This window comes from Schistocerca cancellata, chromosome 9 (assembly GCF_023864275.1).
Source record: "Schistocerca cancellata isolate TAMUIC-IGC-003103 chromosome 9, iqSchCanc2.1, whole genome shotgun sequence".
Lineage (NCBI taxonomy): Eukaryota > Metazoa > Arthropoda > Insecta > Orthoptera > Acrididae > Schistocerca > Schistocerca cancellata.
In genome coordinates this window covers 322,617,022-322,753,822 of record NC_064634.1, presented here as the reverse complement: position 1 = coordinate 322,753,822, position 136,801 = coordinate 322,617,022, and the positions used below count along the sequence as shown (strand labels likewise).

The following is a 136,801-nucleotide window of genomic DNA, read 5'->3' as shown; positions in this document are numbered from 1 at the left end:
CTCTTGACTGTTCCAGAAATTTCTAGAGGGCAAAACTTCCCAGCCCTTCTATTTCCAAAATCACGGCTTTCAGGTAAAAGCGTGAACCTTCTTCATGGATGGGGACAGAGAGCTACCACAACATATAACGCCCTTGATCGTAGCGGGACTCGTTTCTGACTTTTAGTGGCACTCACATTGTACACTTACCTTTGTAATATATATTTATTACACTTCCCTAGAATTCTCCCAATAAACTGAAGTCGGTCACTCGCCTTCCATACTAACGGCCTTACGTGCTCGGTCCATTTCATATCGCTTTGCGCCGTTACGACTAGATGTTTAATCGACGTCATAATATCAAGCAGAACACCGCTAGTACTGTGTCTCAACTTTATAGAATTTTTTTCGTTCTCGTTTGCATCACTTACGTTTTTATACGTTCAGAGCAAGCTGCCATTCATCACACCATTCAGAAATTCTGTGTAGCTCACCCTGTATGCTTCTACAGTCGGTCGGTGACGACACTTTACCGCGTACTACTGACTGCTGATCTCCCTATGTGTCAGATAGTTCACGTGTAAAGAGAATAAGAGCAGCGATATCAAATTTCCCTGGGTAGCTCCTGACGATACTCTGATGAACACTCGCCATCTAGGTCAAGCAAATGGGTTCTGTTATTTAGGAATTCGAGCCACTGACGTATCTGACACCCTGTTCCGTATGATAGGACCTGCGTTAACAGTCTACCGTGGGACTTTGTGTCAAACGCTTTCCGAAAATCCGAGCGCTTCGTCCATTCTTATTGTTCTCTATTGAGTCTTGTACAAACCGAATGTCACCCACCTATCCCTACAGGTTGCACATGTTTCTCTGGTGTTTTCGAGCATTTTGCACCATTTCACATTCTATAATGCCTTTTCTAAATAAGCAAATCCTATGAACGTGCCTACATTTTTCTTATGTCTTCCTTCTGTTATCAAGTGCAATGTCAGAACTGCCTCGCTGCCGCCTTTGCCTATCCTAAAACCGAACTAATCGTAAGCTAACAAATTCTTATTTTTCTTTTCTATTCTTCTGTATATTATTCTTGTTAACAACTCGGATACAAGAGCTGTTATTCTGATTGTGCTACAATTCTCGAACTTATCTGCTCCTGCTACCTCCGCGATTATGTGGATAATATTTTACCAAAGGTCTGCCGGTATGTCTCCAGACTGAGTCGACAAACGAACTTCAGTAGTCATTTCGTTGCCACTTTCGTATGGCTCTTATTTGTGTGGAATATGGAATTCAAATAAACACAGCAAAAACAAAGAGTATGGTCATCAGTACAAGACGAAATCTGTCCAATATTAAAATACGACAATTTACCATTAGCCAAGTAAGTGCATTTAAATATCTTGGAACCACAATAACTGAAGACTTGAGATGTCACCAGGAGGTGAAAACTCGAATTGCCATAGCGAAGGAGGCATTCAACACAAAGAGGAGACTCTTATGTGGCAAATTAGATAAGGGTCTAAGGAAAAGGCTTGGCAAATGTTTTGTCTGGAGTGTAGCTCTATACGGGGCAGAAACATGGACACTGAGACGAGAGGATGAAAAAAGGTTAGAAGCATTTGAGATGTGGATGCGGAGGAGAATGGAGAGAATAAGCTGGATGGAAAGAGTGAGTAATGAAAGAGTATTGGAAAGGGCTGATAAGAGAAGATATCTGCTCAAGGTTATAAGAGAAGGGAAAAAGAACTGATTGGGACATTCATTGACAAGGGAGTGCTTGCTAGCAGATGCTTTGGAAGGATTAGTTTGTGGGAGAAGACTGAGAGGAAGAAGGAGATACAAGGTGATAGACATAAAGGGAAGAGGAAATTATGCAGACCTGAAGAGGATGGCAGAAGACAGTACAGCCTGGAGAGCTACCATGTGAAAACCTGCCTTTTAGCAGAACACTGATGATGATGATGATGATGATGATGATGATGATTCGTATGGCTTCCGCCTTTTTTAATCGCAGATATTTCAAGGCTCTGCTAAACTCCAATTCTAATGCTAAATTGCCTACATCTTCCTTTTTTTTACCACTTTATGAGACAGTTCTCCGAAGAGGACTTCAGTACACTCTTTCCAGCTATCCGTTATCTCCTCTATGTTTAACAACGTAATTCCTCCTGCACTCTTAACGTAGACTCCTTTACTTTTATCGAATCCAAATGTTGTTATGATCTGAACCATTCTCTCCAACAACTATTTACTTTTCGATTTTATCACATTTTTTCTGTAGCCACTTCTCTTTAGCTTTCCTGCGCTTCCCATTTACTTCATCCCTAAGTCAGTTATACTGCTATATTCTTGTTTCTCCTGAACGTTCTCGCCGTTTCTTCTAGTTAGCAACGCCGTTCTTCGTTGTCATATTTCGCTCAGGAGGGACTGACAGCCTCGTAATTTGGTTCAGAAATGGTTCAAATGGCTCTGAGCACTATGGGACTTAACTACTGAGGTATCAGTCTCCTATAACTTAGAGCTACTTAAACCTAACTAACCTAAGGACGTCACACACATCCATGCCCGAGGCAGGATTCGAACGTGCGTCCGTAGCGGTCGCGCGGTTCCAGACTGTAGCGCCTAGAACCGCTCGGCCACCCCGGTCGGCTCGTGATTTGGTCCCTTAATCCCTGCACAACCAATCAACTAATCAGTGGAGAAGCTGTAACTGGTTCGAGTAAAATTAAGAAAGCACTTGTCAGTGTAGCGGATAGCAGACAGATGAAAGGTAAAATGTTTTCCGTGTAGATAGCTATACAGACTAATTTTCTATTAGGCTTACGAACCACGGATCTGCTACCAAGAGGAGACAGTTTGTTAAAAACTAAACACAACCGATACCATTTATACCTTTCGTCTCAACATTCCAAGTTATTCAGAAAATCTGCGTAGAAGCTGTTTGTGCAGACTGAGCCCTCGTGCCCAACTTTAACTGTAAGTTATTTTTCATGATACATAAACGAATATTTTGTGCCGAATTGGACTGAAAAAAAACCAGTTTGTAATCTGTTTTCTCTTTACTAGAAATTCTGTTTCCAACTTCGTGGTAAAGTATAAATAGGTTCAAGAATTTAATTGAGCTTAGGTTCTACTTGCATCGTAGTTGTTCTTGGTGCAATGTTGTCTGTATCAAATCTTATCTTTCAATGAATCAACAAATACTGGAAAGGATAGTTATGTCCTGTTTCTCAGACTGGGTATGGTAATGCACAAATAGTAGTTAACGCAGTGGATATCAATTTTAGTCGGATTGACAACATTGTCATTACGAAAGCCACACTGCAGCTCAGTTCTTGTTGAATTCCGGATTTTCATGTCCCGTGTGCTAACATTAACATCTAAATGTAACGAAACACATGAACTTACCGTAGTACAAACCCTGACACGTCTTGAGTGTCTTCGTCGCAAACAGATACTGTAAATTTGGAACAACCGACGATTTCAATAAGACATTCTTCTGTTGAAGCCCTATATTATTTTCTTTTTCTTACTTTTTTCCTTACTTCAACGATAGTAGCTAAAACACAACCAGCCATATAAATATTGACAAAATCGCTAATATAAAACAACCGTTTTCCATACAGGCAATTATTTTTGAAAACATTAACATTAATTTTATAACAGTTGTTCTTACTCAGTGTAGTTGAGAGATTAAGAAGGTATCATGTATCTTGCAACATTTTTCACACAAAATTGTTGTTTTATTGTCATTGCTTCCTGAACAGAAGTTACAGCACGCACACTTAGTAAGCTTTTCTTCTTCTTTTTTTTTTTTGTACTGATTCTGACACACTTACCATACCTTCAGGGTATTGGATGCTCAGAGAACCTTATGTTCTTGAGAAATACGTCTTTGATGCGATATGTTCTGCTGCCAGTGGTTTTCCAAACTACTCTAAGAAAATTTTCCTTCCAGTGAATTTTCTAACTTTCCAATTAGTGTCAATCCAAGTCCACAAGATATATGTATTATGAGCAGAAACAACAAAAATATTGTCTGAAACAATCGTGGGGCACCTATTGGTTTTTCGTTTGCACGTATACGAACCTATTAGTTGATCAGCCGTCCCTACAGTCTTTTCATTGAACTATGATCCTAAATCATTTTTGGATTCTCATCAGACCTGACCTTGATTTCATCATCAAGGTGGAGTGTGTGCTTTTATACAACGTTCTTATTTCTCTTAGGAATATAACTGATCACAGTCGTGTCGCTTATTATATTCTGGTCATGCAATTCAGCAGTGAGCTCAAGAAATACCCTCATTACCTGACTTTTTTCTGAGGCCGCTCAGATGTCTTTTCCTGTATAAATTTGGACTTTCAATATGCGTGAAGATTTGTAGTCACGTGGATTGTATATATTGATCCCATATTTTGCCCGTTTATGTGGGATATGCTGTGAGGATGCGCATCATCAATTTTTAAAACATTTTTATATGTGTATTGCTCATGCATTTTCAGGTAAAGTCAACGAATCTATCATGGTATTTACGTAATTAGAAACGACTTTTACTATCATTTTGGGTCATATAGTTCAGAACAGAACAACAGGGTTAATCAGATGCCTCCAGTAACCTTTTCGCGGCGCAGGAGGATGTGTTCGTAACAGTTTCGATAGAGAACTCCCATATGCGAAAACACCATCTCTGACTTACTGCCACGAACGCCGTATTCCTTTCGATAGGCTGGTTGTTTGCTATCAGTTTCCGCGCTAATGTCCTTTAAGGACTATTACCTGCAGTTCTCTACTAAAAAAAAAAACAGTCATGGCTCTTTCTGAGATGTTTTCAAGACTAAATTCCTATTTATTGCCATTATTTTAATTCTGTTTGATAGCTAAAGCATGTAAGAAAAACAAAGAAGATTAACTTTTGTGTTTGATGTATCTGAATGCTTTCACCAGAGGCTAAATATATTTTTTGTGCTGATTAAATAGCCACAAATCATCCAACGGATCAACTGAACTTGCGAATCGTAGTTATACACTTGACCACAAAGAAGTGCAAACATTTGCGAACATAAAGATAGGTTACTACAGCTGTGCTGTGTTTGGCACTACAGTTATGTTGGCTATACTCTCTATCAATGGTAAGGTGACCTCTGAAGTGAGGTTTTATCTGTGCCAGCGTAGTGGTAGAAGGAAGGGAGTGACTTGGTACAGTGACGGCGAATAAGTATCAAGTGCGCGTCTCGATGCATCCACGGTCAGCGTAGACAACTTGTTTACTTGGTTATAGATGGAAGGCGTCTGGCACTGTGTTATTGGATATCGCCATTGAGTGTATTGGTCACGAGCATACTGAGCATTGAAGTTTGTGAATGAATAAGACGTGTAAATATTGTCTGCCTTAACTGTGTTGGAGACTCAGTGTTTTTAGGGACTGTGTTACGACCATTGTGTCTCAAGTTACGCTTCTTGCTGTCAAGTACTGTAATTGTTCTTGAAGTAGCTGCTAAATTCGAGGCTCCTCATGGGACATGGATGCACACTTGAATTGCAGACATATTCTTTTTCTTATTGTGCTGTAGTCATAATCGCCTCCAGCGCGTGTTACTAATATGATTAAAACTGATAAACATTGCGTTAACTTGACTACTGTGGTCTTTTTTTCCTATTTATTCAGTGGTAGCCATTGCCAGTATTACATTAAAAATATGTACAATGTATTTACTTGATTCCACTGTTTTATGTTAAACTTGCCCTGGGTTTGTATTGCCTTTCCTAGCACTGCGTTGCTTCAGATGTACTACGAAATATTTTGTATACTGTATGAAGGACTTGGAAGCAGATCATATGAGTATATGTATGTAACGAATGGCACCTGGAAACTGAAAGAGCATTGCAAAAAGAAATAAATCGTATCTAATAATTTTTGTGGATAATAATTTCTAATGTTCATCTTGCTGCCAGATGATGTAGGCAGAATTTACTCAATGCACGATTCTGCTCATTGCTGGTTAGTGTTCTGAGTAGAACCAGTGTAAGATACTGATGGTTGAAATCTGTTTTGTGATATCATTGCCTATGTTTATGTTGGAGTTTTTCTTTTAAAACTGCAATCTTAGTAGAATTATCAGGTGTACAGTACGTTACCCAAAGACTGGGACTTGTGAATATTCTGACATTTATAATGTAATTTCAGTTCAGACGAATTACTTAATGCTCTTGTGAGTAACTGTTTATTGAGTTCATTCGATTTTTAATTTGGGCATCTTCTTTGTTGTTCGATCGATGATAGTTTTAAGAGCGGCTTCATACTTATGAGCTAATGCTGGTTTGAATAATTATCATGTTTCCGTATAATAATTTGTTCTTATGAGATGTTTGATCATGAAATGCAATTGTTCCAAGCAACATACAATTGCAATTTGCTGATCTGTGAGATTTTTATAAATCTGCTTCATGTAATGTATCTGTGGCTCAATCAATCGTTTTCACCTTTTCATTCTTTATGAGACCCAATGCTTATGCCTATTTCTTTAAATATATCCCCGTCGTTAAGGTAGACATTTCTGCACGTCTTGTTAGGTTTACAAATTTCAGTGTTCAGTATGCTCGCGTGCCGGCCGCGGTGGTCTAGCGGTTCTGGCGCTGCAGTCCGGAACCGCGGGACTGCTACGGTCGCAGATTCGAATCCTGCCTCGGGCATGGGTGTGTGTGATGTCCTTAGGTTAGTTAGGTTTAAGTAGTTCTAAGTTCTAGGGGACTTATGACCTAAGATGTTGAGTCCCATAGTGCTCAGAGCCATTTGAACCATTTTTGAGTATGCTCGCAAACAATATACAAAATGACGGCATCCAGTAAGACATGCACGGCGCCTTCCGTCTAGAACCAAGTAAACAAGTTGTCTACGCTGACCGTGAATGCATCGAGACGCGCACTTGTTGCCTACCCGCCGTAACTGTACCGAATTACTCTCCTCCTTCCACCGCCACGCCGGCATAGATAAAACCTCGCTGCAGTCAGAGAGGTCGCATCAGCATCGATAGGAAGCATAGCCAACGTAGTTATTGGCCACATTGACTTAAACACATTCTCATTTAATGGGAAAAATGCTGACGTCTAAACGTCGCTTCGATAGTACGCCACTGAAAAGCAAATATGAATGGACGACACGTATACTGGCCACGGAAGTAATATCTCATGAAGGTAGTTGACGTCAAACCGTTTCGCCGAACGTCTCCTACGACGATAAAATCCGCGTGATATCGGTAAGCATATCAGATCACTTCCTGTGCACGCTATCGCGCTAAATTATCTCCACTGTTCTGACACGAAGCTCGTTCATAATAAAGTTGCAGGACCAGCGTCCGTAAGCATCCGTATTCAGTCACCGTAGTGTTGTGTTTGTACACCGTGGACTTTTGCAGCTCGTCTTCAAAGTGTACATACCATACCAGCGATGTCTCTGGAAGAATGTCTGGGTCGCAGGTACAAGTTAGTGAAGAGTGAAAACTTCAACGAACACATGAAAGCAATCGGTAAATAACGATATTTGTCTTTTCTCTGTGAGAGCAGAACCAATTGCTTGCACAACAGTTTCGAAATAACTGATTTTTGCTGTTTGGCTCTTTGCTGATTTAGCCTTGCAAATCTGTTCACATAAATTAAATGTCTGTTTCGAGCTCATTGGTGACGCTTGCACACACGGTAACCAAGCTTTTCCTGTATACGGAGTTAGACAGCTAAGACGGAATATCCAGAAAAAATAATTATATCGAGGAGCGATTTTAGCCAAGTTATCTATCTTATGTTTTCACTTTAATCTTTCTCTCTACAATATCACATGAAGGCTTTAATTTGTCTGTTTTCTTTTTTTGACTACTGTATCCAACAGTTTCTGAGGTTTCTTACGCTATTATAGTTTTCATGTTGCCCAGTTGTTGTTGTAAATCTTTACTCTCTTTTATTTCGTCATCAAACTTATTTTGACAGCGGTCGAATAATTTTCTATCGGAGGTTTCTTTAACGAGGTGGGTTACTCACTGCTTCTTGTGCCTTATTTCTTACCCGGCTAGCTTTCATCTCTGCTGTTGTCATTAGCACGTACGTAAAATCAACGAAAGTTTTGCATCTCTCCTTTATTTCGAGATTCATGGCATACGCAAAAAAATGCCTCTAAAACAATCGTATATATTCGTTTTAAATGTGACCGTTTAAAAACTACAAAATCGTCTGTTTTCCATGTGAGGTTTTCCACAACAGTTCTGAGGAGCGTCAATATGAGGTGGAACCCAGGCTTGACTCGATCGTGGCATAGAATCGATGAGATGATCAAGCCAGTCCTGGTCCAGTTTTTCCCACTCTTCAATGGCGGTTCTGCGTAAGAGTATGTATCGCTGTCGACGTCCAACAAAAGCTCGTTCCAATCGGTTCCACACAACTGCAACTGGATTCATGCCCATGAAACAGGTAACCCACTCCGTTCTTGTAATGTTAGCAGTCTGAAGGAACGAGTCCACGAGAACAGCAGTATGAGTACTCGAGTTATTATTTATCAGTGTGACACTGTAACCAAAATGTTGGCGACACAGCCCCACAATTGTTTGCAATGTCTCGTCCGTCTGTCATAAGAGCAGTGAGATTGTCCTCAACAACCACAAGAGGTGTGCGGTGGTCCCGTGTAATGCCAATAAGAACGTCACTCCACCACCACTTTGTTGCGCGCGTAGGACTCAGTACTGGAGGCGTTAGGTGTTACTGGGATGTCTCCAAACACGTTGCCTGCGATTATCAGGAAACAAACAGATCTGAATTTCGTCTGTAAACGACGCCCGACCCAAAATCTGGGGTGTCTGTTCTGCATGATTTGTTGCCCATCCGTAACACAGTCATTGGAATCCTGGTGTAGGACGTGTTTAGCACGGTCGTCGGGAATGGAGGAACGCATCGTGGAATCGTATCCTGACAGTATGATGAGAAACAAATACCCTCTTCGAACGCAGAATTCAGTTCAGGAGCATTCAGCCCGCAGTCCCTTTGACTCAAAAGTCGTATACATCGATGCTGTGGGCAGAACTGCAGTTATCCGGCCACAACTGTGAGTTCCTTGATTGCTTGGTATGTGACACATTAAACTAGAACACATTATATTTTAATTCACTGTTATTGACAGTTAGAGCACCTCTTGATCCATAGATTAACAAACTGTCCTCGTGTGTGTGTGTGTGTGTGTGTGTGTGAAATCCTATGGGACTTAACTACTAAGTTCATCAGTCCCTAAGCTCACACACTACTTCACCTAAATTATCCTAAGGACAAACACACACACCCATGCCCAACGGAGGACTCGAACCTCCGCCGGGACCAGCCGCACAGTCCATGACTGCAGCGCTTTAGACCGCTCGGCTAATCCCTCGCGGCAACTGGTCTCCTTCAGTACAGTATTCCACATTTCAGTAAACAAGTCCAACAGAAGCTTTAACTGTCGGGTTGGTCCTTTTCTATAACACACTACTGGCCATTAAAATTGCTACACAAAGAAGAAATGCAGATAATAGACGGGTATTCATTGGACAAATATATTATACTAGAACTGACATGTGATTACATTTTCACGCTATTTGGGTGCATAGATCCTGAGAAATCAGCACCCAGAACAACCACCTCTGCAGTAATAACGGCCTTGGTACGCCTGGGCATTGAGTCAAACAGAGCTTGGATGGCGTGTACACGTACAGCTGCTCATGCAGCTTCAACACGATACCACAGTTCATCAAGATTAGTGACTGGCGTATTGAGACGAGCCAGTTGCTCGGCCACCATTGACCAGACGTTTTCAATTGGTGAGAGATATGGAGAATGTGCTGGCCTTTCTGTATCCAGAAAGGCCCGTACAAGACCTGCAACATGCAGTCGTGCATTATCCTGCTGAAATGTAGGGTTTCGCAGGGATCGAATGAAGGGTAGAGCAACGGGTCGTAACACATCTGAAATGTAACGTCCACTGTTCAAAGTACCGTCAATGCGAACAAGAGGTGACCGAGACGTGTAACCGGTGGCACCCCATACCATCACGCCGGGTAATACGCCAGTATGGAGATGTCGAATTCACGCTTCCAATGTGTATTCACCGCGATGTCGCCAAACACTGATGCGACCGTCATGATGCTGTAAACAGAACATAGATTCATCCGAAAAAATTACGTTTTGCCATTCGTGCCCACAGGTTCGTCGGTGAGTACACCATCGTAGGCGCCCCTGTCTGTGATGCAGCGTCAAGGGTAATCGCAGTCATGGTCTCCGAGCTGATAGTCCATGCTGCTGCAAACGTCGTCGAACTGTTCGTGCGGATGGTTGTTGTCTTGCAAACGTCCCCAGCTACTGACTCAGGGATCGAGACGTGGCTGCACGATCCGTTACAGCCATGCGGATAAGATGCCTGTCATCTCGACTGCTTGTGATACAAGGCCGTTGGGATCCAGCACGGCGTTGCGTATTACCATCCTGAACCCACCGATTCCATATTCTGCTAAAAGTCATTGGATCTCGACCAACGCGAGCAGCAATGTCGCGACAGGATAAACGGCAATCGCAATAGGCTACAATCCGACCTTTATCAAAGTCGGAAACGTGATGGTACGCATTTCTCCTCCTTACAAGATGCATCACAACGTTTCACCAGGCAACGCCGGTCAATTGCTGTTTGTGTATGAGAAATCGGTTTGAAACTTTCCTCATGTCAGCACGTTGTAGGTTTCGCCACCGGCGCCAACCTTGTGTGAATGCTCTGAGAAGCTAATGATTTGCATATCACAGCATCTTCTTCCTGTCGGTTAAATTTCATGTCTGTAACACATCTTCGTGGTGTAGCAATTTTAATGGCCAGTAGTGTATTTGATTCCTTCAGATGGAGTAACGAACTGTGCCTGATCTAGGATGCTCGACTCTACTTTGACTTGAGTGCGCGGGCGCAATTGTAACTGACAAGGGAACCTCCTCATCTCATCTCCATCAGATTTAGTGCTAAGATGGCCCAGTGGATTGGATAGCCCGTCGAAAACTGAACACAGGACAGGCATGAAAACAGGAAGAAGCTGTACTGAACTATGAAAAAAAGTAGAGGGGTAACAGCTGTGGCGTCATGGTTAAGTGGTCGTCGTCGTGGACTAGAGAGCGGGCGAGCCAGTTGTAAACCTCTCGTGTCATTGTTCTTTTTTTTTTTTCAGAACTTCGTCAAAGTCCGTCCGGTCATAGAAAAGTTTGTTTTCTTTCTGTAGTCTTGGCAGTTGTCATACTATACATTGGTTATAGAATATAAGTCATGTGGTAAGAATACATGACCGTCGCAAGTAAATATGATGAAGAGTGAAAGCAGGCGAGATACGACGTACACGTCTCACAGAAATTAAAACAACAAATAAACTGATGTGAACTATTTTATAACAAAGAAATGCAAGAGTCAAACCAAAACGGGACGCATCTTCAAATACCTTAAAAAACTTATGTTTTGACAGAGCGCAGATAAACTGTGGGATTGCGAAACTGTTGTGTTCATTTGTTACAGCTTGTGTGACAAACTATTATGTTTTCATCATTTCCTTGGGAGTGATCACATCCGCATTCAAACGAACTCCTAAATCGGGCAACGAGGCATCTCTCACTTACTCACTAGGCGTACAAATTAGGCCGGGTCATATGGCACACCTACTGTAACTAATGCCGCGTATGACATACCAGAACGTGTTTACCGGTGGGAGATTCGGTTGACTTATCGCCCTGTCATCAAACGTTAGCGGTGTCCATTAGTAGCCACTTCCTTTCTATTGCTAACATACTAGTTGTGCAGAATCAACTTTCATTATAGGTCCCTTCCTTACACGACGCTGTTGGAAACGGACTTTACGCCACGACACAGACACAGATCTGAATACAGCGAACAGCGAAAAACAAATAAAATAAGGGCACGAGGGAGCTTTGAACACTGCTCACCCGCTTGGCAGTCCAACATTGTGGCTACGTAACCACGACGCCTCGCTTAGCGTTGCACTTGTTAAGCTTGGACAGTTCACTGTTTCGATTTTACTTTTTTTTCACAGTTCAGTACACCTTCTTCCTGTTTTCATGCTTGATCTGTGTTCAGGTTTTGACGGGCTATCCACTGGGACCTCTTATTGGGACGGGGAGTTTCCCTTGTGAGAGGAGAATCGTGGTCTTCTGGAGCGTCCCCTACACGACGCTGCGGATTGCAGCGAGGCTTCGCTAATGACTGTGCTATCGATTCGCGTTGCTGACTTGCGTGGCACCGCGATCTCTGTATGAGAGAACAGTCGATTATCGTGTGCAACTGTCGATCGTGGACGGCCTGTGCGGTGCAAGTCCTCAACAGTATTTGTTGAAACCGTTTCCATGTGTGCACCATATTACCTACACGCCATTGCAGACGGCGAGTAACTTTCCTTGTTGACAAGCATTCTGTTCATAACGTGATGACATGGACCTAGTCACTGCTCGCGATCGTTCTTCGCGTCATGATGGAAGTTCATTCTGCTGTTCCACAGACGTCCCTAATGCGTCCACACTGCTGCTTCACCTTCAACTGAAATAGTTCAACGTTCCAACCGCAGGTAGCGCTCGTAGTTACTGTGCGTGCTGTATATTTACAAACAACGCCAGGGCTGACCATCTAATTGATACAGGAACAGTCACAGTAGCGTAACACATGCTCGACATATCGGGGTGATTCGACACATTTGTTGATGTATGTAGATCTGTATTTTATTGTGCTACTCTGTATACTGTTCCATCCGCAAACATTAAGGCTGTTTCTGATTGATCAGAAAGAACTTTTATTACTGATTGCCACCCTCTCTCTGCTTAGGTTATTATGTGTGTTTGTATTTGCCTTTGCCTTAAATATGTATTAATGAGGCGTAAGTTACTGAAGTATGCAAAATCTCTCAGGATTTTCCCGTTGTTATTTATACGAGTAATATTCTCGACTATTCCCCATTATGTTATCTAGTGCCATATTTCCCACTCTTCCAGTCATGTCAGGCCAATGATGATAATTTAAAATAATAAGTACATTAATACAGAGAATGTAATATTCACGGTAGATTACGTCTACGAATACACATCGTAGATCGCTCTACAGTTCTATCGAAACATTGTTGGGTAAATTTAGAGAATGGAAAGGACAGAAAAACGATTATATTTCTCTCCGCGTATTGTACGATAGGAAACATGACTTTCTATATGCCACTCTCCGCACCCTAATCTCTCTTGTCTTATGATCTCTGGACGAAATACACAACAGTCTCAGTAGAATGATCGCAAAATCAGTCGAACACATGTGCTCTAAGTTTGTACAACAGGCTTTCTAAAGAAGTTCGTCGCTTGTTCTCCAGTGTCTCTCACTCAGGTTCCGACAATATCTCTGCTACACTTTCGTATAGGCGACAGACATTTGTTATGATCGTAGCAGCACATCTATGAATACGTTAGACGTCTGTTTCCGTACCTACCAGACAAGTATTCCACATACAGAACAGTTCTTTAGAATCGGTCGCACTGGCACCTTGTATGCGACTACATTTACACACACACACACACACACACACACACACACACACACACACACACACACACAGACTCTTATTTCGCCAGAACCCATCCCACAAATCCAAACCTTCCATTCACTTTTTCTAATACTCATTTTACGTGTTCGTCGCATTTCACACCTCTCCTTAGTATAGGTATACGATATTATCTATGGACCGATGACCATCGCAGTCTGGTCCCTTCAAGCTCACAAACCAACCAACCGATATTATGTACTTGGAGTGTACACCACGAATGTTGTAATCGGATACTATCAGATTTTTTTCTTGGTTATAGAAACTACCTTACATCTACCCACATTTAAAGAGCTGGACTTCGTTCCACGAAGTGCGATCGTCCAACAACGATACTTTGCTCAACGCAACAGCATCGTCGGCGAAGAGTCTCATAGGGCTGCTGATTGTATCTGCCAAATCGTTCACTTGTTTATAGTATGTACATTTTGTCACCACACACGATCACGCGCATCTCATCATTTGCCTTAACTAATTCAGGAGGGCTACGAATAAGCTAAATCTGGACGGCCATACGTTGTTTCGAGTCCCATGCTCTCCTAGAGTGAATCCAGTAAGTTAACCTCTGGCCACAACTTATTGTTTTCGAGAAAACATTGATTGTGTTCAAGCGTGACGTCATAATGAAATAACCTTGCAGTAGGAAAGCGTGCTCCTTTCAAGCGATACCAGTAAACGCAAGTTCTGTTTCCACAAGTCATCCATTACTGTGTTTGCTCGAGCTAAATTTTGTTTTTCGGGTCTTGTCTTGCGTCTTAGTCAACAAAATACTGTGCAACGTCACTTTGAGTTTGTTGAAACCATAGACCTGTAATTGTGGGAGGGTATTCTATCTTTAGCTTAACTGCGTTCGTTCATCTCTATTTTGCAATAAATCTCAATATGCAAGATCGTAAATGGCGAAACTTTTATGTAATTAAGGCCAAGAAATGATCAGTATACACCCAAAATGGTTTTAGCCCCAGAAGAAACCCATCTAAAACAACATACACTCATGGAAATGGAAAAAAGAACACATTGACACCGGTGTGTCAGACCCACCATACTTGCTCCGGACACTGCGAGAGGACTGTACAAGCAATGATCACACGCACGGCACAGCGGACACACCAGGAACCGCGGTGTTGGCCGTCGAATGGCGCTAGCTGCGCAGCATTTGTGCACCGCCGCCGTCAGTGTCAGCCAGTTTGCCGTGGCATACGGAGCTCCATCGCAGTCTTTAACACTGGTAGCATGCCGCGACAGCGTGGACGTGAACCGTATGTGCAGTTGACGGACTTTGAGCGAGGGCGTATAGTGGGCATGCGGGAGGCCGGGTGGACGTACCGCCGAATTGCTCAACACGTGGGGCGTGAGGTGTCCACAGTACATCGATGTTGTCGCCAGTGGTCGGCGGAAGGTGCACGTGCCCGTCGACCTGGGACCGGACCGCAGCGACGCACGGATGCACGCCAAGATCGTAGGATCCTACGCAGTGCCGTAGGGGACCGCACCGCCACTTCCCAGCAAATTAGGGACACTGTTGCTCCTGGGGTATTCGCGAGGACCATTCGCAACCGTCTCCATGAAGTTGGGCTACGGTCCCGCACACCGTTAGGCCGTCTTCCGCTCACGCCCCAACATCGTGCAGCCCGCCTCCAGTGGTGTCGCGACAGGCGTGAATGGAGGGACGAATGGAGACGTGTCGTCTTCAGCGATGAGAGTCGCTTCTGCCTTGGTGCCAATGATGGTCGTATGCGTGTTTGGCGCCGTACAGGTGAGCGCCACAATCAGGACTGCATACGACCGAGGCACACAGGGCCAACACCCGGCATCATGGTGCTGGGAGCGATCTCCTACACTGGCCGTACACCACTGGTGATCGTCGAGGGGACACTGAGTAGTGCACGGTACATCCAAACCGTCATCGAACCCATCGTTCTACCATTCCTAGACCGGCAAGGGAACTTGCTGTTCCAACAGGACAATGCACGTCCGCATGTATCCCGTGCCACCCAACGTGCTCTAGAAGGTGTAAGTCAACTACCCTGGCCAGCAAGATCTCCGGATCTGTCCCCCATTGAGCATGTTTGGGACTGGATGAAGCGTCGTCTCACGCGGTCTGCACGTCCAGCACGAACGCTGGTCCAACTGAGGCGCCAGGTGGAAATGGCATGGCAAGCCGTTCCACAGGACTACATCCATCATCTCTACGATCGTCTCCATGGGAGAATAGCAGCCTGCATTGCTGCGAAAGGTGGATATACACTGTACTAGTGCCGACATTGTGCATGCTCTGTTGCCTGTGTCTATGTGCCTGTGGTTCTGTCAGTGTGATCATGTGATGTATCTGACCCCAGGAATGTGTCAATAAAGTTTCCCCTTCCTGGGACAATGAATTCACGGTGTTCTTATTTCAATTTCCAGGAGTGTATATTATGACTATTAAGGTAAATACATTGTTTGTTCTCTATTAATATCTTTCATTTGCTGACTATCCCTATCAGTAGTTATTGCCTTCCGTAGTTTGAATCTTTTATTTAGCTGGCAGTAGTGGCGCTTGCTGTATTGCAGTAGTTCGAGTAATGAAGATTTTTGTGAGGTAAGTGATTTCTAAAAGGTATAGTTTAATGGTACTCAGGGCCATTCTTTTGCAGGGATCTTTGATAGTCAGATTGCGTTGCGCTAAAAAATTGTGTGTCAGTTTAAGCACAGTCTTGTCTAAATTGTTCTAAGGGGACGTTTCATATGTCGACCCTTAGCCTAGGATACCTCACTGGAATCTTCTGATTTTTTCTTGTAGTTTGTGTAATTAGTGTAGCTTTTGTTTATTGCTAGCGCGTAATTATAGAGAGAATTTCCTTTGTAGTTGTAGTTTTTCATTGTTGTACACAGTTGTGGCATGCATTTAGATTTGCACCAAGTATTTCGCAGCTGCGCTTGCAATTAACTAGATATTATTTTCAGTGCTATGTTAATGTGTTCTCTTATTTTTGCTCTTCAAATTGTGCTTTTCTGTGTTGTCGTGTGAAATATTGTGACAATAATGGCGTGTGAAAAACGTAACACTAGGCTCCAAAGTAAACTGATAAATAATAGTGACGAAGAGCGTAGCTTATCAGCACCACTGTGTAGTGAATTAACAGACATTCAAAGTAGTAATTTGGTAATTGTGCATAGGGAAATGGAGCGGGCGGCAAACAATGGCGTAGGCAGTGAAACAATTAGTGAACAGGAAAGCATTATCGATCGATCGGTCGGCAACAGCTCGCCTCAGGAATCCGAAATGACAGAACACAATATTGCAAATACTGTAGATTCAGGTTTTGCGTCCTCACCGTTTTCTCAAATAAGTCAAGACACATTTTCAGCTTGTCAAAATGTGAATGTTGCCGGTGCAAATGCACTGCCAAAAATCGTAGAGGAACAGATTCCAGACACTAATGCATTGTTATTACAACTAATGCAACAAATGGAACAAAATCAGAGACAAACACAGCTAAAGCTTCAAAAGTTAGACACAATGGAACAAAATCTTCAAAAGTTAGACACAATGGAACAACACCAGAGAAAAACACAGCAACAGTTAGACGCAATGGAACAAAATCTTCAAAAGTTAGACACCACGCTTGAACAAACACGTGAAGATTTAACTACTGAGTTACATAACATTGAATCGAAATGTCAAAAAGTCTGTAATGACGTAAAAACACAAATTTGTGAGCATTTCCAACCTATTTTTTCGCGTCATGAAAATGCATTACAGAATCACGAAGCAGCCATAAAAGAACTGCAAACTATTGTTCATGAAAATCATGAGACCTTGCAAGCTAAAATGGACTCAGTTGCATCTACCGATTCGGTTACGCAACTTGCAAAAACTCAGGAAAACTTAAAGGACACAGTAGATACTCTGAAAATTGGTTCAGAAAGACACATGGAGGAAATTAGTTCATTATCAGAGAAAGTAGTTGAACTTTCGGATCAGCTAAATAATTTATCTGCAAAGGTAGACGATAATCTGAATGACACAAAACCGGTAGTCTTTAATGACACAGAAGAGTGCGAACAAATTAGGAAACTGAAACAAAATCTGAATCAAATTAATACGCAACACCAAAGAGAAATCCGGGAAGTACAAGATCAGCTGACACAGGTAATACAAGAATTACATATTTCAGAGGACACTCGCGCTCCAATACGGGAAGAGGGATATAGAAATACGGAACAGCCACAAAATAATAACACAGGGCATTTCGGAAGTTATGAAAGAAATTGGCAATGTGCACCGAATTTTGAGATCGAACCGCCGACACGACGTCACAATGACCGACATGCTACTCGCCGACACGATGATTTTGACTACAAGCTGTTCATTACTACACGTAAATTCAAAACGTTTAAGAATTCTGCCAACGACATTCATCCACAAGCGTGGCTCCATCAATTCTCTCATTGTTTTCCTCCCAACTGGTCATTGGAGCACAGGTTAGAATTTATGTGTGGCTACTTGGAGAATGAACCAGCTGTAAGAATGCGATCGGTCATTCACGATTGTCACAGTGAAGGAGAATTTTACCATGTGTTCCTCTCAGCATATTGGTCACAAGCTACACAGGACCGAGTAAAACATAGCATCATGATGATGAAACACTTTGAACAATCTGAATTTTCCAGTCTTGTCAAATATTTTGAAGACATGTTGCACAAGAATCAGTACCTGTCAAACCCATACAGCCCCTCAGAACTCATCCGCATTTGCTTAATCAAATTACCTGAACATTTACAGCATATTATTTTGGCAGGACGTTGCAAAGACGACATTGAAGCTTTTCAGGGACTCTTACAAGAATTAGAAATTGACACAGACAGTCGCGGGATGCGAAAACAGGAAAACAATCACAATTCCGTGACGACAGAAACAATAAATGGCCACAACAAGCCTATTCTTACAACGTAAATCGTGACCAAAACAGACACCACCCGTATGACAACCACTGGCAGAGTAATAGTTACAGAGAAAGATCGCATTTCCGTAGTAATCAATATGACAGAGATTACCTTAGAATAAGACAATATGGCAACCAAAACAATTATTATCAAGGGAGACAGAATAACTTCAGACGCAACAGTTCAGCGCGTAGTTACGATTCAGGGAGAAATTCTCCACCACGTGACCGACAAAACAGAAACTATGTAAACTACCGACAACACGGCAGACCTGAATTTCATCAGAACTGGCGGGACTCAAACAGAGCAGTGCCCTCTCGGCAAGGCGAATTTGTAGAAGTTATGTCTCCAAATCCCAATAACGACGCGCGCCAACAAAGAAACAGACAATGACTCGCACCGCAGGCAGCCACTTGCGCCCGCTGGCTCAGGGAAAAATAACATTGACGCTAACCTTGAGGAAAATTCCAGTATTCTTTACGGACGAATACCGCATGATAATTGTGTTAAAGTTGACACTCTGTGTACTAGGAAGAGTAAAGGTTTACACCACAGTTCACATGTAAAACCATTTATTGACAGATAATCTGCTTTTTAACTTAGTCTTTGCAATTTTCACTTCACGCTACTTGTACAATTTGTCACACTGAGAAACTGTTAACATGCAACAATGTTTTGAAGTTCAATATCCACTCAAGAACCAAGAGAACTTATTTAAACAGAAATTACGACTGCATTGTTATTGCGAACAGACGACACAGTGTTATTGTGTGTGTACATTCTTGCTTGTTAGTTGCACGATTACGTAACGACTATAAGGCTCACATACTTAGAACATTTACCAGTACTGCTAATGAGATTCTAATGCAACATTTTGGTTTAATTGAAAATACATTCCGGATTTAAAGTACTTTCTGTGAGATACCAGATGAGACAATGGTTAGTTTATGTGACATCTACACGATTTTATCACGACGCTACTAATGAGCGACAATTTACAATGTTGCTTTTGCGGTGTTTCTGTTTTATATCTGCACTGTTTTTCTGTATTATTCTGGAAAGTAAAACATGTTTTAGTAGTAACTTTTGTGGTACAGCTACAAGGAGACAGCCTTTTCTGTAGCACAACAATACGTTACAGCACAGTACTTTCTTCATCACGGCAATAAGCGTAATAAGTATGATATCTATATACAAAGCATTTCACTTTTGTTTATCATGAGGTCAGTACATTGACTTCTGCAGAACATAGCTTTTGGAGGACGATAACTACGACACTTCCACAGAGATTATCTTACAGCAAGACGCACATTTAGCGCTACAGGACACGTATTTGAGTGATTAATTTTGTACTAAAACATTTATTTTCAAAGATATTTGAAGTACAATGATACAAGGGTTTTCCTTAATACATTTCATTCCATTCTTGTAATCTGTAACGCCTGAGGGTATAATTACATTAATCCTCAGGGGGGTACACGCTTGCTTTGTGTATCATGTGTTTGGCAAGCACAAGGAGCCCTAGCTAATATGGTATTTGCTTACACAACTTTACACATCGGTACCATATTTCTCTAACACATAATTACACAGCTATCTGATCATTTAACTGAGAGAGACAAACTTTTTTATTACGGCAGTGACAGATGTTTACGTAATTACACAGTTGGATAACTTCACACTTATGAAATTGTATTTTGTCTGTACTTTGTGAATTGTTCATATTTTTTCAGACCCATTGTGATATTATGAGAGCTTTGAATGATGTATTTGGTAAGGGAGAATGATTTTAAAGTACGTTTGAGGCAGATGACACTTTCTTTTGACATGAGCAGAGAATTTTTTTAGGTTTTGAAATTATTGGAGAATGCTACGACGATTTTGAGATTTGACTAAGGTGTTATGATGTTATTATTACGACGACGATGTGTATTATGCTGCTGAGGTATGGTTATGATTAATAGGCTGATGCTATATGAGTTATTTGATTATGCTACGTATCTGTTATGATGAAATATTGCAGAAGTGTCGAAGAATAAGGTAAGGAATAATGAGTAGTGTTTAGGGACTCTGATTTGTGAAAGGGATGTTGGAAACCAAGAAACGTACTTTAAGAGTTATGAAATGTGTGTGTAAATGCGTGAACGTATCACAATGCTGGCGAAGATTTTTTTGGACACTGTTATATTCATGGGATTTTGTTTCTACACATTTGTAACGTAAATTTTCGACCTGTGAAATTTTCATATGAGACTGTCACTGTAGCAGAAACTGCTGTCGTAAATATTTCAGTAAGAAAGGTAAGTGACCACCTGCACGTAATGCGTTTTGGGAGCCCAGCTGAGAGGTAGTCGTCTGACAAAAGAAAGCCATTAGGTGGAGAAAAAAAGAGGCCATTATCCTCGCCATTGACATTCCTTTGTAGAAAGCATCGCAAATACGCCACGCTCATTACTTGGAAACATTCTTACATCTATACACCTGATTATGACAAGTATCTTTCTACGAGAGTTGAGAGATTTTTTTTACTACTTTATGAAATGCCATATGGCTAATTAATGATGTTTCATGCCGTCCTTTGTACATATTTGCTCATTTTCTTTAATATCTAGTTTCTAGATTGGTTAAAATAGAATTTTATAGATGTACTAATATAAATATTTTCTGTCTACAGATCCAGTAAATACTAATTTCGTAATACATTTCCCAAAAATGGGGGAGCACAAAGACATTTCCCTTCACAGGAATCTACATACATAATTTTCTTTTCAACTACTTGGTAATATTTTTCGTAGAATAAGTTTTTATGGTGCACCACTTTAATTACATAGACATTAAGATGTGAATAGACATTTCCCTTATCTGCATTGTTGTTTTTACTGTAATATTTTTTCTGCTTGAGCTATGTCATGTTTAGATATAAGTCGCTGCTGCTGTTTGCCAGGCATAGTGTTATTGAATTTGACTTTGTATTATTCTGTTAAGCCAGTTTTACTAATGATTTATTTTTATTGTTTGCTGCACATTGCCTTATATTAGTTGTAATATTACAATTGCTTTGCTAATTTCTTAATGCTGCTTGCTTCGCAAATCTGCGTTTTTTTTTCATTGCTGTTTATATTAATTGTTTTATGTGATGCTGCATTGCCTCATCCCTTGGTATATATATCTGAGCTCAGTAGATTTAAGTTAGCTTAAGAGGGGTAGACTATATAAGAAACTAACTATGATGACTTGGAAGAAATGTATTGAGAAGCTATATGAAAATGGTTTGGGCAAAAAAAAAGGATACTGTACAGTGGAAAAAAACTATTTTTGACAGAGGATGTGAACAGAATACAGAAAGCAGGCTTAGATAGGACTTTTGGGAATAATGATGAACGAAGGGAGATCTCCATGCAAAATACTGCAGTAAAACAAACCCTGTCATTTCCTTTTGTATTATCCCACTATATGTTTGTGTACCCTTGCGTATTTGTTTTCTTCCTGTCTCTGTGTAGTTTCATAGAATTTTTTCTTCTTTTAATATTAAGCTACATTCACAATGTTGAGGAATACTGTTATCCTCAAATATAATTCGCATTAATAATATGTTATTTACTTTGTAAATATGCTTAGACATTATTTATTCTGTTTTGTTTTAATGCTCATGTGTGAGGTTGATGTTTCAAGAATTATTCTGATCTCTTATGTATGTACTCATGTCATAATTCCTGTAACACTGATGTATATGTTAGTTCAATTCTTTTGTAAAGCCCATATTACCACAAATGTTATCTGTATTATTATGTTTTTAATTATGTATTTTGTACCTTTGTAATTGTATTCTCATGTTGTAATATTGTAATTGACACCAGTTAATCAAATTAAGTAACTTGTAAGCATTCATTTCACTGCACACGTTTCTGTTGGGCATAGTATATGGACAATATGTGAGAAGTAGGGACTGTTAGTGTTTGCACGTGTGTTAATAATTCAGCAAGGGACTGGATAACAGCATTGCTGGTTCTCAGGACAATTCAAAAAAAACTTTGTGTGTGCACAAGTGGTAGTTATGGACTTGCTATATTCTCCACAAGACTCTTCAATGGTGATTGTGCACCTGCACAGTCGCAACAGATGGCTCCTGGCTATCTCTACATGGACTGCAGTGGGTCTACTCTGTGATGACCTACCTACCAATCTTCTTCAAAACGTCGACTGACTCTGCTGTGGGTTTGCTCTGTTGTGGCCCATTACCTGCTGCATGTCAAGAGTCAGCACAGTCTTTCCGTTGGAAGGACAACACTACTTCTTCACGACTACATCGAAATCCACTACTTCCGTGTGCATTGTCTTTTACTGCTCAGACTTTGAGAAAACAAACTGCAGGTTTACTCTTATGATGAATGATCTGGTCTGTCTTTATGGACTGTGAGAAAATTTTAGCTTTTGACCAACATTGTATCAATAAGTGTGTGCATTTGATTTCTTTGTTATTGTATTTATGAAAAATTTTATCAAATCATTATTGGCCACTGGCCAAAACAATTTGTAAAATTTTTTGTGGGGAGCATGGGGGCTATGTAAGTAGGCTGTTTAGATTTTTATTTTGGTAATGCCACGTAGCGCTCTGTATGAAAATCACTGGCTGTGCTGTGTGCAGTCTGTGGCTAGTTTGCATTGTTGTCTGCCATTGTAGTGTTGGGCAGCGGCAGCTGGATGTGAACAGCCCGTAGCATTGCGCAGTTGGAGGTGAGCCGCCAGCAGTGGGGAGAGAGATGGCGGAGTTTTGTAATTTGTCATGAACTGCTATATATATTATGACTATTAAGGTAAATACATTGTTTGTTCTCTATTAATATCTTTCATTTGCTAACTATCCCTATCAGTAGTTAGTGCCTTCCGTAGTTTGAATATTTTATTTAGCTGGCAGTAGTGGCGCTCGCTGTATTGCAGTAGTTCGAGTAATGATGATTTTTGTGAGGTAAGTGATTTCTGAAAGGTATAGTTTAATGGTACTCAGGGCCATTCTTTTGCAGGGATCTTTGATAGTCAGATTGCGTTGCGCTAAAAACATTGTGTGTCAATTTAAGCACAGTCTTGTATAAATTGTTCTAAGGGGACGTTTCAAAGTGCACATCTATCTTAACTAAGAACAGCAGATACGGCTCAGATATATCGCTCGTAAAAGGCGAGTACGAAGGTTGATGGGGAGGGGACAGACAGAGAGAGGAGAATGAGGAGAGAGTGGGAGGCACGAGAGGGGTTGGATAGGAGGAGGACGAGATGTATAGGGAAGGAGGAGATTATGAGAGAGACAGGGAGAGGTAGAAGGAGTAGATGAATAGGGTCCGGTGGGCAGAAGAATTAAGGAGTAAGAGCAGGCTCTAAGAAATTCCTGGCTTTCACTTGAAGAATAAATTCTCCCTTCCCCACAGCTACCTGACTGATATACTACCTATTTCACTGTTGCAGTTTTTCGAATCCGTTAAAGATTATTCTTTATTTTCCTGTCTCCTTTAAATCTAAGCACACATACTTTCGCAAATATACAAAAAGTGTAAAACTTTTTTTCAGTGGTTTTATATCTTCCTGCTATCAGAGCTTCACGTTTGTGGGCGAAGAGGCAAAGAGCTGTTTAACTGTGCTGTCTACAGTGACTGCAAATGGTGAAATGAAATGATTCCTTTGCAAAAATGAATCATTCTAAGTTCAGTATGAGGGCTATTGGAGTAACAAAATGAAAGTTTTTTCCGCCATCTTTAATCACCATTTTGATTCAGTGCATGTAAATTAGGTTCTGCAATGACCTGTATGAACAGGCATCCAAATGCAGTACTCTAACTCTCATAACTGTAGATCCTAAAGTGAAAATAATCAAATCAGTGAGCGTTTTCCAATGCAAACCTGGAACTTTATCAAAACTTAATGACTGCCGAGTCGATTTGTGTTCTTGAGCTGCGATATTATGCTGAACGGATATTCTCTGTGCACATGCCCCACATCTCATGGACCCATACACTGACACCTTACTGTACGTGCCGAAAGTGGATACATTCCTGAAACTCTGTGTGCAGTGGATACATGTTGTGATAAAGGGACATGGGACATTGTCACCTTGGGAACGATAGGGCAGGAAATATGGAAATTAGATTTCCAGTCTTTTCCTTGTGGCTTCATCTGTGTATGTCTTCGATATACATATTACACACATTACCTCCTCCTCCCGCTCTTGATCCATCTTCTCTTCTCCTCACTCTGTGTATCTCCTTCTCCCTGTCTCTCTCCCTCATCATCTCCTCCCTCCCAAATATCTATTCATCTCTTTCTGCCCCCCTCTAGCTGACTGTCTCCTCGTCGCCACCTCCCTGCCTATCTCCTTCTCCCCATCTCTGCTCGCTTCCTCCTGTCCCCTCTCTCCCCCATCCTCTCATGCCCCCTCTGTCAGTTTCCTCCTGCCTTCCTCTCCCTACACGTTCTTCTCCCCTCCTGACCCTATTCATTTACTCGTTCTGCCTCTCTCTGTCTCTCGCCTATTCCACTCTCTCCCTATCCATCTCCTCCTCCCCTTATCCAACCCATCTATTGCCACCCACTCCCTCTCCCTCTCCTTATTCTCCTCCCCCCTAGCTTTTGGTTCATCACCTCCTGCCCCCTCTCTCCCTATCCATCCCCTCTCTATCCATCTCAAATTTCCCCCAGCCATGCTCAACTTCACATATGGCTTCTGCAAAACAGGTCGATAAAGCAGGTCAACACTACTGTCATAACATACCTGCCATGGTCGGCAAACCATATGTAAGAGGCTGAAAAAACGTGTGTGTGCCTGTATCTCCACTCCTACTGGAGCTAAGAAGTTATAAACACCATAGTATTGATACTTGTGAAGTTTCCTGTCTCTGTGCTAAATTTGGTTGAAACTGCTCAACGAATTTTGGAGGAGATCCTGGCCATATATCCACATGCGCCGTCTGCTATGTATATGTACTTATATATACACTGGTCTTTTAGATGCAGGCTTGCCTACATATGTATATGTCACATATAATGCACACGTATATCATACAGCACTGTGTTACTTCAGTTTAAAAAATCATAAGTTCAAAATGGCCAAGGCACATATCAAACCACATCATGTTATTTCACTTCAAAAACCAGAGTTCATATTTCATCATCCCTTGGACCATTTTCTCCTGTCACCTCTTTGTTCATCATCTCCTTGCCACCTATCTGTCCATTTCCTCTCACATTTCAGCCCATCTCTTTTTCTCTTTTGTCTTTCTGTCCATCTCCTCCACCCCCTCCCACTGTTCATCTCATCCTCCCCTATCTATGTCCTTCTCCCCCTCTCTGGCTGTCAGCCTTCTCCTCTCCCCTTTACAGTCTTTGGTCTCCTGTCCCTCTCTCTGTACCCACCCTCTCCAGCCCCCTCTTTCCATAGCCATCTCCTCCTTCACAATCTCTCACTCCATCTCCTAATCTGTCCCTCTCAATCTTCTCCCAGGCATGCCCATCTGTGCCTGTAGCTCTTGCAAAACAGGCCCCTAAAGCAGGCTGGTAACTCTACTACAGGCTGGTACTACTGCTACTACTACTACTACTACTACTACTACTACTACTACTACTACCACCACACAAATTTCATGCAGCACAACTTATATGCCAAGGGCCTGAAAACTCCTTTTTCCCTATTATGTGCAGGCTGCAAAACAAACCAAAAAAGCGCACCGATACTACTCCAACACAACACATCTGTTTTGGTGGGCAGTCTATTTGAAAAACAGTTTCCTGACCCCAATGTGTAGGCTGCACTGCAAAGCAGGTCGATAATGCAGGTCGATACTGTTCCCATACAACACATCTGTCGTGCAGGGGACTCTATAGGCAGTGTCTTAAAAAGCACACCACAAATATTAGAGCAAGAGCATTATAAACCACTCTCTGTTTGTCCTCTCATAGCAAGGAGTTAGTGTGTCAGATTCGTCACACTTTGGTCCAGGGAAGTGGGAGGACATTTTACACGTATATTCATATGATCTCTCTCTCTTCTCCTCCTCCTCCTCCTCCTCCTCCTTTTCCTCCTCCTCCACCTTCTCACCATGCTTCTATGTCTTTACATTCCCTCTTGCCCACATATCCTCCACACATATCCTATCCCAGACATAACACATGGGCACCTCCAGTTAAAAGAGGGTGACAGAAATAGATCTGTAAGAGAAGTAGCATCTGTGGTCTAGGGGTAACGACTTCGATTAGTAATCAAAATGTCCTGGCTCCCAGGTACGAAACCTGTCACCACTTAAATTTTGATTAATAATCAACATTGGTGGCTGAAGACTTTGGGCACAAAAAGTACCCTCCTTCTGCCACCAGCTTTGTCAAAGAGGGTGGAGTAGTGGACAGAGGTTCAGGGCACTCTCTTGTCCTTGGGGTGGGAAAATGCCCTTAAAGGCGGAACAATCAGCAATGATCAACGGCATGAAGAGCGAGAAGGCCATGGAAACCACTGCATTAAAAACAAATGATGTATACCCACAGGACATGTGGCCTCTAAGTCAAAATATGCCATGATGATCACTCCATTGGCGAAAGATTGCGGAATGGTCCCCCATTTTGATCTCTGGGAGGAGACGGCCAAGGGGGAGGTAACAACGAAACAGAGATTGAATAATGAACGAGGGATAACCTTCTATGAGTCAGGCCATGGAATGCCAGAAGCTTGAACGTGGTAGAGAAAATAGAAAATCTGAAAAGGGAAACGCAAAGGCTCAATCTAGATATAGTAGGGGTTAGTGAAGTGAAATGGAAAGAAGAAAAGGATTTCTGGTCAGATGAGTATAGGGTGATATCAACAGCAGCAGAAAATTGTATAAAGGGGGTAGGATTCGTTAGGAATAGGAAGGTAGGGCAGAGAGTGTGTTACTGTGAACAGTTCAGTGATACAGTTGTTCTCATTAGAATCAACAGAAAAACAAACACTGACAACGGTAGTTGTATACATGCAGACGTCACAAGCTGAAGATGGAGAGATAGAGAAAGAATATGAGAATACTGAGAATGCAATACACTACATGAAGAGAAATGAAAGTCTAATATTAATGGGGGACTGGAATGCAGTTGTAGCAGAAAGAGTACAAGAAAAGGTCAGGAGAATGTGGGCCTTAGGACAAGGAATGATAGAGGAGAAAGACTAATTGAGTTCTGTAATAAACTTCAGCTAGTAATAGCGAATACTCTGTTCAAGGATCACAAGAGGTGGAGGTATACTTGGAAAATGCTGGGTGATACAGGAAGATTGGAGCTAGAGGGCTCTTTCACAGAACCCAAAGAAATTGTGGTCATATGAAAATGCTGTTTTTGGCACACGAGTTAGAGTCCAGTCCCTAGCGAATGAGACAGGGACTGAAATTAAGGGGTAACAAAACAAAAGCTGAAATGCTGAACTCCGTGTTCAAATGTTGCTTTACAAAGGAAAACCCCAGAGAATTGTCCCAATTTAATCCTCATACCACTGAAAAGATGACTGAGACAAGTATTAGTGTCAACGGCATCGAGAAACAGCTGAAATCGATAAAACTGAACAAAACTCTAGGCCCTGATGGAATCCCTGTCAGATTCTCTACTAATTTGGACTGAGTGAGTCCCTCTTCTAACTGTAATAGAGCCCTCAAACAAAATACTGTGCCCAGTTCTTGGAAAAAGACATGAGTCACATCCATCTACAAGAAAAGTAGTAGAGTGATCCACATAACTACCGACCAATATCCTTGACATCAATTTGTTGTAGAATCTTAGAACATATTCTGATCTCAAACACGTGGAGGTATCTAGGACAGAATGACCTCAGTTTCTACCAGAATGTATTTCAAAACATCGATCATGTGAAGCCTACCTCGCACTTTTCTATCATGATATATTGAAAGCTTTGGATCAAATTTTTGACTCAGTACTGCACCTACATTTATTGTCAAAAGTACGATGATATGGGGTATCAAGTGAAATTTGTTATTGGATTGAAAACTTTTTGGTAGGAGGACATAGCATGCTATCTTGGAGGGTCATTGTCAGATGTAGAAATAACTTCGAGTATGCCCAGGGACCTTGCAGAGAATATAAATAGTAAAATCAAGCTTCTTGCAGATACTGCAGTTATATATAATAAACCACTACCTGAAAGAAGCTGCATAAATATTGTCAGAACAATTCAAGCAATCAATACATGATGGGACAGGAAGAAACCCTAATAATTGGTACAAATGGACATATCCTTTGCTATGCACCTTATGGTGGTTTGCAAAGTGCAGATGTAGAAACCTCTCTCTCTATCCATTCTTTCCTGCCCCCTCTCTCTTCACCCATCACCTCTTGCCTCCCTCTCTATTTATTCCTTCCTGCTGCCCTCTATCAATCTCCTCTTCTATCTCTCTCGACTTTCCCCAGGCTATAGCCATTTGCATGTGTAGTCCCATTAAAGAGGATGCTAAAGCTGGCTTCTAATCCTCCAAAACAATACACGTGTTGTGCTGGGCAGCCTACATGTCGGGAATGGAAAACTGTTTTGTGCCCCTGACATGTAGGCTGCCCAGCAAAGTGAGTCTATAATGCAGGTCAATACTATTCCTACACAACACACCTGTCAGGAAGGGCAGCCTATATGGCAGTGGCTTAAAACACATTGCATGTCTTTATCTCCAAGAAAATTAGAGCTACACTGTTGTGAACCACCTGTCTGAATTGTCTCAGGACAAGGAGTATGTGTGCCAACTTTGATCCACTTCAGTTGAGGGATATAGACAGATATGCTTATGCTCAGCTTTATATATATTAAGACAGATATACCAGCCTTTTCCCCATGGCTTCACTCACATACATATTTGACACATGTATTGAACACATCTTCTCTTCCTTCCCCTCTCAGCTGATCTTCTTCTCATGACATCTGCCCATCTCCTCCCCCCTTCCTTTGTTCATTTCCTCATTTCTTCCAATTTCCTTCTCATCCTACTCTTTGTCTCCTCCCTCTTCTCTCTCTGCCCATCTCTTCCTCCCCAACTCTCTGCCCATCTCCTTCTCTCACCCTCTCTTTCCCCACTGTCAGTCCATCTCATCCTTCTCGCTTCCCTTTCCATTTCATTCTTCTACCCTTCTCTCTTTATTCATCTCCTCCTATCCCCTTCTCCCAACACCTCTCCCTTTCTCACTTCATTCTCTTCATCCCCTTCTGCCCTCTCTCCCTATCCATCTACTCCTGTCCACCTCTTCCTGTCCATCTTCTCCTCCCCCTCTTTCTATCTATCTCTTCTGCCTGATCTGCCTGTTCTCCCTCTTCTCCTGCCCCTCCCTGTCCATCCCATCCTTCCCTCCCCCCTTTCAGTCCATCCTCTGCTGCTCCCCTCTCTCTGTTCACACCTTTCTGCTTCCTCTCTTGCTATCCATTCCTTCCTACCTATAGTGCTGGGTAGCTTGCACATCAGAGGCTTGAAAACTGTTTTGCCCCTGTTATGTAAAATGCCCTAAAAATCAGGTCGATAAAGCTAGCCAATAACACTACAAAGAAACACCCCCGCATGTAGTGTATCCTACACACAGATGAGGCACAGATGCTGGAAAACCGTTTTTACTCTTAACATGTAGCCTACCTTCAAAGTGGATTGAGAAAGCAGATGACACTACTCCAAAACAACACCAATCATGCAGGGATGCCTATGTGTTGGAACCTGGAAATCCGTTTTGTGCCTCTGACATTTAGGTTCCTCTGAAAGAATGTCGATAAAGGAGGCTGATGGTATTTCACACAACACACCTGTCCTTCAGGGTAGACTATATTCCAGGGTCTGAAAAGGCAGATGGATCTCGTATCTCCACCACTACTTGAGATATGAGCTTACAAATCCCACAGTGCTGGCACCCATGAAGTTTTTTATTTGTGTAGAAGATTTAGTTGAAATCGATCCTGGGGCATGATAGGAGACCACAGATACACATACCTTTTCTGCATCACAAATGTCAGTTACCATTTTCCTTGTGCTCATGAAGTTTTTTATTTGTGTAGAAGATTTAGTTGAAATCGATCCTGGGGCATGATAGGAGACCACAGATACACATACCTTTTCTGCATCACAAATGTCAGTTACCATTTTCCTTGTGCTCATCAGCATATATTAATTTTTCTTTTGGGGGTTTTGCACTTTTTAAAAGGTGTATGGTAAAACATAAAATGTTATCTCTGCTGCATTTCAAAACAGTTAAAGAACGTAAATGTACCGAAGGATTTTATAAGCAAATAATTTTAACTTTCGAAAGTGACGATAATGTCTTTTGAAAACCACTATGGAGCCGGCCGTTCGCGCGAGCGTTTCTAGGCGCTTCAGTCCGGAACCGCGCTGCTGCTACGGTCGCAGGTTCGAATCCTGCCTCGGGCATTAATGTGTGTGATGTCCTTAGGTTAGTTAGGTTTAAGTAGTTCTCAGTCTAGGGGACTGATGACTAAGTCCCTTAGTGCTTGGAGCCATTTCAACCATTTTTGCACTGTGGACTTGCGTTCTTGTACGCAACAAATAATTGCACACTGATTATACGTGTAAACGTCCTCATAAGGAGTGAGACTGAGTACAGTTACACCTGAATTGTGAGAAACAGTAGTGTAAAATAACGATAACTTTCGATCATGTGACTGAAATGCTGAAATATTTTACACTGTGATAAGGTCTCATATCCAGACTAAGTTTACTGAAACTGATATTTATGTTACTCTAACCTATGTGTATTATATATCTCAATCATATTTAGAGTTCAACGTAAAGAATATCATTCGATAGTCTTAGCAAATGGCAACTCATATCGACATATGACTATTTTCGTATTTTGATTATTTTGAAACAATGTCGTTACCTTTGAAGAAATTAACTTGTTCGTATTCAATATATTGTTCTGGGTTTTCTTTTGTGGTGGCACTGCTGGAAACTATTGTTATTTCTGTTCATTTCCAGACGATTATGGTGGACGACGTTGTTTGCACGAGGATATTTGAAGCCATACGAGGCATGGAGGTGGGGGCCTACGGTGCCACGCCGCACCACTTCCCTCACGTCGACAAGAAGTGAGCGCTGGCGCGGTTTCCTAGGGACTGTATGTGCCAGAAACAACTTGCGTCGCTCATTAGACTGATTGTCTTCCCATTTATGGAAAGTCTTCGCTGTCTGTCCGTCATGAACCAATAATTCATTGAAACTTTTCTCTAGTCATAATTTTAACTTCAATATCTTATGTAATTATAGTTTACTTGTTTTGCGTCCTGTTTTGTTTCACAAACAAGTACGATCTCTCTCATCAGTACTGTGTAGCATAATGCACAATGCGACTTTTGTAACGTTCAGTTGTGATTAAATGGCAAAATATATTGTTTTGCGTTTTGTACAAGTCTGTGTTCAGTTAGATACTGCTAATAAATAAGTCTGTTAATGCTCACTTAGAACGTGTTTGCTGAAGAAATTCAGAAAACATTTCTGTAGGTCTTCGGATTCATGTTCCTATTCTAACAACCTCACTTCAAAAACAATGTCCCAGTTGTTGTCCTGTAAGAGCTGGATTATCAGGTGGCCAAAAGAGTTAATCAAACTTACCCAAAAAGGACTCAAATTATAAAGATATCCTCGCAATTCCTAAAAGTCATTAATATTGGCAGTCCTGGGAGAAAGTTACTTTATGTTGTTTGATCCAAACAGTGCAACACAATTAAATGCACACTGTTTCATACTGGGAAATCTGTGTAGAAAAGAAAATAAAATAAAATACCAGTTTGACAACAGATTAATTATTATTTCAATCTAAAAAGGAATCTATATGCTTTGCAGGCCTACCAGTCTCACTATACCCAGATGATTTCACTAATATCCGCCCACTTCACTGTCTTTAATACTATATGTTTTATTTTTATGTGTACGTTTAACAAACAAATGATACTTCAACAAATGGAAACCACTATTTAGTAACAGACTATTGACATTATAATTGCAAAACATCAAATAAGAAAGCATCACTTATTGTATATGTAGTGATAACAATTCATTATTTAATTTGTAGTTTATTTGGGTGTATACAGAATGGGCAATTTAGTACAGAGGGGTGCCACATCTGGCAGCAACTATGGTCTTAACCTGGATGAGTGTCGAACTGAGAATGGATGACAGACACGGGTATGTCATTCCATACTGCCAGACTCCATCAGTCGTAATCGCTGTCCGGTAGTATATGCCAGTCTCTCAGTAATCCATGACCAGATGTCCTCAGTGGGTAGGAGATCTGTACATGCAGGTCAGGGTAACTGTGTAGCACATTTTATATCAAGATAAATAGTCTTCCTGTTCGGTTAGTAGTATCTTCATATTTGCACAATTTAGCTCTGTATACATACAAACATATAGAGTGATTCAGCTTCCCCTACCACTGTCCTTTTATGCAACCAGCAATATTATAACTGCCCTTCATAAACCACGCGCGAGATTTTCATATTGTCTCTCTCGCTACGCGCCAACTATTAATCCTACATAAATGAGCAAGACCTTTTTGCAGAAAATTTAATGTAGTTAAATTTTGCACTGAGATACGTTTCTCTTACAAACCGTAGTTTTGATTTGCTCAAGGGAAACATACAAAAGTGACCTTCAAACGCACCCCTATTCCCACTCAGCCCACACCGATCAGTGTATTTACTATGCTGTTCATGGCACTCGTTGCTATTTGTGACTGTACGAATTATTTCTCACATTCGAAATTTTTCACGTCATTACAACACCGGTTTACAGCAATAATAGGTTGAAAAATTGACGTTATTTAAATTTTACCTAACAATTTTGTGAATTTTAACAGCATAAAATGAACGATTACATCAATGTATTCGTCAGACCTTCCCTGCTATGAAACTACTGTGCTTGTAAGGGTTAAGTTAGGATTTAACTGTCAATGTAATTAGTTTTCACTTAAAGTTTATAAATGTAGTTATTCTTTTCTTTGCCCTCACAGGTAAGTTTGAATTACTAATGTTAACGAAATACTCGACTCTGTTAGTGGCGTAATAGGCCAATCAATAGAGTCCATAAGAGGTCGAATATAGGGAATAGCTCATATAGTCGGAAATTTTTGTACGGTGCTAGGTAGGGCTGAGCGTACGTGTGAGGGTGCATTTGAAGGTCACTTTTTTACATTTTTCTTCAATACCACGAAAGCCGTGGCCATCAACGGAAACATGCCCCAGTGCTATTATATTTCCTACCAAAAGGTTCTATCACTTTTTTCTTTAGCGATAATAATAGATAGTGTATAGCGAGTGTTAGAATATTAAAATCTCGCGCGTGGTTTGTGAATGCCAATTAGAACATTGCTGGCTGCAGAAAATTGCAGTGGCGGGAGAAACTGAATCACCATTTATATTTCTATGTCAAACTCCGTTTTGCATGAATATAAAAAACAATGGAGAAATATTAGAGTTTACTTTGACCCTTTCGTTTTTTTTTAAATGCCATCATAAACTAGCTTTTAATGTACAGAGGCATTTTACATATTTAAAATTCTGTTATCATTTATTAGGTGTGCCTTTTATCCCTTCCCCTTTTGCTGATACCGGTATTCTACTACCATCAACGTAAGTTCATCAAAGTAGTTGGACTTTAACTTAATTTTTGTAATAGAGTTTTGTTGATGATGCAGTTCCCGTCCTGTTTTACGGTTTTAAATAAATATAGATTTGTGTTTAAAGTTAAGCCTTTGTGGAAGCGCTCCTTTTTGGGAGATTTCTTATTTGTTACGTGTGTTTCATTTTTACTGGTTTTTAACTGAAAATAGTTAGTTAGGGCTAAACCACATAAAGTGAGCATCAAAACTACTTAAAAGTTACTCGTGTCAACAAGATATTTGCTGTAAAAAATGGGAATGGTGTTCTGTGCGATTTAGTGGGTACTGATTTCGAAAATGAAGTTTTGGTCCAACTGGGTAAGAGTTTTCATGACATGCTACCCGCAACTTTCGAAAAGATAGAAAATGCTGTAGATTAATTGCTTTTCTGCCGCTTAAGTTAAATGTTCTGCAGATTTAATTGTTGAAAAATAATCGAAATACTTACAAGGAAAAATCACACAAGAATCACACAAGAATCAGCCTCATGGATATGAAGTTGGTTTGGGAGCACTTCCGATGAGTCATTCTTGAACACACAGAATCACTTTGTACTTATTGCTTCTTCCATCCCAGCACTGAGACGTGTAACAGTCTCTGTAAGTGGGAGCTTATTGTTTCGAGTCCGTAAGAGTTGGTGCTCTAGGCTAATTTAGAAAAAGAAATGCCTTGAACGTTTGTAAACAGCACTAATTCTTTTGTTAACTCTGAAATCGCAAAAAGCGGAACTTCATCGTCTTGCAAAGAAGTGATACCAATTTTATTATGAGTACAAAGTTGGTGCTCAAGACAATAATCCCCACACCCAGACGAAATTCTGTTAATCATTTTCAATGCTACTTATAGACTGAAAGGATCACGTGCCATGTCATTTGTTGTTCCCGTTATTTGGAGGGAAGCAACGTATCACACAACATTCTGTTATTTTTGTCTGACAAAAATGGATGGAATCGCCTTGAAAACAAAGAAAACAGTGGAGTATCGTAACATTTCAAGGTTACTGTGGTTCAAACAAGCCACACTTTCCTCTCTCGAGATTTAAATTTGCCGAAGCAGTAGGCTGATTTTTTAGCTCTGCAGATGAAACGATGTAGTCTTCTTTTTCGAGATATGAAAGTCACGTTTATCGTTGCCATCATTTTGTTTCTTCTGGATAATTTCCAAAGAAGGTGACATGGTTTTTTGTAATGATACCGAATTCGTTGTGGAGACTCTTGGTCGTGATTACAGTGTAAATGAAAACGGACTTGTGCATAGATTCCAGGGAAATTACAATAATCTGAAAGCAGTACCTCTCCACAACAGAAACGAATTTCATTCCCTTCCGATTGATCGTGCATTTGATTTGAAGAAGACGTTTCAGAACTATAAACTGTTTCGCATACTTATCCTGTATGACAAAATACAAATACCATATGTGTAGAGATATCGAGGCAATTACAGTTCTTCACGATAAAAAGCATAACTAGGCCTGCATCAAAACTGAGGCCGGTACTTAAATTCTGAAATCAGATCTGGATTCAGGCGTCAATTATCTTACAGGTACAGTGTATATTGTTCTTCGTACTGACAGATTTATTTCTTTATTTATTTACTTAGTTACATTCGAGTTGAGCCACTATGGATTACGAGTTGACAGCCAACGTCATTTTCCATTTTTATCTCCTGTTAGTGTGCTAGTGTTGATGCCCTCTCACTGTCTCTTGTGTGCATCACTCCGAGCATTCTTTTGGTTTTCTCACAGAGGCCACCCTCGTCTTTCGAGTGCTTCTCCCATGTTAAAAACCCAGTAGTTTTTCACATTTTTTTAAAAAATTAGGTTCTATCCATGATTTTGTGCTCTGGAATATCGGTTATTTTAAGATCTTTGTCAGTCTTGGAACCATCGCAATCTTTTTGCGATTCGCCTCACGAAATTCCAAATTCTCTTTGTTTGAGGTTCACCGAACGTTCTGAAGATGTTCCCATAGAATAACAGGTTTTATTTTAATCGCTGATTCTACCGGTTGTATATTCCTGCAGAGTTCCTCATTTGATGTCAAACATAAATGCCCATTAATCCATCTTTTGGCTAAAACCTTCCTTAATACCCCTCGTTGTCTTCTGACTAACATATTTATTCCCCATCTATTCACAGAATCTCTGAGGCATATAATCCTTCCGTTTTGACAATCTTACTGGAGTGTCTTTACTTGGTTCCAGTGCTCAGCGATATCTTACTATAGAAACTTTTCGTCGGATGATATGCTTGGCCCCATTAGTAGATCCTGAGATTCATCGCTTCCTATTCTAGACCATTCTGTTGGATTGCCTCACTAGGTATCTAAATGTCTTCACACTGTTAATCTTCCCTTGATGTAAAATTATCCGTTCTGGCCCATCGCCGATGTTTGTTAATTACTTTCTCTTCTCAGAGCAGACCCGTATCCTACTTTCTCAGATATCTCTGTCAATCAATTACTGATGCAAATGGCCAGGTCATCCGCAAAGACCAAGAGGCCAAGCACCGAGGCTTACAGCCTGGGCTCTACTACTAAGGAAGAAGTAGACCTGCGATCGTCTTTCCAAACAATCTGCCTGGGTAGTCGCGCAAATTTAATTTCTTTATTTCCTTGGATTTTTTAAATTAAAAATCAGTTTAGTACAACACTACAATGATACTTTCAGTCGTGTTACACAGAGTTGGAAGCCTGACAGAGAGAAAGTCTGAACGGCTTTGTGATCTGGACGAGTGTCTCACTCTGCTGGCGGAGCAGGCGCGGTCAATGGTTCTCCTCGCTGGACTCCCACGAGAACAGGCGGGCCAATCGGCCATACGTGGGTGCCATGGATCACTAAGAGGTCAGCACGAAGGACGGTGGGTCACGCGTGATTGAAGAGTAGACGAGTGACAGCCAGACGTCCGCTACCTCTGCCCTTCTGTAGCCGGGGCTGGATGTTTTTTCAGTGTAAAGACCGGTCTACAAGGGGGCGAACGCTAGGAAAAGAAAATCAGCGACCGAGAACTCTGTCCGGTGTAGACGGTAGGCGAACGAGAGCGAACTGCATTCCATCGCGTTCGGTTCGCATTTACTAGTGCTCCGCTGTTTGCTGGTATTTTAGCGGACCATCAAAGGAAGTTCCCGTCCTCTTCGCCTCGACGCTAGTGAAGAGAATTAGTGTCAGTGCTAGAAGAATACAGATACCATATGTACATCAGGGATCCATGAGAGCCACAGCACAGATGCGGAAAGAAATGAAATATTTGGGTAGAAAATTGCTCAACCACTCTAAATGAGCAAATGAGAAAGACGATAAACTCAGTAGAGGCTTGCATCAGACGAGAATGTAGTGAAGAAGCTCAAGCTTTGTATTGCTTCTTATTAAAAAAGTAAAACACAACAAATTTCGTAGAAAGTAATCAAGTACGAATATGTATCCATTAAGCCAATTAAAATTCAAAATATACGAAAAACGTGATCTTTCTAGTTGCTTACGTTTATGGTAGTTGCAGTTACATAGCTGATGTACCACTGGTACGTTGGAAAAAAATGGTTCAAATGGCTCTGACCACTATGGGACTTAACATCTGAGGCCATAAGCCCCCTAGAACGTAGAACTACTTAAACCTAACTAACCTAAGGACATCACACACATCCATGCCCGAGGCAGGATTCGAACCTGCGACCGTAGCGGTCTTGCGGTTCCAGACTGTAGCGCGTAGAACCGCTCGGGCACCCCGGCCGGTGGTACGTTAGAGATTTTTGACGATAAGTGAAAATATTTTACCCGGGAGCACGATATCTGCCCTGTAACTCACTGTACAGCAGGTTTTTATCTGGTAGTCTACATGACAGGTCGTATGTACAGTCATCAAAACAAAACTGTTCGCACAGTCCAGATTACGATGGCAAAAATGTAATTTTGTCCACGCGAAACTCTTCACGGAAGTAGAACAGACAACGGGAAAACTGATATAGCACAAAAATCATTAAGATGAAATTAAGTAAGAGAGAATAAATGAGCTCATAAATTTTGTCTTGAAGAAAAGTATGCTGAGAAAAATAATTTCAACTACTCGACTAATGGGTCTGAATAATTTATATTCTGTGAGATATTATTTAACAAAATTCGCTTGTACGAGGTTAACGATCCAGAATAGATTAAAGGTTATGGTAGTATGTGACCTTTTTCATGAAACTGTCCGATAGTATGTGCAAAACCCGTAAGAGATAGTCAAGTTACATTGAAATAAGTTAATCACCACTGGTAAATAAACTATGAACTGGTTGCCAATAGATAACTACGCTTGGAATTGCGTACATAGCTAAATGAAAGGCCACTGGGAAAGGAAGCTAAACACACCAAAGAACAAGCACCACGGCCAGTTCATAAAACTCCCTGTGAGTGTGGCGTTTGCAGAAACGCCCTTTCACGTACCACTCCACAACACGTCACTTTCAAACAAATGCTGAGCTGGAGAAAGCTGTACGACTAGTCCTTGCATCACAGGGCTCCGAGTTTTTCCAGAGTGCTTTCTTCAAACTGACTGCACGCTAGAACAAATGTCTCAATGTCGGTGGCGACTATGTGCAAAGTGTATAGTTCATGATGCTATGTGTATTTGTTTTGGCAGTGGAGTTCCCGTGTGAAAAACAGTGACGAAACTTACTTTCAGAACGTCCCTCGTACAACCAAGTGCTACATCTATCCAGCATGAGTGTCTCTGGCTTATCCCTTTTTTTTCGCCGTTCCTAATTCGTTTCTATGGACCACATATGCCTCTACACCTATTCTGGTAGTCGTATTTCAGTTTTTCCTGTTTTAGCATTCTCTGTTAAACAAGACTCAAAACTGTAAAGAATTTCTCACATACGTTTTCTGATATTCTGAATAATGCCCAGACCCTCTTCTGGAGATCTTCACCTTTTTATTAACACAAATGCACTTTGTCAACTACGTTCCCAGTATTTTTTCTCTTAATACCTAGTTTGCTGTTTCTAACCACTTAGAAATGAGTATACATGGCTACAAAAACAAACTATTTCCGCTCTCTTTCTGACATATTATATTGTGTTTCACTACTGATATTATCAGAAAGCGAGAAATTTTAATTAAATCATTTCATTCCAGTGTATTGTATTTTATTTTGAATATACGCATATGCCTATAAGCTGATGAGAATTGTATTAATGAAGGGCTGATACATAAATTTAGAGATGTGTGAAGCATTTTGAGTAATAAGTGGAAGATGGAGTCCTGAGATAATGAAGACAATGCTTGAAATACGTAACACAGTTTGAATAAGTTACTAATCTGATGCACAACAGTAAAAATAAAGATGTTGTAAAGTGATGCTTAATTTTCCATACATAACGCAAAACATGAAAAAAATTGATATGTTCTTCTCATTCTTGGAAATTTTCCGGACTGTTACTCAATGTAATATATTAATTTACTCAGTTATTACAATGTCACGCCTCAGCGTCAGTTTAATTAAAACGATTGGTTGACACCCATCAGTATGTGTTTTCCTCGAAGACATTTTATTTAAATGAATCAAGAAATTTAAGGTTGCTGATGTCAGAGATGGCACGAGAGATATAAATTGGCTTCCTTTCCATTTACGTCTTCAGTACTTCACAGCGTTACTGAATGTTAGCACTTGCATAGGACTTCAGAACTTAAAACGCTGGTTTTAATATAAATTATACGACATACTATTATATGTTTCAACACACAGTATTTTAAAATAAACGTATTACCATTGCCTTAAACGAATGTTTTTAAATTCTTTAAGTTATTTAAATGTTTTTAAATTCTTTAAGTTATTTCGCAGCGAAGGCATGGTGAACGAAGAATGAAGTACTGTCCCAAGTCTTCAATTGGCAGGTGCCTCAAATATCATCTTGGTCCTGATACCCATCGTTCGGTAGTAGCTTTCTGTGCTGCAGAGTCTGTATCCGTCACTTTATTACCTTGTAGCGCCTTCTGCAAACAATGTTATCCAGTTCTCCAACCTGAAAAAAAGCAACGTGAAAATATTAAATTTCAAATTATGATCCAAAAGACTGTAGCTACTTTTTGTCACCACAAGAAATCCGACATTGATATGTCAACAAGGAAACATAACTTATTTCATTACAGACTATCAAACAGGTATTTATAATTTTAGATAACATTATTGGGATTTAATACCGATATTTCAGTTATGTATAATTAATGAAAAATGGTCTTGGTCGCACAGCCATTTATTAAAAATATTACCGGTTTCGACCTCTTGAATAATGCACCGTCCGGCTGACGATGGAACAGCTGTGATGATCCCAGCCGCATAACTTGATAGTCCGTTGTCTGAAGATGGCCAAACACTAGAGGTCGAAACCGGACATATTTTTTTACTAACTAAACGGGAATTTGAGTTGACAGATACTAGTTGCGATCCCTTGATTTTGTAGTCAAAGGATGCTATCTTTGTTTGTTTCGTTAAGTGCACGATTTTACATTCCTTAATATCAAAAGCAAACTGCCATTCCTTGAACCACTTTGAAATCTTAGCAAGATACACTAATGTGACAAAAGTCATGGGGTACCTCCCAATGTAGTGTCGGACCTCCATTTGCCCGTCGTAGTGCGGCAACTCGACTTGGTTTTGCCAATTCGTTGGAAGTCCTCTGGAGAAATAATGAGCCATGCTGCCTATACAGCCGTCCATAACAGAAAGTGTTGCCGGAAGGAGTTTTGTGACCACTCGGTTATCTCCTACACATGTTAGAATTGTCCAGAATGTTTTCCAAATCAACAGCGAACAATTGTGGCCCGATGACATGGTGCATTATCATCCATAAGCATTCCCTCGTTGTTTGGCAACATGAAGTCCATGAATGACTGAAAGTGGTCTCCAGGTAACCGAATATAACGATTTCCATTCAGTGATTGGTACAATTGGACTGGAGGTCTCAGTCCGTTCCACTTAAACACAGCCACCATCAGCTTGCCTTGTTGACAACCTAGGTCCGTGGCTCCCTGGGATCTGGGTCACACGTGAACCTTAGCATCGGCTCTTACCAACTTGGGGCCGACCGATTTGGTCGCGAACCCTGGGGAGGCGCTGCAGGGGATGTCGCACTGCTAACTAACTGGTGTCAGTCGTCTGCTGACGTAGCCCATAACACGTAATTGTCCCACACTAATTTCTGTGGTTACTTTAAGCAGTGTTTCTTGTCTGATATCTCTGACAACTTTACGCAAACGCCGAAGCTCTCGGTCGTTAAGTGAAGGTCGTCGGCCACTGCTTTGTACATGGTGACAGGCAAGGCATGAAATTTGATATTCTCGGCACATTCTTGACAGTGTGGATCTCGGAATATAGAATTCCCTAACGATTTCCGAAATGGAATGTCCCATGTGTATGGCTCAAAATGGTTCAAATTACTCTAAGCATCTGAGGTCATCAGTCCCGTAGACAGAACTACTGAAACCTGCTATCGACAGGGAATCTCAAGTTGATTCCGTATTTCTAGATTTCCGGAAAGCTTTTGACACCGTTCCTCACAAGCGACTTCTAATCAAACTGCGGGCCTATGGGGTATCGTCTCAGTTGTGCGACTGGATTCGTGATTTCCTGTCAGGAAGGTCGCAGTTCGTAGTAATAGACAGCAAATCATCGAGTAAAACTGATCAGCTGTTCCCCAGGGAAGCGTCCTGGGACCTCTGCTGTTCCTGATCTATATAAATGACCCGGGTGACAATCTGAGCAGTTCTCTTAGGTTGTTCGCAGATGATGCTGTAATTTACCGTCTAGTAAGGTCATCCGAAGAACAGTATCAGTTGCAAAGCGATTTACAAAAGATTGTTGTATGGTATGGCAGATCGCAGTTGACGCTAAATAACGAAAAGTGTGAGATGATCCACATGAGTGCCAAAAGAAACCCGTTGGAATTCGATTACTCGATAAATAGTACAATTCTCAAGGCAGTCAATTCAACTAAGTACCTGGGTGTTAAAATTACGAACAACTTCAGTTGGAAAGACCACATAGATAATATTTTGGGGAAGGCGAGCCAAAGGTTGCGTTTCATTGGCAGGACACTTAGAAGATGCAACAAGTCCACTTAAGAGACAGCTTACACTACACTCGTTCGTCCTATGTTAGAATATTGCTGCGCGGTGTGAGATCCTTACCAGGTGGGATTGACGGAGGACATCGAAAGGGTGCAAAAAAGGGCAGCTCGTTTTGTATTATCACGTAATAGGGGAGAGAGTGTAGCAGATATGACACGCGAGTTGGGATGGAAGTAATTAAAGCAAAGACGTTTTTCGTCGCGGCGAGATCTATTTACGAAATTTCAGTCACCAACTTTCTCTTCCGAATGCGAAAATATTTTGTTGAGCCCAACCTACATACGTAGGAATGATCATCAAAATAAAATAAGAGAAATCAGAGCTCGAATAGAAAGGTTTAGGTGTTCGTTTTTCCCGCGCGCTGTTCGGGAGTGGAATGGTAGAGAGATAGTATGATTGTGGTTCGATGAACCCTCTGCCAAGCACTTAAATGTGAATTGCAGAGTAATCATGTAGATGTAGATGTAGATGTAGATGCAGAACTAACCTAAGGACATCACACACTTCCATGCCCGAGGCAGGATTCGAACCTGCGACCGTAGCATCAGCGCGGTTCCGGACTGAAGCGCCTAGAACCCTCGGCCACAGCGGCCGGCTTCTCTGGCTCAAACTACCATTCCGCATTCAGTTAATTTCCGCACAGCGGTGATAATCACATCGCAAACTTCTTCACATGAATCACCCGAGTAAAAATGCTCGCTCCACCAATGCTCTGCACTTTTATAACTTGCGTACGGGGTACTATCGCCGTCTGTACATGTGCATATCGCTATCCGAAGACTTTTGTCGCCACAGTGTATGACCTAACACATACGGAGCGTCTTTTAGATATTACTTGATTACAGATAACTTCATCATCTCCTTAAATCTGAGGTTATTATTTAAAGTTTCTGTCAGATAATTAGTATACAACATTAACAGCAAGATGCCAAAACACTTCCCTGGGGCAAGGCTAAACTTCCTTCTGCATCTGTGAATGACTCCTCATCCAAGATATCATGTTGCAACTTCGATTTCAAGATATTCGCAAGTTAGTCACGAATTTTGTTTCACACACCTTATGGATGCACTTTAGTTAACACACGTTGGTGTGCCACTGAGTCAAATACTCCACTGACGACTGCAGACTTATGGACATATGTATATATGTATATTCCGCCAGCAGTCACATTTGTGGCGAACCCACGACCTGGCAACCAAGTTCCCTTAATAGCACTACCCCAATTTGTATTTTCCGTTTGTGCTGTATTGTATTTATTCTCGCTACGTATCGGAGGTATATTATCAAGCTCACTATGGATTATACATAAAGATTCTGTCTAAGAAAAATTGTTGATTCTGTTTCCCAACTTAAGTCGTTTCTTCTTCCATTTCTTTTTATATCCACGTTTTTGAGCAAGTTTTTGACAAGATAGAGTCTCCAAATGTTAGTATTGGTATTCTCAGACGCCTAAGAGCTGTATAGTAGTGGAATGTGGTTATGTTAATGGGAAGTAGACTAGCAGATATAGGGTGCCCAGGAGGAATGATCAGTATTGAGGAACATGATAAGAACAATCATTAGAAGCAAAAAAGTGCAGCAAACATGAGCTGCAAAATGCATACCTATGAGCACTTCTTCAACTTCGATTCAGTGAAAAAAGTCTCTTCCATTGCAGGCTTTTTGATTTCCACATTTCGGAAGGAGTTAGTGTCAACCAAAACAAGAAAAACTTGTCTAGTAAACATGAGCTCTAAGATGCGTACCCTAACATCTATGTACATTTGTTCTATAGAAGATGTGTATTTGACAGGATCGAAGATGAACAAGCGCTCATACTCTTAAAGTATGCGTTTTAGAGCCCATGTTTATTGCCGGAATACTGACTATTCCTCCTGGGACTAAGCTGCCCAGTGGCGATTACGTAAGCTGTCCAACAGAGATCATGTTTATTTATTTATTTTTTGCCAAAATAGTATCGGATCCATGCACACCCATTATCTGCGGCATCTGCATTACGGAGGATAAAATAGGATTCAAAATATGTTTATCTCCAGAGTATAGTATTTCGAACGTATTAACGTGTCCGCTATTTTTCATATAATTTACTTGTCTTATATACCGTCTTCTGAGCACCTGACAAAGATGTCTGCCAATAAGACATATAATTATCTAATTATATGCCAGTTTTAATCAGCATACCAATATCTTACATTATGTACTTATTATCGACGATGTCCTTAGCATTCAATGATATTGCTTAAGTTGTTTATTTCATAGCTGATATAATGAACAAAAGTTTTTTAGAAACGGAATGTATTTCAGTACTACAGATCTATGAGAATACTGGTGATATTTTCAGTGATTTTTTCTTTTCAGGTAGGTCAGTTCGTTCAAAAGATGTCTCGTCGAATACTTGAAAATGTCGGCTTCTTCCAAACTATTTATCATGCTTCCTTTTTCGGCGTTGTGCATCATTGACAGGCGTTGTGTTATGTGATTTAGAAATTCTTTCCTCTGTATCCTATGTACTTTTTCTCACAGCTACGACATTAAACTTATAAAAACCTGAGCAGGTAAATTTACAGGACTGTTCTAGGGAATAAAAATTTCGTCATCGTACTGTATTATGTGTTCTGAAGATAATTCTGAGATTAGTTTTTTTGAAACGCAAGTTTAAATTTGTCCGGAAATTTTCGCTAGAATAATGAACTCATCTTTTTACCTATCATGTGGTGTATATAATTTTTTTTTCGTTGGTGTATACCTGTGTTGTTCAGGACAGATGTTTCAGACGCACAGAATATTGTCCAAAAGATTACCTATCTATTTTAAGTCAATTTATTTTTATTGTTTCAAGTAGTAACTTTCTATACATTATCTCACCCAAGCCGCCCTTCAGTCAGCCCAAAGCATTTATGCTAGGAGTGCTATAAGCCAGTATCGAACAGGGGCTCGTGATTAAGGCTCCATGAATGAAGATACACTTGCATGAATATTACACTGCGATATATTGCTAGCTGCGTCACTCTTACTGGAAAAGTCCAAGGATCTAAAAAATGGCTCTGAGCACTAAGGGACTTAACATCTGTGGTCATCAGTCCCCTAGAACTTAGAACTACTTAAACCTAACTAACCTAAGGACATCCAAGGATCTCCTTCGAACGGAAATAGGTAAGATTCATAAGCCAATACGCCTAGTGAGTGTAACCTAAGACTCAGATACTAGCAGGCGAGTTGCGACGCGTTTCCTGTGAATCAGCCGCCAACTAAAGGCGTCTCCGCGGCGGTAAGCAAGAAGTCGCTCGCGACGGTATTATCTGCCGCGCCGCGATAACATTTGGCTTCTGTGGCCATGGAGCTGCCACGGAGTCATCGCTCGCAGCCAACACGCGCTCCAAAGCCGGCACCTCTTCGATCAACTGCGCCGACGGAGCGTTTCAGTTAAACGTGCTGTCGACGACGATATCTTAGAGTCGAAACACTACCTAAGTTGGTAAGTGATGTATTAAAAAAAAATTAAAAGAAAAAAAACACTCGGGCAGTCCATATAAGTAATACAGGGTGATTCAAAAAGAATACCACAACTTTAGGAATTTAAAACTCTAGAACGACAAAAGGCAGAGCTAAGCACTATCTGTCGGCGAATTAAAGGAGCTATAAAGTTTCATTTAGTTGTACATTTGTTCGCTTGAGGCGCTGTTGACTAGGCGTCAGCGTCAGTTGATGCTAAGATGGCAACCCGTGACAGAGCACTTCATCACTGGCCTCCAAGAAGCCCTGATTTTTACCCCCTGCGATTTTTTCTTATGGGGGTATGTTAAGGATATGGTGTTTCGGCCACCTCTCCCAGCCACCATTGGTGATTTGAAACGAGAAATAACAGCAGCTATCCAAACTGTTATGCCTGATATGCTACAGAGAGTGTGGAACGAGTTGGAGTATCGGGTTGATATTGCTCGAGTGTCTGGAGGGGGCCATATTGAACATCTCTGAACTTGTTTTTGAGTGAAAAAAAAACCTTTTTAAATACTCTTTGTAATGATGTACAACAGAAGGTTATATTATGTTTCTTTCATTAAATACACATTTTTAAAGTTGTGGTATTCTTTTTGAATCACCCTGTATTATGAAACTACGGAAAATTTCAGGCGCAATGACCGGAGTGGAATTTAGCCCCCCCCCCCCCCCCCCCCCCGCCATCACGACTGTAGTATTTACACTTTTGTGTCACGTCCATAATGACTTTCGGTTCTTATGAAGCCTTGTTTGTCATCGTGCAAGTGCCTGTCGCTGTAAGCTCAACCACTGGCTCCACCATGGACTCAAACTATCGATTCCAATCATAAACTCTAATCATTGGCTCGCATTACTGACTCGACTACCATGGACTCAAATTATTAGCTTCCATCAAACTATGAATGAAACGAGACATGGAGAAGCAATAAAGCAATAACAGACTGAAACGAGGAAAGAAATACAATAGAAGTCGAATGGGTGGCTTAGAGAGATGAAACAATGACAGCAGCAGACGACTAAATAGGGAAAAAGACAAGACGCAGTGTCAATCTTTGGATAATATACGAGATATTCAATTTGACTGACGAAGGGGAAAAATATGAAAATGCAGCAAGTGAAGCAGTTAAAGGGGAACAGGGACGCCTAAAACTGAAATTGACAGAAAGTGCAAAACGGTTAAGCAGAGGCGGCTGGAGGAAAAATTCAGGGCTGCAAAGCCAGATATGACAAGAGGAGCAGTGGGTTCCGCTTATAGGAAAATGGAAGAGACCTTCGGAAAACAAGAGAAGCATCTGCATGGACCTCAAGGGTTCAAATGACAAGCAATAAAGGAAAAGTAGAAAGGTGGAAAAATATGTACAAAGGTAAAGAACTTGAACTCTATGTTGTATATACAAAATAAACAGCAAGTAAAGTAGATGAAATGGGAGGTATGATGATGCAAGAATAATCTGATAAAGAACTGAAAGACCTGAGTGGAACAAGGTCTCTGGAACAGACGACAGTCCCTCAGCATTATTGAGACCCTTTTCCAACTGTTATGAAAAAGCTGAAATACTCTCAGACTTCAAGAACAGTGTAATAGTTCATTTTGCAAAGAAGGTGTGTTCTACCTATGTGAATATTATCGAACAGTCATTTTCATAAATCATGGTTGCAAAATACTGACGCAAATTATTTACAGAATAATAGAAAAACTGGTAGAAGCTGACCTCGGAGAAAATAAGTTAAGAAAAATATCCGCTACCAGTCAGAATAAAAGGTTATTTATTTTTCACACGACCGGTTTCAGGCTTGCGCCCATTCTCATGTTTTTATACAGTCATGTACATGTTTATACTGCTTTAGATCACTGTACAAATACAAAAAAATTGTTTGCTGGTGACTAAACAGATACAGGTGGGACAACTGTAAGTAGCAAGAAGCATTTGACGAAAATATATCTGTACTTACATAAAGATGAAGCACCATTATTATAGTTACGCTGTACTGACAGTTTTGCTACTTAGTTACACACGTATTATGTGCAACCGACGTCGACCAGTAGAGTGGTATCATGCGGGCATAAAGGCCCTCCCAGTAAGGTGGCGTAAGGCCGTCGCATTGAACTGTGAGTTTATGTTGAAAGATAGGATTTTGCAGGCAAAAGAATGGGGAATAATATGATGTATCGGAATCCTGAATAAAACCAACCTGCATTCATAAAAAAAAATGCGTTGGGTTACTTATTGAACGTCCCTCGTAAAACTGTGCTTCGGACCGAAACTCGATTCTGGTCCCTACCGCAAGCAATGCCCGTGTCGGCTGTCGCATCAAGAGACTCTTCACGGATCGAGTGGAAGATTCACTTCTGACCGTACCTCTCTTCTAAATTCCGAATTTCACAGAACCTGTCATGCATACTTTGGTGTACAAAAACTTCAATCATGTACTACAAAACCTGTCTGGGAGTAATAAAAGAGGAAGACCAAAGAGAGAAAAAGTCGTGTTAAGATGAGTGTAACGCAGACCTGAAACTTACGATCCATGTTTTTCAACTTGAACGTCGAACAAACATATAGGTGAAATGAAAGAAAATTACGGAACATAATAGTAAGTGCCAGGGGAACGGGCAGCTGTGCTACGGTTCCCAGATGACACAGCTCTTCCGGCTGTATGTAATAAGGGAGACTTACAGCACACGTACGTGGCACGTAAAATACACTCCTGGAAATTGAAATAAGAACACCGTGAATTCATTGTCCCAGGAAGGGGAAACTTTATTGACACATTCCTGGGGTCAGATACATCACATGATCACACTGACAGAACCACAGGCACATAGACACAGGCAACAGAGCACGCACAATGTCGGCACTAGTACAGTGTATATCCACCTTTCGCAGCAATGCAGGCTGCTATTCTCCCATGGAGACGATCGTAGAGATGCTGGATGGAGTCCTGTGGAACGGCTTGCCATGCCATTTCCACCTGGCGCCTCAGTTGGACCAGCGTTCGTGCTGGACGTGCAGACCGCGTGAGACGACGCTTCATCCAGTCCCAAACATGCTCAATGGGGGACAGATCCGGAGATCTTGCTGGCCAGGGTAGTTGACTTACACCTTCTAGAGCACGTTGGGTGGCACGGGATACATGCGGACGTGCATTGTCCTGTTGGAACAGCAAGTTCCCTTGCCGGTCTAGGAATGGTAGAACGATGGGTTCGATGTCGGTTTGGATGTACCGTGCACTGTTCAGTGTCCCCTCGACGATCACCAGTGGTGTACGGCCAGTGTAGGAGATCGCTCCCCACACCATGATGCCGGGTGTTGGCCCTGTGTGCCTCGGTCGTATGCAGTCCTGATTGTGGCGCTCACCTGCACGGCGCCAAACATGCATACGACCATCATTGGCACCAAGGCAGAAGCGACTCTCATCGCTGAAGACGACACGTCTCCATTCGTCCCTCCATTCACGCCTGTCGCGACACCACTGGAGGCGGGCTGCACGATGTTGGGGCGTGAGCGGAAGACGGCCTAACGGTGTGCGGGACCGTAGCCCAGCTTCATGGAGACGGTTGCGAATGGTCCTCGCCGATACCCCAGGAGCAACAGTGTCCCTAATTTGCTGGGAAGTGGCGGTGCGGTCCCCTACGGCACTGCGTAGGATCCTACGGTCTTGGCGTGCATCCGTGCGTCGCTGCGGTCCGGTCCCAGGTCGACGGGCACGTGCACCTTCCGCCGACCACTGGCGACAACATCGATGTACTGTGGAGACCTCACGCCCCACGTGTTGAGCAATTCGGCGGCACGTTCACCCGGCCTCCCGCATGCCCACTATACGCCCTCGCTCAAAGTCCGTCAACTGCACATACGGTTCACGTCCACGCTGTCGCGGCATGCTACCAGTGTTAAAGACTGCGTTGGAGCTCCGTATGCCACGGCAAACTGGCTGACACTGACAGCGGCGGTGCACAAATGCTGCGCAGCTAGCGCCATTCGACGACCAACACCGCGGTTCCTGGTGTGTCCGCTGTGCCGTGCGTGTGATCATTGCTTGTACAGCCCTCTCGCAGTGTCCGGAGCAAGTATGGTGGGTCTGACACACCGGTGTCAATGTGTTCTTTTTCTTGGAGTGTAGTTCAAGTTGAAGGTGATGAAGCAAAGACACTGGCGGAGTTAGACAGGAAGAGCGGAGGAAACTTCCTTCAGTAAAACAATTCTACTGATATCAGATACCGATACGAAAATTCTTGAAATTGTACGTGTGAGATTCACCAGTGTGTGGAAGTCAAACGTGGGCCATCGGAATCAAGAGCAGAAGAATGTTAAAAATTAAGTGAGCATGTAAACTACGGAAAGAAGAAATGTTAAATAGGAAAAAGGTGAGGAATAAATACTGTCGGGGACGTTTACCAGAAGAATAGACGAGTTAACGGGGCATCTTCCACGACATTCAGATGTTCAGATATGTGTGAAATATTAAGGGACTTAACTGTTAAGGTCATCAGTCCCTAAGCCTAGACACTACTTAACCTAAACTATCCTAAGGACAAACACACACACCCATGACCGAGGGAGGACTCGGATGTCCGACGGGATCAGCCGCACAGTCCATGATTGCAGCGCAGCAGACCGCTCGGCTAATCCCGCGCGGCCACGACATTCAGGAATAGTGTATCGAAAAGTTTTGAAACATGTTTCATGGATTTTCTCATTGTATTGAGAGTATTGAAGGGCGACCTGTTACAATTGTTAGAAACCATTATAAATCGCACAAAATATTTTTTTTCATTCAAGACAACAGGTTTCAACAGTCTTAGCTGTCACCTTCAGGTCTTACAAATTTTTTTTGTTAGTAAATTGTGCTCATTTTCGCTGAACCTCATGCACAAGATATCAAGTGGATAAAAGTCAGCACATTATAAACGTTTGTCATCGATAAAATATTTAGAAACACACAGCACCTTGTCCAAAAGGCCGTGTCTATATACATATTGCTCACGGATGCTTCTTACATTATACAAGTACGGTACATAATAGCATATCTGTTTACATATTCTGGAGACATACTAAACAGTTTAAATCTACTTTAAATGGCAAAAAAAGTACAAGATACCTTGTAAGCCTTTTAAAGTGGATTTGCACTGTTTAGTATGTGTCCAGCATATGTAAACAGATATGCTATTACGTACCGTATTTGTATATTGTAAGAAGCATCTGTGAGCAATATGTGTACAAGATGTTACAAAAAGGTACGGCCAAACTTTCAGGAAACATTCCTCACACACAAAGAAAGAAAATATGTTATGTGGACATGTGTCCGGAAACGATTACTTTCCATGTTAGAGCTCATTTTATTACTGCTCTTCAAATCACATTAATCATGGAATGGAAACACACAGCAACAGAACGTACCAGCGTGACTTCAAACACTTTCTTACAGGAAATGTTCAAAATGTCCTCCGTTAGCGAGGATACATGCATCCAGCCTCCGTCGCATGGAATCCCTGATGCGCTGATGCTGCCCTGGAGAATGGCGTATTGTATCACAGCCGTCCACAATACGAGCACGAAGAGTCTGTACATTTGGTACCGGGGTTGCATAGACAAGAGCTTTCAAATGCCCCCATAAATGAAAGTCAACAGGGTTGAGGTCAGGAGAGCGTGGAGGCCATGGGCTTGGTCCGCCTCTACCAATCCATCGGTCACCGAATCTGTTGTTGAGAAGCGTACGAACACTTCGACTGAAATGTGCAGGAGCTCCATCGTGCATGAACCACATGTCGTGTCGTACTTGTAAAGACACATGTTCTAGCAGCACAGGTAGAGTATCCCGTATGAAATCATGATAACGTGCTCCATTGAGCGTAGGTGGACGAAACTAAAATGAGCTCTAACATGGAAATTAAGCGTTTCCGGACACATGTCCACATAACATCTTTTCTTTATTTGTGTGTGAGGAACGTTTCCTGAAAGTTTTGCCGTACCTTTTTGTAACACCCTGTATAGACATGACCTTTTTGACAAGGTGCTGTGTGTTTTTAAGTATTTTATCTATGACATATGTTTATAATGTGCTGACTTTTATCCACTTGACATCTTGCGCATGAGGTTCAGCAACAATGAGCATGCTTTGCTAACAAAAAAAATTTTAGGACCTGAAGGTGACAGCTAAGACTGTTGAAACCGGTTGTCTTGAATGAAAAAAATATTTTGTGCGATACTGGTTTTTGAATGGCTTTTTAACATGTTTAATGCTTGTGCATTACGACATTTCAGAAGACCGAGAATCTCGTCTGTAGTATGAACATGGACACCGAACAGCAGGAATCGTGTGAAACGGAGCTCACTCCGTCAGTCCACCTGACCCGCAAAGCAGCTGTGTTCATTGCAAAAGGCGTTCGATGGAGTTCCGCGCTGCCGCACTGTCGTCTAATGAACAAATACGAGCGCACGGAATGTCAGAGCAGCTGCGAGAGCTGGAGAGCTTCTAGCGAACAGACCGCAAGATGTCATTCTCAAAGGAGAGAAATCTTAACAAGTTGAAGTACTGATCCTCAAAATAAGCAAATGTAACGTGCACCGCATAAATAGGAGGAGGTACCTTATAAAATCCTCGTTCGACGAATACTTGAATTTTGCTAGTGTGTCTGGGATCCATATAAGATAATATTGATGGAAGAAATGGAGAAGAACCGAAGACGAGTAGTGCGTTTCGTTACAGGTTCGGTTAGTAAGCGCGATAGCATCACAGATATGCTCAACCGATTCCAGAGGCAGACGCAGCAAGAGAGGCGTTCCGCGTCGCAGTGTGGTGTACTTCTAAAGTTCCAAGAGCCTACATTTCTAGAACAGCCGTGCAGTATCGTCGTTCCTCCTACATATATCTCGCGAAAAGACCAGAAAAGATCAGAGAGGTTCGAGCCCACACGGATGCTTACAAGTGGTCGCCCATCCCGCGAACTATTCGCAAGTGGCACAGGAGGATAGTGACAGTGGTTCGCAAAGTACCCTCCGCCACACGCCATGAGGTGGCTTGCGGAGCATGGTTGTAGATGTAGATGTAGATGTAGAAGCTGGCGCTACAAGGAGCGGAAGGGGGGAGGGGGGCATTAGAGGCAGGATAAAACTAGAACCCCCAAAACAGACAACAAAGGATATTAGCTGTAATGGTTAGGATGAAAAAGTTTGGAGAAGATATGGAAATATGGAGAGGACAGCATCAAAGCAGTCGGGAGACTGACTTCTTAATAAGCGGATTGGCACACTTGGGAGAACAGATGTGCCTGAGACTGTCACATCCACAGCCTATGTGTCGTTTGCAGAAGTAGCCGTTGACTATGCAACGTGAATACGTTGTTATGAACCTCATTTCTCACAGCTTCGTAAGTCTGCGAAGCTAGAAAGTCTGTCACATTTCTTAATCTCCGAATGTTCTGACGTAATAATTTAACGCTACTGATATCTTGCACAATTTTAGGGGTCGTAAATAAGCAAATTCTCAGCATCAAGAATGTGACCTAAGAAAAATAACCCTCTGAATCCCAATAACTACAAGGGTCACAGTTTGTGTGAAAGCAAATGGCTCTGAGCACTATGGGACTTAACATCTATGGTCATCAGTCCCCCAGAACGTAGAACTACTTAAACCTAACTAACCTATGGACAGCACACAACACCCAGTCATCACGAGGCAGAGATTGTGTGAAAGCGTCGCAACAGAAGACACGGCTAACCTTCACTTCCCTGTCTTATTCAGACATAATCCTCGCTAGCTCATTTCCGTCTTGCAATGGCGGGCCGGCCGCTGTGGCCGAGCGGTTCTAGGCGCTACAGTCTGGAACCGCGTGACCGCTACGGTCGCATTTTCGGATCCTGCCTCGGGCGTGGATGTGTGTGATGTCCTTAGGTTAGTTAGGTGTAAGTAGTTCTAAGTTCTAGGGGACTGATGACCACAGATGTTAAGTCCCATAGTGCTCAGAGCCATTTGAACCATATTTTTTTGCAATGGCGGCAGAAGCGACAGCACTTCTGTCACACGATCAAATCAACTTTCAGGCCTCCGACAAAAATCCGTCAATTAGTGAGACCAGTTAAAGAGGCAGCAGGTCTCAGAACACCTGACGTCTATAAGATACCTTGCGAGTGTGGCCAGTCTTACACGGACAAACAGTACGCACTGTGCAACAACGCAGGAAGAAGCATGAGAGGTTCAAAATGGTTCAAATGGCTCTGAGCACTATGGGACTTAACATCTGAGGTCACCAGTCCCCTAGAACGTAGAACTACTTAAACCTAACTAACCTAAGGACATCACACACATCCATGGCCGAGGCAGGATTCGAACCTGCGACCGTAGCATTCGCGCGGTTCCGGACTGAAGCGCCTAGAACCGCTCGGCCACCGCGGCCGGCAAGCATGAGAGGTTTCACCGCCCACACTACCCCGGGAAATCTGCTTTAGCTGAGCATGCTTTAGAGAAAGGACACCGGATGAAATCTGACGGGGAACGTCAGTCGTGGCTCGCACATTTAAATGAAAATCACCGATGACCTAAATAGAAACGGTGGCCTGTAACTTAGCACGGCGTAGAATCCAGCGATCACGCTGTTGAAACAGGCGCATCGAACGCCGACTCAGAGTATGCACTTATATGGCGATGCAGAGGCGCCAGTGACGTCACAGCCTGCAGCTAGTGTATGTAAGGCGCCTACCGCGGAGCACACTGATAATCATACCGCTTGACAGTGACCAAGGAATACTTGGCCTAAAGCTCGTGTAATTTTAATCACTAGGCGCGGCTATAAACTCGAAAACTTTTTCTTGGTTTTTAGTCATGCCGCTTTCTTTGCCTGTTTTCCTATTTTGGAAGATGTGTAGATCTTCTTTGTTGTTCTGTCTCCCTTCATTCTCTCTAGATGTCCATAGCGCGTAACACATCTTTTGGTTTCCTCATATGTAGCTTTAGGGCAGAATAAGTATATTTCTTTATTTGGTCTAAGAACCTAAGTTCTATCGTCGTTCTTGATTGCAACTTCTTTCTATCATTTCCAAATCTTCTAATTCCAATTTGCACCCTGATGAGAATAGTGTTTCTGACCTGTAGAAGACCGGATCTTATGTTTTACACTGTCCAGTCACATTAATCTGACCATCTATCAAAAGCCTGATGAACCACCCTTTGCAGCTCAAACCGCTACGAGACGTGCTGGAAAAGTCAGTGAGGCTCCGACAGCAATGTGGAGCCATGCCGACTCCACTGCCGTGGCCAGATGCACCAGTTTTCTCACTTGAGGATCCATGGTACGAATAGATCGATGAAAGTGGTTGCCAGATTCTCGATTAAGTTTAAATCGAGGAATTCTGGTGTCAAGGAGTGTACAGTAAAGTGATAGCGGTACTAGTAACATTACGAGTTGTGTGACACGTGGCCTGCCGGGGTGGCCGAGCGGTTTTAGGCGCTACAGTCTGGAACCCCGCGACCTCTACGGTCGCAGGTTCGAATCCTGCCTTGGGCATGGATGTGTGTGATGTCCCTAGGTTAGTTAGGTTTAAGTAGTTCTAAGTTCTGACCTCAGAAGTTAAGTCCCATAGTGCTCAGAGCCATTTGAACCATTTTTCTGTGTGACACGTTGCATTGTCATGTCGGTAGATACCATCGTTACAAGAAAAAACAAATTGCCTGTAGACATGTTCCCGAAGGATAGGTGTATACTAGTGATGATCCACTGTGCTTTTCAGTATGGTGAGATCACCATAGCACTCCCTCCTCCGATGTGAACCCTCCCTACGATTGTTGCAGAATATTTGCTTTTAGATGTGTCACGCGGTACACGCCGACACCCATCTCTCATCTGAAAAGGCCGCCCATGGCCACTCACTGGACTCTAGTTGCGGTATTGGAACGGAAATTCTAGCCTTCATTGCCAATGAGCAGCAGTCTGCATGGGTGCACAAACCAGGCGCCTGCTACGGAGGCCCATACGCAGCAACGTTGTCTGAAAGACTGTTGAACGCTTTGATTCATATGGGCAGTCAGTTGGTCAACAGTTGCACATTTGTTCGCCGTACACATCTCTGCAGCCGCCGATCACCCCTGCCATCTATTATTCATAGTGCACCACATTTGCCTCGCTGTTGGTTTTTAATAGTGCCATTTTGCCATGCATGGTATACTTTAACCACGGCGGCACTAGAACAGTTTATAACCTTAGCCGTTTCGGAAATGCTTCCATCCTTGGAGTCGATGATCCTCCTGTTTTGACATCAAGAATCATTCTGTTTTGTTTCCGCATAACAATGCCAAAGCTGTTTCCCCTCCCCCCCCTCTTCGCACCCCTCACACGCCCCCCCCTCCCCCTCCCCCCCCCCACCCAACTATTTTCACCCAGATATTTAAAGTTGTCTGTTTTCTTTCTCCTGCCATACTTGTTGGGTTTTTCATTTCGTTGAGTATAGAAGACCATATGCAAAGAATTCCTTCGTTCCTTCGAACTATCCAGCTTTATGGATTCACTTTTTGTTCTCCTCCTCTCTTTTCCAGTGTCTTATAAGCCGTCTCCTTATCTGGCTCCTGATACAATTTGATACGGACAAGAAGTCCTCCCAAGAAATTTAGCTTCAGATACTATGTTTCTACGAATTACCCTCCAGGGTAGCCGAGAGAGTGGGACAATTGTTGTCTTCAAAAATCTGGCAGTTCAGATTTTTCAGAATTTGCATGACACCTTCCCATGGGTGAAACAACAAAAGTTCTCTGAAACCTGTTAGTCCTATTTGGTTTGAGTCCCACAGACTTGAGTAATATTCCATGATGTTTCGCGCAAATGTTTCGAAAGCAAATCTTCTTTGCGGATTGACAACATTTTCTCAGTATCCTGCGAGTTAATCGAAGTATAGAAGACCTTATGCAAAGAATTCCTTCCTTCATTTGAACTATCCAGCTTTATGGATTCACTTTTTGTTTTCCTCCTCTCTTTTCCAGTGTCTTATAAGCCGTCTCCTTATCTGGCTCCTGCGTTAGCTGTGACTAAGCATATGTGATAATTCCATTTCACATCCCTGCAAATTGGTACATTCAAGTACTTGAGCTGAAAGATTCCCGTTGTGACTTATTGATATTGCAGTCACTGGATAAATTTCTGAGAACAGGTTTTGTCTCCTCTTCTATCACTATAGGCCGAGTACATCATTTCATTAACATCGGGACCGATGATCTTCGTAGTCTGGACCCTTCAGCCCCCACGAACGAACCATTAATATCGCTTCCTGAATTAAACAATTCTTATGTTCAGAAAAAAAAACAGAATGCCTTGAAGGACTAAGGACTGGAAATAGGACGTTGAGCGCTAACGCGCTGCTTGCCGGACTCGGGTAGGCGCGCTGGCCCCGGATCGAATCCGCCCGTGGGACTAACGACGAGGGCCGGTGTGCGACCAGCCTGAATGTGGTTTTTAAGCGGTTTTTCACACACCGCCAGGTGAACACTGGGCTGGTCCCTATGTTCCGCCTCAGTTACAACGACTCACAGACATTTGCCACACGTTCACACTGGATTACACTAGACGCAGAAAGTTGGGGTACACACATTCCGCCCGGGGGGGAGGGGGGAGGGGGGAAGGGGGGTACGGGTGGCGACAGGAAGGGCATCTGGCGACCCCTTAAAATTGACACGCCAAATCTGGTTAACCATAACAGCAGACACCACAAGTTGGGATTAATGCTTGGAAAGAGAAAGACTCTGTTTCTAAGAATTAGTTTAGTTATTTCCAAAGTTTTCCTACTTTGTGCCCATCCCTTCAGGTTCTTGAGGACGACTCTGTATCGAATCATAAGCATTTTTAAAATAAACAAAAATTATCACTTTATTTTTATTTGATATCTGCATATAAATTGTACCGAGCGAGGTGGCGCAGTGGTTAGCACACTGGACTCGCAGTCAGGAGGACGACGGTTCAATCCCGGATCCGGCCATCCTGATTTAGGTTTTCCGCGATTTCCCTAAATCGCTCTAGGCAAATGCCGGGATGGTTCCTTTCAAAAGGCACGGCTGACTGGATTACACTAGACGCAGAAAGTTGGGGTCCTTCCCTAATCCGATGAGACCGATGACCTCGCTGTCTGGTCTCCTTCCCCAAAACAACCAACCAATCTACATATACCTAATTAGTTGTTTAAGGTTTTAAATTTGCACTGGACAGGGATCTCTTACTCCTACTGTGCGAAGTGTTATTCAGTGTTATCGTAAATGTGACTGTTACCTTTTCCCAGTGCCCACAATCTTCTCGCTCATGTCCGAGATATCATTCAGCCTGAGGGTGTGACACACTATACAGGAAGGAGCGCTCGATTGCCCGGTGACGCGGCGCGGTGTGGGGCGAGTCCCGGCACAGGGAGGCATTGCTCGCGAGGAGGTGGCGTATGCAGGCAGCTGTCTGCCTCGCCTGGCACCCGCGGCTGCCAGAGAGATGGTTGCTGGTTCCCGGGTTCGATTCCCGGTGGGGTCAGGGATTTTCTCTGCCTCGTGATGACTGGGTGTTGTGTGCTGTCCTTAGGTTACTAAGGTTTAAGTAGTTCTAAGTTCTAGGGGACTGATGACCACAGATGTTAAGTTCCATAGTGCTCAGAGCCATTTGAACCATTTGATGGTTGCTGATTGGCTAACTTACAAGATATCAACAGAAAGACACAAAGTCTCTAAAAGCGCTACCTTATGACACTGCCTAGAAAAGTCTCTATCGACATTTAGACTCTCCTACTAGGTTCATGCCTAACCACACCCTCGGAGATCGCACGTATTCGGAAATAAACAGCCAAATATTTGTGGAAAAAAAAACAGAATAAAAATGCCATAGCTGCTCGTTTCACTTGCAGCAATTTCGTCTTCCGTTTTTTCATCAAATTGAAGCTACAAAAACAAAGGAACTCAGTTCTGGGACTGCTCGCTCTTACATGTAAGTAACATCGCATATTGCAGAACACACCTGTATTAAATTAACAATGTCCCATTATCTGTCACAAACGAGAAGTTAAAAAAAAATTACGCATAGTGGGATGCAACCCAAATTTTATCGGCTCTGCAATCTTATGCCTCTCCTCATCACGCTGTGGTGGCCTTTATCTTTGGTCTTACAATGTCCTCCAAGCTTGTAGCACTAATGCTTCGTTAAAAGAAATTTCATTATAAACGATCGTAGCAAAGTGACAAACCTTCAAAGTTCCGTTGGCCTGAAACGGCAGACTGTCACGACGCACAACTTATAATACAAACATAATTTAATATGACGAATTCAGTACGGCATCCGACTGCCCTCGAATTTCACGGTCGTATCGAGCTGTACTACAACGTCAAGAACGTCATGAAAACTCAACTCATCCGCAACCTCGAGTTGGAAGAATAGTACGTCGGACTAGCTGGCAACACTTCAACCTCTGCTATTGGCGCAGTACGATTGCCAGAGAGTAAGTCGGCTGTCATGAAGGTAGTAGGTAAGCTGAAGGGCTATTGCGAGGGTTTTTCCCGGGCGACTGGCAATGCTGGCCCGCGCGTAGTGTGGGCGTGCCGCCAAGGCGAAAACTCCCGCAGAAGTAAAATCCGTGTTAATAAAGACATAGAATAGACAATAGCTTCACATGAGAGAGAGAAACGAGATGAGAAAGCACGTCTAAACACTCACTCTGTAGGTATAATTGTTCTGTAGATATTGGCGATGAACTATACGAATGAACCTATTACATTTGAAAATTAATGACTTCCACACACCTTAAGAGATCTTAAAGAAAACAGCGCCAGCGAAAAACAGTTTCGGAAATTCGAAAAGCCAGTAAAATCTGAGTTATGACATGGAATGTTGATTACTACGGTTAAAACGCATTTTAATGCAAAATTAAAAGTAAAATAGAATGAGAAAGGACAAAACCATTGACAACAGCACAACATACCCAAACAATATTACAAACACTCCGTAGCATAACAATTACACGCAATAATCAGGAAAATACAAGAAAAACACAAAATAGTACACAATGACATACAAACATAAACTCACACATAAGATTTCCAACATTTTCAAAAGATAGGGAGCTAATTCAGCATACACAACACAGAATTCTGTCCAAAAATACATGCCAAAACTGACAAAAAATAGAGATTTATACTTGAAAGCAGGTATATATCGATAAAAGTGTAACACATGTGATGGCAGATACAGATGACCAATAGGCAGAACATCCGATGTCAGATACAAAGAACCTGGAAGTATGGGACAAACCACTCCACATTTGCAGAACCCCTAAGAGAACACAATAACAAGCCAACCACTAGAGAAGGGGACATGAAAACAACTAGAATCAACAATGAAAAACATCTCCTAACCCGGCAAGAAAATTACTACACACAAAAAACCAAAGCAGAAAAGAAAACCATGTTGAATGTTGAAGTACACAGCCTTTTGTTTACACTAATAAATAAAATAAGAGTACATTACAACACAGGACTATAATAATAATAATAATAATAATAATAATATCACCCAACCCCTCTGCACTCCCTTGGCCATGAACCTCTCCACAAAACATTTAAACTCAAATCAGCTGAACACCAAAACTTTGAACCATTCTCTGATAGCTATTACATTCATATTCAACATTCTCAAGTTGCACTCAATAACCACCTCAAGTAAAGATCAATGCAGGTATATTTTCTCTCTCTTTCTCTCACTCTCTCTCTTTCTCTCTCTCCTCGCACACACACACACACACAACAGAAATGAGTAGATTTTAGTTTTCAGCATACACTTCGTTAGGTTGGCAACATGTACGTAAACAAACCAAACAGGATGAGACACAGAGTGGATTCAAAGTAGTTACGTCTTGAAGTCACAGTCTTCGATCAAATATCTGTATGGAATGGCAAAACATTGATAAGGCATCACAACAATAAGGGCACACAGGATGAAAACTGAGAAGAAAAGAGTTTAGAACATAAACATGTTCTTATGTTTCCTAAATAGAGCTATAGTGCGACCTCCAGCCTGTGGCCAGATGAGAGGAAACGCAGATGCCAACGAAAAACGCAAAGAATCGTAAGTAATCATTTACACTACAGGCCGTTAAAACTGCTACACCAAGAAGAAATGCAGATGATAAACGGGTATTCATTGGACAAATATATTATACTAGTACTGACATGTGTTACATTTTCACGCAATTTGGGTGCATAGATCCTGAGAAATCAGTACCCAGAACAACTACCTCTGGCCGTAATAACGGCCTTGATACGCCTGGGCATTGAGTCAAACAGAGCTTGGATGGCGTGTACAGGTACAGCTGCCCATGCAGCTTCAACACGATACCACAGCTCATCAAGAGTAGTGACTGACGTAATGTGACGAGCCAGTTGCTCAGCCACCATTGACCAGACGTTTTCAATTGATGAGAGGTCTGGAGAATGTGCTGGCCAGGTAGCAGTCGAACATTTTCTGTATCCAGTAAGGCCCGTACAGGACCTGCAACATGCAGTCGCGCATTGTCCTGCTGAAATGTAGGGTTTCGCAGGGATCGAATGAAGGGTAGTTGCAACATGCAGTCGTGCATTGTCCTGCTGAAATGTAGGGTTTCGCAGGGATCGAATGAAGGGTAGAGCCACGGGTCGTAACACTTCTGAAATGTAACGTCCACTGCCCGCATCTCGTGGTCGTGCGGTAGCGTTCTCGCTTCCCACGCCCGGGTTCCCGGGTTCGATTCCCGGCGGGGTCAGGGATTTTCTCTGCCTCGTGATGGCTGGGTGTTGTGTGTTGTCCTTAGGTTAGTTAGGTTTAAGTAGTTCTAAGTTCTAGGGGACTTATGACCACAGCAGTTGAGTCCCATAGTGCTCAGAGCCATTTTTTTTTTGTAACGTCCACTGTTCAAAGTGCCGTCAATGCGAACAAGAGGTGACCGAGACGTGTAACCAATGGCACCCCATACCATCACGCCGGGTGATACGCCAATATGGCGATGAAGAATACACGCTTCCAATGTGCGTTCAACGCGATGTCGCCAAACCCGGATGCGACCATCATGATGCTGTAAGCAGAACCTGGATTAATCCGAAAAGATTACGTTTTGCCATTCGTGCACCCAGGTTCGTCGTAGAGTACACCATCGCAAGCGCTCCTGTCTGTGATGCAGCGTCAAGTGTAACCGCAGCCATGGTCTCCGAGCTGATAGTCCATGCTGCTGCAACGTCGTCGAACTGTTCGTGCAGATGGTTGTTGTCTTGCAAACGTCCCCATCTGTTGACTCAGGGATCGAGATGTGACTGCACGATCCGTTACAGCCATGAGGATAAGATGCCTGTCATCTCGACTGCTAGTGATACGAGGCCGTTGGAATCCAGCACGGCGTTCCGTATTACCCTCCTGAATCCACCGACTCCATATTCTGCTAACAGTTATTGGATCTCGACCAGGGCGAGCAACAATGTCGCGATACGATAAACCGCAATCGCGATAGGCTACAATCCGACCTTTATCAAAGTCGGAAACGTGATGGTACTCATTTCTCCTTCTTACACGAGGCATCACAACAACGTTTGACCAGGCAACACCGGTCTACTGCTGTTTGTGTATGAGAAACCGGTTGGAAACTTTCCTCATGTCAGCAGGTTCTTCCTGTCGGTTAAATTTCGTGTCTCTAGCGCGTCACCGTCGTGGTGTAGCAATTTTAATGGCCAGTAGTGTATTTACCTAAAAACCGAGACATGAACTGTTTTATAATGCACAAATTACACATATCTAAACAAAACTGTATCATTCTAGTTCCCACTGATAATGCCTTAAAGTGAAAAAAGGCGGAACGTGTCTGGGAGAAATAAAATACAGTGCAGCAAGAGAAGGCGTTTTTTATTTACAAAACAGAGATTTCTGTGCTTGCTGCGGAGGATGACCACGCAAACAAACTCGTTTTCAACATAAATTTATATCACAGTCTGAGCATGCTGCCTTATGTATTATCTCCTGACTGAATGCCATACAGGAGAATCAACACGTCACACCCAACGCAAACTAAAGAAATGTAATATGGGTTCCTTATCTAAAGTGTACTCTGTTCCATTTCCTGCTATTTACACGTAATATGTGTATCAGCGATTCAGGAAGAATTGTATGTATAGTTTTCATATTCCTTTATCTTGTACTACACTCCTAGCGGAACAACTACATTCAGTTCAAATGTTAGCCACAAAATAAGTGCTTGTTAACTTGTTAATTGTTGTGAATTTAAAAATATCAACAGCAAATGCACTCTGTTAATAGAAGTGCAGGGTTGGGAACCTGTTCCTAAACAAAGTGAATCCTGTTTTGATGGTAAACGTAAATGATTACTGTCCAGTACATTTTCCCATTACAGAGTTGTTGCCATAAATCATTAGACGCCTCTATCACTGTGATATTCATCCAGTAACCATCTGACGGGATTAACACTTCGACAGAACTAATTAATGATAACTGAATCGAAAGAAGTGGTTCACACTGGTACATGATCACGGAAAGAGAACTAATGTTGCTTGGCGAAGACCCAAATACAGTTTTGAAATTTGGAAATTGGAAAACGCACAAATTCGAAAAACGTAATGCACATAGTGAATTAACTTAAAGCGGCATCAAAAGACAACACAACGAATTTCACTAATGATCTGCAAGGCCAAGGTGACACTGGAAATGAAGTAGATATTCTGAAAGAATAAAAATTCCATAAGCTGAAATAAAGAAAACAGCTGGTGTACAAAGCATAAACAGTACGAATAAAAATGTAGTTCAACATATACATCAATTAAAGCAGACACAGGACACACGTTAATAATTGTGTCAGAGAGAGAAGGCATTGACAAAACAGAGTTCAACATACATAAGCTAACCCACTATCAGCACAGAGATTCCAAAGGGATCAGGGAATAGGCCTGAAAAGCATCACTCACTCACTCACTCACACACACACACACACACACACACACACACACACACACACACATTCAATCAGACAAGAAAAATCACACAAAATAATTCAAAAAATCACATACCAATCAGCTTTCTCTTTAGATCCGTAGTGAACTTTAAGAAAGTCCCATCTTAAGTACCAGGGAGACATGTGCATAGACTCCTACAGAAAACCTACACACATATGCAAACAGAAACATGAAGATCAAAGAACTTAATCGAGAAGCTATAGAAATCGTGGAGATCCCTTCAACTGCTGTACTCGTATCTTTTTAAATCCACAACAGTTACGTTTCCACAGGAGAAATCATAAATATCATAGAACAGCAAGTCACGGAGCACAAGACTGACCGAGCCATAAATAAATGAAATGTTATAAACCAATTACATAATAAAATTATTTTGCTTGCCGTACTAAATTCTGTTTGTGACAAGCACTATCAATGGGATCTTCTATCAGTGGTGCTTTAGTCAACATTTGCTTGGATCTGGCAGAGAAGTAAATATTCAACAAAATTCCGAAGAGGAAGGAGTGCAATGTAAACATTCCAGTACTAGTATGTAGATGACAATGTCTCTCACAAATCAAACACAAACATCAACACACTTTACCCACATATTTAAGTCAAACGGAAACTGCAGAAATCGAACTGGAACATAAGGAAATAACTACCAAAGTTAGTTTCCTCTACAATAACATCTCCAAGTGAACTACTTTTCTGACATTCTAATCAAACATCTGGTTGCAGTTATCTGAAGAAGTGACGATTATCAGGAGAAGACCAAATGAAGCATACTTCTTCAGCTGTGAAATGAGTTATTAGAGGTATAAAAGAAGGCTGGTAGCTGGAAAAGCTACAGAAGGACAACAAAAACCTTAACTTTCTGGCCAGGCAAGCACAGTGCAATAACCAACTGACCAGCCAAAGCGTAACAGCTTTTGGTGTCCTCATAAATGAAACAAATTCAACAGAAAACGTAATTGAGGAATTCCTAAAAAAAGTGAGTCACACTCGTTAGTCACAGGAGACTAGAATCATAGCAGGGATTGGGGGGGTGGGGGGAATAAAGGAAATTCCACGAGAGTTGGATAAGAAAAGGAAAGATAGAATGGTGTTTAAGAAACTTGTCAGCATAGTCTAAAGAGTTAAACACTTAAGAATTGGACGATCTGTATGCCTCAGAGTACAAATCCAGACTTGGCGTCTACCTTCGAGTTCTTTTGACATTTAAATTTTCTTTCAATCCTTTTATTGCGTCTTGGATACGAAAACATGCAAACAACTGCATATTTTCAAATATAATGTTGGAATTGTAAATACCCCTGTAACAGGGTGCTTCTCAAGTCAGAGAAAGATCTGATCGTTATTCTAATAGTAATCAAGCAATGAGATCAGCTACATACTTTCCAGGAAAAAAGTCCTGCTTCAAAAGTTTTGTGTGACACTTAGTAAATATAGGAGTGAAAACTGGACTCTTAAAACATCTCGGGAGATAAAAATTAATTCTCCGAAATGTGATACCGATGACGGGACAATGAAACATTCTCCACAAAGAGAATAACGTAGTTGATGTTAACAAGAGTAGGAGAGCAGCAAAGTTTAGAGGAAAACTTTTGCAAACGTAACGAAAATGTAGGCAATGCGGGATCGCTTATCGGACCATTGTTTGTGAAGCTCAATATTGTTAGATGGAAATACAGAAGGTAAACAGAAGAGATGAAGACAATGATAACAGGAAGACACTATCATACCTTATTAAAAGGAGACCGTGAGGATCCTATTGACTCACAAATCACAGACATTTGTTATGTTTTTGCATATTTTTTTATTAAGATCTTTCTTTCCTTTGCTGTTATGTATCGTTATGTGTCGATTGTGATGCAGCAGCGGCTGGTCAAACTCTGCCTAGTGGTAAAAAAAAAGCAAATAATGCTTTAGGTTTCATCGTTGCCCGCGTTGTGTGTACCCCTGGAGTAAGGTTTGCATAGAGCGGCTCTTGACACATGATTAACCAATCGTGAGATGCAAGGCCATTGATTTGTGTATCGTAGCACATTAGCACATTAATTATTGTTTCAGACAGCTGAATTAAAGTGTCATTGTGAAAGAAATTCTCGAAGCACGTGCAATAGGCATTTTTCATACATTATGTATCAATAGTCTTCTGTACCTTCGATTATTGTTGTTGTTCGTATAACAAACGAGATAAGAAACAAAATATCTTTTACCTCAAAATGACTGTTCTAGCTCTCAGTCATCATTGTCTGCAACATCGTTCAGTCCTGACTAAAAAATTCACAGTATCGTTACAACGACATAATTATAAGCAGCAATGTTTTAAAAACGACCAGTAACTCCTAATCACCAACACATATTCTTTAAAGAAGCGAACTCCCCCGCTAGAAACGGCTTCAGGAAGACTACTTCGCAAATGTTATTAGTTTACAAATGAGTTTTACTGGATGAACAGCAAAAATATAGTAAGCGGTACACTTTTTTCCTTTCAGTATTCTGTGTGTGGTGGAAGAGGGGAAGCCGGGTGGGGGGGGGGGGGGGGAGGGATATCTTATTCCCAAATAGTGAACGAATATAGTCTGGGTAATTTGCGTGTCTTGAGTTATGTTGCCGCAGGACACATACACAGTTTCTAACTTAAATTGTTGACTATTTTTTTAAATCTATAAAGTATAATTAAACCTATTAATGGGTAGATTATAGCAGCGTTTTAAATTTTTAAATTCGGTCAATAATTATACGAAAAATTAAAAAAAACAAGATTTCTGTTGCCTTTCGAAGCCGTTAGCTAGGCAACCTTCCATTGCGATCAGGTGTTAGTAGCCGTTTAGTAATACAGTCAAGTTACAGTTGGAATAGCAGAAGAGAAGAGGTTTAATTTGACATTGCCATTTCCATGGGACTGTTACATTATGTATCAAACGAAAACTTCTCGAAGAGAACTCCACTACCCATCAACGATGAGTTAAGCAGGGGAGAGAAGAGGATGATGGTCATGACTGTGGTTGTGAAGAAGATGCCGATCACAGTACAAAAGAACTCAAAGCTTAACTATAGGAACCAGAATAATTATACAATTATATGGCGGAGAAGCTTGACCCACCGTTACGAGCTCCTCAGGGGAGAACTCTAGAACTGACTTGAAGACTTTGTCGCCCCTCTCAACGATGAAGAGCTTGTTGCCTTCTCGTGTGACGGTGGTCTTCACCTTGCGTCCATCAGGGGTCACGTTGTCGAACTCCTGGCCCAGGCGGAACTTGGTGACAGTGTTCAAGACCACCGTCGTCACCTTCATCGTCCACTCGTCTCCATCGCGAAGCAGCTCCATCACTGGCGCAACCATGTTGCCCAACTTACGCAGCACGTAGTTCACACCTGCAAGTAAACAGCATCGTCTTATTGATTAAATATATCCCGAAAGCACGGTATTTAGTACAAATTTTTGAACTAATACTGTGTACGAAGTTCAGTTTATCATTTTAATGTCAGGAACATAGATGATGGGCAAAAGAAAACTGGTCCGAGAAATATTTCAGGCGCCTTAAGATGGCAAACCAACTTACGTAATTCTTCCCGGGTAATACAAATTGGACTGCATACCTTAAGGTACATGAAATATTTTATTGATCGGTTACGTTTGGCCTATCCTGTACATACGTACTGTACGAATGCTGTATGAGCGATTGGATCTGTAGGGAAAATTGAAGCAAGTAAAGACAGAAGTTTTGAACTTGGCATCCATATGGGCTGCCATCCACAAGCAATGCTGAGTATTCGATAACAGCCGGCCGCGGTGGTCTAGCGGTTCTAGGCGCGCAGTCCGGAACCGCGCGGCTGCTACGGTCGCAGGTTCGAATCCTGCCTCGGGCATGGACGTGTGTGATGTCCTTAGGTTAGTTAGGTTTAAGTAGTTCTAAGTTTTAGGGGACTGATGACCACAGATGTTAAGTCCCATAGTGCTCAGAGCCATTTGAACCATTTTGAAGTATTCGATAACAGAAGCCCAGTACCTCACCACTGCACCATGGACACTCGCATACGCATTGCCTCACCACCTAGATGTACGTTTTCCATGCTTTCCGTGAGTTACTTAAGGACAAAGATCATTCCTTTCAAGAGGACACCGTCGATTTCTTTCTTCACACTTCCCCCTTAAAGTTTGTGCTCCGTTTATATTAACCTATTTATCGTTTATTTAGCCTGACCAGATTAGGGTCTTTAGATTTTTCTTCCATAGGACCAGGAATAAAATATGCCAACACATACAGTACACAATAATAAAAATTTAAATTAATAAATAAAATAATAGTGAAGTGCATTAAGATTAGGAATAATATTGATTCGCTTAGCACTTCTAAAGCTGTGTTCGATATTGTCAGAAAAAAAATGGATAACGAAAGAGGAGAGGATTGACAATGGCAGTGTCAATAGTTGTTAAAAAAGAATAATCTTTCAATAGAGGACTGTGTGACATGGAGGAGGGAAAACTGATGGGGGAGGTGGGTGTTGACAAGAGTGAGTTGCACACAAACGTATGGGAGACATAGCTATTGTAATAAAAGATGGGCCGTTTCCTGTCTTTTGAAGTATGAAAGGAATTTAATTTCTCTGTTATTCTGAGGAAAATCATTCCACAGTCGAGTTTATGATAAACAAAATAATTTTGAGACGGTGGTTGTGTTATGTAGTAGTTTAGACAGGGTTTTACATAGTTGAGAACAAGTATTTCTGCTGTACTGTTTTGGTAGTAAAGTTAAGAGTTGAAAATAAGTAAGAGGCAATGCAGTGATTGAGAAGACAATTACAGTAAATGACCTCTTCATCGACGACACGTTAAGGGGAGATTCCCTTTCTTCGTCTTGTTACGGTCTTCTAACACAATGACCTCAGCATAGGCACTCCCCTGGCGCTGAAGGGAGGTAATATACTGCAATTTCACTACGAGAATTTGGGAGCTTGACGCGTTCCGTGAGGAGTAATCGAATTGCGCAAATAGTAGCACACTGTCCATGATCGCCAGGGATGCGGTTTCGAGTGCTGTTCTGGCACACAGTTCGTACTGTCATATTTTCCTCTTATTAACTAATTTTATTTATTTCTTTCTTTCTTTATTAATTCGGTTGTTTACATTGGTCAGATTAAGGCTTTTACATCAGAGCAGACATCTTGCATTTTTCAAAGTTGCAGTACATATTGTTGCCATACATATTTTAAGAACATAGGTGACACCTGTATACAAGAAGGATAAAATAACGGACCAATATTTTTGTCATCTGTTTACTGTACAGCCCTTGAATATGTTCTCAATACGAATACAATAAATTTCCTTGACAGGGATGAGCTAGTGCCCACAAATTACATTTGATCTAAAAAGCGTCACTCGTGCGAAACTCAGCTTGCCATTTGCTCACATGAGATCCTGCGAACTACAGATGAAGGGCAACAGGCAGATTTCGTATCCTTACACTTCCATAAAGCATTTGAAACAGTGTCACACTGCCGACTGTTAATGAAGGTACGAGCATACTGAATAGATCCCAGGTAAATAAGTGGCTCGAAGACATCTTAAGTAAGAGAACTCAGTATGTTGTCCTTGATGGCGACTTTTCATCAGAGACAAGACTGTCGTCAGGAGTGCCTCAGGGAAGTGTGACAAGATCGCTGTTAGTTTCTTTAAATATAAATAATGTGGTGGACAGGGTCAGCAGCAATCTGTGGCTGTTTGCTGAAGATGCTGTGGTTTACGGAAAGATGTTGTTGAGTGGCTGTAGGAAGATACTAGACGACTTAGACAAAATTTCCAGTTGTATGAATTGCAGCTAGCCGTAAATGTATTGCAGGTGTGTAAGGCATCCGCATTTTTCGGAACTTACATTAGCTTCATAATTACGATACAGAATAAAATCCCCAGAAAACTCTATATTGTTAACAGGAAGCAATTGTAATAATCTCATGTACCGCATAACAAAACAATATCCACCCTTATAATGACAGGGGCATGCGTAAATGAGATTAAGTGAACGCATTTTGCAGGCGGACGTTGAATGTGGAGAGAATAATAAAATACCTTTTAGATAAACACAGCCAAGACCAAGGGTAAGTGGCTAGACAACATTAACAAGGCTAGCGGCGACCCAGCAAGAGACATGGTGGGGAGAGTCACGACATATAAAAGCATTTTCGAGAACCAAATCAACAGAGCACTCTCGTCTCACAGTGGGCCACACGTGTGTCGAAAAATAGCGAAGACGTTGAGGCATTTACGTCTCCGAAGTGAGGGCGGTACGCTTCATGTATCATGGCGACAGACGTAAAGTGATAGTTCATATTCCTGCGGGAATTTTTGCGGCCAGAGCATTGTGCACGTCGCTCCGTCCCTTAGCGAATGTGCAATAGCCATTATTTCGACTAGGGAAAATTTAACGTTCTACGGAACGCAGGAAATTTGAGACTCAGTGATTCAGTCAAGGCCAGAGTAGGGAATTAACATTTCAAAATGAACACTATGGGACTTCTGAGGTCATCAGTCCCCTAGAACTTAGACCTACTTAAACCTAACTAACCTAAGGGCATCAAACACATTCATGCCCGAGGCAGGATTCGAACCTGTGACCGTAGCGGTCGCGGTAGCGGTAGCGCCTAGAACCGCTCGGCCACTCCGGCCGGCAATTAGCGTTTCAGATCCAGCACGGAGACAACGTCGCCGCAGTTCCCGATTAGTAATATACCAACGCACATTAGGCGACATTAAATGTTGAGTCGAGAGTTTGCTCGCTCCAACTTGTGTACGCTTTGAATATAGAATTTCAAGAGTTGAATGCTAACATACCCTCCATTGAGTACATGAGAGTTTGATTAGTTTAAAAGATAAAATATCATTCTCTCCCAACTTAGTCCGTTCAACAGCTACGACAACATACATGAAAATTTCACTGATGGAGATTGAATTGTTTTGTTAGTTATAACATTCTCATACATAGAGATAAAGATTTAATAATCACATATTCAATGTCTAAATGTTAATTATTTTGTTGAGAGTTGAAAGTAATTGAACTTGCTTGTTATGTATCAAATGGTTCAAATGGCTCTGAGCACTATGGGACTCAACTGCTGTGGTCATAAGTCCCCTAGAACTGAGAACTACTTAAACCTAACTAACCTAAGGACATCACACACATCCATGCCCGAGGCAGGATTCGAACCTGCGACCGTAGCGGTCGTGCGGTTCCAGACTGTAGCGCCTTTAACCGCTCGGCCACTCCGGCCGGCTGTTATGTATCACTTGAACCCTGAAAGCAGTGATAAATAAATGTAGAATGAAAAAGGGAGAGTTTGTGTTGTCAGTTTAGGAAAAATCCCGAACTGTTATTTATATGAATTTGTGCATTCTTGTTATGTCACAGCAGAATTTCTAATTAATTTGGTATGATCTGCAGCTAACATTAGCGGTGTTACAGGGACAAGATTAATAGCTATGTAGAATGTCTGTTTACCACCCTGGGCTTGAGAAGACGTTAAGATACGTTATCCACATGCGCGCGATCACAAAATAGATTTACCCACCAGCACGTTACGCAAAATGAATACACGTTACAGGTGAGTAGGAAAAACAAACCCGTAATGTTTGAGTACAGCGTTAGTAGTATTCTGCGTGACATAGTCACGTAGATGAAATATTTAGGCATAACGTCATGAAGCAATATAAAGCGGAATGAGCATTTTAGTAGGAAAGGCGAATTTTCGAATTCGGTTTAGTGGGAGGGTTTTATGAAAGTGATGTCCTTCTGTTAAGGAGACCGCGTATAGGACACTATTGCAACCAATTGTTGAGTACTGTTTGAGTGTTTGGTACCCGCAACAAATCGAATTAAACGAAGACATCGAAGCAGAGGCGGCCTGCTAGATTTCTTACCGGTAGTTTCAAACAATACACAAATATTACGGAAATGCTTCGGAAACTAAAATGGGCATCCCTGGGGGGAGGACGACTTTCACTACGGGGAGCACTACTGAAAAAATTTAGGGAACCGGCATATAAGGCTGACTGTCGTCAACATACATTTCGCGGAAGGACCATGAAGGTAAGATTAGAGAGATTAGGGCTCGTACGGAAGCATATAGACCATCGTTTTCCCTCGCTCTACTTGCGACTGGAACAGAAAAGAAAATGGCTGGTAGTGGCACAGGGCACACTCCACCAAGCACCGCACGATGGCTTGCGGGGTACGTACTCGTATATAGATATAGATTCTAGGAACAGTTTTATCACAATAACTTCATGAAATGGAAACAACAAACACACTACTCATTACCATGCCAAATACAGTGTAGGAAACCCGTCGCGAGACTGACATCCAGCTCTGCAGTGCGTTTTGCTGCTGGCGCCTTCTTATTTTTAGTCACAGTTCTCTTCAGTAACTCTTAGTCAAGATCACATAACACACGTTTTCGTCCACGTTGTGATTTAGCGGATGATATTTTTACACTTTCTCTGCGGTATGAATCTTCCATGTGGTTCCTCTTGAAGCACCATACAATTCGGCTACCTTGGTTAACGAAGCTCCCGTGTTGACGACATTCCATAGGTGCCGTTAGTGTTCAAACACTGAAGTGCAACCTGCAGGCTTGGCTAGCATCTCCATTTATGTTCAAGTACTTATTGCTCGCGTTGTTCCCTGTACTTTTGTCCAACGCCTGTATTACTATTATTATGAATATGAACATCGTATTCTAAAGATCTTTTAAAGGCATTATTGCAGCAATCACTTCTCTTTCTTTTGTTATGTACTATTATTTCTAAGTAATTTTGGTGCTTTCTTACCTCCAGTCCTTGTTCATTCGCAGACAATTTCGAATTTGCGGGAGAATTAGGCATTTCCTTACTATAATGTATTATAGATTAATCGAACAAAAAACTATGTCAAGCGATCGGAAGAAAGTACGGATCACAATTGTCTGCAATAATGGTAGCAAAGGTGATCCACAAAATTACCGTCCAGCATCCTTGATATCCATTTGTTCCACCCTCTTAGAACGTATTTTGAGTAGAACCATAATACGGTAACTCGGACACAATGACGCTGAGTAGTTAGACACTGGCCTCGCATTCGGGAGGACGACGGTTCAATCCTGCGTCCGGCCATCCTGATTTAGGTTTTCCATGATATCTCTAAATCGCTCCAGGCAAATGCAGGGATGGTTCCTTTGAAAGGGCACGGCGACTTCTTTCCCCATCCTTCCCTAGTCCGATGAGACCGATGACCTCGCTGTCTGGTCTCCTTCCCCAAGGAACCCAACTCAACCCACAATGAAGCTGACCTTCCCAATGCCAACGAGCACGGATTCTGAAACATCGGACATGACAAACCCAGCATGAGCTTTCTCATGTGACATCCTGAACCACATGAATCAAGATAGGCAGGTAGATGTGGTATTCCTTGACGTTTGAAAAACATTTGACGCAGTACCACACCAAGGCTTATTAATGAAAGTACGATGTCGTGGCGTATCAAACAACATGTTTTACTGCATTGGAGGTTTATTGGCAGGAAGTACGCAACTTTGCATGAAGACTTATTGACAGATGTAGAAATAACTTCAAGCATCCCCCCAAGGTAGTGTATTGAGAACCTTTGTGTTCATATTGTATATTAATGACGTGGCAGATAACATTATGAGTAACCTCAGACTTTCGCAGATGATACAGTTATCTAGAATGAACGACGGACTGAAATATGCTATGTATATAGGGTGGGGCGGTTAAAACTGTCTGTGGAAATCTCTGGAAAAATATCTGGAACACTACAACCCGAATAAAAGAAAAGGTTGTAATAAAAGTTTTTTTTTGTCTCGAAAGGGGACATCCAATGACAATAAACTCGACCGCTATGACCCACTCGTCCCTAATGGGTTGGAGGGGGTCAACTTGCATCAAACCCTACAGGGGCAAATTTCAAAGCCACTTGAAGTTTTGCAATAGGATTCAACAACAATAAACAGCCAATGGTGATTTTCGTTCAAAGGTACTGTTCACTGACGAAGCAATGTTTACAGATCGTGGTCACGTGAACCGGCATAGTATGCATTATTGGGTAGTGGATAATCCCCACTGGTTAAGGCAAGCCGTTCGTCAACGTCCGCTGAGTGTTAATGTTTGGTGCAGTGTTTTAGGTACCCGGATAATTGGCCCATACATCGTAAGGTCGAATGTATGGCGACTTTTTATATAATATTTTGCAAATATTACTGGAAGATGTCCCAAATCAAACAAAAATGGACAAGTGATTTCAACAAGATGGATATCTCCCGAAGTTCTGAACCAAGATTATCCTGGTCGATGGCTTGGGCGAGGAGGTCCTCATGAGGGACTTGCGTGTTCACCCGATTCGATGCTTCCCGATTTTTACCTGTGGGAACGCTAAAAAAAAGAAATGTTACGCGGATGTACCAACAACACCTGCAAATATGTGGCAACAAATTATCACTGAATGTGCAAACATTAGTGAAGAGACGCAGAGATGTAGAATTGTCTTTCAGAAATAAGACTGCAGTGTGTATTGCAGCAAACAACGGAAAAGTCGTCTGTATCGGTCAGTGCCTAGTTTGAGGAAGAGTTTCGTATTATGTGCAGTGCAATGGAGACGTGGAAACTTAGGTGGCCATGTCTTTTGCTGTTGGATAACAATAGTGGTACACAGTAGTAAAGTGCGATGCAGTTAGTTGGCATGTACAGTCGGCGAGGGCCAAGGGAACTCGCCTAAAACAAGCACTTCGATGGTGAGGGGCAAGGGGATTCACCTAAAACAGGCACACCTATCGTGAGAGGCAAAGGGACTCATCTAAAACAATCATACCGGTGAGAGGCATAGGGACTCACATCTCACATCAAACTAGCATCCCAACAGCTTGTTTGTTGGTTGCAAGCACCCCAGCAGTGAGAGGCGGGACTCGCCTAACACGCATCCGGACGGTGAGAGGCAAGGGGATTCACATTAAAAAAGCACCCCAAAGGCAACAAAACTCTACTACGCCCATGACGTTGCTACTGGATTACGCTAAATGTAGTTGTTACTGCATTGGTAAGCAAACCAATGACCTGTTTCCACCTCTTCCCATTTCGGCGCCATCTCTGAAGGTAATTACACCAACAATTTGGACACCGTAATGTTTTATGGTCTGGAGAATCACGTTTATTTGCTATAAAACACCAGTGCATCATTACTGAAAGTAAGAATACCGCCCTTCTACCCTCCTGAGAGCTTAATCTATTGGGTAATCTCCAGAGGTACTACCACGTTTCAACGGACTGTAACACATTTTCATTTGTGTCGATTACAACTCCATCTATATCACAACGATAAAACTTTTCCATCCAAAAGTTACGTACTTTTTCCCAGAGAATTCGAATCTGTAATAAAGATTGCGGGTTCCTAATGAACATGTCCAAGTTGCCCCTCCTCCTATACCCTGAGTATGAGGCAGGGGGTCGAATGTAGTGTCATTGGACGTTCCCCTTCGAGACGAACAATTGTTATACAACCCTTTTGTAATCCGATGTGTAGTTTTCTACATATATCAGCCGGAACTTGATGATATTTCAAACTAATGCCTAGCAGTATTAAACTGATCACTTCTGAAAACGAAAACACAGCGTTGCACACAATGATTCCGTATTTGAAGCGAGAGTTTGCCAATGGTGTTTACTTACGCCCACCCCTCTTACGCCGTCCCAACGCTATCCACCATCATGGCATCCGTTCTGCTACAGGCGCCTTTTACACCAGCCCAGTTGAGCTGTACTACCACTGTCGTACCGCCATGTCTTTTCCCTCAGCAGCTATGCATGCAGTGTTTCTGCCATGCGTGGCCACCCCTCCTTTGCCTCCTTCTTTGATGGGGCTCGTCCCTCTGCTCTATTACCTCCTGGAGTCCACTTTCGCCACTTACTACGGCAGCTTAACTTCACATTACCTTCAACTTTCCCAGAGGGTGTGGACCCTTCACCACCTTGGCTTCGTGAAGCGGCCCATGTTAACCTTGGCCTACATTCGCTTCCTAAGGCCACTACCCCAGCCTCGATCGTCTCCAGTTTCACGACCTTCGCATGGAATTTCTCGATGGTACCTTTGTGTACACTGATGACTCTCGGACTGACCGTGGGGTCGGGTGCGCCTTCGTCATTGGCACCTGTGTCCTTCGTTATCGGCTTCCGGCACAATCCTCAGTATTTACAGCCGAGCTCTTTGCCTTGTAGCAGGCCACGAAGTACATCCGGCGACACAGCCGTTCCAATTGCGTCCTCTGCTCAGACTCCATGTGTCCTCCAAAGTCTATGTGTGCTGTACACTGCTCATCCATTAGTGCAGCGGGTCCAGGAAAACTGTCACTTGCCCACTCTTCGTGGAGCCAGTGTCATGTTCCTGTGGGTCCCTGGTCAGGTCGGTCTGCCAGGAAATGAGGCTGCTGACGTTGCTGCCAAGGCTGCAGTCATCATACCTCAGCCCGCGAGTACCTATATTCCCTCCGATGAAGTTTTGAAATTTGTGGTAAGTACTATGGGACCATACTGCTGAGGACATCGGTCCCTAAGCTTACACACCACCTAACTTGAACTATCTTACGTTAAGGACAAAACACACACCCGTGCCCGAAGGAGGACTAGAACCTACGACGGGGGGACCATCGCGGACCGTGACAAGGCGCCTCCAGATTGCGCGGCTAACCCGCGCGGCCTCTCACGTGATCTCTGCGTTGCCGTCTGTCAGGAGGTGGTGTCCCTTTGGTATCGCCGATGGTCCTTGTGTTGTCACCGCCAGACACCACACTTGCTAGGTGGTAGCCTTTAAATCGGCCGCGGTCCGTTAGTGTACGTCGGACCCGCGTGTCGCCACTATCAGTGATTGCAGACCGAGCGCCGCCACACGGCAGGTCTAGAGACACTTCCTAGCACTCGCCCCAGTTGTACAGCCGACTTTGCTAGCGATGGTTCACTGACAAATTACGCTCTCATTTGCCGAGACGATAGTTAGCATAGCCTTCAGCTACGTCATTTGCTACGACCTAGCAAGGCGCCATTACCAGTAACTATTGATGCTGTAAAACACGTACCGTCAAGAGCGATGTTCACCAATTATGAATTAAAGTTAAGTGTTCCAGTAGTTACGTACGTTCTTTGCTACTATAAATACCTTGTCCGGTTCCAGACCTGACGCCAGCCTGCGTGAGGTTAAACGCGTGCCTTTCGGCTTCCTTCATAGTGGATTGGCTGTCTTGCCAGTCCACTACAGTTGGATCCCATCCTCGTTGCCAACTAATTCATAATTGGTGAACATCGCTCTTGACGGTACATGTTTTATAGCATCAATAGTAACTGATAATGGCGCCTTGCTAGGTCGTAGCAAATGACGTAGCTGAAGGCTATGCTAACTATCGTCTCAGCAAATGAGAGCGTAATTTGTCAGTGAACCATCGCTAGCAAAGTCAGCTGTACAACTGGGGCGAGTGCTAGGAAGTGTCTCTAGACCTGCCGTGTGGCGGCGCTCGGTCTGCAATCACTGATAGTGGCGACACGCGGGTCCGACGTATACTAACGGACCGTGGCCGATTTAAAGGCTACCACCTAGCAAGTGTGGTGTCTGGCGGTGACACCACAGTCCTCCCTTCACGGGAATAAGCTTCGGCTTATTAATCCTCTCCCAGCGCCTTGGACGACCTCCTCTCGGTCATCCCGAGATTATTTCAACTCGGCTGCTTATTGGGCACTGCCTTTTTAGCCATCGCCATTTGCTACGTGGCGATACCCCACCACTTTGTACACATTGCGTCGAAATTTTAACTGCCCGCCATTTCCTGCTGGCATGCCCTTTTTTTTAACGATTTACGTTCCAGCTTGGGTTTGCCGTCTTATTTATCAGCCGTTTTGCGAATGACGCGCTGGCTGTCGACCGCGTTTTACTTTTTATCCGCCGAAGCAATATGACGAAGGCCATTTAATTTTTGTTTGTGGACCTCCATTTCTGTGTGGTGTCTTTTTTAGCCTTTTTTCCACATACCTGTTTAGCAGTGTCCTATTCTGGTCAATGGGACTGGCGCATAGTCGTTTAACTGCTCTCTGCGTTCATGTTCTATAGTTTTGACTTGGTCACATATGACCCCAGTTGTTTTTTGCACCATAAAGCACAACAAAACAAAACAAAACGGCGTCGGTGCAACGGGCGTCGAGCAGCGAGGTTGCATCAGGAGACCTATCTCCGTCGATGATGACCACAGCGTTCAATGCTTGCAACAGTGTTTCGCCCTTTGTCTGAGACAGGGTCGTTTCAGGAAGCAGGAATTCATGAATTACGTACCGAAATGTTCGGACGTCAGACTTGGAGGAGAATGTGATTATCACTATGGAAGGCGACCGCCGTGCTTTACCAGGCAGTTGCCCCACCAGTACAGGGTAAGCCAGAAGACCGAGTGGAACATTCTCCATAACAATTGTTACTGCACTTATAATTTACACCTTGTACAGGGCTTACTAGCGACAGACTTCCCACATCGAGAGCAGTTTAGTCACTTGTTTCTTCACCAGGCAACCACGATCCCGGGAACTGTGTCATCAATCCTGTTCACAGATTAGGCCACTTTACCCGGGTTTGGTACGAGGGGTGTCCAGAAAGTAAGTTCCGATCGGTCGCGAAATGGAAACGACTATGAAAATTCGATAGATCTTAGCACAAATGTGTTGGGCAGTGTCTCTAGCGTGACCCTAGATAGTATCACGTCGTTATTCTCATTTCTGAGCTCACAGTGAGTCTCCCATCAAGTACGAGGACCTGGTGAGAAATTTCGCCTGAAGCTATGCAGTCAACATTACATCACTGTCGTGCGGTTTCTTCTTCAAGACAATTCTCAGCCGCATTCTGCAGGGGCAATGAAGATGCTCCTGCATCGTTTTCAATTGGAAATGTTTGATTACCCACAATACAGCCCGTAATTGTCTCTCTGCTCACATGAACCGCTGGCTATGAAGACAACATTTTGGCACAGTCAACGAGCCGTAAGCCAGCGTAGAGAATTGGCGGAAAGCACTGGCGGCTGTCTTTTATGCTGAGGGTATTGGAAAGTTGGTATAACGCTACGACAAATGCCTAAATCAAAACGGCGACTACGTAGAGAAGTAGCTGGAAGGTGTAGCTAACTGTTACAAATAAAACATTTGTGATTTTCACTGTGGTTTCCATTTCGCGATAAACCGGAACTTACTTTCTGGACAGCCCTCGTATCTTCAACTTTCATAACAGTCATCTGTGGGATAATATGCAGAAGCCCATCGTATGGTAGCAGCGAGTCATCGGCATCGGTGCAGCCGGAATGTGTGTGCCGTGATAACTGGTGACTGTATTTTGGGACAAGTATTCTTTCCACGTTCACTAACAGGCCGGAATTATCGGCGTTTCTTGCGGATGACTTTGCCTCCCCTGCTGGAAGAAGTGCCATCGATGATTCGAAGGGTTATGGGGCTGTAACATGATGGTGCTCCAGCCACCTTCGCCGTTAACGTCCGGACGCATACCAGTTGAGTCTTCCCTGGTCGATAGATCGGACGAGGGGGTCCAGTTGCATGGCCTGCTCATTCACCGGGTCTCAACCCGTGTAATTTCTGGTTTTGGGGCCATCTCAAAAGTGTTGTATATGTAGGAAAAGGGAGAGAAGGAAACATAGTAGGTGAATATGGATTGGGGGGAAGGAATGAAAGAGGAAGCCGCCTTGTAGAATTTTGCGCAGAGCATAACTTAATCATAGCCAACACTTGGTTCAAGAATCATAAAAGAAGGTTGTATACCTGGAAGAATCCTGGAGATACTAAAAGGTATCAGATAGATTATATAATGGTAAGACAGAGATTTAGGAACCAGGTTTTAAATTGTAAGACATTTCCTGGGGCAGATGTGGATTCTGACCACAATCTATTGGTTATGAACTGTAGATTGAAACTGAAGAAACTGCAAAAAGGTGGGAATTTAAGGAGATGGGACCTGGATAAACTGAAAGAACCAGAGGTTGTAGAGAGTTTCAGGGAGAGCATAAGGGAACAATTGACAGGAATGGGGGAAAGAAATACAGTAGAAGAAGAATGGGTAGCTCTGAGGGATAAAGTAGTGAAGGCAGCAGAGGATCAAGTAGGTAAAAAGACGAGGGCTAATAGAAATCCTTGGGTAACAGAAAGAATATTGAATTTAATTGATGAAAGGAGAAAATATAAAAATGCAGTAAATGAAGCAGGCAAAAAGGAATACAAACGTCTCAAAAATGAGATCGACAGGAAGTGCAAAATGGCTAAGCAGGGATGGCTAGAGGACAAATGTAAGGATGTAGAGGCTTGTCTCACTAGGGGTAAGATAGATACTGCCTACAGGAAAATTAAAGAGACCTTTGGAGAGAAGAGAGCCACTTGTATGAATATCAAGAGCTCAGATGGCAACCCAGTTCTAAGCAAAGAAGGGAAGGCAGAAAGGTGGAAGGAGTATATAGAGGGTTTATACAAGGGCGATGTACTTGAGGACAATATTATGGAAATGGAAGAGGATGTAGATGAAGACGAAATGGGAGATAAGATACTGCGTGAAGAGTTTGATAGAGCACTGAAAGACCTGAGTCGAAACAAGGCCCCGGGAGTAGACAACATTCCATTTGAACTACTGATGGCCTCGGGAGAGCCAGTCATGAAAAAACTCTACCATCTGGTGAGCACGATATATGAGACAGGCGAAATACCCTCAGACTTCAAGAAGAATATAATAATTCCAATCCCAAAGAAAGCAGGTGCTGACAGATGTGAAAATTACCGAACTATCAGTTTAATAAGTCACAGCTGCAAAATACTAACGCGAATTCTTTACAGACGAATGGAAAAACTGGTAGAAGCCGACCTCGGGGAAGATCAGTTTGGATTCCGTAGAAATGTTGGAACAGGTGAGGCAATACTGACCTTACGACTTATCTTAGAAGAAAGATTAAAAAATGCAAACCTACGTTTCTAGCATTTGTAGACTTAGAGAAAGCTTTTGACAATGTTAACTGGAATACTCTCTTTCAAATTCTGAAGGTGGCAGGGGTAAAATACAGGGAGCGAAAGGCTATTTACAGTTTGTACAGAAACCAGATGGCAGTTATAAGAGTCGAGGGGCATGAAAGGGAAGCAGTGGTTGGGAAAGGAGTAAGACAGGGTTGTAGCCTCTCCCCGATGTTATTCAATCTGTATATTGAGCAAGCAGTAAAGGAAACAAAAGAAAAATTCGGAGTAGGTATTAAAATTCATGGAGAAGAAGTAAAAACTTTGAGGTTCGCCGATGACATTGTAATTCTGTCAGAGACAGCAAAGGACTTGGAAGAGCAGTTGAACGGAATGGACAGTGTCTTGAAAGGAGGATATACGATGAACATCAACAAAAGCAAAACGAGGATAATGGAATGTAGTCAAATTAAGTCGGGTGATGCTGAGGGAATTAGATTAGGAAATGAGACACTTAAAGTAGTAAAGGAGTTTTGCTATTTAGGGAGTAAAATAACCGATGATGGTCGAAGTAGAGAGGATATAAAATGTAGACTGGCAGTGGCAAGGAAAGCGTTTCTGAAGAAGAGAAATTTGGTAACATCGAGTATAGATTTAAGTGTTAGAAAGTCGTTTCTGAAAGTATTTGTATGGAGTGTAGCCATGTATGGAAGTGAAACATGGACGATAACTAGTTTGGACAAGAAGAGAATAGAAGCTTTCGAAATGTGGTGCTACAGAAGAATGCTGAAGATAAGGTGGGTAGATCACGTAACTAATGAGGAGGTATTGAATAGGATTGGGGAGAAGAGAAGTTTGTGGCACAACTTGACTAGAAGAAGGGATCGGTTGGTAGGACATGTTTTGAGGCATCGAGGGATCACAAATTTAGCATTGGAGGGCAGTGTGGAGGGTAAAAATCGTAGAGGGAGACCAAGAGATGAATACACTAAGCAGATTCAGAAGGATGTAGGTTGCAGTAGATACTGGGAGATGAAGAAGCTTGTACAGGATAGAGTAGCATGGAGAGCTGCATCAAACCAGTCTCAGGACTGAAGACCACAACAACAACAAATGTAGGACCCATTACAGATGTGGAGACACTGGAGCAGCGTATTCGTGCTGCCTTTGACACTGTTCGGGTGCAGCCTGGCCGATGTGAAAGTGTGAGACAGAACATGACCGCAGTCTCTCTAACAATGTGTGATTGAATAAGTGGTCTCTAGCATGGAAACCGCGCATTTCATTAGACCTTTTTTGTTCCACATCCTCTCATCAATTAATTCCTGGGGTTTGTGCACGGTGGACAAAAATCACCCTGTATATAAAGCTTTTACTTTCTCTAGGGATTGTCACTCTTACAGGCAAAAGGTCTGTACCAGAGCGTTTCAACGGACATGAACAGGAGACGGTACTGTGCCAGATCCAAAGCCTTTAAGCCTTCCGGCTGCCAGTAAGAAAGTGCCGGTGCCTGTTAGTACAGTGGCGGAGGAGGTGCGGCTGCAGCAGCACGCGCGGTCACTCCACTATACTACTGACTATTAAAATTGCGACTCTTGGACGATAGCAATTAACGAAATTTCACCTATTTGAACTTCAGTTGACATAATTCACTTTTTATCAATATTTGTTAGCACAACACGTTTGGCAGCATGCTACAATCATCCGGTGCATTAGTGTTAAATGTACATCAATCGCATGTGTGATGAGAATAATTTGCTTTGTGTAGGCCGAACTGGGTGAGACTACCAAGAATGATACAATGAACACAAAAATACCTACCACACAGAAAATTATGATAAATCAGCAGTAGCCGCTCACATTAAGGACACTGTCCTTCCATTCCAGGACACCGCAAATGATCTTCTTATATTATTAGGTTGGTGCATAAGTTTGTAGACTTTTCTGTTTTTCATTTTCGTTCTATGGTTGCTGTGAGATCGTTTATCGAGTGTCGTTTTTTATTCGTAGTTTACTGCTGCTATTTGAGTTTACATATTGTCACTTTGTCATTTGGAGATACCGAGTGCGGCTCTGGACGCTAGAAATGGAGTGCCAATTGTACAAATCGGAACGTTTCCGACGTTTCTTCTGTCTGAGATCAATAGAGAGGTGACAGAACCGAGGTAGCCAGAAATGTTTGCCCCCTGTATGGGAATAATGCCACCGAACAGAGCACGGCGAAATAATGGTTTTCTCATTTTAAGGAGTATTACACTACTGGCCATTAAAATTGCTACACCATGAAGATGACGTGCTACATACGCGAAATTTAACCGACAGGAAGAAGATGCTGTGATATGCAAATGATTAGCTTTTCAAGCACTGACACAAGGTTGGCGCCAGTGGCAACACATACAACGTGCTGACATGAGGAAAGTTTCCAACCGATTTCTCATACACAAACCGTAGTTGGCCGGCGTTGCCTGATGAAACGTTATTGTGATGCCTCGTGTAAAGAGGAGAAATGCGTACCGTAACGTTTCCGACTTTGATAAAGGTCGGATTGTAGCCTATTGCGATTGCCGTTTATCCTATCGCGACATTGCTGCTCGCGTTGGTCGAGATCCAATGACTGTTAGCAGAATATGGAATCGGTGGGTTCAGGAGCGTAATACGGAACGCCGTGCTGGATCCCAATGGCGTCGTATAACTAGCAGTCGAGATGACAGGCATCTTATCCGCATGGCTGTAACGGATCGTGCAGCCACGTCTCGATCCCTGAGTCAACAGATGGGGACGTTTGCAAGACAACAATCATCCGGACGAACAGATCGACGACGTTTCCAGCAGCATGGACTATCAGATCGGAGACCCTTGACGCTGCATCACAGACAGGAGCGCCTGCGATGGTGTACTCAACGACGAACCTGGGTGCACGAATGGCAAAACGTCATTTTTTCGGATGAAACCAGTTTCTGTTTACAGCATCATGATGGTCGCATCCGTGTTTGGCGACATCGCGGTGAACGCACATTGGAAGCGTGTATTCGTCATCGTCATACTGGCGTATCACCCGGCGTGGTGTAGGGTGCCATTGGTTACACGTCACCGTCACCTCTTGTTCGCATTGACGGCACTTTGAATAGTGGACGTTACATTTCAGAAGTGTTACGACTCGTGGCTCTACCCTTAATTCGATCCCTGCGAAACCCTACATTTCAGTAGGACAATGCACGACTGCATGTTGCAGGTCCTGTACGGGCCTTTCTGGATACAGGTAATGTTCGACTGCTGCCCTGGCCATAACATTATCCAGATCTCTCACCAATTGGAAACGTTTGGTCAATGGTGGCCGAGCACTGGCTCGTCACAATACGCTAGTCAATACTCTTGATGAACTGTGCTATCGTGTTGAAGCTGCATGGGCAGCTGTACCTGTACACGCCATCCAAGCTCTGTTTGACTCAATGCCGAGGCGTATCAAGGCGAGAGGTGGTTGTTCTGGGTACTGATTTCTCAGGATCTATGCACCCAAATTGCGTGAAAATGTAATCAGATGTCAGTTCTAGTATAATATATTTATCGAATGAATACCCGTTTGTCATCTGCATTTGTTCTTGGTGTAGCAATTTTAATAGCCAGTAGTGTATTTTGACATTGGTATACCTCCACGTTCAGGAAGACCTTCGGCGTACGATGAATATCGTTTAAACGCATTAATCTACAATGATCTACGTCAGTGTACTCGAGACCTGGCAGACGTGATGAACTGTGATCATTCCATCACGCGCCGGCCGCTGTGGCCAAGCGGCTCTAGTCGCTTCAGTCAGGAACTGTTCTGCTGCTACGGTCGCAGGTTCGAATTCTGCCACAGGCATTGATGTGTGTGATGTCATTAGGTTAGTTAGATTTAAGTAGTTCTAAGTGTAGGGGACTGATGACCTCTGAAGTTAAGTCCCATAGTGCTTAGAGCCATTTGAAGCATTTTGAACCACCATTGCTCTACATTTATATGCAAGTGGGAAGGTTCAAGGGTTGGGTGTATTGGTATTGCATGGTCTTAGCCAAAATCACAAAAATCAGCTGGTGGCCATACGAGCATCTCTGCTTGCTCGTCATCACTTGGCTCTCGAACACCGGCCATTCCTACCCCGTATCGTTACTGATGACGAGAAATGCCGTCTGTATTCTAACGTAAGGAAAATAAAGGGGTGGTTGAGCCTAAACAAAGCAGCAACTTCCCATACAAAGACTTGTGTGCCCCGACAAAGGATAATGTTTTGCATTTGGTGGAATCGCTTCCCCAGGGTGTAACCGTCACTGCTGACATTTATTGTTAATAACTGAGACGTCTTGCAGATGCAGTCCAAGAACAACGACCAGGGAGACTGCGTGAAGTGATGCAATTCTATGATAACTCCTGCCGGCATTTCGCTAGACTGACAAAAAACGCTATACATGAGTTAGGGTGGAAGTTATTCCGCATCCACCTCGTTCACCTGATATCCTGTACTCAGATTTTCACGTTTTACACTCTCTATCGAACAGCCTTCAATAACTTCTTTCCCGGATGAAAATACGCTCCCAACATGGTTCGACGAGTTCTTCGCCTCAAAACCACGTGCTGTCTACAGTCGCGAAATTGACAAGTTACCCAAGCGCTGGCAGACTGTTGTAAACAATGAAGGAGAATATATTATCGATGATTAAAATCTCTGTTACGTGTATCTATTGTGAACTTACGGAGAAATGATACGAACCAACCCAAATCATACATGCACATCGGATACCAAATGAACAGAGACGTCTTTGTCACACATCACCACGTTATATTGTTTCATTTTCTAGCACTATTTCGTTGTTATTTTATTGAGTGTACTGGACATGTGCGTCTGGGAGGAAAGCTTTGCATTTCTGTCGCTAGGCCACAACGTTCAGATCACGGATTCAAATGGTTCAAATGGCTCTGAGCACAATGTCACTGAACATCTGAGGTCATGAGTCCCCTAGAACTTAGAACTACTTATACCTAACTAACCGAAGGACATCACACACATCCACGACCGAGGCAGACTGAAGCGCCTAGAACCGCTCGGCCACATCGACCGGCGATCACGGATTCACTTCAAACTTGAACACTTTTAGTAGTCCATTAGAACGACATAATGTACAGCTAGTAAGACTTACTGTTTAGGCGAGTCAAGAAAATCGCAAGACAAGTTTTATGCGTCGAATATGTGCTGGTGCGTTGCGACGTTCAGCACGAGATGGCGGCGGTCAAGTGGTTAGCATTCAAGATCCGTAATCGGCGGATCGATGGCTAGATAAAGACCCGCTCTTTCTCTTTGTTTGTTTTTTAAATGTGTACTTTTTCAACGCTGATCATAATTTTTCGTGTATATGACATTTTAAAGTAATATAATCAAAACCATATGTATTTGCATAACAAGATTTTCAAATGGTTCAAATGGCTCTGAGCACTATGGGACTAAACATCTGTGGTCATCAGTCCCCTAGAACTTAGAACTACTTAATCCTAACTAACCTAAGGACATCACACACATCCATGCCCGAGGCAGGATTCGAACCTGCGACCGTAGCAGTCGCGCGGTTCCGGACTGAGCGCCTAGAACCGCACGGCCACACAGGCCGGCAACAAGATTTTCTAAAATTTTGCATGTACACTATTCGTTCTTGCTACATCAACCAGATATCACTGCTACGGAAGTTAACTGGCGAACGGACCCTGTCACTGTCTATGCAGTGTCCACGCGCAAAGCAGTTCAGACTCCCTTACCTGATTGCAGGTATAATTGATTTCGCAAATTGCTATAGGAAACATATTCAGGAAAACTTTAAACGTTTGGTCGTTTATTTGTCAACGGTTAAAAAAATAATATTTATTATAATAATTAAAATTAATAAACAGACAAATAACGCGGAAAATCAATAAACGTTTGTGGAAATACACATATTGCCGATATATATATGAAATAATACGGTAAGTGTTGAGAAAAAAAAGGATAAGGGATGAGCGGGACTCGATCTAGAGATCAACTGATTACGGAGATTGAAAGCTAAAAACTTGACTGCCACCTCTTCAGCCTCAGAGTCGCAGCACAGTGCTACATATTCGATAGGTAAAACTTCGATTGTAATTTTCTTGGACTTGCCTTAGTAGTACTTCTTATAACACGCAAATTACGTCGTCCCTATTGACCACTAAAAGCGTTCAAAGTTTGAAGTAAACCCGTGATGGGAACATCGTGGCCTCCATTTGTCAGTCCCTGTTTGCATGCATGGGTCACTCTCATTACGAGGGTAAAGCATCTCCGGGGAGTTGAGCTGCGGCGTGTTCCGTGCTTTTGTTGGCGGAGCCGGTACATACATCCACCCCGGACACAGGACGTCGCGCTACTAATGCCATTCCCAGAATATAACTGATGATGCGGACATGTCATTCTTCCTTCAGACACTTTCGAAATTACCTTCATATCTGCTGGGCACTCGCAGCAGTCGGTAACATGCTTTGGGACCAATAGCACCAATTCTTTCGTCATTCAGCGACGCTGTTTATCATTAAAATTGCAGCACCAAGAACAATAGCAAGTAACTTCACTTATTGTGTATATAGTTTGGAACATCTGTTGTTTTTGGCGCTAGTTTCAGGGATCCATTGTGACTGACAATCGCAGAATCCCAATCGACAGAAGTGGTAATACTGTGGAATGATAAATCACAGTGTCGATAGGCCACTGGCGAATTCCGACATGTGCAAGTACGCGTTTCTTCTTCTTACAGAAGACGCAACACAATCTTCTCACCAACGGTCAACACTGGGATCCGAATTTTGAATGAGAAACCAGCTGCATAATCTTTCCTTTGGTACAGAATAAAGAGGAGGTCACTCCTATTTTCGTTTTTGTGGTTGCACTGAAGCACCCAATTCACTTCATTCCAGTTTGTGGTTTTATGCAAGCTGCCTTGCAAATGTAGCCAACTCAACGTTCCGACTTTCTAGCTGCTGTCCGCCTTATTGTAGCGACTGTTGTTGGCGGCAGGCGTCATGCGGGTTCCGTGTTCGTTTCCCGTGTTCTGCAACTACTTATCATTTAACCCTTCTGATTTCTCGAACTTACTTATTTACCGACAGATGTAAGTTATGAGTAGAGCATGGGAAAAAACGACTTCTGTGTGGCAGGTAATTGAGCTCCGTCTGTATTTTCGTGAGAGTCTAGTAACAGTGCTTATATTGTGAGGAGTTTGTTCTTGTGGACGAAATAACTGCTGTTTGGTTATGCATTATATGTAACAGTTTCAAAACTGAGTGATAAAGAAATACCTTAAAATATATTCATTTGTTTCTTTATTTTTGCTACTGACATCGTTATACACTAAAGATCCAAAGAAACTGGTACAACTGTCTAATCTCGTGTAGGGCCCCCGCGAGCACGCAAAAGTGCTGCTACGCGACGTGGCATGGACTCGACTAATGTCTGAAGTAGTGCTGGAGAGAACTGACACCATGAATCTTGCAGGGCTGTCCATAAATCCGTAAGAGTACGAGTGAGTGGAGATCTCTTCTGAATAGCAAATTGCAAGACATCCCAGATATGCTCAATAATGTTTATGTCTGGGGAGTTTGGTGGCCAGCGGAAGTGTTTAAACTCAGATGAGTCCTCCTGGAGTCACTCAGTAGCAATTCTGGTCGTGCAGTGCGTCGCGTCGCATTGTCCTGCTGAGATTGCCCAATTCCGTCGGAATGCACAATGGACATGAATGGATGCAGGTGATCAGACAGGATGTTTACGTACGTGTCATCTGTCAGAGTCGTATCTAGGCATATCAGGGGTCCTATAATACGCCAATTGCACAAGTCCCACACCATTAAAGAGTTTTCACCTGTTTGAACAATCCCTTGCTCACAAGCTGGGTCCGTGGATTCATGAGGTTGTCTCCATACCCGAACATGTCCATCCGCTTGATACAATTTAAACGAGGCTCGTCCGGTCAGGTAACATGTTTCCAGTCATCAACAGTCCAATGTCGGCCATAGAAAGAGAAGTAAAAAAATCTTTTTTTCAACAGAAAGTAGGTAACTGCAGTTTGGAAAGCATACTTCAGTTTTCCTAATGTCCATCACAAGAAGAAATAGACCCGTTATTGTATGACTAAACATTCGCTGGCAAGTCACTGGAAGCAGTCACATCCATGAAATGCCTAAGGGTATGTGTGCGAAGCAACGTAAAGTAGAACGACCACATAAAAGTAATCGCAAGAAAAACAGATGCCGGACTGAGATTCGTTGGAAGAATCTCCAGGAAGTGTAGGCCACCCACGAAGGAGGTACCTTACTGAACTCTCGGTCGACGATTGTTATGTTCTGTTATGTGAACCGGGGACCTAGAAACGACGGAGAGGCTCCGTCCCCGCTGCAGCCGCAGTGGTCTGCAACCCCACGACGGCTACCGCAGTTCACTTCACCCCTCTGCCGCCCCACACCGAACCCAGGGTTATTGTGCGGTTCGGCCCCCGGTGGAACCCACAGGGAACGTCTCACACCAGACGAGTATAACCCCTATGTTTGCGTGGTAGAGTAATTGTGGTGTACGCCTACGTGGAGAACTTGTTTGCGCAACAATCGCCGACATACTGCAGCTGAGGCGGAATAAGGGGAACCAGCCCCCATTTTCCGAGGCAGATGCAAAACCGCCTAAAATCTATCCACAGACTGGCCGACGCACCGGACCTCGACACAAATCCGCCGGGCGAATTCGTGCCGGGGAGTGATTTAAAATGGAATGATCATATAATGTTGATCATCGGTAAAGCAGATGCCAGACTGAGATTCATTGGAAGAATCCTAAGGAAATGCAATCCGAAAACAAAGGAAGTATGTTACAGTTCGCTTGTTCGCCCACTGCTTGAATACTGCTCAGCAGTGTGGGATCCGTACCAGATAGGGTTGATAGAAGATATAGAGAAGATCCAACGGAGAGCAGCGCGCTTCGTTACAGGATCATTTAGTAATCGCGAAAGCGTTACGGAGATGATAGATAAACTCCAGTGGAAGACTCTGCAGGAGAGACGCTCAGTAGCTCGGTACGGGCTTTTGTCAAAGTTTCGAGAACATACCTTCACCGAAGAGTCAAGCAGTATATTGCTCCCTCCTACGTATATCTCGCGAAGAGACCATGAGGATAAAATCAGAGAGATTAGAGCCCACACAGAGGCAGACCGACAATCCTTCTTTCCACGAACAATACGAGACTGGAATAGAAGGGAGAACCGATAGAGGTACTCACGGTACCCTCCGCCACACACCGTCAGGTGGCTTGCGGAGTATGGATGTAGATGTAAATGTAGATGTAGACCAGGCGCTCCTTCCTGCCCGGACGGCCGGCGATTACTTCGGTACTGCTCGTCAATCTTGGACCCTTACCAGATATTGACACATGATACTGAGAAGATCCAAAGGAGGTTATTGCTTTTCCTCACAGATTTGCTTGGAGAGGGCGAAAGCGGCAACACTAACAGCAGACGCTCTGCGTCATGTTGTAGTTTACCATTAAAATTGTGAGAGAGTACGATTCTAGAGGAGCCAACGAATATATTGCTTCCTCCTATTTATATTTTGCGAAAAGACCATGAAGATACAATTAGAGAGATTGAAGCTCACACGGTTTACCAAGAATCGTTCTTCCACGGTCCATTCGCAACTGGAGTAGGAAAGGGGAGAGGTAACAGTGACACATAAAATGCCATCGGTCATATCCCAGAAGGTGGCTAGCGGAGCGTAAAGATAGATGTAAAAAACGATGAAAATGAAGAACACATTTTCATTTCTCCATAGTGCGATCAAAAAAACTCATCGTTCTCAGAAATACCTTTTGAAAGCTCTTGATTTCTGAGAGATGCTATAGAAGCTAAGAAGTAAATAGATATATGACAGCAGAAAGAAGTGTGAACTAAATGGGACATGTATGTGTCAACTTTCTTGGTTTCTTTTCCAAATAACGTCACGCTTTCGTGTAGGAGCTCTTACTGTGGCCATGAGCTTTCCCCTGACTAGGTGTGTTTACTCAAGGTTGTGAATTGCGCGTTACGCCTTGCCAATTACTCTGGTTTACTACAGCTTCTCCTCAAACCCAGCATGGCTTCACCATCTGGTTGTCGCTCAGATAACAGGTCTTGAACAGACTGCAGGCCTTGACTATTCTCGTCGTTGAACGTACAACTTACTTTCACATTCCAGATCTATTTCCCTGTTTAACGTCAACAAAATAAAATACGAATTCCATTGAATATCCTTGCGTCAATTGTTTGTGTTGAACAATTACGCGAAATCAATTCCTGATCATGCTTTTTAGAGTCTGACGAAAAGAGTTCCAGTTCGTCTCGTTGCTTTTCCGTTAAATCACTTTTAACGTTACGATGATAAATTTGGAAGCTTAATTCGGTTGTGTACAGTTCCTAGCACGACCCAGTTATGTTCCAGTTGTGCAAAATAGCACTCTCGTCAACGACCGAGGTGGCGCAGTGGTTAGCACACTGGACTCGCATTCGGGAGGACGATGGTTCAAACTCGCGTCCGGCCATCCACATTTACGTTTTCCATGACTTCTCTAAATACTTCCAAGAAAAAGCTAGGATGGTTCTTTTGAAAGGGCACTGCAGATTTCCTTGCCCCCCTCCCCCCTCCCCTGACACAATCCGAGCTTATGCTCCGTCTCTAATGACCTCGATGTCGACGGGATGTCCAACACAATCTTCTTTCCTGCCAGCACTCGTGTCGCATTTTAGTACCTGTCAGTTTAAGGTTATGACGTTTATACGTGCGATTTCAAGATAAGATGTAATAACGGCACTGTCCCACTCGCTTTAATGGTGAAACTCTAATCACAGCTAAAGCACTGAGTGAAAATGTCTTTCCTGCTCTCTGATCAAAAGAAGATAGGCCGCTACCTTCTACAAATAAATATTTATTTTCAGTGACAGATAAGCACATAGTGAGCACCAACATGTGATGTTTCTTACATGCAGCCGGTCGATGTGGCCGAGTGGTTCTAGGCGCTTCAGTCCGGAACAGCGCTGCTGCTACGGTCGCAGGTTTGAATCCTGCCTCGGGCATGGATGTGTGTGATGTCCTTAGGTCAGTTAGGTTTAAGTAGTTCTAAGTCTAGGGGACTGATGTCCCCAGATGTTAAGTCACGTAGTGCTCAGAGCCATTTGAACCATGTGTAATCGCGGGAAAAGAGTAGGATGATGATACAAAGTACTATTTAATAGTTTAACTGGACAATCCCAGTTTCAGATTAATACGACTAACTATTGTTGTGTGGTCAATATAAGTGTTTTATGTCAATAAAAGCAAAATATTAATGCCTGAGCATGAATTCTTCATCGGAATGTACGTACTTTGGGTTCCTCTGCCACGTGTATCATTTTGAATGTAAAATTTTCGAACACCCGGGTGGTTAGGCTGTCGTTCTATGGGATGTCTGTAGACTTGTTGTTACCCAGCTTATTATATTTTTGTACACCACATACGAATGGCAAAAAATCCATTACTTTCAAAATCATGCACGCAGATAGGTAGCTTTATTCCATATCTTACCTGCCCCTACAGGTTAGTGAAAGGTGGGTTAAGGTTAAGCAGTCCAAATGAATAATGTAAAATCGTTTATCTGCCCCTCTCTTATAAATTCTTAGTGGACAATCTGGAGATGGTGAACAACGACCAGGTCCCTGGATATGAGTCCATGAATTATTCCACGGTATGGTACTGCTGACACGGATTATAAACATATCGCACAGAAAACATTTAGTGTAGAGAAGACCAACTGCTGCACTCTAAATAAGGAATGTATGCTGTGTCCAACCTTAATGTGACCACCTGTCAAAAGCCTGAATAACCCACCTTTTTTGCGTGGCAGACTCCAGCGAGAAGTGCAGGAGGAGAGTCAGTGAGGTTCTGGAAGGTAGTGAAACGGGTGTGGAGACATTCCGACTCCAGTACCGTGTCCAGCTGCGCAAGGTTTCTCGGTTGAGGATCCATGGCGCGAACAGCGAGATCGAGGTTGTGCCACAGACTCTCGATTGGGTTTAAATCGTGGGGCTTTAGAGGCCTGAGCAGTATGGCAACCACATCCTGGTGTTCTTCGAACAACGCACGTACACTGAGACCTGTGTGACATGTTGCACTGAACTGCTGATAAATGCCATCGCGCCGAGGAAGAACAAATTGCAGGTAGCGATCGAGAGTCCTCAAGGGTAGATGCATACTTATGTTGGTCTACTGTGCCTTCTAAATGAAATCACCCAGGTAATGCCACGAAAACATTCCTCAGATAATAATACTCTCTCCTCCGCTTAGGACCCTCCGATGATTGGGACAGGGTGTTTGGTTTCAGCCGTTTCACGTCGTGCACGGCAACGGCCATGTGTTCGACGGAGCATAAAACGCGATTCATCCCAAAAGGCCGCCTGTCGCCACTCAGTGGACGTCCAGTTGCGGTACTGCCGTGGAAATGCCAGCCTTCGTCGCTGATAAACGGCAGTCAGCGTGGGTGCATGGACCAGGCGCCTGCTGCATTGGCTTGTACGAGCAACGTTCGCTGGACGACCGTTGGCGGGACACTGCTGGTCGCCCCTTGGTCCATTTAGGCGGTCAGCTGCTCAACAGTTGCACGTTTATTTGCCCGTACACTTATCCGCAGCAGTTGTTCACCCCTGTCGTCTATGGCCCATGATGCACCAAAGTCGCCTCGGTGCCGGTTTTGTGTAACGTCATTTTGTCGTCCACGGTATATTTTAAAAATCGCGGCACAAGAACAGTTAACAAGAATGATATTTTCACTCTGCAGCGGAGTGTGCGCTGATATGAAACTTCCTGGCAGTTTAAAACTGTGTGCCGGACCGAGACTCGAACTCGGGACCTTTGCCTTTCCCGGGAAAGTGCTCTACCAACTTTTTTATTTTTTATTTTATTTTTTTTTCCGCCAAGCTGTCGACAGGCGTTGATATATAAATCAACAGGGACACTTGCATTTGTGCCCCGACCGCGACTCGAACGCAGGATCTCCTGCTTACATGGCAGACGCTCTACACATCCTTTTTTTTTTTTCATTATAAGACCTTTGCTGTGAGGATGGGGCGTGAGTCGTGCTTGGGTAGCTCAGTTGGTAGAGCACTTGCCCGCGAAAGGCAAAGGTCCCGAGTTCGAGTCTCGGTCCGGCACACAGTTTTAATCTGCCAGGAAGCTTTAACAATTAACAAACTTACCTGTGTCGGAAATGTTTGCTTTCACCCTTGGCGCGACACCCAATGATACCTTTTGAAAGTCAGAGAAATCGCTCCGTTTCCTCATTACGACAACGACTGCACTGTTTCTCTGCATCCCCGTTACGCTTCATATACCCTCCACTGCTAGTGCTGCCACCTGCCGTCTGTGGCGGTTATTGCACGTTGACGTCGAAGACTGGTCATTGAGACATCAGTGTGACTGGACTGTGTAAAACAAGCGTGTCGAGGCTCAGCCTCTATAGTGAGTGCTTGGTAAGTAAATGGACTGATAACCTCACTATTTCGTCCGTTAACACTCCTCCCTCACCCCATCTCACCCAGCCATGCTATCAACCAAACACCCGCCCTAAGCCATCCTCACACTGAACTACAACGCGTCCGTGGTGGCGGTGCGTGACGTCACAACGTGGACTTTCACATTCCACAGCATCCCTATTGTTAAGTACCAAAAAAGACAAGTTTTTCTTCGTGGAGAGGAACATGACCGTTAAAATGCAAGATCTTGTTCTATATCACAAATAGGACTTGGGAGATGGCCATACTGGATTACATCATTTGCAGTTAAAGTTGATATTTCGTGAATTTCACACTACAGTTTACGTTCTATGAATATACGCACATCATAAAAAGTTTCGCAACACGTCGGTGCCGAGAGTTCAGGAACCTGTACAGAAAATTGGAATAGAGATCAACATAAACATCATTTTCGCCATTTTTATTGCTCATAAAAACCACACATCGCATGTTGTACCACCACACAGCGGCATCTTCAGAGGTGGTGTTCCAGATTGCTGTACACACCAGTACCTTTAATACCCAGTAGCACGTCGTCTTACAGTGATGCATGCCTGTATTCGTCGTCGTATACTATCCACAAGTTCATCAAGGCACTGTTGGTCCAGATTGTCCCACTTCTCAACGGCGATTCGGCAAAGATCCCTGAGTGGTTGGTGGTCACGTCGTCCATAAACAGCCCTTTCCAATCTATCCCAGGCGTTTTCAATAGGGTTCATGTCTGGAGAACACGCTGGCCACTCTAGTCGAGCGATGTCGTTATCCCCAAAGAAGTTATTCGCAAGATGTGCACGATGGGGGCGCCATCGGTGAAGAGAACGTGATGCCAATCCTGAGCGGCCCATTCGCTTGTTCTTGGACCCAACTGTAACGCGTTGCATGGTGTCGTGGTTGCAAAGATGGATCTCGCCATGGGCGTCGGGAGTGGAGTTGCGCATCATGCAGCCTATTGCGAACAGTTTGAGTCGTAATACGACGTCCTGTGGCTGCACGGAAACCATTATTCAACATGGTGGCGTTGCTGTCAGGGTTCCTCCGAGCCGTAATCCGTAGGTAGCGGTCATCCACTGTAGTAGTAGTAGTCCTTGCGCACACTGGGCAAGGCATGTCATCTACAGTTCCTGTCTCTCTGTGTCTCCTCCATGTCCGAACAACATCGCTTTGGTTCACTCCGAGACGCTGTGAACACTTCGCTTCTTGAAAGCCGTTCCTGGTGCAAAGTAACAATTCGGATGCGATCGAACCGTGGTATTGACCGTCTACGCATGGTTGAACTACAGACAACACGAGCCGTGTACCTCCTTCCTGGTGGAGTGACTGGAACTGACCGGCTGTCCGACACCTCCTTCTAATAGGCGCTCATCATGCATGGTTGTTTACATCTTTCTCCGGTTTAGGGACATCTCTGAACAGTCAAAGGGACTGTGTCTGTGATACAACATCCACAGTCAATATCTATTTTCAGGAGTTCTGGGAACTGAGTGATGCAAAACTTTTTTTGATGTGTTTGTTGTTTCAAAGCACCAGCACATTAAGAATCACTCAAAAAAACGCATCGTTTTTGGTATGATTTGTTGTAATGAAATTACATTACAGGTTTAAAATTTTTTATATTGTAACTTATAAAATAGTATGCCTTTTCAATGCAACGACATATTGACTATTTCTCAAAGCGCGTTGTTCTCGGTCAGATACATTACAACAAATACATTACAACATTATATCGGCCTTCAGCAGTTTATAAGACGTACATGGTCGTATGTTAAACAAGCTCAACGTAGTGTAGTGGATAAATTCTCAGAGATAAGAAGTCAAGTCAAGTTAGTTCACATCCCGCTATACGCAAAGGGCTTCCTTATTAATTTAATAGAAGTATTTTCTATAATACTCGGCGCTCTATGTAATCATAAGAGCGCTTTCTGTCAAGAGTGAACTTGTTAAATTTTATGAACTTGCCAGGGCACATGGTCCAAGAAGTCGCAAGATTGCTTTCTACGTCTCTGCCTGATTCCATAGCAATTTAGTATTAATTTATTCACCTAAACAACGTACCAGATTTTGGGATTCACAATTGTTTATGTCTGCGTACACAATCATGCATGTACACACACACACAGACACACACACACACACACACACACACTTATTTATACAGGGTGTTACAAAAAGGTACGGCCAAACTTTCAGGAAACATTCCTCACACACAAAGAAAGAAAATATGTTATGTGGACATGTGTCCGGAAACGATTACTTTCCATGTTAGAGCTCATTTTATTACTTGTCTTCAAATCACATTAATCATGGAACGGAAACACACAGCAACAGAACGTACCAGCGTGACTTCAAACACTTTGTTACAGGAAATGTTCAAAATGTCCTCCGTTAGCGAGGATATATGCATCCACCCTCCGTCGCATGGAATCCATGATGCGCTGATGCAGCCCTGGAGAATGGCGTACTGTATCACAGCTGCCCACAATACGAGCACGAAGAGTGTGTACATTTGGTACCGGGGTTGCGTAGATAAGAGCTTTCAAATGCCCCCATAAATGAAAGTCAAGGGGTTGTGGTCAGGAGAGCGTGGAGGCCATGGAATTGGTCCGCCTCTACCAATCCATCGGTCACCGAATCTGTTGTTGAGAAGCGTACGAACACTTCGACTGAAATGTGCAGGAGCTCCATCGCGCACGAACCACATGTTGTGTCGTACTCGTAAACGCACATGTTCTAACAGCACAGGTAGAGTATCCCGTATGAAATCATGGCGGTGAATATCGACACTCGCAAGATGTTGGTCCCGAGAACTCCAAGACCGTATCAAAATGTCTATAGTAGTTCCACAGACTAAACCAATGGAGCAGGGGACTTCAGCTTATGTATATAAAGAGAGAATGTTTAATAAAACATTTGAATTTACTTATAAAAACATGACTACTGCTTACGTTTTATAATTTTATGCAGTAATGTTCGTATACTACGTTTTTTATGGATGAGTACAACGTATGTTCAAATTTCAAAAGACATTTTGTATGTGATATAATTATTCAACAAGTTTTAGATTTTTTAATTCACTTGTTCTGTGAAAACTTGCTTCTTGCCGTATTTCATGGTTCTATGTCAAGGGAAAGTACCTGATAGATTTGAAGAGTGAGTTTTCGAGTATTGAAATATGCGACATAATTGACCGAATCTTTTGATTGCATTCTTAGAAGAACGGTCTATTGATACGTAGTCAACATGAATTTACAAAACATCGTTCTTGTGAAATACAACTTTTACTCACACGAAGAGTTGAGTGCTGTCGACAAGGAATTTCAAATTGATTTCGTATTTCTAAATTTCCAGTAGGCTTCTGACTCTGTACCTCACAAGCGGCTTGTAATTGCGTATTTATGGCATATCGTGTAAGTTACGCGACTGAATTTGTGATTTCATGTCTGATTGGTCACAGTCCGTAGTAATTGATGGAAAGTTATCAAATGATTTCTGGCGTTCCCCAGTGTAGTGTTACAAGCCCCCTGCTGTTCCTTACCTATTTTATCGATTTAGGAGACAATCTCAGCAGCCGTCTTCGGTTGTTCTAGTAAAGTCATCAGAAAAAAAATTGCAAAACGATTTAGAAAGTTAACTGTATGGTGCAAAAATTGGCAATTGACCCTAAATAATGAAAAGTGTGAGGTCATGTACATGAGTGCTAAAATGAATCCGTTAAACTTCGATTACATGATAAATCAATCAGAATTACAGGCCATAAATTCAACTAAATACCTAGGTATTACAATCACGAACCATTTAAATTAGAAAGAGCACATAGAAAATGTTGGGAAGGCGAACCAAAGACTGCGTTTTATTGGAAGAACACTTAGATGATGCAACAAATCCACTAAAGGGACTCCCTACACTACGCTTGTCCGTCCTCTTTTGGAGTACTGCTATGCGGTGTGGGATCCTTACCACATAGAATTAAGGGAGTACATCGAGAAAGTTCAAAAAAGGGAAGCTCGTTTTGTATTATCGAGAAATAGGAAAGAGAGTGTCACTGACATGATACAGGATTTGGGGTGGACGTCATTAAAATAAAGGCGTTTTTCGTTGCGACAGGAAGGCCTCATGGCATTTCAATCACCAACTTTCTACTCCGAATGCGAAAATGTTTTGTTGACGCCTAACTACGCTGCCAGAAACGATTAACTCAAAATAAGGGAAATAAGAGCCCGTACGGAAAGATATAGGTGTTGGTTTTATGCGCGCTCTTCGAGGGTGGAATAACAGAGAATTATTGTGAAGGAACCCTTTGCCAAGCACTTAAGTCTGATTTGCAGTGTAGCCATGTAGAAGTAGATGTAAATGTACAGCTTGACAATTATTGAACTGTATGAAATAAAACCGGCATAATTTCTGAACGGTTTGCTTTAGGACGTACAAACTGCACGGTTGTCCGCGGGGTATGATGGGAATTAGTGTTGATGGTTCAGTGACGAAGCCCACTTTAACTGAGATAGGTTCGTCAATAAGCAAAACTGGCGCATTTGAGGGACTGAGAATCCGCATTTCGCGATCGAGAAGGCTCTTCACTCTCAACAGGTGACTGTGTGGTGTGCAATGTCCGGACACGGAATAATCAGTGCTATATTCTCTGATGGCAACCTGACTACCGAACGGCGCGTGAAAGTTTAGGAAGATGATTTCGTCCCCATTATCCGAAGTGACCCTGATTTCGATAATATGTGGTTCATGCAATACGGCGGCTCTGAGCACTATGGGACTTAACATCTATGGTCATCAGTCCCCTAGAACTTAGAACTACTTAAACCTAACTAACCTAAGGACAGCACACAACACCCAGCCATCACGAGGCAGAGAAAATCCCTGACCCCGCCGGGAATCGAACCCGGGAACCCGGGCGTGGGAAGCGAGAACTCTACCGCACGACCACGAGATGCGGGCATGCAATACGGAGCTCGACCCCATCGAAGCAGGAGAATATTTGATGTCCTGGAGGAGCACTTTGGGGACCGCATTCTGACTCAGGGGTACCCAGACACCACTGGCCAAGACCTTGATTGATCGCTATATTCTCCGGATCTGAACACATGCGACTTGTTTTTGTGGGCCTATATTGAAGACAAGGCGTACGGCAACAGCCCCAAAACGATTGCTGAAAACAGCCATTCAGGAGGTCATCGACAGCATCGATGTTCTGAAACTTCAGCGGGTCATGCAGAATTTCGCTTTTCGTATGCGCCACATCATCACCAATAATGGCAGGCATATCGGACAAGTCATAACCTAAGTCCGAATATCTGTAATGACGTTTACATGTTGAATAAAGTGTATACATGCCGTAGTAATGTTTTTTCATATCGTTCAATAACCGTTAACCTGTAGACGCTGCTCAAAGATATTTTCGTCAGCGGTACATAGCTGGTGGGGTATTGTGGCGTAAAATTCCTTACCAGACATTGCACAGATCACCTGTACTAAACCTTTGCGCAATTATCGAGTGAGGGCAAGTAACAACCTCAACGCCAATTCGTCCGCAGTCCGGAGATGGTAACCCCGGCGACCCACTTGGTGGTTTCCGGAAGGTTCCAGCACCAGTTCCCTTCTTTTATCGCCATCAGCAACAACGAAAAAGGTCATCACACTCCATACATACAACCACTATTCATCTTCATTAAACCGCCACATTTAAAATACAATCTTTTAGGGAAGATCCCACTGGATCAGAATGTATATTTACCGGATTTAGTTGTCTGATCACTAGGGGTATCCCACACTGAAATGTCTTACAGAATTTACATTTCATTTGCATTTCCTCAATTACTTTTTTAGCTTCATCTTTATTTTCAGGAACACCATCATGGCTCGATATTTTTTTCCAAAGAAAATTCCGCACGGGCCGTATGAATTATTTTTATTAAATCTGCGACCGGTTTCACACCACTAATCGATGCATCCTCAGGCAATGTACGAGGTGCATTCACGTTCTAAGGCCTCCGATTTTTTTTCTCCGGACTGGAAAGAGATAGAAACATACGCATTGTTTTAAAATGAGGCCGTGTTCATTGTCAATACGTCCCAGAGATGGGAGCACCGTACGGCAGATGGAATTTTACCGCCAGTGGCGAAAATGAGAACTGTTTGAAATACTTAAAATGGCGACGTTTTCCTTACTTGAACAGTGTGCAATCATTCGTTTTCTGAATCTGCGTGGTGTGAAACCAATTGAAATTCATTGACAGTTGAAGGAGACATGTGGTGATGGAGTTATGGATGTGTCGAAAGTGCGTTCGTGGGTGCGACTATTTAATGAAGGCAGAACATCGTGTGACAACAAACCGAAACAACCTCGGGCTCACACAAGCTGGTCTGACGACATGATCGAGAAAGTGGAGAGAATTGTTTTGGGGGATCGCCGAATGACTGTTGAACAGATCGCCTCCAGAGTTGGCATTTCTGTGGGTTCTGTGCACACAATCCTGCATGACGACCTGAAAATGCGAAAAGTGTCATCCAGGTGGGTGCCACGAATGCTGACGGACGTCCACACGGCTGCCTGTGTGGCATATTGCCAAGCAATGTTGACGCGCAACGACAGCATGAATGAGACTTTATTTTCGTCGGTTGTGACAATGGATGAGACGTGGATGCCATTTTTCAATCTAGAAACAAAGCGCCAGTCAGCTCAATGGAAGCACACAGATTCACCGCCACCAAAAAAATTTCGGGTAACCGCGAGTGCTGAAAAAATGATGGTGTCCATGTTCTGGGACAGCGAGGGCGTAATCCTTACCCATTGCGTTCCAAAGGGCACTATGGTACCAGGTGCATCCTATGAAAATGTTTTGAAGAACAAATTCCTTCCTCCACTGCAACAAAATGGCTGCGCGTGTGCTGTTTCACCAAGACAACGCACCCGCACATCGAGCTAACGTTACGCAACAGTTTCTTCGTGATAACAACTTCGAAGTGATTCCTCATGCTCCCTACTCACCTGACCTGGCTCCTAGTGACTTTTGGCTTTTTCCAACAATGAAAGACACTCTCCGTGGCCGCACATTCACCAGCCGTGCTGCTATTGCCTCAGCGATTTTCCAGTGGTCAAAACAGACTCCTAAAGAAGCTTTCGCCGCTGCCATGGAATCATGGCGTCAGCGTTGTGAAAAATGTGTACGTCTGCAGGGCGATTACGTCGAGAAGTAACGCCAGTTTCATCGATTTCTGGTGAGTAGTTAATTAGAAAAAAAATCGGAGGCCTTAGAACTTGAATGCACATCGTACTCTATTTATAATATAGTTGAACATTGTCCTGTAACCACTCCCCACCATTCACGTCCAATATACCGTCATCTGGTGAAAGCGGTGGTTAGAATTTAAAAATTTTCTTTTAATTTTTGTTTTAAAATGATGGGAGCGGCAATGACTGTGCAAGTTGAGAGGAGCCGCGCGGCAGCGGACACGGCTTTTCAAAAAAGATTTTTAAATTTTAACCGCCGCTTTCACCAGATGACTATATATTGGACGTGAATGGTGGGGAGTGGCTACAGGGCAATGTTCAACGTTACAATAGAAAGAAAAACAGCCCTCGGTCACTATTTTAACAAATTAACCTGGTTTCAACACTGCTAGCAGTGTCTTCCTCAGATAGGGAATAAGTACGGAATCATCGTAAAAGATTCCGTACTTATATCCTACCATACGGTTTTAGTCATAATTCTGTGACCATGTTATAGAATATAGACCATTCTTTGATTTAAATTTTGAGGGAGATACTCCTATCAGTATTGAAACCTGGTTAATTTGTTAAAAATAGTGACCGAGGGCTGTTTTTCTTTCAATTGCAACTATTCACGGTCTCTGAAGGTGCAGCCACGTACCAAATTTTTTAATGTTTAACGTTACTGTGTTATAAATAGCGTATATTGCATGAGGATGCACCGATAAGTGGTGCGAAACCAGCCGCAGATTTAATAAAAATCATTCATACAGCCAGTGCGGAATTTTCTTTGGAAAAAAATGTCGAAGTTTGGCTGTGGTTGCCCGCCCTACAAAACAACATGGCTCGATCTTCCATAAAAACTTCGTAGTTAAGACAGTGTTACAAGTATTGCAAAGATAAACAAAGAGGAGGTAACAATTATCTGGAAATGACGCTGACAATGTCCCTGAATCGTTGACGCCTGCGAGAGACCGTCTACTTGTTGCCGGCCTCAGCAGCAACAGGCTGTCGCCCGCCGCCACCCGCTGTTAAGACTTGGGCCGCTCTTTGTCCCGGATACGATAGGTCGGCTGAATTATGTGTGACGTCCGCCGGTTGCGCAACCGACTCGAGCCGCCGCACAGTCCCAATGAATGAAAACCACGTGACACCTTCTGTGCTTCCGTCCGACCCAAATCCACTGCAAAAGCACCCACTGAGCGCCTCCAGCCAATACTGTTGCTCACCGACGCGTCGTCTTTTGCCCACAATCCTAAAGCATATATTACTCAAGTCTTCATGCAAGTCGGTTCGCCAAAACCAAATCATAATGACGCTCAGATTAACAGTTTACAGTATGCAATGCCTGCATGACATTTGCCTGATTTCGAAATCCATAGATTTTTATTTGGCCCTGTAACATTAAATTTTTATAAACATAGTACTGTAATGCAAGACACGTCAATGAATACCTCATTATATGGACTTAAAGAGGAGAAAGACAAACAGTACTGTAAACAATGCAAACACCGCAGATACAATATTAAAGTCAAAGTTCCAAGAAAAACAACAGCACTACAGTCAATATTCTTACAAGATACAAACTATTAGACACATCAGCATGCAAATTATATCATTTATAATATAATACATCTTTTACAGATCTTGTAGCTCTAGAAATTCATTTAAATTATATAACGTGTGGTTTGTGAGCAAATGTTTCTATTTCCCATGGAACACATGTCAATTTTCCTTTTTATATATAGTGGGAATTTATTGCAGATTCTTATTCTAGCCTGGATAACTCCTTTTTATACTATATTGAGAGAAGCTGAATCTTTGTGAAGGCTTTGCTTCTGTCTTTTGTTATGGCTGTGAATACCACAGTCTGTTTGGAAAGTTTTTTGTTGTTGATTACATATATCATCAACAAGTAGATGCACTTACTTGTAAACATCTATGTCCAGATTGTCTTGAATAGTGCCTACAGGTTTTCCATTTTGAAACAGCACAAATCAACCTCACACCTCGTTTACGCGTTTTAAAAGCTTTTTCCACTTTTGGAGCATTTCCACAGAATATTGTTGTTGTTGTTGTGGTCTTCAGTCCTGAAACTGGTTTGATGCAGCTCTATATGCTACTCTATCATGTGCGAGCTTCTTCATATCCCAGTACCTACTGCAACTGTGGTGTCACCGCCAGACACCACACTTGCTAGGTGGTAGTCTTTAAATCGGCCGTGGTCCGCTAGTATACGTCGGACCCGCGTGTCGCCACTGTCAGTGATTGCAGACCGAGCGCCGCCACACGGCAGGTCTAGAGAGACGTCCTAGCACTCGCCCCAGTTGTACAGCCGACTTAGCGAGCAATGGTTCACTGACAAATTACGCTCTCATTTGCCGAGACGATAGTTAGCATAGCCTTCAGCTACGTCATTTGCTACGACCTAGCAAGGCGCCATTTATCTTTTGCTGGTTACCTTGTGAAGCGTGTACAGTCAAGAGAGATGTTCACCAATTGTGGATTAAAGTTAAGTATTCTACCAGTTACCTCCTGTTTTGCTAGTCTTATTTCTCTGACCTGTTCCAGACCTCACGCCAGCCTGCGTGAGCTTAAACGCGTGCCTTTCGGCTTCCTCCAAACCCCGCGAATTGGCTCCTGCCAATTCACAACATCAACCTACATCCTTCTGAATCTGCTTAGTGTATTCATCTCTTGGTCTCACTCTACGATTTTTACCCTACACGCTGCCCTCCAATACAAAATGGGTGATCCCTTGATGCCTCAGAACATTTCCTACCAATCGATCCCTTCTTCTAGTCAAGTTGTGCCACAAACTTATCTTCTCCCCAATACTATTCAATACCTCCTCATTAGTTATGTGATCTACCCATCTAATCTTCAGCATTCTTCTGTAGCACCACATTACGAAAGCTTCTGTTCTCTTCTTGTCCAAACTATTTATCGTCCATGTTTCACTTCCATACATGGCTATACTCCATACAAATACTTTCATAAAAGACTTCCTGACACTTAAATATATATTAGATGTTAACAAATTTCTCTTCTTCAGAAACGCTTTCCTTGCCATTGCCAGTCTACATTTTATATCCTCTCTACTTCGACCATCATCAGTTATTTTGCTCCCAAAATAGCAAAACTCCTGTGCTACTTTAAGTGTCTCATTTCCTCATCTAATACCCTCAGCATCACCCGACTTAATTCGACTACATTCTATTATCCACGTTTTGCTTTTGTTGATGTTCATCTTATATCCTCCTTTCAAGACACTATCCATTCCGTTCAACTGCTTTTCCAAGTCCTTTGCTGTCTCTGACAGAATTACAATGTCGTCGACGAACCTCAAAGTTTTTATTTCTTCTCGATGGATTTTAATACCTACTCCGAATTTTTCTTTTGTTTCCTTCACTGCTTGCTCAATATACAGATTTAATAGCATCGGGGAGAGGCTACAACCCTGTCTCACTCCCTTCCCAACCACTGCTTCCCTTTCATGCCCCTCAACTCTTATAACTGCCATTTGGTTTCTATACAAATTGTAACTAGCCTTTCGCTCCCTGTATTTTACCCCAGCCACCTTCAGAATTTGAAAGAGAGAATTCCAGTCAACTTTGTCAAAAGATTTTTCTAAGTCTACAAATGCTAGAAACGTAGGTTTGCCTTTCCTTAATCTAGCTTCTAAGATAAGTCGTAGGGTCAGTATTGCCTCACGTGTTCCAATATTTCTACGGAATCCAAACTGATCTTCCCCGAGGTCGGCATCTACCAGTTTTTCCATTCGTCTGTAAAGAATTCGCGTTAGTATTTTGCAGCCGTGGCTTATTAAACTGATAGTTCGGTAATTTTCACATCTGTCAACACCTACTTTCTTTGGGATTGGAATTATTATATTCTTCTTGAAGTCTGATGGTATTTCGCCTGTCTCATACATCTTGATCACCAGATGGTAGAGTTTTGTCAGGTCTGGCTCTCCCAAGGCTGTCAGTAGTTCTAATGGAATGTTGTCTACTCCCGGAGCTTTTGGTCTTTCAGTGCTCTGTCAAACTCTTCACGCAGTATCATATCTCCCATTTCATCTACATCCTCTTCCATTTCCAAAATATTGTCCTCAAGTACATCGCCCTTGTATAGACCCTCTATATACTCCTTCCACCTTTCTGCTTTCCCTTCTTTGCTTAGAACTGGGTTTCCATCTGAGTTCTTGATATTCATACAAGTGGTTCTCTTTTCTCCAAAGGTCTCTTTAATTTTCCTGTAGGCAGTATCTATCTTACCCCTAGTGAGATAAGCCTCTACATCCTTAAATTTGTCCTCTAGCCATTCCTGCTTAGCCATTTTGCACTTCCTGTCGATCTCATTTTTGAGACGTTTGTATTCCTTTTTGCCTGCTTCATTTACTGAATTTTTATATTTTCTCCTTTCATCGATCAAATTCAATATTTCCTCTGTTACCCAAGGATTTCTACTAGCCCTCGTCTTTTTACCTACTTGATCCTCTGCTGCCTTCACAATTTCATCCCTCAAAGTTACCCGTTCTTCTTCTACTGTATTTCTTTCCCCCATTCCTGTCAATTGTTCCCTTATGCTCTCCCTGAAACTCTGTACAACCTCTGGTTTAGTCAGTTTATCCAGGTCCCATCTTCTTAAATTTCCACCTTTTTGCAGTTTCCTCAGTTTTAATCTACAGTTCATAACCAATAGATTGTGGTCAGAGTTCACATCTGGCCCTGGAAATGTCTTACAATGTAAAACCTGGTTCCTAAATCTATGTCTTACCATTATATAATCTATCTAAAACCTGTCAGTATCTCCAGGCTTCTTCCATATACACAACCTTCTTTTATGATTCTTGTACCAAGTGTTAGCTATGATTAAGTTGTGCTCTGTGCAAAATTCTACCAGGCGGCTTCCTCTTTCATTCCTTACCCCTAATCCATATTCACCTACTACGTTTCGTTCTCTCCCTTTTCCTACTACTGAATTCCAGTCTTCATGACTATTAAATTTTCGGCTCCCTTCACTATCTGAATAATTTCTTTTGCTTCATCATACATTTCTTCAATTTCTTCGTCATCTGCAGAGCTAGTTGGCATATAAACTTGTACTACTGTAGAAGGCGTGGGCTTCGTGACTATCTTGGCCACAATAATGAATATTACATCATACCATATAAGAGAGTGAAAATATGAGAAGTATGATAAAATTATTGTTTACTTGTCAACGTGAGGCAAAATAGCTCTTAGTGAAAAACATGCTGTGTTTAGTGTCTTGATCATGTAACCAATATGTTCATTCCATCTGTATTCTTAGAAATATTATATGTGACGTTTCGTTTACTTTCTGACCATTGATATCTGCTCTAGAAGATTGAAGTTTTTTGTTTGCTGTCTGAAACTGCTTTACATTTGTTTTTGAGAAGGTTAATGATAGATCAGTTGCAGAGAACCACTTGCATACTTGTTGTGTTATTGTTCTATTGATAATTTTCATTGAGGATTTCACGCACTTGATCAAGATACTGGTATCATCAGCAAACATTAATATCTTTGCATTGTTATTTACCTGTGTTGTTAGGTCACTTATGTACACTAAGAAGATCAATGATCCAAGGATCGAGCCTTGGGGAACACAGTGCTTAAGAGTTCCCCACTCTGATTTTATTGTTTCACCTGCACCTGCTAGGGTAACTCTTTGTTTCCTATTATGAATACAGGATTCTAGCCAAGCTAATTATTGATTGTTTACGCTAAAAGTGTAGGAATTTTTGTACTGATATGTTCTGTTTTACGTAGCCGAAAGCATTAGCGGGATCAATAAACAATATTAAGTAAGCTATGAGGCATAGATACCTGCGGTTTTGTGTAGAATGTTTTCTAAACGACTCCTTCTGGTTTGCTTCATGCGCTAAATAATTACAAGCAATAACTACATGTCAGGAGAGAGCCCACCCAAAGCGTGATGTGGGATATGGAAACGAAATCACCCATCACTGTCCAAAAACTTTTTGGATGTGAATTTGAAAGGTAACCACCAGACATTAAGCCAATTAAGGCTTGATATGACCAGTTCTTAGCCACTGGGACCGTAAACAGACAGAAGAAAATGCACATCCGATAAAGCGGTAGAGATCAAAGAGACCTTCCTAAGAAGCCCATCAAAATTAGTTCACCTAGCAACACAAGAGCTAAACATCGCTCGCTCAACAGTTCACAAAATACTGCAGAAACGACTTGATTTGCACGCTTAAAAAGTTCAAATTGTGCAAACACTGAACCGAAGCGACTCGCAGCCTCGACAAGAATTTTCTACTGAGATGTTCGACAGGATCTGGCACAATTCCAACTATGTAGGAAAGACACTATCACGTATGAAGGACAACCGCAGTCCTAAGTAGCCATCTTGAATAATAACCGCTTGGCTATTCTTGTAAATAATTTATTCAACGACCGGTTTCGTAGCCTAGAAGCGACATTGTCAGATTGATCTGTTAAAATCAGAAAAAGCGTTCGCTAAAATTACGGTCAAATTATAGTTTCAATAGTAACGAGAAACAGAGCAAATTATTTGCATGTTAAATCATGAAATTAATATTACAATGTGGACGGGACCGAACGTTTCTTGTCCATGAATAAATGACGCAGTTAACAAATTGTCAGGCAAGCGGTTAGTATGGGTCCACGGTTCCTCATGCTTGCCCAATTTTTTTAAAAAAACTGTGAGAAACGTCATAATGATTTTCCCAGAATTATTGTCATTAGATGCGTTATTAACATAAGACAAATATTGTTATTTGTTGCTCATGGTTCTTTTTCACCCGTAATTGTTCTGTTATGTTATTCGGGGCAGGATTCTACCATTTTGTCTACGAATGTAACCCCGACACGGAGGTATTCCTATAGTCATATTGCCCCACTGCGCACGCGTGGACCCCGTTTCGCGCCCACACGTCCATGTATTGAAGTCTGCTCTATTTATGATATTTAATTTTTTACAAATTTCCCGATCAGTTATCGTCTTTATACTGTTTTTATTACTAATCGGATTCTTGTCGATATTTCCCACATTTTTCATATACATGCGGTGTCTGGTGTTTCAGAAATATCTGAAAGAACACTCAAATTTTTTATCTCATAGCCATTATGAATCGGAACTCAAAGGGATGAATAACATTAGCTACTAGTGGGCACTGATTAAATCAATAGGGAAAGTTGAAAATATGTTCCGGACTGGTATTCAACCAGGGTACCCAGTAGACCAACTGTGCCATCCAGACACACTGGTCATTGCAGCTGCATTGACTATCCTAGCACGCCCCATCAGCTCAAACTTCTCAGCTTACCTACACACAACCGATGTAGTGCCCCTTGCGCAGTTGCCATGAACATTGTGTCCAGATGGTGAAGTGGTTAGCACATCTGCCTAGTAAGCAGAAGACTTAAGTTCGAATCCCAGTCCTGTGGAAATTTTCAACTTTCCCCATTGATTTAAATCAGTACCCAATAGCACATAATGCCATTCATTCCTTTATGTCTTGATTCACAGACGCTGCAGGACCAAAAATGTGTGTTCTTTACGACACATCAAAAAGAACAGATACCACATACATACTAGGGTGAGGACGACCAATTGATCAGTGCTGATGCACACCATGCTCTAACTTTTACAGGAATTGGTGAAATGCCACGAGCAATGAGGATAATGAGCAAGAGGCACTTCATCAGTAGTTTTTGGATGAGAATTTGGGTCCGACGGGATGCGTGCTACGGCAGTCCGTGCAGTGGCGATGTCCACTGTGTGGGTGGCGCAATGGTGAGCGCATCTTCCAGATACGCAGCAGACCAGAATTCGAACACTTAGTCTGGCAGAAATTTTCAACTTTTCCCATTGATTTAAATCTATGGTCATTCCTTTGTGTCCTCATTCTTAGTATAGGCACTCTCGATGGGTTGTTACCTTAGATCTAGTGGCTAACCGGTAATGTTAAGCCTATTGTCCCCCGTTCCGGATTCATGGCAGGTCTTTTTAATTTCCGATTGGGTGTTCTAGCCCATTATTAATCTTATATCGCATTAGATTGAGCGGATATATCTTGACGTTTTCAAGAAAATTTTAGGCCGCTTGAGGAATCATGGAACCATACTTCCTGCACACCTGATGATCGGCAAACTGCGTCATTTGTTCAAGACAGGAAATGTTCGGCCCCGTCTATGTTGAAAGTTTAATGTCATAATTTAGTATTCAAGTAATTTGGCCTATTTTTCATTATTGTAATTATATCATAACCACAATTATAGCGAACGGTTTATCTAGTGTAACAGATGTAACCTGATGAAGTAGTTTCTAGGCTACAAAACCGGTCATTAAGTAAATTATATAAAGGAGCATCCAAGCCACTGTTAATCACGATATATAGGAAACGTCAGCTTTTCTGACGAAGAAACCTTCCATACATGAGGGAAGGTTAATCGGCACAATATTCCATCTAACAAACTGTAACACGAACGCTGTATCTGGAGGCGATTGAGGAATTTGCTGTTCCTCGGCTTCCCCCCCTTCAGCCAAATGCGATCACCCAGTAGAACGTTGCACCCAGTAGTGGAGTGTATATGTCGTCATTCCTGGAGAGAACATTTTAGTGGTAGTGAATAGGACATGATGGATCAACCAAGTGGTCACGGCGATCCTCGGACACAGCCACTCCGGGTTTCATCCTGTGGGGTTATGTGAAAGTCAATGTGTATGGCTCTCCCGTCTATGTCCTCGGCATTCTCCACAGAATTATTATGAATGTAACAGCCTCCACCAGCCCAGACATGCTTGTGAGCACATCGGTTGAAGCATTTTATGAGTTACGAAACGGACCCATCTACAATTTGATAATCGACATTGTATATGAATCGCTTACTGCAGAAAGACAGCTAGATCGAAATGTATAAATTTATTTTTACTTTTGAGACCTGAGTTTCTCCCGGCATGCACGATGTTCCGATAATTTACGAGAATGGTGCTGGGTGATGCCGTCAACAACCGCCGACATTTCGACTCGAACACTGAAAGATCTCTGTTGGATTCCTTTCATGTTCATTTCTGAAATCTGTTGTCATTTACGGCATAAATTTCCTCTTCTAAATTTACTGTGGTGTTTCTGACTATCCGGGAGGGGACTGAGCAGTGAAACGTGTTACTTTTACACATAAACAAGAACGATCTGTCACACTACTACACTTTAAAACACAGTTTATATGTAATTCATGTCACACAGTCTCATACGGAACCTACATCCGCTTTCTTTTATATACCCTATATGATAAGATACTGTCATCCCCCTTCCCTTCTGTGTGAAAGAATGAATGAGCAAATGTATTTCTAGTTGCATGCTGGATGGTAGCAGACAAGCCTGTCTGCTAGAGAACAGTAGGACCAACGTCGGAACAGGTAGCTACGCTTTCTAAAAGCAAAGAGGTTTCTATCCTTAGTATGGTCCTGTCCGTCCCTTGTCATGTTGGTATAGGAAGCTGCCTCTCTGGTCACTTCCGTTTTGTATACGGAAGCACCCTTGGTAGGAGCCCAGGGCAGTCTGTCCGCGGCGAGCGTCTGAAGTGGTAAGATCTCCGGCTAAGCGCGTGTCTGCTAAGTCCGTAGGACAATGGATTTCTTAAGTTCATCCTAACTGAAAATTTAATCACCTTTATTTCAGGTTCAGCTCTAAAATATCTAATGTTATCTTAAATTGCAACGCAGTGTAATTCTCGTGTGAAGTTCAGAATATATTCCGGTAGTTGCTTTGTCACTACTTTGTGAGTAAAGTGGAACCACGTGTTGATCAGTAACTCTAACTAAGATCATCAATCTTAAATGCGAATGTGCGTGAGATTATAACGTCTTGTCTTGACAATATTTTTCAATATAGCAACTTTTCTTTATGTTCAACCCACGTGGGGTGTACTTTGTGAGACCAGTACCACGTGCTTATACAATTGTTTGACCCATCAGGTTAATAGTAAAACGATAGTAACCAGTTCGAGGTTTTTATTTTGTAAATTGCTTTTCGATCTAATTTATTTTAATTATCAAAATTATTGTGGAGTTACACTCTTTGTGTAAACCAAGTTGACCGCGTGAAGCATGTGGTGTAATCATCAAAGTAGCCCTCAGCTATTCTTTTCGGGAAGATTTCACAGAGAGTTAGTATGAATTTAGTATATAAGTGTGTGGTAATTACATGACGGACAGGATTGTGCTACGAACGTAACTTCTTTGGGTGAAAATTGAATCGGTTGGTTGTGGTTAATTTCCTCTTGCATATGTTTCAACGATCTTCGTGTGTTATTTTATGAATGCTGTGTTGTATGGAATCTACCGATCCTGGCTCCCTGTTTGATGTGTTCCGTAAGATTACAAACTCACATTTACACAATCATAAATAAGGCACCAGTTTAGTTATGAATCAAGTTTCATATGCTGAAATTTCAATTATTCTCTTTATATATATATATATATATATATAAATTTCCAAATGTAAACTGATTTATTTCTTTTTATTTAAATTCTCTTTTTTATATACATATCACCGGTTGTCGTATGACTATTAAAAGATTATAATTAATGTTAGTCTGGTTGGAAATTTGTAAGCTAGACAGGATACCTGGTGAAACAGTTGCTCAGTAATGCAAGGTTAACTTCCCCAGACAGCTCACAGCTTTTAACCCACTTTTATGGTCGTGAATAGCAGCACCGCTTGCAGAACAAATTAATGCAACAACATTACAACACACCCTGCCTTTTTGAAGGAACAACCTCAGCAAGTAAGCGCTATGCGAGGAAATTTAAAACCTCCGTGGCTCTGAGTCTAATACCATATCTCTACGTTCTGTGAGAACTCTCACTGAGAAAGCTTTTGACGACACAGATTTATCCGTGCTAGGGAAAGGTTTAAAAATTTGCGCCGACTCCCAAGCGTTTGCTTTTACGGCTGCCCGGGCGTGGCAACCATAATTTGGATATGGAGTAGGACGCGACCAGGTTGTGACTAAAAATCTGGTGGCAGAAGAACGATTAGTGACAAATAAGCGCCAGCTAGTAAAAAAGAATATTGCTGATTCGTGGCCTAAGTCGTTATGCAATATTGAATCACGCAGCGAGCTAGCTAACCAGACAACGAACGACGGCACTGACGACTGCAGCGAGCTGTCTGCCAGACCCCCTGACTCGGGGCCAGCACTCCTGTTATATCGTGTAGCCAGAGGGCGCTGTAGGCCCCAGCTCAGCAATGGCGCGACTTCTTCGGTCGGCGGCAACGCCATGCGCCGCCGGCGGTCGCGCCTGGAAACCGTGGCAAGCGATGCGACGGCAGGGCGCGCGCGCTATTCGGTTGGGTCCGCGGATACAACATTTGCCAGTGTTTGATTTTATTAGTTCTGTTGAACAGGCTGTTTAAACAATCTCCAGATGTTGCAGAGGAGGCTAGGACGGAGGCATGTCATGTGTTCGACTGGGGCACGTCCTAGCAAGAGTAATATCGTAGCTGCTGAGAGAGTTGAGCCGTGTACCTGCGGACAAGGGCAATGCTACCATTATTTTGAACAAGCAGGATTACATTCCAAAGTTGCAGTGTTTACTGTCTGATTCAGGGTATCGCAGCATCTATGCTGACACAACAAAAAGTGTTGAGAGAAAGACTAACAGCCTCCTTAAGAAAAGTCTCATATCGCTGGAGACTATCAAGAGTCTTAATTCTTATTACACTGTCCTCCTAGGTTATATAGCCTCCATAACGCCTACAAGGAAATGGTTCCTCTTCGTCCGTGCTGCTCCGACATATTGAGTATCAAAACAACTTCCTACTCTCTTCATCCGTGTAGGGGATTGGTGTGAGCGCCACTTTAAGAACTCGGGGGATTTCTTACGTCGATTAGAGATAATGCGTTTTAATTGCTCTGATATTTTAGTAAGTTTTGGTGTCTTTCTCTTCACTCGGGTTCCTCTGTACGATTCATTACGGGTACTTGAGACATGGTTTGGGGTTGAGATAACAATCCTACTTCGACATATGTTGATTTCCACCCACTTTTCATTCAGTGACCAGTACTACGAGCAGACAGACGGAATTGGAATGGTTACCCCGTGTCACTTGTTTTGCCAATTTATGGACGATTTCGAGGAACATGCCTTGGAGTTGGTTGCTTTGAAGTCCCCAAGTTTTTTCAGATATGTAGAAGATACTTCCGTCGTTTAGCCTCATGGCACTGAGAATCCGAATGACTTTTTAGAACACCTGAATTCCATCCTTTGCAATATTTGTTTGAGGATGGAGGTGGAAAAAAAGTGACCGTATTCCCTTTCTTAACGTGTTGGTCAGGAGGAAGGTGGATGGTACGTTGGGATATATCATGTATATGAAGCCTACTCATACTGATTTGTATACGCAGACTCAACACGAACCATTACTTCGTACCTTGGTTCACAGGGCCCATATGTTTGTCAGCTGGATTAGCCCATCTCGAAGTCACCTTCCGTCGTAATGGGTGCTCCGGATGAGTGAACATAATATCGAGGTGGCACCAAAGTCTACAGCCCTTTTGCCTTACGAATCGAGCATTTCGAAGAGCATACGGAAATGCGATGTGAAGTGTGTTTTTAACCACCGTCGAAGATCATGGTACTTTTAGGTTCCGTAAAAGATGATCTCGGTTTGCGTACGGCTGGTGTCTACCGTATTCCTTGCAGTTGTGGCACGTCATATATTGGCCCGACTATTAGGACTGTGGAAGACTGGTGTACTTGGCATAAGCTGCACACACGCCTTCAACAGCCGAGCAAATCCGCCATTGCAGAACATTGCCTTGGTAGCGATCATCCTATGGAATGTAACAACACGGAGATTCTGGCGTGCACTTCCATCTATTGGGATACTGTTATTAAGGAATCTGTTGAAATTAAATTAGAAAGTTACCTTATAAACAGAGGCGGTAGTTTTAAGGTCTGGATGGAATTCTGCCATGTCTCTCATCAAAAAACAGAGGGACAGAGTTTATGCTACCTCACATACTGATTACTAATTTCAGTCGATAACTTCTCACGTGGATCATCTTTGATTTAAGATGGTGCAAGTGTTTACAGTGTGTGCGTGTGTGTGTGTGTGTGTGTGTGTGTGTGTGTGTGTGTGTGTGTGTGTGTGTGTGTGTGTATGTTGGTATGCTTTATCTTTCCGGAATTTTTCTGAAAGCCGGGGTTTCAAATTCCCTACAGTTTTGACTTGAACATGGCAGGGTGTAAATATCGGTGGTTGTCGACAACGTCCTTTTATTTATTTATTTATTTATTTATTTATTCTTATTTCATGCAGCTGTAGTTCCTGAAGAGGGGCAGTAGCCTTTCCAGTAGTTGCAGGGGCAACAGTCTGGATGATTGATCTGGCCTTCTAACACTAACCAAACGGCCTTCCTGTGCTGGTACTGCGAACGGCTGAAAGAAAGGGGAAACTACAACCGTCATAATTCACGAGGGCATGCAGCTTTACTGTATGGTTACATGATGATGGCGTCCTCTTGGGTAAAATATTCAGGAGGTAAAATAGACCCCATTCCGATCTCCGGGCGGGGACTACTCAGGAGGACGTTTTATCAGGAGAAAGAAAAGGGGCAGATGTGGACTCTGACCACAATCTATTGGTTATGAACTGTAGATTAAAACTGAAGAAACTGCAAAAAGTTAGGAATTTGAGGAGATGGGACCTGGATAAACTGAAAGAACCAGTTGTAGAGAGCTTCAGGGAGAGCATTAGGGAACGATTGACAAGAATAGGGGAAAGAAATTCAGTAGAAGAAGAATGGGTAGCTTTGAGAGATGAAATAGTGAAGGTAGCAGAGGATCAAGTGGGCAAAAAGACGAAGGCTAATAGAAGTCCTTGGGTAACAGAAGAGATATAGAATTTCATTGACGAAAGGAGAAAATATAAAAATGCCTTAAATGAAGCAGGCAAAAAGGAATACAAACGTCTCAAGAATGAGATCGACAGGAAGTGCAAAATGGCTAAGCATGGATGGCTAGAGGACAAATGTAAGGGCCGGCCGAAGTGGCCGTGCGGTTCTACGCGCTGCAGTCTGGAACCGCGAGACCGCTACGGTCGCAGGTTCGAATCCTGCCTCGGGCATGGATGTGTGTGATGTCCTTAGGTTAGTTAGGTTTAACTAGTTCTAAGTTCTAGGGGACTAATCACCTCAGAAGTTGAGTCCTATAGTGAAAAAAAAAACAAATGTAAGGATGTAGAGGCATATATCACTAGGGGTAAGACAGATACTGCCTACAAGAAAATTAAAGAGACCTTTGGAGAAAAGAGAACCATTTGTATGAATATCAAGAGCTCAGATGGAAACCCAGTTCTAAGCAAAGAAGGGAATGCAGAAAGGTGGAAGGAGTATATAGAGGGTCTATACAAGGGCGATGTTCTTGAGAACAATATTATAGAAATGGAAGAGAATGTAGATGGAGATGAAATAGGACATATGGTACTGCGTGAAGAGTTTGACAGAGCACTGAAAGACCTAAGTCGAAACAAGGCCCCGGGAGTAGACAACATTGTATTAGAACTACTGACAGCTTTAGGAGAGCCAGGCCTAACAAAACTCTACCATCTAGTGAGCAAGATGTATGGGACAGGCGAAATACGCTCAGACTTCTAGAACAATATAATAATTCCAATCCCAAAGAAAGCAGGTGCTGACAGATGTAAAAATTACCGAACTATCAGTTTAATAATCCACGGCTGCAAATACTAACACGAATTCTTTACAGACGAATGGAAAAACTAGTAGAAGCTGACCTCGAGGAAGATCAGTTTGGATTCCGTAGAAATGTTGCAACACGTGAGGCAATACTGACCCTACGAATTATCTTCGAAAATAGATTAAGAAAAAGCAAACCTACGTTTCTAGCATTTGTAGACTTAGAGAAAGCTTTTGACAATGTTGACTGGTATACTCTCTTTCAAATTCTGAAGGTGGCAGGGATAAAATACATGGAGCGAAAGGCTATTTACAATTTGTACAGAAAGCAGATGGCAGTTACGAGGGGCATAAAAGGGAAGCAGTGGTTGGGAAGATTAGATGGGTAGATCACCCAACTAATGAGGAGGTACTGAACGGAATTGGAGAGAAGTGAAATTTGTGGCACGACTAGAAGAAGGGATCGGTTGGTAGGGCATCAAGTGATCACCTATTTAATTTTGGAGGACAGCGTGGAGGGTAAAAATCGTAGAGGGAGACCAAGAGATGAATACATTAAACAGGTTCAGAAGGATGTAGGTTACAGTAGGTAGTGGGAGATGAAGAAGCCTGCACAGGATAAAGTAGCATGGAGAGCTGCATCAAACCAGTCCTTGGACTGTAGACCACAACAACAACAACAGCTGTGGCTCGTCAACAACGTCTTTTTTTTCCTTTTTTTATGGGTAGGTCAATGTATAGTTTACCGCAAAAGGGAACTTGTTTACACGGTAACATGTATCTGGCAGCGCCGTCGATTTTGTGTTTACTGGAGATAGGATACTACTACGGGACGTGTAGGTCCGGTAGAAAGAGAAAGGCCTAGATCAGAGTCATCTACGGCAAATTCGAGACCTTTCAGTGTGAAGTATCACACACAGGGAAGGGTAGACGTATAAATATATGGAAAAAACGTTCGTATCGCACACCTCCAAGAAGTGTTATCGCCTTTCATATCTCTTGCAACTAATGAAAAACTGAAAGATATGAGACGAAATAACACATCTAGCATTTCATTACCTTGGCACGTCTTTGCTTGAGAGGAGATACTGAAAGCTTTCCAAAGAAAAGTGATCAGTATAGCTGTAAAGAATGAAAGTATCGTGCAGCTATCCTTAATGTAAAAATCATGTTTGATATGTTTATGAAAAAGGAACATGATTTTCTTATAATGACTCTAGGACGAGAGAAGAGGCTTTGTTTCTCGTAATTTTTCAATGAACATTACGCCCTTGGTTTTGGTCAACCTGTGAACGATGACTGTGAAACATGCGAGAAGATCAATTAAAATGCAGAAAGACCCTTCCTGAATGAGAATGCGGAGAGTGTGGCCGTTGCAAAACTTCTCGTGCATAAGCGGATAGCCAAAAAGTCTTACAACTCACTTAAGGAAATCACTGCCAAATGTATGATGCAGCCTAAACAAAATGTTGGAACATGTATTGATCTCACAGCCGACATCTCTCTACCTTGAATTCCTGTTTAGGACACCTACTACGTAAGACAACCTACAGTGAAAGTTTTCTGTGCGCATTACGTAGTTTCGTAGGAAATTACAGTTTTCATCTACCATAAAGATGAGGGAGGATAGGCTTCAAATAAAGTGTATACAGTATTGACTGCTACATCGAAAATAAGATCAACAATAACGTAGAAATGTAATAAGTATAAGGGGACAATTGTGCGTACCAGAAGAAAAACAATACTCTGGTTAGGATGATGACGGCACTGTGTATAACGGACTGCCAAGTGTCGGGCTTTACCCCGACATGTGCGGCTTTTTATGGTCCTTCCCGGCCAGGTATATACAAGCTGGCCCTCCCGTCTTATGTTAGACTGTTTTTTTTAGGTTAAGCACGTTTAACGTTGATCTCACAAGAAAATGACTATGACGGATTATTGACAAACAACCGAAAATTCCAGCCGACAATACGAGGTGCATTCAAGTTCTAACGCCTCCGAATTTTTTTCTAATTAACTACTCACCCGAAATCGTTGAAACTGGCGTTACTTCTCGACGTAATCGCCCTGCAGACGTACACATTTTTAACAACGCTGACGCCATGATTCCATGGCAGCGGCGAAGGCTTCTTTAGGAGTCTGTTTTGACCACTGGAAAATCGCTGAGGCAATAGCAGCACGGCTGGTGAATGTACGGCCGCGGAGAATGTCTTCCATTGTTGGAAAAAGCCAAAAGTCACTAGGAGCCAGGTCAGGTGAGTAGGGAGTATGAGGAATCACTTCAAAGTTGTTATCACCAAGAAACTGTTGCGTAACGTTAGCTCGATGTGCGGGTGCGTTGTCTTGGTGAAACAGCACACACGCAGCCCTTCCCGGACGTTTTTGTTGCAGTGCAGGAAGGAATTTGTTCTTCAAAACATTTTTGTAGGATGCACCTGTTACCGTAGTGCCCTTTGGAACGCAATGGGTAAGGATTACGCCCTCGCTGTCCCAGAACATGGACACTAGAGTCCTGCATGACCGAGTAAGCGAGCACAAAACACGAGATGGGGCGAGCACACCCTAACTGGATAGGCTGCCCGCACTAGTTCTAGTGACCGAGCATAGAAGCCGTGACCGAATACGTAGCACGCAACTTCAAACACATTACAAGTGTCATTATCCGTGTGAGACTGCAGCCAATACGGGCTTCTCATTTCTGGTCTCTCTCTCTCTCTCTCTCTCTCTCTCTCTCTCTCTGCAATCATGCAGTGCGAGGAAACCAGTGCAGTAAGACGTAAGATTGAAATCAATGTTTACACATTGAAGAGACGGGAAGATCTAAAAAGCCAAGTACGGAGCATATTTTTGGTGGTTGTAGACGAAAACAGTGGGTCTACTGGATACGTATTGTGCATAAACTGCTCCACATTATTGTGTTTCCAATCGGGAACCACTCTTTTAAAGAAACACAGTCGCAAGTAACCTCACAAAGATACAGCTCCTTCAGGAATACCGGCAGTAATAAAAAATAGTATTACAGCAAAGTGTGTTGCAATGTGTGCTAAAGATATGAGACCTTTTAATGCTGTTTGCGGTGAAGGTTTCAGAGAACTAGGCCAAGAATTAATACATCTAGGTGCGCATTATGGAAAAGTTAACGTGGCAGATGTCATGCCACATCCCTCTACTATAAGCAGACATGTCAAAGAACAAGCTGATGCAATACAGTATAATGCCTTCTGTTATTGCGGAAATTATTAATAAAACATGTGCTGCGATAGTTGATATGTGGACTGATTCGCATAATCAGGTGCACTATTTGACGCTTACATCTCATTACATTAACACAGATTGATCTCTTCTGATCAATGTTTTATTTACAACAAAATTCCCGGACGTTAGGAAGACGGGAGTAAATATTATAAAAGAAAGTGCTTTATGAATTTAGCTGAGTAACGTACCCGTTCTTGGAAACGTTACTTTTGTATTAAAAGAGAGAGAGAGAGAGAGAGAGAGAGAGAGAGAGAGAGAGAGAGAGGCGTTGGATTTGTACAGTAAAGTACAGAGCAGCCAGCCGGGGCGAGGCGAGGTGAGACGTCAGCGGTGACCGGTCATGCTCGGTTATCCGCGTGTCCGGAATCCGGACATCAGACATGGGGCGAGTACGTGACCGAGCCGAGTGGTTTAGGGCCGGACACGAGCGGCTCGGTCCCCCCGTCAACAGGCGAGCCGTGACCGGTCAAACATGGAGCGTTGCAGCACTCTAATGGACACCATCATGTTTTCAGCACTGGCGGTTACCCGAAATTTTTTTGGTGGCGGTGAATCTGTGTGTTTCCATTGAGCTGACTGGCGCTTTGTTTCTGGCTTGAAAAATGGCATCCACGTCTCATCCATTGTCACAACCGACGAAAAGAAACTCCCATTCATGCTGTCGTTGTGCGTCAACATTGCTTGGCAAAATGCCACACTGGCAGCCATGTGGCGTCCGTCAGCATTCGTGGCACCCACCTGGATGACACTTGTCGCATTTTCAGGTCGTCATGCAGGATTGTCTGCACAGAACCCACAGAAATGCCAACTCTGGAGGCGATCTGTTCAACAGTCATTCGGCGATCCCCCAAAACAATTCTCTCCACTTTCTCGCTCATGTCGTCAGACCGGCTTGTGCGAGCCCGAGGTTGTTTCGGTTTGTTGTCACACGATGTTCTGCCTTCATTAAACTGTCGCACCCACGAACGCACTTTCGACACATCCATAACTCCATCACCACATGTCTCCTTCAACTGTCGATGAATTTCAATTGGTTTCACACCACGCAAATTCAGAAAATGAATGACTGCACGCTGTTCAAGTAAGGAAAACGTCGCCATTTTAGGTGTTTAAAACAGTTCTCATTCTCGCCGCTGGCGGTAAAATTCCATCTGCCGTACAGTGCTGCTATCTCTGGGACGTATTGACAATGAACGCGGCCTCATTTTAAAACAATGCGCATGTTTCTATCTCTTTCCAGTCCAGAGAAAAAAAATCAGAGGCCTTAGAACTTGAATGCACCTCGTATTTTTATTCAGAATAGGCAATTCCAGTTTCAGGGCAAAATGTCAGGCTACATTTAACACCGAGTGCGACTGTTCTAATTTAGAAGCTAGCAATCTTAATTGCATGAGATCAAAAGGTTCAATGTCATTAGTTATTCATCGCGTTTGACGTCACTTGTTCATGTTGAATGATGAGGATTTCGGGATAAGTTGAAGAAGAAGGAAAGATACTATACAGCGGATGACGCTGTTGAAGCTATAAAACATTTCTCAATAAACGATAACGAGTTTTCCATCGTTCAAATGAAGGTCGGTTCTTTTGTCGACAACAGTTCCTGATCACTACATTTTATACAAGGTCTTACCTGAAGAGTGATTCGTATGGTAAAGTTGTTCCCAGACATCTGAAAAGAGTTCTCACTGTTTCAAAATACCATGAGATTGACGATGGGCACTTTTGGGCTGAGAAAAGCTGTACAGCCTTAGGAACGCCCTTCAAAGGAAGTCTTCATCTCTCTACTGCCTATAAACAACAAAATGGGTGACTTCGAGTAAAATTTGGTCTTTGTCCCTCAAGACAAGATGCAGTTTTGGAATTCAGTGACATCATGGCCGATAACGACGGCGTCACGTGCTGTACTAATAGATGAAATGCGTAACATACAATGTTTATTACAGTAAAAGACGTTTATATGCACAATTGTACTTTAAAAGAAGTAACTTAACCATAAATTAATTTAAAAATCGAATGTACTGAAGTAAGGTATCATGTCAAAGACAAAAAAAATCGTCCCTCCTCTTTCCACTTGCGTCATACTTGGCATCTACATTATGTAGTCCAAAGTATCCGGAAACCCCCGAAAACATACGTTTTTTATATTGTATGCATTGTGCTGCTGCCTACTCCCAGGTACTCCATATCAGCCACCTCAGTAGTCGTTGGACATCGTAAGCGAGCAGAGTGGTGCGCTCCGCGGAACTGACGGACTTCGAACGTGGCCAGGTGATAAGGTGTCACTTGTGACATACGTCTGTAAGCGAGATTTCCACACTCCTAAGCATACCTAGGTCCACTATTTCCGATGTAATAGTTAAGTCGAAACGTGAAGGGACACGTACAGCACAAAAGCGTATAGGCCGACCTCGTCTGTTGACTGACAGAAACCGCCGACCGCTGAAGAGGGTCGTAAAGTGTATCTGACAGACATCTATGCAGACCACCACACAGGAATTCCAAACTGCATCAGGATCCACTGCAAGCACCATGACAGTCAGGACGAGAAAACGTGGATTTCATGGTCGAGCGGTTGCTCGTAAGCCACACACTACGCCGGTAAATGCCAAACGATGCCTCGCTTGGTATAAGGAGGGTATACATTGGACGGTTGAACAGTGTAAAAACGTTGTGTGACGATTCACGGTACACAATGTGGCGATCCGATGGCAGGGTGTGGGTATGACGAATGCCTGGTGAACCTCATGTGTCAATAGTAAAATTCGCGGTGGTGTTACGGTTTGGTCGTGTTTTTCATTGAGGGGGGCTTGCATCCCTTGTTGTTTAGCGTGGCTCTATCACAGCACCGGTCTACATTCATGTTTTAAGCACCTTCTTGCTTCCCACTTCTAAAGAGCAATGTGGGGATGGCATCTTTCAATACGATCGAGCACCTGTTCATAATGCACGGCCTGTAGCGGAGTGGTTACACGACAATAACAGTCCTTTAATGGACTGGCCACCTTAGAGTCCTGACCTGAATCCTATAGAACATCTTTGGGATGTTTTGTAAAGTCAACTTCGTGCCAGGCCTCACCGACCGTCATCGATACCTCTCCTCAGCGCAGCACTTCGTGAATGCATTACTTTTCAGACCTTCCTTGCAGCAACTAAAGTGTAATACATGTGACTGAAGATATGTAGGTAAAACCAGGAAAACATTTCTTACCAGATACAAAGAGCATGTAAGACTACAGAAGTATATGACATAGCATTCCACTTTTCCAGAACACTTACACCAACACCAACATATAATTTCCACAAGAGATACATACACTGATATCAGATCCATAAAAGAACCTTCTCACCCTACAAGTACCTGATTGAATGCATTCCAGCGAGAGTGGTAGCTGTCATCAAGGCTAAGGGTGGGTCAACACCATAGTGAATTCCAGAATTACCGATGGAGGTCGCCACGAACTTGTAAGTCATTTTAAGCCAGGTGCCCGGATACTTTTCATCACATAGTGTACATGTGAATAGCAAGCAAGTGTACCCACATCAAGAAACCACAAATACATGTCAGTAGATAACCGTCATTCAACCCGTTTTATTCTCTTTTTTAGTCTACTATAAAAGTTAGAAATGTGGACATGTTGCTTTTGTGCAAGAAGCGGTTCCAGTAGATAAGAACAAATGTGCTTGCTTTTTATATTTTTATTTTTCCTTGCCGGTATAGAGCTACACGCTCATCAAATGGTTCAAATGGCTCTGAGCACTATGGAACTTAACTTCTGAGGTCATCAGTCCCCTAGAACTTAGAACTACTTAAACCTAACTAACCTAAGGACATCACACACATCCATGCCCGAGGCAGGATTCGAACCTGCGACCGTAGCAGTCGCGCGGTTCCACACTGTAGCACCTAGAAGCGCTCGGCCACCCCGGCAGGCTACACGCTCATCGCCTGCAGTCTTGTATCTTATTTTTATGGCTTAATAGTGTTTTGCAGACGTTTTTCTGAAATGGTCTATTAATTTTATTTGGTTTCAAGCACGTCTTTGTAATAATTGAAGCTAAGCTTGATGGTATTATACAGCACGGTTAGCTTCGCTGAAACATTGATATCTCTCTCTCTTTACTTTCGTCCTTCCCCAACACTACGTCAAAAAGACCAAGTTTCCAGCAAGTCAGCACGAGGAACGGCAGAATGGCGAGTCATCCTAGCGCTGCTTCTTCCGTGAACGCAGCCTAACCTGTTCCGCAGTTCTGCTGTCTCATCGCCCAAATTACCTGAGCAGCTGCCCAACGCTGGTGACTGACGACTAGGGCTGTCGGTTATATATCGATATATCGATGTTCGGTCTGTATATCGGAAATCGATATCGAAATGGCAGCATCGAGGGCCCATATTTTCATTATTTTTTTCGTAATTGTCGATAAATATTTGTTGTTTTGAAATTGTAGTAGAACGTAACTTTAATTTCAATGTGTGTATGAATGTTCTTACTTTTTGAGCTTTTATAACGCCCCGGGGGGCCGGGGGCGGGGGGGAGGGGATCAGGTAGGGAGGAGGATGAACGGAATAGCAAGACTTCCAATATGACGAAATATCACACCAGCCGGCGTCGGTATTCTTGAAGAACAGTTGCTGAAAAAAATGACAAAAACCTGAATGACTAGATTGGTCATTGCGGTGGGCGAGATTTGTGAGGGGAAATGCTAACGTAATCGGCGCATGTTGCTACCAACAGAAACTGCAACGTTTAACTTCACCACGGAATTTTGACACTAAAACTGGTAGATTTCTGAAGTCACCACAAATGAAAAAACAGGGAAGTTGCTATGTAGTGTTCCGGACAAATCCGATATGTGACGAAACCGAACGACAGACTCATCGACACCTTTTATGGTGCTACTTACATGCAGTTAAAATTGTTAGTAAAGTGGTTATCGCAAAGCGTGTATGTGTATCGTTTCCCTTTCCTTTCTTGTTCTAATGAGCATTGACAGGCTGCTAGATTGTTGATATACATAATATCTAATAATAAGTCAATATTCACATATACAGCTCTAAAACCGACAGTATATTTACAATATGCAGCCGATGGTTTTATAGGCCGGAACATCGATATTTTTTACCATCCAGAAATCGATACTTCGATTATCTTTTTATATATCGAGGCGTATTCTTTTGATACGTCGAGGCTGAGTGGTGTTGTGTTTTTAAATATCGATGTAGTGGATTCCCGACATTTTTAAAAATATCAACAGTCCTACACCGACTGTTTCATAACTCCACTTCTGTGGTGCAATATCACTCATGGCAGAGTGCTGCTAACTCCGGCTACTTGGTCCCAGTTACAATTCGCGTAATTAAAAGCTTCCAGCGGTAACAAAAATTTGTTTTTGCAGATTTCATATATTTACCAAGCGTGTTTAAAAATTTAGAATACTGTCATAATCTACTCGTTATGAGGTATAGTCTTACGTTAAATGTTTAACACAGTAAGTCAAGCCGGCCGGTGTGGCCGAGCGGTTCTAGGCGCTTCAGTCTGGAACCGTGCCACCGCTACGGTCGCAGGTTCGAATCCTGCCTCGGACATGGACGTGTGTGATGTTCTTGGGTTAGTTATGTGTAAGTAGTTCTAAGTTCTAGGGGACTGATGACCTCCGATGTTAAGTCCCATAGTGCTCAGAGCCATTTGAAAGCCAGAGTAGGTCAAGCATTAACTTTAGAAACTACATCTTGGACGATTCTGCACCCTGCACTATAAATGTACAAATGATCCTTTAATTTCTGTGCGATTTCTCCTTTTTAGTTTCCATTAACACAGTCATATTTTGTTTTTCTCATTTTCAGTTCTCTAACAATTTCTCCTTCCTTCTTCCTTAACCTCTGAATGTTCCTTAACCTCTGAATTGTCACTGTCTGTTTCCATAGTTTTTCTATTTCCCCTGTAATGTGCTGTATTCTATATTATCCTACTATAATAGGAACTTGTGCAGTGACGAAAGATGAACAAGATCATATCAGAAATACCTTCTTCGACGAACTGTATGACATAGTAGAAGAGATAAGAAACAAAAGATAAATTATTATAAATGAAGATTTCATTAGAAAAACAGAGAGACAAGCAGGAAGTAAAATAATATGACCACAGGGAGAGAATATGGCAAACGATAGCAGCATGAGATTAATTAACAGGCACGAACAAAATAGCTTTCATCCACACAAAGAAATTCATAAATATACTTTTGTAAACCCTTGTCGCCAGTTTTGTGAAGACCTCGTCGCTACTGCTGTGGTACTGAATTGCTACTGCTGTTACGGTAGGCCGAGTTTGCGAGTTCGAGAAACTGCTTCTGATGCAGTACACTGATAAGGCAATTTCTCCCTGCCACTATTACACAGCTATGCCCCAGGGTCAGGTAACAGCATAGTAGAACGAAACTCACACACAACTTCACAGAACATGTTGTTGTTGTTGTTGTTGTTGTGGTCTTCAGTCCTGAGACTGGTTTATGCAGCTCTCCATGCTACTCTGTCCTGTGCAAGCTTCTTCATCTCCCAGTACCTACTGCAGCCTACATCCTTCTGAATCTCCTTAGTGTATTCATCTCTTGGTCTCCCTCTACGACTTTTACCCTCCACGCTGCCCTCCAATACTAAATTGGTGATTCCTCGATGTCTCAGAACATGTCCTACCAACCGATCCCTTCTTTTAGTCAAGTGCCACAAGCTCCTCTTCTCCCCAGTTCTATTCAATACCTCCTCATTAGTTATGTGATCTACACATCTAATCTTCAGCCTTCTTCTGTAGCACTACATTTCGAAAGCTTCTATTCTCTTCTTGTCTAAACTATTTATCGTCCACGTTTCACTTCCATACATGGCTACACTCCATACAAATACTTTCAGAAACGACTTCCTGACATTTAAATCTATACTCGATGTTAACAAATTTCTCTTCTTCAGAAATGCTTTCCTTGCATTTCCAGTCTACATTTTATATCCTCTCTACTTCGACCATCATCAGTTATTTTACTCCCCAAACAGCAAAACTCCTTTACTATTTTAAGTGTCTCATTTCCTAATCTAATTCCCTCAGCATCACCCGACTTAATTCGAATACATTCCATTATCCTCGTTTTGCTTTTGTTGATGTTCATCCTATACCCTCCTTTCAAGACACTGTCCATTCCGTTCAACTGCTCTTCAAGGTCCTTTGCTGTCTCTGACAGAATTACAATGTCATCGGCGAACCTCAAAGTTTTTATTTCTTCTCCATGGATTTTAATATCTATTCCGAACTTTTCTTTTGTTTCCTTTACTGCTTGCTCAATATACAGATTGAATAACATCGGGGAGAGGCTACAACCCCGTCTCACTCTCTTCCCAACCACTGCTTCCCTTTCATGCCCCTCGACCCTTATAACTGCCATCTTGTTCCGGTACAAATTGTAAATAGCCTTTTGCTCCCTGTATTTTACCCCTGCCACATTCAGAATTTGAAAGAGAGTATTCCAATCAACATTGTCAAAAGCTTTCTCCAAGTCTACAAATGCTAGAAACGTAGGTTTGCTCACAGAACGTAGCAAATGCAATTTACAACAACCGTCTGTTCACTTCTAGGAGTTTACTAAACGACGTTCCCTGTCTAAGTCAGCCCTGGACGATGATCTACACTCCTGGAAATTGAAATAAGGACACCGTGAATTCATTGTCCCAGGAAGGGGAAACTTTATTGACACATTCCTGGGGTCAGATACATCACATGATCACACTGACAGAACCACAGGCACATAGACACAGGCAACAGAGCATGCACAATGTCGGCACTAGTACAGTGTATATCCACCTTTCGCAGCAATGCAGGCTGCTATTCTCCCATGGAGACGATCGTAGAGATGCTGGATGTAGTCCTGTGGAACGGCTTGCCATGCCATTTCCACCTGGCGCCTCAGTTGGACCAGCGTTCGTGCTGGACGTGCAGACCGCGTGAGATGACGCTTCATCTAGTCCCAAACATGCTCAATGGGGGACAGATCCGGAGATCTTGCTGGCCAGGGTAGTTGACTTACACCTTCTAGAGCACGTTGGGTGGCACGGGATACATGCGGATGTGCATTGTCCTGTTGGAACAGCAAATTCCCTTGCCGGTCTAGGAATGGTAGAACGATGGGTTCGATGACGGTTTGGATGTACCGTGCACTATTCAGTGTCCCCTCGACGATCACCAGTGGTGTACGGCCAGTGTAGGAGATCGCTCCCCACACCATGATGCCGGGTGTTGGCCCTGTGTGCCTCGGTCGTATGCAGTCCTGATTGTGGCGCTCACCTGCACGGCGCCAAACACGCATACGACCATCATTGGCACCAAGGCAGAAGCGACTCTCATCGCTGAAGACGACACGTCTCCATTCGTCCCTCCATTCACGCCTGTCGCGACACCACTGGAGGCGGGCTGCACGATGTTGGGGCGTGAGCGGAAGACGGCCTAACGGTGTGCGGGACCGTAGCCCAGCTTCATGGAGACGGTTGCGAATGGTCCTCGCCGATACCCCAGGAGCAACAGTGTCCTTAATTTGCTGGGAAGTGGCGGTGCGGTCCCCTACGGCACTGCGTAGGATCCTACGGTCTTGGCGTGCATCCGTGCGTCGCTGCGGTCCGGTCCCAGGTCGACGGGCACGTGCACCTTCCGCCGACCACTGGCGACAACATCGATGTACTGTGGAGACCTCATGCCCCACGTGTTGAGCAATTCGGCGGTACGTCCACCCGGCCTCCCGCATGCCCACTATACGCCCTCGCTCAAAGTCCGTCAACTGCACATACGGTTCACGTCCACGCTGTCGCGGCATGCTACCAGTGTTAAAGACTGCGATGGAGCTCCGTATGCCACGGCAAACTGGCTGACACTGACGGCGGCGGTGCACAAATGCTGCGCAGCTAGCGCCATTCGACGGCCAACACCGCGGTTCCTGGTGTGTCCGCTGTGCCGTGCGTGTGATCATTGCTTGTACAGCCCTCTCGCAGTGTCCGGAGCAAGTATGGTGGGTCTGACACACCGGTGTCAATGTGTTCTTTTTTTTCCATTTCCAGGAGTGTATAACCAAGTGGGCGAGGGCTGCTCTTCCATCTTCCGAGTAGGCTTCTGTCCCCTGTCGTCCTGTCACTCGCGGATTGTACTCGGCCGGCAACTGGCCGAGTCGAAGTCCGTATCTTCATCCTCAGTACCGCCCGTGGCGATGGTGGAACTCGCGCAACTACGGCACTGACACCAGCTCTCGATTTACTTCGTAGTCGTGGCGGTGTAATATGACGATCTCTCTTCAACATTTCTTAGCTGTGTATCTTTGACACTTTACATGTATTGCGTCATTGGTTTTCACTCCAAGTGATAAGAAGTCTCACGGATGTGGTTGCTGTTTTTACGACAACGCATATCCTGATTGTTATCAATCGCGTTGCAAGGGACTACGCTTTTGCGCCTATCAGTATGCCGCCTTATCACTTTACTGGCTCATACATCTTTATTTTTCTTCAATGAGTGATCGTCAGGCAGTAATACTCTCATGAGAATTTTTAATTATGGGGTGCATGGTTTTGCAAGGGGCCATTTTTGATTTAATTGAGGTGGTCAGACTGTTTATTCACGAAGAGTTAAAACTTTACTTGGGATACACAAAAATATTGCAGCCAAAGGATTGATAGTTTTGCACTCAGTATTTGTTGTAGTTACAGTACCTTACAATCTTAAAATTAAGGACGGTTACATTAGTACACATTAGTTGGTTCTTCTTACGGTATTAAGATTATGGTGCATGGTTCTTCATTGAACTTAATGATGTTAAATTATTTCGTCATATGGTTTCATAAGAAACAAACTGATCAGGCAGGGAAGCAAAAATGCAGATTATGGGAATTCGTTTGAGAACACGAAGGTACGTCAGACTAAATAAAGCAATTTTGGAAATAAATATCGTACAGACGAATTGCTACTTGCGCGAACAAGAGAATATAGACCCAATTTTGTACGTATTGCATAGAATTGGTTCAAATGGCTCTTTGAGCACTATGGGACTTAACTTCTGAGGTCATCAGTCCCCTAGAACTTAGAACTACTTAAACCTAACTAACCTAAGGACATCACACACATCCATGCCCGAGGCAGGTTTCGAACCTGCGGTAACGCGAATCCAGACTGTGGCACCTAGAACCGCTCGGTCTCCCCGGCCGGCTGCATAGAATTAACAGTCAAACTATAATGGACTATAAACTGATGTAATCAACAGGAATCAGAGAAGAAGTGACGATAAAATTTTAACAGAGTGGCGAACATTGCAAGCATTGCCTTGCATACAAGATGACAAAATTACGGTGGTCGTGAAACGCGGTGGAGAAAAACAGACAAAAAATTGAAGATAAAAATTTACGAACCTAGCTGAAAATGCGCTCACCCACTCAACTGTCCGGGCACTACCTACGACCTCTCCTCTCAGCTTCATTTATGCCGGCACCTATCTGCTGCTTTCAGCAGATAGGTCCCACTAACTGAGCAACCTAGGCACGACCTTCGGTCCACCCTCCGCCCCTCCCCTCCCTCTTTTCCCTCCCCCACGCGCAATTGAGCTATGCCCATATCTCCCACCTACTCCCCGAAGCAGTGGAAGAGCTAATGATGCTATGACAGGCAGTGTGTCATGTCTGGAGAGCTACGTTGTTTTTCTTTGATTCTTTCCCACCAAAAGCTTTACAATAAACTAGCAAATTACCTGTCTTAGCTTCGCCTGTGTCACTCACTAAGAGAAAACTACGTGTTGTGAATTGTTTGGAGGTATTCTTGTACATTACCAGGTTTCCATCGCTCTCCATGTTTTCAAATGCGTATATCTAGTTTGAACTACGAAATACATGATGTTTTCTGGCAGATAATATATTCATTTTCATAGTTTTTAAAATTTTGTCTTCATCTGATACTGTTTCACCCAATCGACTGAGCCGAAATTTTGCATCAACGAAGCTTTCATACATGGAAAGAACATGTACTACTTTCGTTTTGTTTAGGACGCAATACATAATAATCATACACACCCTGTTGATAAATTTAAATGCTAACATTATATTAGGTCTACAACTTTGCTTCCACCGTTTTGCAATAGACGACTCTTCAGGTGGTTGGTCATATGTGTAATACAATAAGCTTAGGGATCTGTAAACATAATGCCATAAAAATAGTTGATTTGTGATTGCATCATAAGGTTGTTCTCGATTGGGTACGTAAATTTACATACCCATTTCTCGCCATTTGCGGGAAGTTTTAATTTTCAGCTTTAACATGAAGAACTCTGAGGCTGTGGCTCTTAAAAAGCTGGGTAAGACCAATGGCGAGGGAACTATTAGTATAAGAAAGTGTAGAGAATGTTTTCAACGCCTTAAGAACGCTGATTTTGATGTCGAAGACCGGCTTGGCGGTGGAAGACAGAACGTTTTCGTAACTACTGAAACAGACGAAGACAGTCGCAGGACATCATTATCGAGCCCAGCACTGAAACACAAACGGCCACAATACAGCGATAGACACGTAAAGGTAATTCTGCAGCAGGTCAGTTCTCGACCCCATGTCGCAAAACCCGTCACAATATACACGGAAACGTTGAAATGAGAAGTCCTATCCCTCCCGCCGTATTCTCCATACGTTGCTCTCTCTACCACCTTTTTCGATCACTGGCATATAGTCTGGCTGACAGCACTTCCGATCATATGAACAAGTGAAAAATTGAATCGATTCATGGATCCCCCAAAAGACGCTCAGTTCTTCCGCCACGGGATTCGTATGCTATCGAAAAGCTGGGAGAATGTAGCGGCCAGCGATGGGCCATACTATTAATGATAAATTTTTTTGTAAGTTTTTCACGATAAAGCACCGAACTTTGAAAAAAAACAGACAGAATCAAAGTTGTAGACTTAGTATAAATTTTTATACTCGGTTTTGCAAGAAAAGTTTTGCTGCAGGTTTAAATTAGCACACTTAGGACTTTTAACTGCCATTAAAATACGAGTATATGGTCTGAAGCATCCAGAAATCTCCAGAAAGTGGTTTAGAACCTAATTTTTCAACTTTTTTCAAGGGGATCTCCCGTTTAGATCTCCCTGTTATCTATACCACATTTTTGAGAAATGCACAGTATTTTTGTAAGAACACAGTTTTCATTCTGAATGTGTGAAAGTTTTACAGTGTGTAGATACATCCTTCCCGCTGGTTTTCAAACTTAGTTCAACCTGTTCCCGTGAGTGGCGCCGTCACAACATGTCTTCAAGATGGCTGCTACACTTGACGTTCGTCAGAAGCAACGTGCTGTCATAGAATTCTTGTGCTGTGAAAACGAGACAGAGGGAAACATTCACAAGAGGTAGAAAAAGGTGTACGGAGATTCTGCTGTCGATCGCAGTACAGTTAGTCGGTGGGCAAGCAGGTTACGTGATGAAAGCGGGAACGGCAATATTGAGGATTGTCATCGCAGCGGCAGGCCTCGTACTGCACACACTCCAGACAATGTGCACAGAGTTAACGAATTGGTCACTGCTGACAGACACATCACAATAAACGAACTGTCACTCTACGTTGGGATAGGAGAAGGAAGAGTTTGCTGAATACTGAAAGTATTGGCGTTAAAAAATGTTTGTGCCAGGTGGGTTCCCAGGATGTTGACAGTGGCTCACAAAGAAACAAAAGAAAAACGGTATGCAGCAAACTTTTGGAACAGTACCAGAATGGTGGAGATGAATTTCTTGGAAGAATTGTGACAGATGATGAAACATGGCTCCATCATTTTTCACCAGAGACGAAGAGGCAATCAATGGAGTGGCATCATGCAATTTCACCCAATAAAAAAATTCAAAACCACACCTTCGGGTGGAAAAGTTGTGGCTACGGTGTTTGCGATTCCGAAGGACTCTTGCTTGTAGACATCATGCCAAGTGGAACCACCATAAATTCTGATGCATATGTGACGACACTGAAGAAACTTCACGCTCGACTGAGTCGTGTTCGACCACATCGGCAAAAGCAGGATGTTTTGCTGTTTCACGACAATGCACGGCCACATGTCAGTCAAAAAATCATGGAAGCGATCACTGTAACAGCCGCCTTACAGTCCTGACCTGGCTCGATGTCACTATCATTTTGGGAAAGTGAAAGAGTCTCTTGGTGGAACAAGGTTTGAAGACGATGACTCCCTTGTGCACGCTGCCCAACAGTGGCTCTAACAGGTTGATCAATAATTCAAAAACAGTCTTAATCGCATTTATTATTATTATTATACCGCCAACCGGTTTCAACCCGACGTGGGAGTCGTCTTCTGCGCGTTTACACCATTGGTCGACTGCTGGTGGTTCAGATGGTTCAAATGACTCTGAGTACAGTGGGACTTAACAAATGGCTTGTTCAAATGGCTCTGAGCACTATGGGACTTAACATCTGAGGTCACCAGTCCCCTAGAACTTCGAACTACTTAAACCTAACTAACCTAAGGACATCACACACATCCATGCCCAAGGCAGGACTCGAATCTGCAACCGCAGCGGTCGCGCGGTTACAGACTGTAGCGCCTAGAACCGCTCGGCCACTCCGGCTGGCACTATGGGACTTAACATCTGTGGTCATCTGTGGTCATCAGTCCCCTAGAAGTTAGAACTACTTAAACCTAACTAACCTAAGGACATCACACACATTCATGCCCGAGGCAGGATTCGAACCTGCGACCGCAGCGGTCACGTGGTTCCAGACTGAAGCGCTTAGAACCGCACGGCCACTCCGGCCGGCACTGCTGGTGGTGTCACTGCTATCTACATAACGGCAGGAAACTATCCATCTGTATCCATAGATAGTTTCCTGCCGTTATGTAGACAGGAGTGACACCACCAGCAGTCGACCAATGGTGTAAACGCCCAGATGACCCCTACGTCAGGTTGAAGCCGGTTGGCGGTATAATAATAATAATAATAAATGAGATTAAGACTGTTTTCGAATTATTGATTAATCATACTAATCGCTGCTTCTCTCCACTACCATGTTGTCCAAAAATCCAAGGGGTTGTCCAGAATTTTACCGTGCGGGTATACAAGCACTGGTTCCAAGATGGCGTAAGGCAGTTGAGAGGGATGGAAATAATGTGGAGAAATGAAAATATTGGTTCTAAACTATGTATCTACACACTGTAAAAACTTTCAAACATATGGAATAGAAGATGGTTTTTTTAAAAAAAAGTAGTGTGCATTTCTTTTGGAGTTACCCTCGTAATTTAGTGCTGGTAACGGCCGTGGCGACACTAGTTAGTGAATGACAGAATTACCGAGTGCTCCCATGATCTCGTCGAAGTTGTCGTCGGCGGCCTTGTCGAGCTTGTACCTCAGCCCCACGCACTCCTCCAGCGACATGGCGCCGGCTCTCCTGGGTCCAGAACGTGACTGTTGCACACTGCGGACGCAGCTCGTGCACTGGACGCGCGAATTTGCACGCCCGCTACGCCGTTTACGTTGCGGCAGCCGGCGCGGTGGGGACTATATACAGCCGCGAAGGCCGTCGGTAGGACTGGAGGGGAAGCCGCCGGCTATGGCCGCAGAGCTGACGCGCACGCGCCGGCCACAGCCTGAGGAGGTGCCGAGCATCCGCATGTGCGGACGTCGAGTGTCCCCGCCTGGCTTATCTCGTCCTCCTTATCCACATTAACTCATATCTCTGGCCGAATCGCCCTCTTTCATCAGCCACATCTCTTCCCGGAACTAACAAGATCCTGGATCAGCTACCGCAAAAAAGTGGCCTTCGGCTCCCATCAGAACTGACGCAGTCACACTTGATGCTGCGCCACAGCCTTCGTCTGCTCGCGTCTTCACTGTCGCCGTTCTACGCCTACTTTCATTGCTGCGCTTTTCAGTACGAGAACTGGTTAGCAGGGCTGTGTGTACCCAGCGAACAAAATATTAATAAAGGAGCTCCACACAAGGCAGTGAGCGGTAATAAGGGCAGGTAATGAGTGGAGACAGATGAGACACGTTCTGGAAGAGATATTAGACAAGGGTGTTGATTGCCACTGCTGTGTCCTCCAGAACAGACGCCGCCTGCGAGGATAGTCCCATAAGTCTCCTAAAACAGCAAGAAAAAAATGTTTGTTTCGAAAACAATTCACCTTAATTCTCGACATAGTTTTCTTTGAGGGATATACACTTGGTCCAGCGATCCTCCAGCTTTTTCATCCTATGGGAAAAATTGTTTCTGCAGAACTCTCGAAAATACTCTCCATTTGGTGGAAATTTCTTCCGAGCAACCTAAAGTGTCAAGTTAGCGAACAGGAAGCAGTCACTTTGGGTTGGGTTGGGCTGGGTTGTTGTGGAGGAGGAGACCAGATAGCGAGGTCATCAATCTCATCGGATTAGGGAAGGACGGGGAAGGAAGTCGGCCGTGCCGATTCAAAGGAACCATCCCGGCATTTTCCTGATTTAGGGAAATCACGGAAAACCTAAATCAGGATGGCCGGACGTGGGACTGAACCGTCATCCTCCCGAATGCGAGTCAGCCGGCCGATGTGGCCGAGAGGTTCTAGGCGCTTCAGTCTGGAACCGTACGACCGCTACGGTCGCAGGTTCGAATCCTGCCTCGGGCATGGATGTGTGTGATGTCCTTAGGTTAGTTAGGTTTAAGTAGTTCTAAGTTCTAGGGGACTGATGACCTCAGTTGTTAAGTCGCATAGTGCTCAGAGCCATTTGAACCATTCGAACCGAATGCGAGTCCAGTGTGCTAACCACTGCGCCACCCCGTCGGTGCAGTCACTTTGGGCTAAGTCTTGTGACAGCGTGACTGAAGAACCAATTCAAACCGATTTCATGTACTTTCGTCAATCTTTCGCATATATGTGGGGTGGTGAAAGAGCACATTTTTACGTGCCAGCCTTGGTCCTTTTTCAACCAACGCAAGTTTCAAACGATCCGACAAGAAGCATAATAGGGCCCAGTTATGGTTCTTCTTCTTTTCAAGTAATCTATGGGGATTGTTACTCGGGATTAAAAAAAAAACCCTAGCCATCACTTTACCAGCTGAGAATGTGGTCTTTACCTTCTTTGGTGCGCTTTCTCCAGCACCTGTCCATTGTTTTGCCCGCCGTTTTAACTCTACTATGAAATGGCAGTTCCAGGTTTCATCAGGAGTCACAAGTCGGCGCAAAAAAGTCTTGCGGATAGCGATTGTAACGTCCCCTTAGAAAAATTATGAAATGACTGTGCTAGTAAACTTCTTACGTTATTTGATTTTCAAACAGCTGAGCAAAACTGAACGTACTCAGACATTTTTCACTTTACTTATTCTGATCATCACTAAACTGACCCACAATATTTTTAGCGCAACGCAATCTGACTTTCAATAATCCCTACAGAACAGTGGCCCTGACTAACAATAACCTATATCTTTCATGAATCACTTACAAAAATCTTCGTTACTCGAACTACTGCAATACAGCGAGCGCTAATACTGCCAGCTAAATAAAAGATTCTAATTACTGAAGGCACTAACTACTGATAGGCATAGTTAGCAAATGAAAGATTTTCATAGAGAACAAACAATGTATTTAACTTAATGATGTTCAAAAGTGATATATATATGACATCCATCTTTACAAATTTCCTTTTTCTGGCGGACACATGTCCGGATCGTGCTCACACAGTAATCTCTCAAAACTCTGGCATCTCTTTCTCCACATCCACCACTGCTGGCGGCCCACCTCCAACTGCATAACGCTACGCGCTGTTCAGATCCAACTGCCCAACGGTACAATAGCCAATATTCCAACAATGGTAACCAGCCACAGACTGCACACAGCACAGTCAGTGATTTTCATACAGAGCGCTACGTGGCGTTACCAACATAAAATCCTAAACAGCCTACTTACACGATTAAACATCGCCAGACATTTGCTGAAATGCTGTGCCGCGTGCTCTTTTGGTCGACTGTGAGCCATCGCCGCACCCACCCAGCTCACAGCTTCCTCATAGTCAGTTCTCCGTGCAGCATGTCACCTATATGCACTCGCTCAGCTGAGATACCTACAGTCTCAGAAATCTCACAAATTTTTATTCGGCGTTCTTGCATTTCCGTGTCATGGCTTTTGTCAGTGGTTTCCTTTGTGGTAAGGTCAACTGGACGGCCGGAGTGCGCTTCGTCTTCAGTGCTTCAATAATCCAAAATAAAATGTTCGTGTGAACTTCATCCAGTTCTGTTTTGATTTGT

General features: G+C 42.9%; 1 protein-coding gene across 1 annotated transcript; it reads right to left on the bottom strand.

The window, feature by feature from the left end:
* Positions 1-39,772: 39,772 nt before the first annotated feature.
* On the bottom strand, positions 39,773-134,065 carry LOC126100461 (fatty acid-binding protein, muscle-like). Its single transcript, XM_049911068.1, has 3 exons — positions 133,878-134,065; positions 66,864-67,135; positions 39,773-40,184 (listed from the first exon to the last, which is right to left on the bottom strand). The coding sequence occupies exons 1-3, from the start codon at positions 133,960-133,962 to the stop codon at positions 40,131-40,133; spliced, it is 411 nt and encodes a 136-aa protein (XP_049767025.1). The 5' UTR covers positions 133,963-134,065; the 3' UTR covers positions 39,773-40,130.
* Positions 134,066-136,801: the final 2,736 nt, after the last annotated feature.

Bases quoted from the DNA above. Each gene is read 5' to 3' on its own strand.
- LOC126100461 (XM_049911068.1), bottom strand. From the start codon at position 133,962: ATGTCGCTGGAGGAGTGCGTGGGGCTGAGGTACAAGCTCGACAAGGCC. The intron at 67,136-133,877 runs GTAATTCTGTCA...GTTTACTTGCAG, and splicing joins CGAGATCATGGGAGCACTCG to GTGTGAACTACGTGCTGCGT. The intron at 40,185-66,863 runs GTGGGTCAAGCT...GCTTTTTTTCAG, and splicing joins CCCCTGAGGAGCTCGTAACG to GTTGGAGAACTGGATAACAT.